The sequence below is a fragment of the Diospyros lotus genome, chromosome 1, assembly GCF_014633365.1.
Source record: "Diospyros lotus cultivar Yz01 chromosome 1, ASM1463336v1, whole genome shotgun sequence".
Lineage (NCBI taxonomy): Eukaryota > Viridiplantae > Streptophyta > Magnoliopsida > Ericales > Ebenaceae > Diospyros > Diospyros lotus.
In genome coordinates this window covers 11,643,298-11,787,476 of record NC_068338.1, presented here as the reverse complement: position 1 = coordinate 11,787,476, position 144,179 = coordinate 11,643,298, and the positions used below count along the sequence as shown (strand labels likewise).

The following is a 144,179-nucleotide window of genomic DNA, read 5'->3' as shown; positions in this document are numbered from 1 at the left end:
TTAATCATGTTTCTATACATGTTTTGAAACTAGCTTGGTAAGATTTCAAATATTTTTTGAAATATGTATGTCATGTTTTGAAACTTGAATATTATGTTTCGAAACATCTGTGCAATGCATATGTTTCGAAATGAGGCTTTGGTCATAATCAAATGTTTCTAAGTTCTCATATTTTGAAACTTGCATGCTAGATTTCAAAACCTTTATCGTATCTGACAGCAAGAGCAAGAAAATTTGAAATATTTGTTTTAATGAAATTTCTTTTTGTATCTAAAAGCAATTCAAACTCTTAATTCCATTATTGTGAAAGCTAATTCAAATTTAAAACTGTAATCATTGCAAATCTTGGTAGGTAAGTATTGTTGCTTTACATTAAATGTTATCCCAGTTTGCAGGGTCAGCTATAATGGTTAGATGTTTCAAAACCCGATCAGTTGTGTTTCGAAACTTTTTTTAAAATTTCGTGAAATATTGTCTATAACGGTTAGAAACAGCCAAAAGTTTGTATCTTCATATAAATGGCAGGTGTTTGTAGATGAAGAGTTTTTAGAAGTGAACAAAAAACATTTATTGAGCTCTCAAGAAAAATTTATATACATTTATTGTGCATTGAATGTGAAAAGGAGAAATAAGTGGAATCAAGAAATCTTATTGCTTTTAGCTCTCCTTATCTCAAGCTGATATAAAAGGTTTGTACAGCCATTGGTAAGGTATTTATTGATATCATCTTTTTTCATTCTGTAAAAATTCATTTCCTTTATTTATCAATTGTTGTGAGGTTTGAGTTTAGCCTTAAAAACTCATTGTATGTAAAGGTATTAGGGTGAACCTTGGTAAAACCCTTGTTATCATCTAGTGATTGAGATTGAAAATCCTTTAAGTGAAAAAACTTGAAGGTAATGGACTAGACTAGGTGTTGAACCACAATAAAATACTTGTGTTCTTATTTTTACTTCTCGTTTTGTTATTTCTTTTACTCAAACCCTCAAAATGACTTTTGACATAAGTTAAAAGGCACTATTTTTTATCAAAACAAATGAGCATCGTTGTTTATAAGAATTTTTGTTTGCTCATCATTAAGAAGATTATCCTTTTTTACAAAAGTGAGATTTAGAAACATAAGCTAAAAATTAAAATCAAAAATTTATATTTCAAAATCTATATATCATATTTCGAAACCTCATTAAATAGAGATTTTGATTTTGGAACATAACCGGCACATTTCGAAAGCTTTGATTCTTTCATTACTAAGTGTTTAAAGAAGCAAATTTTTTATTTCATTCCAATTCACCCCCCCTTCTTGGGATATAATTTGCCAGAAATCAAACTAACAATTAGTATCAGAGAAATGTTCCCACTATTCTCTTAAAGGCTTAACATCCTAAGGTATAAGATCCAAAATAGCACACATAGCTAGCACTTCTCAACCTAAGGGTCAAAACACCACTCGTCCCCCATACTTTGATGGTACTAACTATAATTACTGGAGAACTAGGATGCAGATTTATTCATGCAAGATTCAAGTTTAATGCAAACAATTCAAAAGGAAACCACATTATTCGACATGGAGAAAATAGAAACTTGGACAATAGAGGAAAGGAGAAAAATAGAGGTCAATGCCAAGGCTATGAACACACTCATCTGTAGAATTCAATCGAATCTCCACATGCAAAACAACAAAAGATATATGGGATAAGTTAAAGGTAACACATGAAGGTACAAATCAGGTAAAAGAGACTAAGATTAATTTACTTGTGCATGCACTATAAGAATTTGAGAGTTTTACCCACACACGTAAATGTGGGTACAAATTACCTTATGTGTCAACTATAATTTTTCCTTACACATAATGCAAATGTTAAGATGTGTAGGTAAAGGGGGGTTAGGAAATAACTTTTACCCACACATATATTTATGTGTGGGTAAAGCTTAATATATTACCCACACATATATGTGTAGGTAAATATTTCTATATGTGTAGGTATTTTTATGTTAGGAAGTTGTAATTGTGACGTGGCTGATGACGAGGCTTTAATTGGATGATGATGTGGCATGACACGTGTATTTGTTTATGTATAGGTAAAGTTAAGATTATGTGAGGGTAATAATATAAAAAATAATTTTCATATGTGTGGGTAAAAAACGTTATGTGTAGGTAAACAAAATATTATGTGTGTATAATAATTTAAAAAATTTTGAATATGTGTGAGTAAAAAAAATATAATGTGGGTAACAAACATATTATGTGTGGGCAATAATATAAAAAATAATTTTCGTATTAAAGAATAATTTCCATACGTGTGGCTAAAAACATATTATATGTAGGCAAAGCTAAAATTTTATATTTAAAATTTCAATTGTTCCAACATCTATTATAATGTAATTCAAACATATTCACACCTAAGAAGTCATAAAGTCACAAAATGAGCATAAAGTCATTAAGTCACCTAAAAACTTCAAACATATATGAAAAAATATATATATAAAACAAATTATTAAATCTTATCGTCAAACTCCTATTCAGTTGAATGGAGGGAAGGACTGGAGCTGGTTGGATCGAGGGGGGATGAGCCGAGCTAGGATCGTCCTGAACTATAGTTCAATAGTACATATCAAGTAGATGGAGGAGGCATAATAAAATTTTGTATTTGATTACTGCATGGTCTTCAGAACAACCATCGTGCAATAAGCACAAAATAATGATCAAGATACTTGCCAAGGCCTTGTCTGCCATCATTTTCCTCATGGAGTAAGCTAGGCTGTCACATAGTTTAAGTCAAGAATAAAATTAAAGACTATTCATTATCACAGAAAATGAAAGGAGAACAAAAATAGTAAAACTCCTACTACAAAAGATAACCAAAACACACTTACGTTAAGGTAACAACCAAAGGAAGCCCTTCAGGGACAGCAACAACCACAATGGTAACCTACATAATTCTGTAATTAGTAAAAATTGGAGTAACACCAATATAGTTAGCAAACAGAAAATGGCACTTACTAAAATAGCGAATATTTTTACAACTCCATCAAGTGCTTCACCCGCACTTATCTTTCCACTCACAAACTAAACTGATCCATCTGCTTCTTGTGAGTGCCCAGTAAAATATCTGTTAAAATTTTAACAGATTAAAAGGATTTTGAACACATAACAAGACATTATTGATAAAAAAAAAAAAAATGTGAAATTACCTAGCCAGAAGGACGACAAGAACAAAAATAGCCAAAGAAAGTCCAACTATGCCAACAAAAGCTGCCACCCCATTGAGACGTGCCTATCATAGGTCATCCAGAAAGAGCCTTATGTTGAACCCAAAATTTAGCAATAATTATAATGGAAAGTAGAATTAATTGAGGCATTACAAAAAACCTGCAAGGGGGCATCTTCTGAGATACTTGCCATTAACAATCCCCACTCTGTGTTGATTCCAACACCAGTTACCTTATGATGGAAAAAGCGTTTATTATATTCATATACAGCAGAACCCAACTGATTATATATCATTACATCAAACTATTTTAACCAAACTAGAAAAAGTTAAGACTCTGCTATAAGTTCATTTGATATGCATATGGAATTCAACATTTAGACAAAGATCACTTAGCAATGTGTAAAACTACATCAATAATGAAAGATTAACCACCACTAAACCATAGGTGGGAAGGATTCAAAAACAAGAGCAACTGTCAAAACTGCCCATGATTTTTTCCCAAGTCAGAAATATGTATTAAAATTATAATGCTAATTATTTTCAAAATTTCAGATGAAAAAATTTAATAGTAAGCTCAAAGATCCCAGGCATGGTTACTAATTGTAATACCCGGTATTACATGGTATTAAAAATAAATAAAATTGAATTATTTTGTCAGGATCTCGGGCGATCCGGAAAGCCCGAAAGTGAATCTCGAGAAATTAATTAATAAAAATTGCTGAATTGACGGCATAGAGTGCCTCGGGACTTGAATGTCTAAGGAAGAGAGCAAGGGATTGATGAGCGTCTCGATTAGTTAATGATGCTGGAAACAGTCCGATCAGGAATAATTTTCGAAATAATTTCAGTATAAGCCCGAATGGGTGCCAGTCCCAAATGATTGCAAGGGACTTTCGGGAAGTTGAGGGGACCCTAGGGGTGGTCTGGTTTTGCGAGTAAGGCAACCCTGAAACGTTTTCGGGTCTAGTAGAGGTCCCACGTAGGCGCAGGGACAAAATCGATATTCCACTGTAAGTGTCGGTAAATAATTTTGAGAAAATCAATAATCTAATTGGCTTGAGGGTAATTAATTTAGGTATTGGAGGGCCCAAATGATATTATTGAAAGTCTTAAAATTAGTAGATCCAAGTGAGATAATTAAGAAATTGGGGATTAAGAGTATAATTAAATTATATATGTATTTATATATATATGGGCGTATGTATACATAGGCAGAGCCGTGAGCTTGCTGCCAACAATTTCAAATTTTGAAATTTAAAACAGAGAGGGAGAAGTGAAATCGCGAGGGAGAGAGGGTAGCCCGAGATCGCGTCGGAGAGAGAGAGATTGTGGGAGATGGTTGCTGGCCAACCAAAAATGGTGGTGTTGCTGACTGGTTGCAGGGGCTGCTTGGAGAAGACGCAGCCATGGCAGCGATGATGGAGCTCGAGGAGAGACCGATGGCAGCGGTGGCTCGAGTAGAGGCAGCTCGTGGTGGCCGCGGTGACCAGCGACGTTGGAAGAAGCCGACGATGGCTGGAGCAGTAGGGGCGTCGACCGAAGATGCTGCAGCTTACAGCGGTTGCGCGAAGGCTGCTGTTGCAGTGGCCGAGAGCAACGATGGTAATAGAGGCAGCGTCGGGCAGACCTGGTTTGCGGTGGCATGTGAAGCGGCCAGGAGCTTTGCATCCATGGCAGTTGCAGCGGCGCCGGTTGCAGTGGCATGGCTGGAGCAGAGGCAGCCCTCGGTGGTGTTGCGTGTGAGCTGTGGTGGCGCGATGGAGGCAGCCGATGGTGGAGCCAGCAGCGGCAGAGGCCAAGCGAGTGGCCAGAGGCGTTCGGCGATGGCTGGTGCGCGCATGGAGGAGAGAAGAAAAAGGAATGCGGGGAAGAAGAAGTGAAGGAAAAATAAAAAGAAAAAGAAAAAGAAAAATGAAAAAAAAATAATAAAGAAAATCTGGAAAAATGGGAAAAATAGGAGAAAAATCCCAGAAAATTCCAAAAAAGTTCTAAAAATTATTTCGAGACTCGTGGAGCATATTGGAAGCTTGAGAATGGGATTTTGGGCTTGAGATGGCAGTCAATGAGGCAATGCCGGTATGGGCGGATGGTTGATTTTCGTTTCCAAATTAACTGAGGTAAATTTATTAAATTTCTTTTCGAATTAATTTCCATTATTTGAGATAATGTGAAATGGGTTATGGTTGGATTATGACCATGGTTGGGTGGTTTCTGTTGAGTTGTTGTCGAGTGGTTTTGCGGTATACAGTGTAGTTGAGGGCATTGGTTGAATGTCGGATGTTAATGGAGTTGGGTTTGTGTGTGTTTGCATCTAGGTTCGACCGGGAAGACGGTGATTCTAGAAGAGCTCAGAATTCGTGCTGGAATTCTCACCCGTGGAAGATAAGGCTTCGAGCCAGGTAAGGGACGACCCCATGTGGAGGTGGCCTTGCAAGTTGGTAAATGTGTTTGATAATGTTTTTATGTTGCATTTGCATGTAGTGGTTAACACTTGCGTGATGCGAGATCTAGTGAACCTGTGGCCACGAGGAGGACTAGTGTTGTGAGGGCTAATAAGTTAATGCCTCAAACCTTGGAGGGTTGTGAGGATGAGTGGGCCTAGCCTCATTTGCATGCATTGGCATACATAAACATGGTTATATTCATATTTACATGCATTGCACCCTTACTGAGTCTTTATTACTCATGAGGTTTTACATCATGTGTAGATGATGCATGTCCAGATGCAGGCAGGGATGGTGCCGGGAGGCTGTTGTGGCAACTAGCATCGTTGCCCTAGATGTGTGGATGTGTACTCTCCTGTATTTTCATTCATGTATTTATATGATTGAATGTAAGCGTTATTGAGAGTTAGATGTATCTAATTATTGTAATCATCAGTGTGTTAGATGATTGCGAGTCTGCGTGATTTATATGTGGCTTGAGTTGTTGAAGCCAAGTTCGAACCGAGTAAAGATCAGCAAGGTATGTTCTCATAAATCCCCAATACTCAGCGAAGTGTTTGTATGCTAGCTTTGTGCCTGGGTCACCTCTGACTTGCTATGGGGCGAGTTGAAGACAGGTGAAGCTCACTCAGGTTTCGAGTCTCAGTCTGCTGGATTTTTCTGTTTGAGTTGGGACTGATTCTTGAGTGGAGCGAAGGGAAGGACGAAGCCTAGTCCCCACCTAGGGCGTTTCTTGTTGAAACATAGTCCAACCTTTCAGTTGTGGTTCGTCGGGTGAGTAATCCGATTGATTATTTACCAGTGACGCCCGTAAATGAGAGCGGATCGTTACACTAATCCACCGTTATCACAATCCCCTCTGCAATGACCTTGACATCTAATATCACAATCAAATTCCTAGAAAGATATACATACAATAATAATATATATATATATATACTAGGGAATGCCCGTGCCTAAAGGCACGGTGTAAATAATATTAAGATTAAATTCTGAATAAAAATAAAAGTTAAAGTTATTGTATACTTATTAACGTTGTATAATAAAAAATAAAAAAGTTAAATTAAAAAAATTGCTCTATAATCTGAACAAATTAAATTAAAAGTTAAATATCAAAAAATACGTACGAGTTAGTGCTATTGCTGTCAATCAAATATAAAAAAAATATATATCAAATACTACTGCTACTGCTGCAAATAGAAATTAAAATTAAAATGCACACCAATTAGTGTTACTGTTGTCAATCAAATTATAATTACATAAGAAAAATAAATATTATATTGTCTTTACCAAAAAAGTGGGTTAAAATTTTACAAAAAGTAGGTTAAAACTTTACAAAATATGTATGCTTTACAAAAAATATGTCAATAACATGTCTTCAAACATGTGTTTACCCAAACTTTCTCCTTATTACTTTCCAAAAAGTCTTTGCATCAACTTGTATGTATCCCCAATGAAGAACATGCACAATAATCTGGTAATTTGTGAAACAAAAAAAATATAGATTAATACATTTGTTATAAATATACATATCAAAATATACTTTGAGATTGAAATTACCTTATTATATCCCCATCGAAGCAAGGTAGTTGTATTTTTCCTTTTAAACTCCATATATTTTTCGATCCAATCCTACGAAAGTCCATATTTCAAATTATTATTAAATTTAAATCTTAAAAAAATTATATAATCAATAGAAATAATAAATCTACTTGGTCACCTTCTGAACAGTATAACAATACTTCAGGATAAACAATATTTGTAGTAGAATCCAAATAATCTTTAGAGAGCAGAATACTTATACGATCAAATGATGTACATCTGGACAATGCCACATATAATTGCTCATGGTTAAACACTGGTATGCGCAAATCAACCCCAACAAATTTCACAGATTGTTCTTGAGATTTATTAATGGTCAAGACATATGCTAATTGGACTGAAAATTGACGTCTTGTCATTTGGAAAGGCATTTCTGAAGAAGATGGTGCCAAAGATATCCTTGGTATAAATGCCAAATTGTCAAACTTTTCTCTAGTTAAAATTTGAGCTTCAATTATGCGAGTATCGCACCTAGTAACCATCAATCTTGTATCATTACATAGTCTATCTTTCGGTGCAATGTTTCTCAACAATATTATAGGACAACCCACCTTCAACTCTGACTTAAAAGTTGGCAACCCGGGAGGATCCAATGAATTTAAATATTCATTAGGATATCTATTTGTAATGGTAGGATCAATTTCATTATCTTCAGACATTTTATCTGCTGTAAGATAAGTATATAATCTCCCTGGAAAGATATTCAATGCAGTAGTATTGATGTCACTGATCATCGTTACGCGCAGACAGAATTGTGCGTTCAGTTAAAAATGTTGGGGTTGACGTCTCTATTATATTCAACCGTGGATAAACTGTAGAGAGTAATTCATTCAAATCTTGACATTTGTGTATTGTTGATGGAAGGTTAATGATTTCTTGAGGATTGGTCTCAGTCTAAAAAAAAGTGAAATCAATAAAAAAAAAATAAGAATGAAAACACAATTTATTAATTTAAAATAATCTATATAATATGGCACAAAGGTTATAGTAGTGTTACCTCCATTAAGAAATTTGCAAAATTAGCATTTTCACGACCTTCATGATTCAAGCGCATATTCAAATCCAAAGTTAAGATATGTATATGCTTCCATAGAACAGAGTGTCTTAATGATGCATTCACAATTCACTCACGAACTCCTTTGGGTATAACTGGTAAGATTTGTCGAAAGTCTCCACCAAGAACAACAGTAATACCCCCAAATGGCTTTTCACTATCACAAATAACCCTCAATACAATTTGAATTTTCTAACACATCTAATGGGATGGAAAATGTTGAATGTGCAGTACGACCTCTGACCAGTAACAATAATGCAATTCCAGATTAAGCCACGGTAATAACAATATGCCCAAGGTTGCGACATTTTAATGCTATCGTATTGTACAAAAATGTTTTCCCTGTTCTAGCATCCCCATTCAGAAAGAAAACAACTCCTTTATTTTGAAAAACTGAAGAAGTGATTGTGTTATAAGCATTTCGTTGTCCATTGTTGAGACAATTAATAGAAATTTGTGGATCTGCCTATTGTGCCTCACTCTGCAGTTGTCGATGTTCAAATATCAATCGATTACCAACTACTGCACTCCAATTTGCAGTAGGTTGTGGCATGGGTGGGAAGTCAATTAAACTTTTTCCTAATTCATGAAGCATTTGATTCAAAAGATGGAAACCATAATCTTTAATTTGAACCTCAGTTGGGTTAGAAATGGAAAATAATGTACGAATCTTACGTGCAAGATTATCACATATATGCGTTGAGAACTAATTTCATAATGCACATGGATTTAGTGGAGAGCACTGGGTGTGAATAATACTAAACAATCTCCTCAATTGATATCCAATTTTCATAACTGCAACCTCTTTCAAGCATTGTATCCATTATTCATCATCTTCTAAAAGCCCCCTTGCAACACATGCTAATTTAAATGTATCATACACAACATTATCGTGTTAGATATGAGCCTTATAGACCAATTCTACTGACACAAAGGGACTCGATCTTATAATTCTTTAAATATTATTTAAATGGCAAGTTTATGTTTTATTTAAATTACAATATGGTTTAAATTATAAAACATACATCCATTAGTATAATAAGGAGTGGATACCATTCTTAAGAGTTAAGAATACAAGTTACGGATAATCCACAGTTCGTTATACTATAAACATGTTCCTGGCCAGAGAATTCTAATCTAGATAATAGCAACTCATAAAGGCTAACACATCGTCTTCTTCCTTATTCAGTATGAGATACTGAAAGATAAGGTTGGTGAGTCTCGTGCCATTCTGTATGAGATATAGAAGGAAGATGAGTGGGTGCTCGTTACAAGAACGAGTTCACTGAACGGGACTGTTAACATTAAATCACATGGGTTATTTCTCACGGGTCAATGATTTAATGTTACTTGCGATTTTTGCAACTAGTCCTTAGACCTGAGATGACATGGATATCTGTGTATTGGTAGATTAGGATATCAACGATATTATGTGGTTGTTCTAATCAAGGATAATCATACGCATTTATGTGCCTGATTCAGTGATACATAAGGCATGTGTGCATCAGACATGGAATCTATCACCTCGAGATTTATGAGGAAGATATCTTATGCGATCTAGTAATCACTTGACGATAAATCCTTGGTCGAGGTAATATGATGATGGAATTTGTTCTATACAGGTTGTGTCATAATTAGTCAAGATTAATTTTGGATTTGGTCATATGACGAGATTAAGAGATTCGACCTACTGACCATGATCTCATATCTTGTTGGGATATAGGATGATAGAGGGACCGTATTGTATGGTAACGTAGTAAAAGGTTCACAATATCCGCTTCACAATAAATTGGGTAATCATGACATATTTCTAGATGTCACTCGTGATTTACAAGAATTAATTGTTAATTATTCTTGTTGCCAATTTATTTGTGAACCCAGAAAGTCTCACTCAAAAAGAAATCACTTTCAAAAAGTAAATAGATAAATTAGTAATTTTATAATTACTAATAATAGTGCATTTATTTATAAGATAAATAAGAATAATTAAATAATTATATTATGAATATAATTGTTTAATCATTAATTGGGTTGGGCCTTCTGGTAGCACATTAGGCTTGGCCCAATAGCACTATTGGATTCAAGTTAACTTAAATGATTTGGGCTTGGCCCAATTACATTAAATGGAATGGGCTTGAAAAGCCCAACCCATTTAATGTATATATAAGCTCTCCATCTCTTCATTTACTTCACTTATGTCTTCTTGAATCACTTGAAGGTTGAGAGAGTTTTGAAGAAGTGTTCTTAAATCCAAAGAGGTAAGTTAGAAATTTTTGTAAAAAATTTCTTTACTTATCATTCTCTTTGAAATTCTTGAATAGAAGTGATTTCGGGTGGACCGACTCAGCATCCTACACTTGGAAGATTAAACGGCGGGAAATCTAACGGTGAAATCGGATTTCATCAAAAGAGGTAACCTTTCATTTTTATTTCCAATTAGTTAAACCATAATTTCTGAAAAAAGGGATTCCTGCAAACTAAATTTTAATTTCCGCTACGCATATGATAAGATCTATGTAATCCAACATATCGACCGTGCGTAAAGACCGAAACAACTTTGATCATTTGACAACGGTTAGTAACAAACACAGATAAAATCTTTCACCACAATTAGGGTAACAAAATACATTCTACAAATTGCAAATCCCCTTTCTCTTAATTATCATCTCTTTTTCGACTTGAGCCAAACATAATGCTATGGAAATTCTTGATAAGTGAATGGACATTCATCTTCACTGCCAGCACAATATGCAAAAAAGCCAGTAAGAGTTGACATTTGTTGACCAACTCTAGATTGAATCGTTTCTAATGACTCTTCTAGGTTAAAAATAATGCGATGCATTCCAGGTAAATAAAGTGTCAATCGTACAAGTGTTGGCATCTCTGCATGCAAAGGATGACCAAATATTCGTCAAGCAGCTTCTGGAGGTCCAATATACCTTACATCGAGATATTGTTGAATCTCATTTATCATTCCTAACACCATCGTTGTACGATCATAACCCTTATAAATGTACTTATGTATATACTTGACACATCTCATCCCGGCACAAACTTCCACATTTATATGATAGTTGAAAAGTTTAGAAAGATATGCATTGTATGGTACGGCATTCCTGTTATCAACTTCTTGCTCCCTCATAGTATGTACTTGACCATTATTACGACGACGATAGATAGGGTATCCATCTTGATCCATAGTTGTTGTTTCTGTAAAAATTCGAGGGTATCTCTTAGTGCATCTACCATTTTCCATACATGGTGCTTGCGGATTTCAAGCAGCACACGGTCTATGTACCATACAACATTTGATAGTTTCAAAAGGCACATGATCATCTTTTGCTTCTGAAAATTCTGCACAAATTAATTTGTCTACTTGAGCACATGTCCGAATTTTTTCTGGGCCCTTAAGAAATAAAAGTGCATGCATATAAAGGAGGCCTCGTCTTTGAAATTCAATTGTAAAAACATGTGCAACTTTATTTCCAAACACCTTATTTGTTTCTATCACCTTCATCAAACATTTTCTCTTCAACTCAAAAACACAGGCAATTAAATCAGAACGATTAATAGGTTTTTGATGTGGTAATAATGCTGAAGTAATTTTTGGCCAATTGGGATTTGCAGTTATGGTCAGAAAAATATCTAAGTGTTGGTTGTATCGCGTGATAGCCATTGGATCTTGAAAATTTTCAAACATATGTCTAGAACTACCAGTAAATGAAGATGGAAAAATAAACCTTTGACCAACTTGACCAGGTCGCACATAATCTGGATCCATATCCGACAACTCTTGGTAAAGGTCAGCCCGAAGTTTCCCTTGATTAAGCTTGTAGTATGTCAATCGATTTTGCTCAGTTGCAGCCCAAGCATCTACCAAAAACTCTTGACATAGTTTTCCACCTCTCAAAATTGTTGAATACTCTGTGGGTCGTTCAAACAAACGATAACTATAAAAATCCATTTGAGTAAGTCGATCAGTTGAAGGTTGATCATACTGAACATTCCACAATTTCAATTCAGGTTCCTATCCAAGCTCACCATATGGAAATAATAGAACATAATGTAATGGCAAATATGCTAGGTGACATTCATTAATTTGCATCAACTTATTATTTCCTCGAAAATGTAAGATAATATCTCTCATTCCACTTGCCTCTGTTCCATCACCCGGTATTACAATCGCAATCTCATCTGTAGTTGGTAGGTTATACCGAGGTTGATCAGTTCTTGAATTGTAATGAAGATGAGTAGGTAGATTGTGTCCTACTGAGTCTAATTGATGTAAAATGACATGAGCCTGGGGAAAATTATCTACAAATGCATTGACTTGCAACAAACTATCCTGAATAGTTTTGAGAACATACCTTCTCAAGATATGATTTCTATGATTACGAATTTCTAAAGCTGAATTAGAGTCATAGATATACAGTTGAGCATAACTCACATCCTACCCTGGTTGTGATTATAGTGATCATGTTCGATGTCGCAATTCCCCATGAATTGTGAATGATGTAGGGCCCCTTCCACTGAGTACTCTAGGATCTAATGTAGCACCAAGACTCGTAAAAGCATTGACTGCGTTGTACACTCGAGTATAACTTTGAAATGATTTTGATTGATTATTATTCTCATCATATAATGCCTGAAGTGGTGGAGGGGGTGTAATAAGTAAATGTAGCCTAACATTTCCTTCCAAACAGCAAGTTCAGAATAAGGGACACTTCATAGATGATTTTGTCAATTTTTCATTCATCCAATGTAAGGCTGAACAATAAGAACATAATACATCCATCTTGCCAAGATAATGGCGACAATAATCTTTGTGTACCTGAGAGTCAATTGATGTACTCATAGGCATATCTTCTAATTCATCATCAGTACATAAATCTTCTTCAAGAAATTGATTTATAGGAGTAGACCTATGAATATTTGTGTATAAATAAAAATTTGTAAAACAAAATGGTATGAGTAAAAGTATGTATTTCAAGATTATACACAGTAGTTTACCGATTCTTTTGCGGAGCCAAAGATGTGATTGGCATAGAAAACGAACATGTAGAATGATGGGTAACCATTATTCATTTTTGTGCCGAATAAAAATCTTCAGTTATTGTTTCCCACTCCAGGCAAGTGCGATCGCGACGAATTGCTATTAAAGAATATTGTCTTGGGTTAATACATTCCTTTGATCTTTCTCGTTCTCGTCAAAAGCGTTGTCCCAATTGGTATGCAGAACATAACTTTTAATTTTTTTTTCACGTTTTCGTCGTGCACGTTGGGCCAATGCAACTTTTGATAACACATTATCATTGTGTGCCTATAATGAGAATATTTAAGGAGTATGCACTTGTTGGTTTAAAGACACTATCCATCTCTTTAGCGTATGATGTTTTCTACTTTCTTTTTCATTCTTCTTGTTCTTTCCTTAAAAACTTCTTATAAGAAAAATGAAAAAATAAAAAAAACTATATTATGTAGTTTCCTATTTTTTTATATTTTTCTCTTATATATTTTCTTCTGTTATTTGTTTTCTTCTCTTTTTAATAGACAAACATATTAAAAATTCAGATTAATACTTACTTTAACATGCTTTAGAAAAACATTTCACATTCAATAAAAATAATTTTGAATAAATATTTGAAAAAGAAACTTTTTAAAAATGTACATAAAAAAGAGTACATGACACTATGTAATTCCTAAAAAAATCTATATGACAATATTCGAAAAGAAACTTTTAAAACTTGTTGAGAAATCATACCACATGATGTGCATTTTTCTTTCCTTTGTCAGAATGGATAGCCTTTTCTTTTTTCTTTGCCTTTGCTTATAATAAAAAATAAGTAGAATATATTTATAAATTATTTTTAAAATAATAAGAAAATGTATATTCTTACCTCTCGAATGCGAATAGTATTAAGGTCACGATCATCGCGAATAACAACATTAACATTTCTTTCTTGAAGAAATCGAACCTATACATACAAACACGTTAGAGTGATAAATAAAACTTTATACACATAAATAAAAAAATTAGTAAACGGAATTGATATTACGATTCGGTGTAAGTCTCCATCCATCTATAAAGTATGAGGAAAAAAACATTCTATTAGAAGAAAATTAGATATGATAAGTTTTTTTTTTTAAAAAAAAAATAAGCCTTACATTATAAGAGAGGTACTTAAAATTATATAAAGAAAAAAAAACTTACTTGACCAAAAATAGTGATATTATCCATAACGTTTTTACTTCAACCTAAAAATGTTTGGTTATACAATTTTAGACATCAAAAAAAAAAAATTAGCAATACTAAATAGTTAACATGGATTTAATTGGCAATGTCATGTTATTTCCAAATCAGTTGCTACCAAATCAAATAATACAATTTAATATTTTATTTAAATAAATAACTGCCATGGATAAAAAATATTTAACGGGTTATAATCAAGATATATTTTAACAATCACATTAAAAAGATAAAATTAAAATTGGAGCATAACAATTCTCCAAATTTAAACTCTTATATTTTCTAACTGACTTCAGTTTTATATAAGTGAAATTAAAACCAAAATTAAAGCCTGGTATGAATAATTATCATTTGAAAAGTCCAAACATAAATTTAGGCAAAAAAATAAATTTCAACAGATAACAAAGTTATTTTATAAATAATAATCAATAATTATTTCACACACACATTCATATATATATATATATATATATACGAACACACATGGTTACGGCCATTACAACCGCCGCCCGCTGTCGGCCGCCATAGCCTCGGCCATCAATGGAGGGAACCCTGATTTGGGATTGAAGAACCTTGGGTTTCCAACCATGAGTGGTCGGGAACCCTTGTGTTCCCCAACCCCCATGGGTCAGGAACTCTTGGTCGAGGAACCCGTTTTTTTTATGTTATTTTAATTAAAAAGATTTTATTATAATAAAATAAAAAATAGAATTAATAAAATAATATAAATAAATGAATTCTTTTTGAGTAACCAATTTCAATTTAAACTTTGACAATAAAATCGCCTTTCATCATCATTAAAGAAAGAAGTTTTTATTCCTTTTGAAATTAAATCATTTATGATTTACACTGTTGGTTTTGTTTTTATTTAAAAAAATTCAAATGTTGTAGTCCATAATTTTTTTAAAAATTGATATTTAAAATACTTAATTGATATTTAAAATTAAATATTAATTTTTAAAAAATTAAAAATTTTAAAAAATGACCACCAATGGAGCATCTTTTGTCGCCCATACATATATATACACATACACATACACATACATGTGCTACATAAATATACATACATTTAATTAACAATAGAGCATCTTTTACTGCTCATTTAAATACATACATAGAAATGCACAGAACTCAGACATGTATTTGTTTGCTGTTCATTTCTAGGGAACTCAAATTCATTGTCTATTATCATTGTTTGCTGCTCATTATCTATATACATTCAAGTGAGAAATGATTAATATATACATAAATGGAGCAGCAAACAAACACCATTTGATAGAAATGCATAGAAACAAACTCCAAAACCAAATACACAGAACACACACCTCACGGTCGTCGCACACATATACATGTATACACAGAACACACACCCATTTACATATATATATAGAACACACACGCATGTACACACAGAACACACACACACCCATTTACATATGCACATAACACACACATATATATATTACATATATATACACACACACACACCCATTTGACAGAACACACACATACATAATGTATTTGCTCATTAAGATCTTGCATATATATAACAAAAATGCTCATTTGACAGAACATTAGAGAAAGAGAGAGAGAAGAAAACATTAGATTCCAAACATTAAACATTAGATTCCAAACATAACTCGAATGAGCAGCAAACATTAAACAAAGAACAATAAACATTATATAGCCAAACGTAACTCGAATGAGCAAACATTAGATTCCAAACTGAAAATATTAAACATTTGCAAACATTAGATTCCAAATGGCGTACATACATACATACATACACAGAAAAAACAAAGAATAGCAAAATTAGATTGCTTCTGTGCAAACATATAAAATTTAATTCCAAAGAACAACGTACATACATATAAAATTTGACTACTTCCTTCACAATCTAATCGTGAGCAGCAAACACAAAATATTTTTATATGTATGTAAACAATGAACACCATCGTTTCTGGCATACATTACATACATACACAGAAATACAAACATACAGAAATCATTTTTGGCATTGGCAAGGGCAACAGGGATGGCGAGGCGAGCTACACTGTGGCCGAGTGGCGGCGGCGACGGGTGTAAGCGGCTGTAGGGGCGACGGCGGTGGCCGAGTGGGGGCAATGGCAGTCCGAGCGGTCACAGGGGCGGGGGAGATAGAGAAAGAAAGAAAATGAGAGAGGGAGGGATAAAGGCATAGGGGCCAACGATGGGTTTGGCACTTTGAGAGAGAGAGAGAGAGAGAGAGAATGGGAAGGGCGGGACAGAAGAGGCAAAGTGTGTGCAAGGATGGGATAGTTTTTTTTTTGGGGGGGGGGAAACATATCTAATCTCAGCTATAGATGAAAAATCAAAACCTATCTCAACCATCCAAAAATGTCCCCCTTATATTTGTCTCTCAATTTCAAAAACCATCCTCCCTTATTATATAGATATATTGCACATATCAGGTAAAATAGAATAACAGGTGGGTTACCAGCATGATTCCAACACCATCTGAAACCTTGCATCCAAATATCAGAAATGGGGTTATTTGATCTTTGTGAACCTACCAAATGGCACAGCTCTTCAAAAAAATTATGATCAATAATCTAAATATGCTTCACACTAAGATCTAACGAGCTTACAATCTTGCTTTCCCCCGTCATGATGGACTCATCAATGGTAAGAGAATAACCAAAAATTAAGATTCCATCAGTAGGGACCTGGAAAATTACAGAAGGAACAAAATAATTTTTTTTTTTTTTTTGTTTCTTGTTCAAATCTTGTTATATCTTCAGTTATAATAATGGATTCAAGATGAAAGAAACTACTATGTCAAACAAATCAAATCCTATTTGGCTAGACTCACCTGGTCACCAATCTTCAGGGGTACAACATCGCCAACAACAATGTCATATATTGAAACTTTTTCTCTCTTACCACCTATAACAACATGCATAAATGATTCAATAGTAAACCCAACAATTACGCTATCCACAACATAAGTACATCCAACCCAGGCTGAAAGGCTCATTACGGTATGCATTAAACCGACCTAACTAGATGCAAGTTAATGATGGGAATTGGCTTAAGACACTAACCAAGCTTGAATAACAACAATGTCACTTTAGAAATCTATTTTATCTCTTAGTTAACATTTGACCTTCATCGATACCCTCGTCTTCCTTGTATCACTGGTCCACTTCACTTAGTTCCTGTCTTTAATTTACGCATTTTGAACTTTGATTGAAATTTCAATCTCTAGAAGCAAACCATACATAGAACCTCTTGCTCCTACCGCCAACAATGCTGGAGGAAGAAGAATAGAGGCAATGAGTTGGGAAGAGAGAGAGAAAACCAGACCTTGTGTAGCGGCGACGACGACCGGAGGCCGATTTGGAGGAGGCGATGATGACCAGCGGCAGATCTTGAGGCAGTGGCAACGACTGCAATCCAAAGTCTAATCAGAAGCCCCAGTCAGAGCAACCTCCAATAGAAGCCTAAATCGAAAAATCCAACCCTCAACAAAGCCCCCAATCAGGAAATCCAACAGTGACAAACCTTGCGCTGACCAGCAGATCCCCAATCAAAAACCCAGGAAGTGAGCAAAACCACCATTTGAATCGAAGCAAGAGACGAACAAATTCAGATCCACCTTTAGATCTTTCGATCAAACCAGGCGACAGAGGCAATGAGAAGGCAAGGAGTTAACAATGAGAGGGGCTTTAGAGCAATATGTGATTTAGGGATTTGTTAAAAGAGAGGCGGGGTTCTCCCGCCAATATTTTAGTTTTTTTACTTTTTTTAAATATTTAGTTATTAAATAAAAAATAAAATAATTCATAAAAATAATATTAATAATTATTTAATTAATAAAAATAAAATAATTAAATATTATAATAACTGATAAAATAATTTAAATTATGATAATAATTTAAATTAGTTAGATTCCCAAGACTATAGCGTTGGTGGTCACTTCTGAACTGGGTCCATAAAGCAAGAAGTTCTCTTTGCACTATTCCACATGGATGCGTCTCAAGAGTCAATCGGATATCATCCAAAGACTCCTTACTCAGTCCATCCTTTATGAAACTAATTTTATCTTCTCGATTTATGGACGTAAACCCCACAGATTTGCATCGTGTGTTACAGGTCCATCGAGCACATTTGTAACAACCATTCACTCTTTTCGCTCTTCTTTTCTTCGCAAAACTACTCTTCCCTAAGCCTGGAAAATGCTTAAAACTAGGTGAAGTTTCACCAGCTAATCGAACTTTTGCTTCGATCAGCCAACGAATATCTTCAGGGATGTTATTACGCATCAACAGCCAAAGTCTTTCACACCTAGCAGCATAAATTTTTTTCAAATCATTCTGCGGGAGAGATGGATAATACTTGTGAATTTTTGAGAGATAAAGATCCATCTCTCTCTTTTTTTTTTTTTTAAATTATACTAAGAAGAAAGTAAAGAACTATAAACTTTACAAAAGGGATGAGAGTACCTGATCGGAGAATAACACAAAGGAGAGAAGATTGAGCTCAAGAGGGGTGACTTGCCTCATACAGATATGGAGTCTCTTATAGAGCAATGGGCATCACTATTCTACATTCGACTCTAGACATGCCATAATTGCACCGTCAGACTTGACGTCGTTTAGCGTCTCATTTTTCAACATTTGGCAGTGTGCCTTTTTTTTTTTTCAACGGTCGGCGCCTCTGTTTTCAACATTTGGCAGTGTGCCTTCTTTCTTTATAGGGCAGTGTGATTGCACTACCCGAGAAAAAAAAAATGGCTACCACCAGCGTCAATTCTGTCTCTCTCAATTCAATTTTTTTTTTAATTAATTTTGTTTTAATTTTTATTTTTTTTTGGGTAAAATTTTTTAGACACCTTACCCCCCAACTTAAATTGCGCATTGTCCTCAATTGGCAATAAAATGATAGAAGATAGGCATACCTGGCGATCTTCAATACATAAACTCGTATGGAGAAATTTTATTTAGACTGCATACAGAGAAACACTATTTAAGTAATGCAGAAAAGGAACAACTTATATGTATATATATACTTCTTTATATATATATATTTTAAAAAAAATATTTTATTATATATTTTTATTTATTTTTTTTTAGAATTTTTTTTTTCTTTTCTTCCAATTAAGGATCAAATGAGTGGTTGCCCACCTAATCGTATAATATCTCCCATTCACTACACCACTTTTAAAGTTATTTTCAAAATTATATAAATTGATTTTTCTCATGAATGCACATACATATTTTGAAAATATATCGTTCGGAGGTGTTGGTTTTATTATATCCGCGTATGGCACATTAATTTGCATAAACATCTCACACGTGTTTGGTTTAATTTGATCCTCAATAATATCGACTAACCTAAAAAATAGAAATTGAGGGGTAAATGTGGATAAACTTATGATTTTTTCACATTTTAGCTCTCGAATTTTATCCTCTTCTTCCTCCCAGGTTTCTTCTTTTCTCACATCATTTTGGTCTTTTTCTTCCTCCAAGGCTTCATTGACATCTATCTCACTATGATCAACCACTCTCTCTTCTTGCACCAAAGGGTGTACTGTCCTAAGGGCATAAAGTTTCTCAATTATTTCTCCATTCCTTAAGACAGTCACTCCTACATATAATATGTGTGGATAATTTATGTGGGTAAAATCCTCAAATTCTTGTAGTGATAATTATGAATTGTTTTCAATGAAAGAAGATGAGTCTATTAAAGACATGTATACTAGGTTTAATGACATAGTGTCTACTTTAGAGTCTCTAGGAAAAACTTATACAAATGGAAAGAGTTAGAAATTTTTTGAAAAGTCTTCCTAAGTCATGGGAATCAAAAGTCACAGCCATAACTGAGGCTAAGAACTTAGATAACTTAGCTTTTGATAATCTATTAGGCTCTCTAATGATACATGAAATGATGATTAAAAGAAATGAGGTTGAAGAGTCTAAGAAGAACAAAATAATCGCTTTTAAGGTTGAAAATGATGATAAGGAATCACAAGATAATGATGAAGATGATTTTGCAATGCTAACTAGAAAATTTAGGAAATTCATGAAAGAGGGAAGACTTGGCCAAAAGAAAAATTTTAGAAAAGATAAAGAACAAAAAGAAGCTAATACTTCTAACGAGACTAGATGCTATGAATACAAGAAGCTAGGTCATATGAGGACAGAATGTCCTTCTTTAAAGAAAAAGAAGCACAAAGAAAAGAAGATAAAAAAAAGGCACTTGTAATACGGAGTGAAGGGGAACTCTCCTCAAGTGATGAGTCACAAGGAGATGAAGTTGCCAATGTGTGCTTTATGGCTAAACTTGAAGATGAGGTAACTTCTCGACCTTCAAAATTCAGTTTTAGATTTTACTCTTGATGAGCTTCATGATGCTTTTAATGATTTTTTAAGTGAATGTGAACAAATAAATTTGAAAAACAATGAATTAAGAAAGAAAGCTTCATTAGAAAATGAGATTAAGATGTTGAAATCTGAAAAAAAAAAATTGATGAATGAAAAGAATTCTTTAAATGTAGGAAAAGAAAACTTGCTTAAAGAAAAAGAAGACATGATGGACTCCCTAGAAAAATTAGTCGAAGGGAATAAGAAATTAGAATTGATTTTAAGAGCACAAAGAAATTTTGGTGACAAACAATCAAATTTTTCAAGAAGAAATGTCTCATGTCATTATTGTGGAATGATTGGGCATTCAATTAATAAATGCTTCATAAGAAACAATCCTCACAAATTCAAACAAATTTGGGTTCCTAAAAATGAAGTATATGCTAACTTGAATGGGTCCAAAAAGGTTTGGGTACCATAGGGAACAACTTGAGTTGGTTTTGTTGTAGGTAGCATTGGCTTATCTTGGATCAAGAACCAAATGGTTTTTTGATAGCGGGTGCTCAAAGCATATGACTGGAGATCGAGAGCTTCTCAACAATGTGGTTTTCAAGGAAGGAGGTGATGTGCACTATGGAGATAATTCCCAAGGTAAGATCATAGGTATGGGTTCAATTCAATTTGAAAATATTACATTAGAAAATGTATTCCTAGTTGATGGTCTTAAGCATAATTTAATTAGTATTAGTCAACTTTGTGACATGGACTATAAAGTATGTTTTGATGCTAGTTCTTGTGAAGTTGTTTGCTTAAAAACAAAAGATGTTAAACTAAGAGGTAAAATAATAGATAATGTATATCTTACATTTCAAGAATCACCTTTATATAAAAAAAATTGTTTAGTTACAAATATTTCCCAAAAACTCTTGGATATGGCATAATAGGTTGGCACATGCTAGTATGACTTTAATTCACAAACTTGTTAAGCATGGTCTAGTAAATGGGTTACCTAAGCTAAAATATGAAAGAGACCAAATATGTAGTGCTTGTATGAAAGGAAAACAAATTAGTGTATCGTTTAAACCTACAAATAAATTTCCACATCTAGACCATTAATGCTCCTTCATTTAGACTTATTTGGACTTATGAGAACACTAAATCTAGGAGGTAAACAATATGTGTTAGTCATAGTGGATGATTATTGTAGGTTTACTTGGGTGATTTTTTTAACAACCAAAGATGAAACATTTAGATCATTTGAAGCGTTTAGTAAAAAGGTTCAAAAAGAAAAAAGATTTTGTATTATAAGGATTAGAAGTGATCATGGTGGAGAATTTGAAAATGAGTTAGTCAAAAGATGTTGTGAAGATAATGGAATAGATCATACATTCTCATGCGCTAAGACTCCTCAACAAAATGGGGTAGTGGAAAGAAAATATAGGTCATTACAAGAAATTGCTAGAACAATGTTATGTGATAAAAATCTATCTAAATATTTTTGGATTGAAACAGTTCACACCGCATGCTATGTTTTAAATAGGGTTTCCATAAGACACATTCTAAAGAAAACTCCTTATGAACTCTATAAATGTAGGAAACCAAACATAGGATATTTTTGTGTTTTTGGAAGTCCTTGTTATATCTTAAACAATGTCAAAGATTCATTAGGAAAATTTGATGTCAAAACAATGGCCCTTGACCCATGAATCTTGGGGACATAGCTGAATGATGTTCCCTAATGGTAGTCTCCCATAACGTCAAATAGGTAGGTGCCCTTAGTTCATAAAACACTCATGTAGTCTATCAGGCTTCATCTCAGTGTGAGAACACACCTGCAAGGTCGTTTGATCCGAGCAAGATGTCATCCCTCCTAGTGGATAATTGCTTTCTATAAACTCCTGGAGTAGTAGTAACTTTACCTAGTTGACTTCAGGGTAATATTCTTCCTCGGTAAACTAGGTTGCTGGGAAGGACGGTCCTTTCAAGTTAGGGAAGTGTCCTTATTTGTTGCCCAAACTTGGATCTTTAGAACATAATGTGAGGCGTCGTCTTTCCAACTAATACTTTCCCAACTTGCTTTGCCTCGTCTTGTATTTGGTCCCGAAGAAGACTAGGTCAAGGAGTGCTTATCGACCAAGCTGGGATGGTACTCTCCCCCAAGGATTGGTTGCATTTCTTAGGGGGATGGCATAATAGTAGGGAAAAGCCTTGCAAGACAAATAATAATAGGGGAAATGTTGGTCCCTTAGGGTATGACTACTCAAAAGGGGGGGTGAATTGAGTAATTGAAATTTTTCTCCCTTTAATAAATATTCTTGATTAATGATTTTATTTAAGAATATATATTCAATAAATATAATAAATTATGTTTGAGATTAATAATTAATGCAAGTCACAAAATATAACAAAAATAAATAATATGAGGCACAATCTGGACAAATTAAATAAAAAATTAAATATCAAATAATATATACCAGCTGTAGTGCCACCATGGCCGCGACCATAAACCAAGGGAGGGGGAACCCCGATTTGGGGTCAGAGTACCTTGGGTTCCTGATCGTGAGTAGTCAGGAACTCTTGCGTTCCCGAACCTTGGGTTTCCCGACCATGCGTGGTCGGGAATTCTTTTATTTTTATATTATTTTAATTTAAAAAAGATTTTATTGTGTCTAAAATAAAAAATAGAATTAAGAAAATAAAAATAGAATTAAAAAAATAAATGAATTCTTTTTAAATATTTGCATCTTTAAGTAATTCAATAGGATAGATTAACCAATTTCACATTTCTTTATGTATCAAAGATTCAATACCTAACGATAAAAATATTAAATTTCGAATTAAGCTTCCTACTTTGATATTATTATTTGAATAAAGTTTTACACTAAAAACAGAATTTGATCATCAATGATTTAAAAAAAGAGACTTTTATTTCTTTTGGAATTGAATTATCCATGTCAAATTCTAAATGCCAATTTCTTATACAATAAAACTTATATTATTGGTGTTTTTTTATTTAAAACTTACATGATATTTCAAAACTTACATTGTTGATATTTAAAATACTTAAAAATTAAGTATTAAATGCTTTTAAAATTAGAATATTTAGAATAATACTCTTTAAGAAAAATTTAAAAAAAGAATAGTAGTCTATGATACTCTTTATTTTACAGTGGTCAAATAGACACAAATTATAATTATAATTTTATATTATTAACAGACATACGTAAATATACATAAATTATCAGTGTAATGTTTCTAATTTTAAATATCGATTATAGTAATTTTATCTAAAAATATTTTTACTTTCTATTAATATTTTTAACTTTAAATATTTTATCTAAAAATATTATAAGTGCAATTTTTTTAATTTTACTTTAAACTTTAAATGTCGATTAATGTTTCTAACTTTAAATATTTTATCTAAAAATATTTTCACAAAAAATAAAAGAAAAAACAACTGGAAGGGGCCTGACCCGCAAAACTCACCCATCAACAATTTCCAAACAACACTAACCAAGGGTTTAATTCAATCAAACCAATACTTATTCTACATTATCACACATAATGTAAATAATTCAAAAATTATTATTTTACATCAACCAATCCAAAGGAGAAACCTAGCAAATGCTCACACCCGCGTCGCCTCTTTAGCTGTCTCCCTTGTGTCAAAACCCACCCATCAACAATGTCATTTCCCCTATTTTCTCATTTTTTTTTCATATTTTATATTTTATATTTTCTTTTCTTTTTCTTTTCTTTCTTTATTTTCTTTTTTTCCTTCCCATCTTCTTCTTCCTCCTTCTTCTCCTTCATGCACAACCGAACCACCCGCGCCAACTGCCTCTGGCCACCGATCAGGGGTTCCTCGAACCGCCCATTGCCGCTGATCGGTAACAGCCAACTGATGCAAACACCCTCGTCTCCTCTTCCACTGCCGCAAGCAATGTTTGTCACCTGTCGCCCTCTGCCCCTGCCGCGAGCACATCACACGAGTGTATATGTGTTTGTGTGTGTATATGCATATGTGTGTGTGTATATATATGTGTATATGCCTGTGTATGTATATATATGTATGCGTATGTGTGTGTATGTAACATTTCGTATCGAGTGATAGGAATGACTAGAACAACTTATCCTGATGGGCCTACGCGAACTTCCTAGGGGTCACCCATCCTTAAGTTTCCCCAGCTCAAGCACACTTAACCTTGGAGTTCTTTGCCTACATTCAGCCCAAAAGGTATTCAGCTGGTGTTTACTTCCTTACTTATCCTCAATATATACTACCATTCTTTGGGCTCTTGGGGTATTACATTCCCCCCCTTTGAGTACGTGACGTCCTCGTCATGAGATCTTACAACTGATTCCAGATCTTCCCCCTTTTAGGGGCTACCAACCTAGAAGTCTGCCATGAGCCAGTCCTCTTTCAGGCCCTCGCGCCCCGACGCCACTCACCGCCCTCATCGGATCGCCTTCTCTAAGGATCAGCTCTGATACCATTTGTAACATCCCGCATCGAGCGATAGGAATGACCAAAACAACTTACCATGATGGGCCTACACAAACTTCCCAGGGGTCACCCATCCTTAAGCTTCCCCAGCTCTAACACGCTTAACTCGGGAATTCTTTACGTACATTCAACCCAAAAGGTATCCAGCTGATGTTGTTTCTTTCCTTATTTATCATCGATATATACTACCATTTTATGGGCTCTTGGGGTATTACATTGTATATATGCCAGTGTGTGTATATATGCCAGTGTGTGTATATATATGTATACGTATGTGACGTTGGGGCTTGGCCGAAATAGCGAAAGGGGGAGAAGACGACAAGAAGGCTAGGCTGAGAAAGGGTGCAGCGAATAGCGGAGGGAGGGGCAACGACGGCCGATGGGGCGATAGGAGGGCTAACGATGGCGTGGGTGGGTGGGTCTGTGAGAGAGAGAGAAAGAGAAAGGAAATTGGTGTATGGGTCTGTGAGAAAGCGAAAGAGAGAAGGAAAGAGAGAGCTAGTGAGTGAGAGAGTGGAAGAGAGAGAAAAGTTGGGCGAAAAGTTTAATTCATCTTGGCTATTGACCAACATTCAAAACTCATCTTAGCTATAGGATCAAAATGTATCTCTAATACATTTTAGACATTTTCAAAAACCGTTATGCTTTATTATATAAATTTAATATACATATGCACGCAGTATCAAAGGGGGGGGAACAATTCTCCCAAGCCATGCCTCTTTCAATCACTTCTCCTGACGCATGATTGCGCCTTGCCAAATTTGGCTTCTCAAGAGTACATTTATAAATATAATACAAGAATTAATTACAACTAAGAACTTTTCTCATATTTAATATCTTGTTAAAAATCTCATTAACTTTTAATGATGTTTTTATTAACCATTAACTCTTAATGGTAATTTAATCCCCATTAACTCTTAATGATGGAAGAATAGTTTACCAGTTTAGATTCACTAATTCAATGCTATACTTAATTAAAGTGTAACCTTCTAGGTTCGCAGCTATATAACAATCAAGACACATCAATTTTTTGATGTTGATCGAACACTTTGATCTACTAAAAGGATCCCTCCATCTCTCCAAAGCATTTTGAAAGATCTTGGGTATCCTCTAGTTAAGATTCAGGACGATTCTCATGGTAATGAAGTAAGAACTTCTTATAAACCTATTTAGGGTTCTCAATTACCATGTATTATATGATATTTTACTCTTGAAAAATAAAATAATGGTTTTGATAATGACTATATGAAAATCAATCTCTAAATCTTTATGAGTAAGTATATATATATGGTCAAAGTTTTTTTTAATCAATCTATATGAATGAGAAAAGCAATCTTTAAATCTCCTTGAGCAAAGTTATGAAAATTTATATAGGAGATATATTGAAGTGTGGTTGAGTGTATTTAGACTAAAAATAAATATATTTTTAATAATCTCAACTTGCTTCAAAAGAATCGAAATGAGAATTTGTTTAGTTTTCATTTTTTCAAATTGGATAGTCGACTATGTGATTTAATTCTGTTGACTATGCCTGAGAATAGTCGACTATGCTGTTAAGGATAGTCGACTATATTTAAGGATAGTCGACTATGCTGTTTTCATATGTCGACTATTTTTCAGTCTGTCGACTATCATGTAAGGATAGTCGACTATGGCTTTTCATCTGTCGACTATTTTTGTTCTTAGAATTCAAAAATTTCTTCACATTTTTACAATAGTCGACTATGTAAAAGGATCTGTCGACTATGGAATTTTTGTGTTATAAGATAGTCGACTATGCGTTTTTGTCTGTCGACTATGTTCTGTTTTATTTGTAAAAATAGTCAACTATGCATTTTCTTCTGTCGACTATATCTTTTACAGAAAGCTTCCAACGGCTAGTTTTTCAACTCCAACGGTCACAAACGGCTACATTTCTCTTCAATCTCTTGGGAAGCTTATAAATACAAGTTGTGGATGATCAAGAGAAGGCTAATGGATGGGAACGAGTTGATCTAAAGAGTTCAAATCATTTTTACTCGAGCTTATATATATTTGCGCTTTCACTGTTGTATTTTCTCTCCAAGGCTTCATTGTTCTATCATTGTAAATTTATTATTAAGCCTTGTTTTCATTGTGAGAGAACTTGTAACTAAGAGTGTTAACTCTTAGCTTCTCTCTTTACATTTGTATCATTCTTATTTTTCCTAGCTTTGTGCTAGAGGACTTGCTCGTTGAAGCAAGGGGCTGTTTTCCTAGCTTGTGTAGCTAGAGGGCCTACTTGGTTTAAGTAGGAGGTTGTATTTCCTAGCTTGTGTAGCTAGAGGGCCTACTTGTGTAAGTAGGAGATTTTAGTGAATTGGTTCAAAATCCTTAGTGGGAGTTAAGGTAGTGGATTAGGCTTGGTTTAAGCCGAACCACTATAAATTTTTTGTGTCATTTATCCTTCCTGCTTTTACATTCATTGAGCTTTATATTTTTCATTTCATATGTTTAATGTTTTAAATCACTAAAACCTCAATTGGGTAAAAAAAGATTTCAAGTCCTATCAAGATTTTTAAAATAGCCAATTCACCCCCCTCTTGGTGTGTGCCATAGCACCTACTGTTCTAACATTATAGTCCCTTTATTGATTAACATCTCAACCGAATAAAAGCCATTGATCGACTAAACTCACATAAATCAGTAACTATGCAAATATTTAGTTTAGGGTGATTGAGATGAAGCATCAGAACTCATTTTCTTTGTAACTGAGAGTGTCAATTATCAAGATTATTCTCTTTATACATTGTGTTGTATATTTTACCAATTGTGCTAAAGAGTCTATTTAGGTATAAATAACAGGTGTAAATTCTTAAAGATTTTACTAGAAGACCTACTTGGTCAAGTAAAAGGTTATAGTAGATTTTGAAATATTTAGTAAAGAGCTAGAGTAGTGGAGTATGTTGGATTGAGTTGAACCACTCTAAATTCTTGCGTGTTTAGTATATTTTAATTGATTTTTTCTTGTTTATATTACATTATTTTTATATTTATTTTTAAAACCTCTACAAATTTTTTAAATTAATAAACACTCAACTTACCCTCTCTTTTAGGCGTGAGGTGCCATTAATTATACAAAACTAACAAATTTCAATAATTAGTAATAAAATAGTTAAAACATTATAAAAGAGCTTGAAAAATTATTGCCATTAATTATACAAAACTAACAAATTTCAATAATTAGTAATAAAATAGTTAAAACATTATAAAAGAGCTTGAAAAATTATTGTTCTACCAGAAGAAACTAAAATCACTTTACCAAAAGGTAATTTTCATATAAATTCTAACTCTCTATTTATTTTGTGTGGTAAAAAGTTAAATTTTATTGCGTATAAAAAGTTCATTTTTTTATGTTGTCCAAACACATAATTTATTTTTACCCGATTATTAGTGCCTAATGAATCTGATTAGATATTGGGACAAATACTAATTTAAAAATTTATTTGATGAAACTCATATAGTCAAGAAAAATAATAATTTATTTATAATAATTTATTTGATTCATGAGTTAAAATATAGTAGTTGGTGTGTCATGAGAAAAAATACTAAAAAATAAATAAATGGATCAACCTAGCTTAACAGGGACGACTCGACCACAAAAGGCCGTAGGAGATTTGCGATAAGTGACTACCATAGCTCACATGCCTTTAAATAAGACCGCGAAAGGCACATCTGTAACCTCAACAACCTGACCAAGCAGACGTGATGTGGCTCGGAAGGAGTCACGAGATCGTGACGGGAGACGGAGATGGTCGTGGACTCTCAACGCAAGTCACACAACGATGGTTGCAGGCCGTGCAATGGCCGCGAGTCATGCAATGACGGCTGTGAGGCGTGTGATGATGATAACAAGGCGTATGATGATCCTTGCGGGGGTCGCACACAGGGCATAAACCAGATAACTTCGACAATTGAAAATCCTTCCAGGAAAAGGATAGATAATAATCCATAAGAAATTATATTCTCAAAAAAGCAAGATAAGATAAACATCATCTATAAGAGATAAACGTCATCCATAATAATCATAATCCTAATTAGACTAGGAATAATCAAGATAGGCATCATCTACAAAATTCCTATCCCTGACCATTTTGGATTACTCCATGCTCTTTTATAAATAGACAGACACTTATTTTAAAAAATGTATATCTCTGATACTAGTGTAAATACTATCTTTGGGTTTTTATCATTTTTAGTATCTAATTTAAATATCAGAGTATTTGTGCGGAGACTTTTCACTGCCCCTTGATTGTTTTCTTCCTTACAGAGTCAGACAGTTTGGTGACGACATTTCGTAGCAACTAAATTTATTGTTGTATATTGACAACAACAGTGAGTAACTTAGTATTGTTATTAAATATCAATTTTTGAAATAGCTAAATGTGACATGATTTTAAAAAATGCAATAGCTTATTTTATTATTTTTTAAAATGTAATGTGTGATTTAATGATTTACCCTAATTATATTTATAAATTAAGTTATAAGCAAAATAATAGTACCCAAAAAAAAGAAAAGAAAATTATATATCCTCCAATTTATTATTGTTAAATTCGTGAGTTAACTTAAAAAAAAAAAAAAAACCTCGCGAGTTAACTTGCACGAGCTTACAAGGTTTCCAAATTATGTATCTTTAAACGAGTCAATTCGTTTATAAATTTAAATTTTCATAAAATCGGAGTTGACTTGTAATTCAATATTGCAAATTCGATAAACTTGGTAAACTCAGTCTTTAAACTCGCATACTTTTGTTAGATATTTAACAACGTGTGCTATTTTTATTTATATTAGATTATGAGTGACTTATGAGAATTTATATTATATATAAATTAATATTTACAATTTTGATTATGGATGAATGATAACAAGAGATGGACTTGATATTTAGAAAATTTTAATTATTTAGTATTTTTGAAATTAATAGATGAATTTATTTTGAATAAGTACGTACACGTATTTTATTTATAAGAAATACGATTGTAAATTATAATATCGTATTATTAAATAATATTAATTTATTTTTTATAAAATTATGTATCATATATTAAAAAATATTTTTAATTATTTTTAAAATCTTATAATTTTACGATTCGAATGTATAATTAATTTTATAACCTCTTTCAATCTTATTTAATATCTCATTTTAAACACCATTACCTTTTTTTTATAAGAGAAAAGAAAAATTTATCATGCTCCTAAAGTATAAATTGAGTGGTCGAATAAGCAATATATCAGTGTTAATTTAGTAGGATTGTGAATTCAATTTTCACCCTACATAAGGGCTAAAAACTCATCTGTAATTTATTTTCTCTAATATAATTAAAAACATATAAAAATCACGCAAAAACAATTATCCAAAAAAAAAACTACTAAATCCAAACATTCCATAACTTAGGCATCCAGGATTTTTTTTTTACAATGCTCCGACCGTTTTACTAATAATTGAGATTTAAGAAAGAAAAAGGAAAGCGAATGCTGAAAGCGTAGATTTAATAAATGAGAGTCGCAGGACGGTAACATGAGAGAATGCATTGGACTGTGTGTTGTGGACCCACTCACGCACCAGCCAGCAGCAGCAGCAAAATCCAAGATTCAAAACAACTTCCCCCTTCTCCTCCCACGCTCTGCTTCCCTGCCCTCTTTCCCTTTTGCTTTCTTTCCTACCCCCGCCCCCATAAAAAATAAAAAACGTGGAGCAGCCAGGCCAAGAGTCACTTCTCATTCTCTCTCTAGGGTTTGCTAAACCACGACTAACCGTAAGCAACTTCATATCCGCCAATGTGTTCAATCTTTTTCTCATTTTCGTACTCCATTTTGCTTCCATTCTTGCTCTGCTCTGCTCTGTTCACTATTTGAACTCGATCTCTTCGTCTGCTGCTTTTTTCTTCATCTTTGATTCTTAATCTCAACAGTTTTTTTTTTTTGGTGTCTTTTCCATTGCTGCTACTGTTGTACATTTTTACCTTTTCTCTTTCTTCTCAGTTTCTCCTTTTGATGTGTTTTCGATGATTTGGTGCGTGTGCTAGTTAGGGTTTTGAAATGGGATTTGATTTTTTCTTTGTTAAACAGAGAGAGGAGGAGAGCATAGCGGTTTTGAGGTCTTCTTGAGCAGAGAGTGAAGTGAAAATGTCGTCCTCGTCGAGAGGAGGGTCCGATCAGCCGCCGTCGCAGACGCAGCGGCGGATCATGCGGACACAGACTGCTGGCAATCTTGGGGAATCGATATTCGATAGTGAGGTGGTGCCCTCCTCTCTTGTAGAGATTGCTCCCATTCTCCGTGTTGCCAATGAAGTTGAAAAAGCCAACCCCAGGGTCGCTTATCTCTGTAAGTTCTTCTTTCTCATTATTATTTACGATCTTTTCTGCTTTTGCTGAATGTTTACGGCCTTTTAATTGCAACATTTTTCTAGTTTTGGACAAGCATTCATTAGCGATTTGCAAGTGATTTTCTTGCTTGTCTAACCAAAAGTTTAGTTAATTTTCACCTTTGGGAGGATTAAAGTACTCTGAGAAAGTGATTGAAAATGTAACTGAACTTTGGTTGTGCGGCTGAGTGTATGCGTGATTTAGATGGTGGATTGAATTGGAGGGTGAGTTTTCAGGACTAATTGCTATTTCTGAGAATGAATTCTGATGTCTTTTGCTTTTGAACCATTTAAGTCTGTTCTTGTTGATTGATAGTTTCTTTCCAATTTAAACTCCTTACAGTCTTGCTAAATGTCATATATGAAACAACCTCTTGCTGCAATCTTTATTATTCTTCCTATAGTCCTCTTTTGAGCAGTTAAGAAGGTGATTCAGTTAAAAATAGATGCAGAACTTTATTAATCTTCTGAATCAGGGATCTTCAGAGCCACTGAATTTGAAAATGATGTTTGGCATAACAATGGATTGATTGTTCAACCAATTGGATTTATTCTTCCTTTTTTTCTGTTGTTTCCACAAGAATATATTAAGATAATAATAGTTGAATCAGTGTGACCGATGTTCAAAATTCATCTTTAGCACATATTCCCTTGTGCCAAAAGATTTCACTGCATACGTGCATGTCTAGGTTTATGTAACATAATGGTTTCTTAGTGCCACTTGATTAAACAGAAAAGAAGCATTGGAATCACTTGGATGAAAGGGCATTATAGATAGAAAGTCAATCCAAATTGATAGATGCAAAGAAGCTAGTGGTTTTTTAGTGTATGAATTTTGAGGAATCTTAGGTTACTTATGCTAAGATAGAATAGTCCTCCCACTTATACAATCCAAGCAAGTTCTTGATTTTAATTTACTTCTGACCTAAATGTTTGATGGAAGCTATGGATCATTGTTTGCTCTAATACCAAAGTTGATGCGAGACAACAAAGAGAAATGGCAAAAGTTGGGGAATAGGAGAAGGGAATTATGGAGGAAGGGGAAGGAGAAATAGAGAGGGAAAGAGTTCAATAGAGAAGAAATCTCAATTGTCATTCCAAAATCAATAACCTTGATTACATCCATATTACCTTTTATAGGTTGAAGATCAATAAGCTCTTTGATGAATTAATACTAAAACAAAGCTAAAATCTAATTGAACCTTACTATAACTTTTAGAAGTCAAAATTTTACTTTAAAAGCCCTTCCTGATGCAACCCTTTAGCGAGGGAATGATGGGATAAAATTTCAACATCTTCATACAGAAAAGTTTTTTAAGATGGAGGTTAATGGAAATAAGTGATATGATTGTGTTCCATTGCACGGTTGATATTTTCGTACAACATTGAAACCTTACTTGAAATCTAAAATTTAAATAAAACATAAATATCAAAAATTAAATTTAACAATTCCGATTTCTCATCCTTTTTCAGACTGCTTTGCTCTTGAAGATTCCTAGTTTTTGTGTTTAAGCGTATGGTGGATATTAAAGGTGGTCAATGTTTCGCCTTTGATTTCTTTTTTAATAATGGCGATGCCTCCTTAAGGAAGGTTTATTATTGTGATGACAAAAAAGCCTATTATAGGTTGAAATTAGTTGGGTAAATATCCTTCATAGATGGTGACATTGATTATGCCTTATTATCTAGTGTTGTTCGACTCTTCTTGTTCTGTGTTTTAGCCACTAGAAAACTTCTTGTGCCTTTGTACGTTGCTATGCTTTTTGTATGTTCTCCAAGCATTGGTCTTTGTAGTAAATGTGGCAACTTTTATTGTGTGGACTGCACCCCTTGACACGATGCCTCAACTACTAATATTTCTAAAATTGAAATTGAATCAAGTTAACGAACCATATTATGAATCTTTGGGAGAAGTGGTTGTATTAAGGTTAAGAAGAGAAATAAGGTGTTTGATCCACCATTCGATCAACAAAGCAAGGTAACAACACGGTAACTGAGTATTACAATACCTTGATTGAACTATAGCAAGAGATTGATCTCTTTTGTGATATCACATGGGAATGCTCAGTTGATGGAAGGAAGTATAACAAGATGGTGGAGAAAGAAAGGATATTTGACTCATTGCATGGTCTAAATTTAGATTTGGATGAGGTAGGAGGAGAATTGCTTGGGATAAGCCCTTTCCCTCTATGAAAGAAGTGTTTGCTGAAGTAAGAAGGGAGGAGAGTAGGAAGAAAGTGATGCTACCTAGTGGTTCAGCAAATGAAGGAATGTTATGAAGTTCTGCCTTAAACATATCTCGTGACCGGTCATCTATTATGGCTAAGGGAGAGATGCAGTGAGATAGGCAATGGTGTGACCATTGTAACAAGCCCTATCACACTAGGGACACCTGTTGGAAGTTGCCCAGAAAACCAGCCAATTGGAAATCGAGGTACTAGCAAAAAGGAGTGCAGTTTGCCTATATGGTGGAATCTGAAAAGGGGAATTCAACACCAATCTCTTTAACCTCAGATCAACTAGAAGCCCTCCAGCAGTTGCTGAATCAAACCAAGATGGAGAAGACAACCGAAAGTATGGACAACAACAGCAATCATGTGGTATCCTTAGTTAAACAAGGTAAGATCAGTCACTCTTTGTTCTTCAAAAGGCTGACCACTGGTGTTTGGATTATAGATACTGGAGCATCAGATCACATGACAAGTGATCTTGAAATTCTATCCAATTTTAAATCTTGTGATCAGAATGTTACTGTATTTATGGCTAATGGAACTAATACTTTAGTCCAAGGAAGGGGCACAGCTTATGTAGCAAGGCTAAGATTAGAGTTAGTTCCTTATGTGTCAAATTTGAGATGTAACTTGCTGTCAGTAAGCAAGATTACTTAGGATAAGGATTGTTCAGTGATATTCTCTTCTTCCCATTGTGTTTTTTAGGACAAATCTTCGGGGAGGATGATTGGCAAAGCTAAAGAGAAGGGAGGTCTATATCAAATCGCCAATCTTGATTACCAAAAGGAGTGTAGGTCATTTGTTCAATCCTCTTTAGCTGCAATTTCAGAATCTGATTTAATGTTATGGCATCAAAGATTAGGACACCCTAGCTTCGAGTATCTTAGAGTCTTGTACCCTTCAATTTCTATCAAGAAAATTCAGGATTTCTATTGTGAACATTGCATTCTTGCAAAACAAACTAAGAGCATCCATCCGAAACACTCCGACAAACCGTCTCAGCTATTTCATTTAGTTTACAGTGACATTTGGGGACTAGCCAGACTTTCAAATCTAACAAACACTCGGTGGTTCATCACCTTCATTGATGATCACACACGAGTTTGCTGGGTCTTCCTCATGAAAGATAAATTTGAAACCTATATGGTTTTCAAACGGTTTCATCTCATAGTTAAGAATATTTTCCAAACTTCCATTCATATTTTAAGAAGTGACAATGGTCGAGAATATTTCTCAAATGACTTTAACCATTATCTAAATGAGCATGGTATTGTTCATCAAAGCTCTTGCCCATACAACCCTCAACAAAATAGGGTAGCCGAGAGGAAGAACCGGCACTTGAGACAACTAGGGCTCTTATGTTCACTCAATCAGTTCCCAATTCTTATTGGGGAGAGGCTGTTCTTACAGCATCCTATCTTATAAATCGTCTTCCTTCAAAGATCTTAGACTATAAAACTCCCTTAAATGTCTTCCTTGAAGCTTTCCCTCACCATTCCAGGGCCTTAAACACTCTTGCTCCTAAGGTCTTCGGGTGTACCTCCTTCGTACATCAAAACCAATTAAATCCATCCAAGCTTGACCCAAAAGCACTCAAATGTGTGTTTGTTGGATACTCTCCTACCCAACAAGGCTATAAGTGCTATAACCCAACAACCCGCAAGTTCATTATCTCTTGTGATATCTCCTTTCTCGAGAATCAACCGTTCTTCCACAATACCACTCAAAATGAAAATTCAGTCCACAATTGGAGTACAGTCATCTCCGTGCCTCTCAATCCCCTTACTAGTCTTCCCTCTACTGAAGCTCATCAGCCTAGACCTACCCATCCTCCAACATCCATCTCCCCATTTCTATATCATCAAGGGGAGGAGAAAGAGGAGACTGAAATCCAGCAGGGTGATCAAGACCTGACTAAACCTCTAAAGGTCCATTCTAGAAGACCTAAAGCTGTTGCTCTTCAGCCAACCAATCTGTCCAACCTGGAGGTAAGTCTAAACAAGACAGTTGATACTGATGTCAATATACAACAACAGCTTGCTGATGACCTAAGTGTCCCAATTGCATTGAGCAAAGGTAGAAGGATGTGCACCAAGCATCCTATTAATGATTTCATCGGGTACTCAAAACTCTCCCTCCTTTAAGGCATTTACTTTCAGTTTAGATAGTGTAGCTGTCCCTATAAATGTTTATCAAGCATTACAGGATGAAAATTGGAAAATGGCAATTATGGAAGAAATGGTAGCCTTGGAGAAAAATGGTACATGGGAAATTATGGATCTTTAGGACGGAAAGAAGGTAGTTGGTAGCAAGTGGGTATCCACTCTAAAGTATAAATTAGATGGAAGTCTGGAAAGGTATAAGGCAAGGCTTGTAGCTCAAGGATTTACTCAAACTCAAGGCTTGGATTATGAAGAAACGTTTGCTCCCGTAGCCAAACTCAATTCAATTCGGATTCTATTATCCTTAGCAGTAAACCTGGACTGGAAACTGCACCAATTGGACATAAAAAACGCCTTTCTAACCAGAGATTTAAAGGAGGAGATTTACATGAGGATATCACTAGGGTTTGAGAAAGACAATACAAGAGATAAGGTATGCAAATTAAAAAAATCCCTATACGGCTTAAAGCAATCACTTAGAGCTTGGTTTAAAAAATTTAGTGATACTCTATACAAGCTGGGATATAAACAGGGACAAGCGGATTATACACTCTTTACAAAAATTAAGGAGGATGGAAGGAGAACAATTCTAATAGTTTATGTGAATGATATTATTATCACGGGAGATGATAACCAAGAAATTGAGAAGGTAAAAGAACAGTTAAGGCAAGCCTTTGAAGTAAAAGAGGTGGGGGCATTGCGATACTTTCTTGGTTTGGAAGTTGCAAAAGTAAGAATGGCATTTTTGTATCCCAAAGGAAGTACACTCTTGACTTGCTAAAAGAAACGGGCAAACTAGGGTGTAAACCGGCAAGCACACCTCTAGAACCTAACTGGAAGAACAACGAAGGAAAAGAAGAGCATCTAGTGGACAAAGGCATGTACCAACGGTTGGTAGGCAAACTCATTTATTTGTCTCACACAAGGCCGGATATTACCTGTGCTGTGGATATTGTTGGCCAATTCATGCACTCATCAACTGGGAGGCACTTGGAAGCAGCCTATCACATCCTTAAATATCTTAAGGGAACATCGGGTAAGGGTCTACTATTTACAAAAAGTCGAGATAGAGGGATAATAGGCTATGCTGATTCTGATTGGGCAGGTGTTGTGGAAGATAGCAAATCCACATCTGGCTATTGTACAAAATTCTGGGGTAACTTGGTGACTTGGCAGAGCAAGAAACTACAAGTGGTAGCTTGCAGCAGTGCCAAAGCAAAGTATCGCTCAATTGCTCAAGCAATTTGTGAAATGGTATGGGTGGAAAGGTTGTTGAAAGATTTGTCTATGCCGGTGTTATCTCCTAAGTTTTTTTATATTGATAGCAAATCAACTATCAACATTGTCAACAATCCGGTGCAACATGACCGGATGAAGCATGTTTGAATTGATCGGCATTTTGTCAAACAGGAGTTGGAGGATGGCAACATTAAGCTGACTTATGTTCCAATAGAAGATCAACATGCAGATATTTTGACCAAAGCAATGGGAAAACAAGGTTTTGAATATATAAGAAGCAAGCTGGGAATATTTGATATATATTCCTCAGCTTGAGGGGGGGTGTTGAAAGATAAAAATGCAACAATCAATCCTAAAGGATTGAGGAGATGATTCGTGGATGAGATGAGAGGAATGAGAGGAGGATAACTCTCCCCTCAAGATGATCTTATATATCTTGTGTATTATTTGTAGATTAGTTAGAATTATTTTATCTTGTAATCTTGTGCTAGAATTTAGGAGTTTATCTAGTAGTTAAAATTTAGGAGATAAGTTTGTATCAAACTAGGAGTCTTGTATATTTAATTCTAGCTGCCAATGGAGAAAAGGTGCGATAGTTTCATTAATCTATCGGATTTCTTCAATATGGAATGTAAGTTTAATAAAAATATAAGTGTATATGATATTATGGTAACGATTGAAGATCAGGTAGTATTAAGATAAAGATAATATTAGTTTAGTATCTTGGATTAATCAACCAAAAAGATTGAGAGATTAATGAGCATGTTATTCATATAATTAAGGTTGAATGGTTAAAATGAAAGAATGCAGTTGACGTTTTATGTGATAGTAAGATCTATTAAAACTAAATGGAAAACTTCATAAGGAAGTTGTGAAGCTTAGGAAGTAAACCTAGCTTTTAATATGTATAAAATCACTTAATTAAATTCATAGCCTATACACCTATTTATATATATATATATAAATATAAAAATACAATGGGCCATGGGCTCTAACATAGGATTAACCCTAGACTATAACCATATAATTCAACACTCCCCCTCAAGTTGGAGCATATATATCATATGCACCAAGCTTGCTACAAATATATTCAATTCGAGGACCCTTGAGAGACTTAGTGAAGACATTTGCTAATTGGTCATTGGAATTGACAAAATCTGTGGTAATACAGCCAGATAAAATCTTCTCTCGGATGAAGTGACAATCTATCTCGATATGTTTGGTCATCTCATGAAAGACTGCATTGGAAGCAATATGTAATGCAGCTTGATTGTAGCAAATTAATCTCATTTGTGATTTCTCCCCAAACTTGAGCTCTTGAAGCAATTGTTTTAACCAGATAAATTCACATGTTGCCAAGGCTATAGCACGATATTCTGCTTTAGCACTCGACCTAGCAACAACCTCCTATTTCTTACTTTTCCAAGATACTAGATTTCCTCCAACCAGAACACAATATCCTGAAGTAGATCGTTTATCAGAAGGAGAACCTGCCCAATCAGCATCAAAATATCTGACTACTTGAGTATGACCTTTGTCCTCATACAATAGTCCTCTACCTAGAGCTCCCTTAATATACCTAAGAATCTGGACTACCGCATCCCAGTGGCTATCACAAGGAGACTGTAAAAACTGTCTGACAACACTGACTGAGAAAGAAATATCTGGGCGAGTGATAGTGAGATAATTAAGTTTTCCAACTAGCTTGCAGTATCTTCCAAGATCAGCAAGAGGCTCCCCTTGTCCTGGTAAGAGCTTTACATTTGGGTCCATAGGAGAATCAATAGGTTTACAATCAAGCATCCCAGTTTCTTCCAGAATGTCTAACACATACTTTCGTTGAGAAATAACAATACTAGAACTGGACTGAGCAACTTTTATGTCAAGAAAGTATTTAAGTAACCCCAAGTCCTTAGTCTGAAAATGATGGAAAAGATGTTTCTTCAACTGAATAATACCATCCTGATCATCACCGGTAATAACAATATCATCCACATAGACAACCAAGTATATACACCTCTCCTGTGATGTGTGTTTATAAAAAATCGAATTATCAGACTCACTACGAGTCATACCAAAGTCTTGAATGACTGCACTGAAACGACCAAACTAGGCTCGAGGAGTCTGCTTCAACCCATATAGTGAGCGATGGAGTTTACAAACCTGCCCAGACTCCCCCTGAGCAACAAACCCTGGAGGTTGCTCCATATAAATCTCTTCCTGAAGCTCATCGTGTAAGAAGGCATTCTTAATGTCTAGTTGATACAACGGCCAGTGGCGCATAACTGCTATAGAGAGAAACAAATGCACAGAGGACATCTTAGCAACAGGGGAAAAAATGTCACCATAGTCAAGGCCATCAACCTGAGTATACCCTTTGGCAACCAAACGAGCCTTGAGGCGATCAACCTGCCCATCAGGACCCACCTTGACAGTATAAATCCACCGACAGCCGACAAGAGATTTCCCTGGGGGTAAAGGAACTAAATCCCAAGTACCATTGGAATGCAAAGCAGTCATCTCATCCACCATTGCTTGTCGCCACCCTGGATCAAAAAGTGTCTCACTAACAGTCTTAGGTACTGAAATAGAGGATAAGGAAGACACAAAAGCACAAAAAGGAGATGAGAGACGGTGATAGCTAAGAAAATTATAAATGGGGTGAGGATTGCGAGAAGAACGGGTACCTTTCCGAAGGGCAATAGGAAGCAGATCCTCAGAAGGCAAGATCGCAGCAGGTGGAGAGACTGGAGCAACATGTGAGGCAGCAGGAGTCGCTGAAGTAGTAGGAGATGCGGGAGAAGGCACGGGAATAACATCTCCACCGGGAGGAGACCGAGGCTGATGACCCCGATGATAAACTTGCAATGCGGTAGAAGAAGGAACAGGGAGAATAGGAGCAGGAGGACTCGTGGGAAGAGGGATGGCCTCAGAAATGGGTTGACACTTGGAATGAGGCGAAGAGTAGAAAGGAGACGACTCAAAGAAGGTAACATCCGCCGAAAGAAAATAGCAGCAGGTGTCAGGAGAATAACACTGATAACCCTTTTGAAGGCGAGAGTAACTAAGAAAAATGCACTTGATGGATCGAGCAGACAATTTATCTTGACTGGAAGACAGGTTATGGACAAAATAGGTGCAACCAAAGACATGGGGAGGAAGAATATATAATGGTTGATTAGGAAACAAGAGAGAGTGAGGAATCTGGTGCTGAAGAACCGATGAGGGCATCCTATTAATGAGATAGCAAGCAACAAGGACAGCTTCAGCCCAAAAGCGAAAGGGGACATGATGATGTAGAATAAGAGTGCGAGCAATTTCAATCAAATGTCTGTATTTACGCTCAGCAACCCTATTCTGCTGTGGTGTATATGCACAAGACGATTGATGCAAGATCCCCTGAGAAGACATAAAGGTAGTAAAGGGAATAGAAAAATACTCAGGGGCATTGTCACTGCGCAATACTTGGACAGAAGTATGAAATTGCGTTTTGATTCCAGCACAAAAGGATTCACAATTTGAGAATAACTCCGAACGATTTTTCATTAAATATAACCATGTGCAATGAGAATAATTGTCGATAAACGTTACAAAATATTGAAAACCCGAAACAGACACGACACGACTAGGACCCCAGGCATCGGAATGAACTAAAGCAAACGGGGACACAGCCTGATTATTGACACGCTTTGGAAAAGAAGTGCGAGATTGTTTTCCAAGTTGACAAGACTCACAATGAAAAGACGACAAACTAGATAAACTGGGGATCATCTTCTGAAACATAGCCAAACTAGGATGTTCCAAACGATTGTGGAGAAGAGCAGGAGACTCAGTCACCGAGCAAGTAATAAGCGATGCAGGAAGGTTGAGATGATAGAGACCCTGCGACTCACATTCGACGCCAATCATTTGTCTCGTACCGCGATCCTGGATAGTAACAGAATGATCATCAAAGGTGATAGAACAATTTAAGGCATGCGTAAGTTTACTAACAGAGACAAGATTAAAGGGACAATGAGGAAGATAAATGACAGAATCTAAAGGCAGGGAAGGTAAGGGTTTGGTAGTGCCAATAGCTTTAGCAATCGCTTTGGACCCATTGGCTAATGTTACAGAAGATAAAGAAATAAACTTAGTAAAATGAGAGAACAAATGAGGATTATCAGAGATATGGTTAGAAGCACTTGAGTCCAGGACCCATAGTCCCAAAAAGGATGACTGAGCAAGACAGGCAGTGGAATCACCAGAGTGGGTGACAGAAGCAATTGTGGATGAGGTTTGCTGGGACGTCTTGTACTTGAGATACTCATTATAGTCAGCCCCAGTGAGAAGGACAAATTGCGGTGGATGACTTTCAACGAACTCAAATTGAGAACCATCAAGCATGAGCAACATTAACATGAGGAGGGCGGCCATGCAACTTATAACACTGTTGCCCCCATTTGTGACAATAGTTACACTTGGGGCGTTTGCCTTGATTACCACCATCTCCTCCCTGTTCGCCACTACTCTGAACCTGTGAAGCCATGACTGAATGATCACTTGCAGAAGAGGGAGGCACCGTAGGAATAGATGAAACCTAAAGAAAACGAGAATACACTTCATCCATTGTAGGTACAATAGGACTAGCAAGAATCTAATCATGAACAGGAGCTAGCTCAAGACCAGTGGCAGCAAGAGTACACACCATGAAGAACTTATCTCGTTGAGTTAGATCCTCTGCAGTAGTCTTATCAGCAGGTAACAAGGAGTTAAATTCAGCTTTAATAGAGGCCACCCGACCAAGAAAATCAGGAAGAGTCAAACCCTGTTGTCGTAAACTGAGTAGATTAGACACCACTGAATACAGGCGTTGAATGTCATTAGTGTATAATGCCTTGGCCTGAGCCCACAATTCACAGCACGTGGTATAGTTAGTATAGATCGGATAAAGAGAGGGATCAATTGACTGCCACATGAGACTGCACAACAGAGCATCAACTCTTTGCCACTTAGGTTTATTGGTGGTCATATTCTCGGCCTTGGTAGTGACATGATCCTGTAAGCCTTGACCCATACACCATAGTTCAACCGCCTTGGACCAAGAGATATAATTAGAACTACCCATCAACTTCTCAGTAGCAATGGTTGGAGAGGAAGACAAAATACCAGAAAAGGAGCTAGATTTACTAGTACCAGCCATGTTGGATAAAAGGGGCCCTACAAGATGAACAGATCTGAAACAAAAGGGTTAAATAAGCCAAAAAATAAAGGCTGGATGATCCAGCACAAAGAACAGGCGCGCTGGAGCGACGACAGATGGCGGATGCCTGTGACCGGTGGCCGCAGATGGCGACGAAACCACCGGGGTTGGGATGGAATGAAGGAGGCAAGTCCAATGGTGATGACGACGTTGCGATCGGAGCACTGGTGAGAGAGATCAGGGCAAAAACGTCTCCGTGAACAGTGCGAGAGAAGGCGGCGTGTGGTGACGGCAACGGCGACGATCCTCCGGGGGTCAACAGATCGGAGGCCGGCGAACGCAATGGCGGTGGTGGTGTGCGTGATCGGTAGCCGGACGGTGAAGACCCGCAGCTGACCAGTAGCGCGCGCGGTGGAAACGCATTGGGCGGCGACGACGGTGGCACGACAGGCTGCGGCGGTCGGTGGCGATGCGACCGACGGTGGTCGTCGGTGATGTGGGCGGCCACGGCTAGGGTTTATATGGTGGCTGCTAGGGTTTGTGTTTTGGCTCTGATACCATGTGAAGCTTAGGAAGTAAACCTAGCTTTTAATATGTATAAAATAACTTAATTAAATTCATAGACTATACACATATATATATATACAAATACAATGGGCCATGGACTCTAACATAGGATTAACCCTAGACTATAATCATATAACTCAACAAAAGTTATGATACCATTTTTGTTGTATGGCATAAAATGTTGGTCATTAAAACACTAACATATGCAAAATATGAATGCAATTAAGTTATCTTGATAAGGTCAGAGTGGCTCCTATAAATATAAGATGTGTGAGATGTGATTAAAATGGTGGTTATACGAGGAGATGTAAAGGCTCTTATGAGTGTGGTTGAAGTGGAATAAAGCTAAAGCAAATGAGGTAGAGGAAGATTAAAACAAATTCGTGAGAGGCTCATCAGTATGATTTTTGGAAAAATTGAAATCTTGATAGCCGAAAACCAGGTGATAAGGTTGGTGGGATATTTTCAAGTTAAAGTGATAAGAGATAAAAGATAAGAGAAGGCCACAAGATAAGAGGATAAGGCTCCAAGAAAGAAGGGGATTAAACAATCCTTTGCAGATAATTCTAGTAGAAAATTAAGTTTAAGTTTTGATTATCTTATCATATCAGAATTCAAATGTATCCCTGCATTTTGGGAATATATTTCAGTTGTATTTGTGTATAAATACTATATTAGAGATAAATGAAAAGCAGGAAAAGTAGTCTTCTTTCAATCGAGTATTCTTCCTATTTGTTTTAATCCTTCTCGGGTACTTCATCTAAGGTACTCAAATACATCTTCTTAGTATTTAGCTTGACTGATATTGTTCTTGGTATCAGAGCCAGCGATGGTCGAGACTGATCCTCCTACCAATTCCTTATCGTCTGCTTCTTTAGAGAGTACAACTTCTTTCATTCCAAATCCTGTCTAGTCTAGCCCTCATCTCTTGACAACCATTCCCTTCAGATTGCTCAACACAAGTTAAATGGAACTAATTTCAGAGAATGGTTCTAGTTCGTTTTTCTTGTTCTTAAAGGTAAAGGAAAAGCTGGATATGTCACTAGTGCAATTCCGATGACAACCTCAATAACCCCAACTTATGGTGCTTGGGATGCAAAAAATTCCATTGTGATGGCTTGGTTGATCAATTCCATGGAGCCTAAGATTGGGAGAACTTACTTATTTTACAAGACAACCAAAGAAATATGGGAGGTTGTATAGGAGATATACTTAGATTTGGAAAACACATCACAGTGTTTTGAAGTCTGATGAAAAATCTGAGATACTCGACAAGGCCACAAATCAGTCACTGAATACTACAATTTATTGATTGAATTATGGCAGGAGATAAACCTATTTTACAATTAGGATTGGCATTGTTCAGAAGATAGTGTCAAATTCACTCAAATGCTTGAAAATGAGCAGATATTTGATTTAAAGAAAGAATTGGACGAGGTACGTGGCTGGTTACTAAGTACCAAGCCCTTTCGTTACTAAGTACCAAGCCCTTTCCTAATATTCATGAAGTCTTTGTTGAAGTTAGAAGAGAAGAGGTAGGAGAATTACCAGTTCATCCATCACCGAGTTGGACACCTCCTTATCTGCCTTGACTACACATCAAAACAGAACATAAGCTCCACACCAATGCAAGCAGAAGGTTGGAAAGGAACAACTATGGTGTAGTCATTGTAACAAGCCTAACCATACAAAGGAGACATGCTGGAAACTACATGGAAAACCAACTGACTGGAAACCACACAACTAGTGGCAGACAAATCGTGAGCCCAACCGGGCCCTTACCACTAAAACATCCAATGACAAAGAGAAATTTGGTAACTTAAATTTATCTGCTAAACAGATCAAATTTTTACATACTTTATTGAGCAATCAATATCTACTTTAGGAAACAAAAGCTACATCATCCATGGCCACTGTTGCTCATAAAGGTAATACGAGAATTCCATGTTTTACAAATAACTATATCAATGACAGATGGATTGTTGATACTGGTGCATCAGATCATATGATTGGAAATCAAACTAATTTTTCAACTTATGAAAATTGTGATGATGATATTAAAATCACAGTGGTAGATGGCTCAATCTCAAAAGTAGTAGGTCATGGTTCTATTGATGTATCGAGCCTAAGATGAAACTCAACACTTTATGTTCCAAAGTTAAATTGCAACCTTGTTTCCATTAGCAAGCTCTCAAGGGACCAAAAATGTGCAGTAACCTTTTTCCCTTCTCTTTTTTTGTTTTAGGACTTGTCTTTGGGATAGACAATTGGCAGTGCTAAGGAGAAAACAGTCTCTATATTCTCAACAGTGTTGATTCTACCTCTAATCAATCACCTGAAAAAACTTCCTTGTTAGTTTCTTCTCATTCAAAAATGTAAAAGATAAACCCTAGGGCATAGAGAATTAGAGATCGAGGCTAGAGAGAGAGAGAGAGAGAGAGAGAGAGAGAGGTCAGTGCTCAAGTTTTATTCTTAATGAAAAATCAGACTCTGAATTTATTATATAAGCTGTATATATGTACAACTTTATAACTGAAAGAAAGTGCTACCGCCTCAAATACAAACTAACGCAATAGCAACATAAACTAGAATGAAAATAGAAGCAAAACATAACAAAATGCTATCTGAACGCCACATTCTCTTCAACACTCCCCTTTAAACCATGCTCCTTCAGCGGCTCTTTAAGATAAAAATTTATGTGAAATACTGTCATTGCTTTACACCTTTGTTCACCAGTACTAATAGGGGACCAAGCAAGCCTGAGTTTGCTGCATAACATCTAAAATCTGTCTGTAGGTAAACTCTTGGTTAGAATATCAGCTACCTGTTTAGATGTAGGGACATAGTGAATTTCTACTTCACCATTTTCAACCTTTTCCCTAACAAAATGCACATCAACACCAACATGCTTCATTCTTGAGTGGAAAACAGGATTTTCAGCCATGCTTTTGGTTGCTAAATTATCGCACCAAAGAATTGGAGTGGTAACAATTGGATAACCCAACTCCACAAACAAAGATTTAAGCCATAGAAGTTCCATCACACCCAAAGCAACAGATCTATACTTAGCTTCCCCTACAGATTGTGCAATGACTGATTGCTTTTTAGAGCCCCAAACAATAAGGTTTTGACCAAGATACACACACAAAATCCACTAGTACTCCTTCTAGTGACTTTACACCTAGCATGATCAGCATCGGTAAAAACGATTAGACCCAAATTTCCAGGTGTGAATGAGAAAAACAAACCAAGACCAGCTGTCCCCTTTATATACCGAAGCAATCTTTTGCAAGCCAACTAGTGTTGACTCTTAGGTTTGGAGGGAAACTGACTCAACTTATTAACAACAAATGTAATATTAGGTCTTGTATATGTCAAGTATTGTAGTGAGCCTATAATGGTTCGATAGAGAGCTGGATTAAGAAGATCTTTGCCTTCATCACTTAAGGAAAGTCCATCATTCATAGGTGTGTCACACGGCTTACAATCTTCCATACCAGCCTTCAATAAATCCCCAACATATTTAGTTTGAGTAAGATAAAGACCACCTGTATTCCTGTAGCCTGTAGGAAATAGTTGACAGCTCCTCGAGTTTTCAAGGCAAATTGACAATCAAGATCATGAATGCAAGCCTGAAGAGCAACAAAACTAGAGCCAGTAAGAAGTATATCATCAACATATACAAGCACAAATAACACATAATCTGCTGTTCGTTTTATGAACAAAGAAGCATCTGCAGCTGACTGAACAAAACCGCAGCTAATTAAGGCTTCTTTCAACTTATTATACCAAGCTCGAGGAGCTTGTTTCAATCCATACAAGGATTTTATCAAATGACAAACATGAGTGGGTTTTGAAACATTCACAAATCCTTCCGGTTGTGCTATATACACTATTTCAACTAAATCACCATTCAAAAATGCATTGTTCACATCCATTTGCTGAATTTCCTAGCCAAAAGACACAGCTAGAGAAAACAAAACCCGAATTGTGGGTGCCTTAACCACTGGACTAAACGTTTTAACACAGTCGATACTTGGATTTTGTAGGAAACTTTTGGCTACTAACATAGCTTTATACTTTAAAACAAACCCATCAGGTTTAAACTTTACCTGAAAAATCCATTTGCTTCCAACCAGATTTATATCAGCAGTATAGGGAACCAACTCCCAAGTGTGATTCTTTTGTAATGCATTGTATTCTTCTTCCATGGCTTTAATCCACCGTGAGTCTAAAAGAGCCTCACTAACAGATGTTGGCTCAAGTGAGCTCACTAAAGCATGAGGAGAGTTGTGAACAAGTTGTCTGGACTTAAACCGAGTAAGCATAGGGTGAACTGATGGGGCTGGAGGAGCTTTATTTTTAGAAATCTTTGAGATAGGTGGAGCAGGAGGTGCAAAAGGCAAAGAAGATGGTGTGGTGGCAGAAGGCAAATTATCTGATGCATTCAGAACTGGACGCGGAGAAGGAGCAACTACGGGGCACTGATCAGAAGAAGAAGAAGAAACAATAGGAGGAGAAACAATAGGATGAAGAAACTCTGTAGTAGGACTGTGAAACTTGAAATTTGTAGACAATTCAGCAGTATTAGGAGATGAAGAAAAGATAGACAAATAAGGAAAGTCTTGTTCATTAAATTGAACATGCCGAGTAGTGTAGATGCGATTAGATGGATGTAGACATTTGTAACTAGCTTGAATGGAACTATATCCAATAAAGATACACTTGGTTGAGTGAAACTCAAATTTATGTTTGTTATAAGGTCGGAGCAATGGAAAACATGTATAGCCAAAAGGCTTGAGCAGATGATAGTTAGGAGGTTTTTGATATAACAATTCAAAAAGAACTTGAGATTGAATAGAGGTGGAAGGTAGAAGATTGATCACATGAACAGTAGTAAGAAAAGCTTCTACCCAAAACTTTAGAGGCATTTTAGCATGAGCTAACAGAGTCAATCCCATTTTAGCTATATGCCTATGCTTTCTTTTAGCAATCCCATTTTGTTGATGAGTGTGAAGGCATATAAATCTAGGCTGAATGCCATTGTTATGAAGATAGGGTAAGCATCTACAAAAATGATGTAATATCGAAAACCTTCCATAGACAACATAGGTGTTGGTCCCTAGAGATTAGAATAAACAAGTTGTAAGAGATGAACAACAGTAATCTCATTAGAAGCAAAAGGAAGTTGATGTAACTTAGCTATTTTGCAAGAATCACAAAAAGACAAACTGGAAGATGAATAGGAAATTCCAATTTTATTCAATACTTTTTGTAGTACATTCAAAGAAGGATGACCCAATCTATTGTGCCAATCTTGGCAACTATTAGTGTTTTGAGCTACACAAACATCTTTTGACAGTCCATGAACAAATGAATACTGTCCTTTACATGTTCTGATAGTATTGCACGAATTAGACGAGGTAACAGCTGAAGGAACTGAAAATGGCTCTAGGGAGTGGGCTGGAGTGTTGGTTGTAGCGAAGCAAGATGCTGGAACTAGTTGATATAGCCCATCCTTAAGATGTCCTCGTAGAAGAATTGCCTCGGATCCTTTGTCCTTAATAAAACTGACATTATAATAAAATTCAGCCACCACATTATGATCTGTAGTGAGTTGAGAAACACTGAGAAGATTTTTATGTATACTGGGTACATGAAGAAACATTATGGATACAAAGAAAAGAATTTGAAGTAGTATTTAACACGCCTGAACCAACATGAGTAATTGGCAACTGCTTACCATTGCCTATAGTGACTTTTTCTCCACCATGATAAGGTGAGTGAAGTGAAAAATTATTCAGGCTCGAAGTAATATGATTTGTGGCTCCTGAGTCCACAAACCAGGTTGGATCAGAAAGAGATGATTGAGGAGAAATAAACTGAGAGGATTGTGAAGGAATAAACTGATTTGGAGAGCCATGAAACTATGAGCCTGTCATTAAACCATTATTATTAGTGTAGGCTCCATTAGAATCACTAAAGGTGGTTGCCATGTAAGCACCTGAATCAAATTGATTTCTAGTATTAAAGTTTCTAGTAGGTCTACCACCAGTAAAATTTCCAGTAGTCTGATTGTTCACTCGAGTAATGCCTTGGTTTACCACATAACTGACAATAGAATTTTCTATTTGAAGACCTGCCTCGACCTCTACCTCCTGTAAATCCTGAACCTCCTCCTCGCTATGTATATCCGCCTCGACTATAACCGAAATTTCCACTACTTTGATGTGAAGCCACATTAACATTTATATTAGATGACATCGACTCAAATTGCAGTGATGGTTGAGGCACATTCTTAGCGGCCAATCTTTGTTCATACATAAGCAACAAATATTGAACATTTTCCAGATTTATATCGTCCATCTGATATGTTATCAAGCTCACCACAATATCCTAATCTTGATCTAGATCGTTTAGAATAGCAAGAAGCAATTCATTATCACTTAAAGGCTCTCCTACAACGGCTAGTGAATGACTTACAGTCTTAGTTTTCAAGACTAGTCATTAATTGACAAACTCTCCTTTTTAACATACCTCAGTTGCTGTTTTAACTGAAAGGACTTGGCAATAGTTTGTCTAGCATATAATTTTTCAAGATAAAGCCATATCTCGGCAGATGATTGGCATTGAATCACTTGTGCCAACACTTCTTCAGTAATTGTAGAGAAGAGCCATCCTAGAAGCAACTGAGTAGATTGAAGCTAGCTCACATATTTTGGATTCACCTCAGAGTTCATCTTTGAATTAGCACTCGTGGAGTCAGTTATGTATTTTGAAGGAGGAGAAGCTTTATTCAAGAATGACACGAGGTCGAAGGCTCGGACTGTGGCTAAGATTTGAGCCTTCCAAAAAATATAGTTCTTTGAATCAAGTTTCAGAGAAATGAAACTGAAGGCTTTAGTTACCGCTGTGAAATTGAATTGAGACATAGACGAAACATTTGATGTAGATCGAACAGGAGGAGAGGTAGAGAAGGAATGATTCTCGTGAATAGACGCCATTAGCAGGCTATTGGCTCTGATACCATGTAAAAGGTAAACCCTAGGGCATAGAGAATTAGAGATCGAGGCTAGAGAGAGAGGGGTCAGTGCTTAAGTTTTATTCTCAACGAAAAATCAGACTCTGAATACATTACATAAGCTGTATATATATACAACTTTATAACCGAAAGAAAGAGCTACCGTCTCAAATACAAACTAACGCAACAACAACATAAACTAGAATGAAAACATAAGCAAAACATAACAAAATGCTATCTGAATGCCACATTCTCTTCAACAAAAAATAATGCTTTGGCATAAATGCCCTGGCCATCCTTGTTTTTCTTATCTTAAATCATTGTATCCAAAATTGTGTAGCAATAAAGATCCTTCTCTGTTTCAGTGTGAACACTGTTGTCACATACCTAGGTAACACTGTTGTCACATACCTAGGGTTACCTGGGGTTGTGATTGGAATTTGGGAGAGAAACTGGATGATAGAATTAAAGGAGGGAGAGAGAATTCAAAGAGAGAGTTAGAGGGAGAGATTAGAGAGGAAACAAGAGAGAGAGCCAATTAGGGAGACAAGAATCACTTCATTCATCAACATGCATTTCTCTACATTTTAGGGCCTATTTATAAACTGTTCAATAGTAACTGAAATCTTGAAAATAGCACCTATGTGCTCCTAACAACTCACAAAATACCTCCTACTAACTACTACAACCTTATTACAATAATGCCCTTCTCACTACCCATGAGTTGTGACAACTGTATCTATGCTAAACAAACCAAGAGCACTTATCCTTCTCATCCATATCACATGTCAAAACCTTTTCATCTTATACAAGTTGTTTTCACAATCACAACAGCCTATCTCATCAATCGCTTACCCTCAAAAACCCTTAACCTTCTTTCCCTTATGACTTAGATTACCCAACAACCCTTCCTTGTTGGAATTTGAACTTTGATCCCTCTCCTTTATTAGTTAACATGGTAGATCCTTCAGAACTGGTCTCCCCCAGCATGGCTATTCTCCTCACTCTAGATAACGAAAAAAACTTCATTGAGTGATGGAAACTTTTCTCTTCCAAGAACTTGAGCCCTCACTCGGTCATGCTTAGTGTTGAGTCCAACCAAGAGCTTTACAATCTTATCCCTTTCAAATATATAATTGAGAGTGGCTGCATCTTTACCACATACCATTTTAATGTTTTGGTAGTGGTCAAGTTCTAGCTAATACCCATTCATCTTGTTGTAATACTTGGTGATAGTTAAGGCCCCTTGTTTAGTACTACTCAATTTCATCTTGATCTCAAAAATAACTGAAGCATCCTGGACTTTAGATTAAGTACGCCTAATTGTCTCCCATATGTCTTTAGCAATGGATAAAAATATATAATTTTTACTAACCTCCGGCTGTATAGCATTCCATAACCATGACATGATCATGGAGTTATCTATATCCCAAGCTTGAAATATGAGATCTAATGCATTGGGGCTTGGAGTAGTTAGGTGATCTATCTTTCCTTTTCTCTTTAGAAAGGTTTTTACCAACTGAGCCCACTGTAGGTAGTTTCGTCCATCCAACCGGTAAGATTGGTGCATTTCAAGTAGATCACCAATAGGTAGACCTCCCGTCGGAGTATCAAGGGTGTTAGTCTCTCCCAAGGGCATTGATGGAGCAATCTCAGAAATTTCTAACATGTTTGAAGAGATAAATGGAGTAGAATAGTGCAATGAAGGCAAAACAATGGGTATTAGTTGAGGGGAATGGTAATGAAGGCCAAAAAGAGGCACACAGTGCTGGAGGGCAATGAAAGTCGGAATTCTCTCATAACCTAGGCTTTGATACCATGTGAAATTGGATGGAAAATCATAAAGTCTTATTCACATACAATCCTAGTTATAGGGTTGAATATTTACAGCTTAGGAAAGATTACAAGAATGAAGATTACAATAAAACACATTGGGAAAGTATCCTAATTTGAAATTAGGAAACTGTCCAAAAGAACAAGATTTAGAAAATTTAGAAACTTCCTTAAAGGCATAGCATTCTAAAAGTAGACGCATAAGGTTGCTTTCCTTTTCTTCTTGAATGCTGCTTTCCTTTTCTCCTTGATCTTCACACGTTAACAGTGACTTATCTTTCCTTTCCCTATCAAAATGGTTCGGATTAGTTGGGACCATTTGAGGTAATTTCTCCTGTCTAATCTGTAGGTTGCATGAATCTGTTGCAATTCTCTTGAAGGTAGGATCCTTGAAAGTGCTGTTGTTTCTCTTGTATCACATGAGCTAATCTCACCAGCATGAGTAGACATCTTGATTGAACAGAGAAACAATGCTAAAAAAAGAATAAGAAAGAGCTACAGATCAATAGGTGCGGTTGCAACAATGAAGGCTGTCGGAAATTGCTCAGCAATGAAGACTAGAAAAAAGGTTGCTTTATGGAAGGTTTCCTAAAGCTCTGATACCATGTGGAAAAAAACTGCTCACTTCGTTCCTTTACTTGATGACCATATATATAGATTAGTGAATCTCTCCTAATTGAGAGATATTTCCTAATTGAGTATTCTCCTATTTACAAAAATATAGACCTAATTTGCAACCTTAACTTTATAGAATGTTACCGTCGATCTTCTTGATGTATCTTGCCTTGATTTATGGAAAATCTTCTTGATTTTTCTGCCTTGATTCGCGATAGTTATACGATCTTTGTAGAAGATATGACCATAGATAAAATGGTTGACAGTTATACGATCTTTGTAGAAGACTTATCTAGTAGTATTAAGTCTTGATATATTGTTGTAGTCTTAACTGCCCTAGTGGAATTAAGTCTTGATTTATTGTTCTATCCTAGTAGTGGTAGACTAATAGTATTGGTTCTTGAAAATGTTACCCAATTGGGATTTTGTCATTGCTTCTTGCCCCTTTGTCCTGTGGCTACTCTACTTTCACCCAAGTTTGTTTTAGAGGGCACTTGTACCATTTCTCATTTGCCCCTTTGCCCTAAGACTACTCTAGTCTCACCCTAGTTTGCTTTAAAGGGGACTTGTACCATTTCTTAGGTTCTAGTTCCCTTTACATGAAAGCTAAACGCTGTGAATCTTCCCCAAATATGATGAGAATGAACTTAATGAATTGTTAAATTGTCAATGCACCTTCAGAGGCGGACATGTAACTTGAGAAAATGGGGAAAAATACTTATCTCTTTGTTTTTCTCAATATTACATGAAAGTTAAAATCTAGGCTAAACTCTTGTGATATTAAAAAGACTAACTATTGAATAGGGAAGAATTGACATTTTGAAGCCTTCTCTCTCTCTCTCTCTCATGAGAACTTGTCTTATTATTTCTTTGTTCAAATTGTGATTTTGTTATTTGTTTATTACTAACTTTTTCTTTGTTGTTTCTAGTTTGTTACCATGTGTTCTTTATCTTGCAACATAACATTCATATTTTGCTTGTAGGTCGGTTCTATGCCTTTGAGAAAGCTCATCGTTTGGATCCCACTTCTAGTGGACGTGGTGTTCGGCAATTTAAAACTGCGCTTCTTCAACGCTTGGAAAGAGTAAGCTTTAATAAATTTTGCCCTTTGTTTTGAGCATCTTTTTGACTACATTGATTCACTTAATTTGTAGAAACTATGTTCTTGTATAAGTGTGACTATGCACTTAATAGATCTACAGTTTATGCATTTATCTAGGGATGAAGTAGGGGGCCTTTTATCTCCTTATTGTTGCTCAAATGGTCTAGGCATGAAACATGGTGCTTTTTTTCCTTTTTAGAAATGGTTTGCATGATCTTGTGCCTTTTAGGTAGTGTTTTTCCATGGAAATCTACACAAGATTTTTCCTTTGGAACTTTGAAGAAATGGTTTATATGGAGGCCCACAAATACATGATGATATGGGGGTTTATTTTCCTTGGGACTTGATTTTGTAAATATTTTATTTTTGGCAATTTACACTAGCCACCCTTCAGTTTAGGTTTAGTTCACAATATACTCTCAACATTTTAGTCTTTGCGCTCTCTCTCTCTCTCTCTCTCTATTTGTTTCTATCATCTTCTTTAGTATTTCACATCTCTTAGATTTTTTGTTCTTCTACTTTGCATTTTGCTGGTGGTTTACTTTAGTTAGATCTCAATTCAATGTAGTTTTCTATTTAAATGAAAATTCATGATGGATGCTAGGATCTGTAGGATGATTTTTTCCAAAAAGAGGGTCCAATGTACTTGTGCTAAAGACAAAGGTTTGAGAGAAAGGGCCAAAAGATTATTTTTTTTTTTGGGAGGGGGGGAGCAAAATCTTGTTTTGATATTATACAAGTCTCTTTTAGCATATCAACTATGTGATGGGATATGACTGTATCAATTATCTTTATTTACCGCCACCTTGTGAAATTTTTTCATATAAAGATGGTGTTGAAACTTTATCTCACCATTCCCTTCCTAGAGGGTTGTGTTAGGTGAGGGCATTTGGTGTAAAATTTTGCCGTGTTCTTTTGTATGAGTTTGTATAAGGTGCAATTGTACAGGGGCTAGAAGTCAATTGACATTATGAATGACGTTCCACCAACCCTAAGGTGGTTAGGATATTGTGCAATTGATGTTGATGTGATTTGTGGGGTGGGGGATTAGTACCCCTATGAACAAGTTGATGTGGGGCATCAATATCTAATTGGGAAAAATGATTATCAACCCTTATTTTTCCATGTTGTCTATAAATTGGACAACATTTGAAGTGACATAAGATAATCCATTAATAAGATGACAATGTCTTTTGAAGACCTCTGAAATTATGTGTCACCGTGGTATTAAGAATTTCATTGTTGAACTTAAAGGACATTGCTTTACAGTGGTTCTTGTTATTGCCGAACTACAACAATGAATTTGTGTATGGGAGACCATCTAAGGATGGCACAAGGGTGGCTTATCCAAATGATGGGTGACTATCTAGAGCGATGAATGACTCTCTTAGGGTGGAGCAACAATGATGGATGACTCTCTTGGGGGGAGCGATTGCGATGGATGACTCTCCGGGGGAGCAACTACGATGGATGACTCTCTCGGGGTGGAATGATAGCGATGGATAACCCCTTTGAGCGATGGATTACCTGTCTGGAAAGAATATCGGTTAGGATGCGAGTGAGGATCTCCACACAGACCCTCTGATGCCTAATGAGCGAGTGTTTCTTGGCCTTTTGTTGGTTTTCCACAGACGATGCCAATTGTTGTTGCTGAATTACAACAATGAATTTATGTATGGGAGACTGTCTAAGGATGGCACAAGGGTGGCTTATTCGAATGATGGGTGACTATTTGGAGCGATGGATGACTCTCGTGGGGTGGAGCGACAGCGATGGATGACTCTCCTGGGGGGAGTGACAGCGACGGGGGGGGGACCCCTCTGTTTATAGTGATGGAAGAGGCTACCAAGTGTCAGGCGATTTGGTGTTCTCGGCGAGTAACTCGGAGGTAGCTTTGATCGGGTTTCGCGGGGGTGAGGGTGCGCGCAAAGCAGGCATAGGCACCTGGGATCGCCCATGGCACCCCCAAGTGAGGGTCACTCGAGGGTGCGCGCGCGGGACTACGCAGGGGAGTGCGGGCATAGGCCACTCTCGGGTGAGGGTCACTCGGGGGTGCGGGCATGCGCTAGGGTGTTGCCACGCTTGCGTGGCGGGTTGCGGCCATGAGCTCAGGGGCTCCTTGCCTGGCCACGTGGTGCAGTCTCCTTCCTCTGATTCTTTCACTTATTTTTGCTAATCCACTCTATTCACTTATTTTGCAGGGTATATCAGTTCCTATTTGTTGAAGATGCTTCCAACTTAAAAGAATATTATTTTTTTGAATTTCTTAATAATTATTATTTTCCCATTTGTTAATGGTCTTTCTTTAAATTTTCTCAGGAGAATGATCCGACGCTGATGGGAAGAGTTAAAAAAAGTGATGCACGTGAGATGCAAAGCTTTTATCAGCATTACTACAAAAAATATATTCAAGCATTGCAAAATGCTGCTGATAAAGCTGATCGGTGAGTTTTCTGATGGGCATAAATGAACTCTAGGCAACAGGCTTAGCACTTGCTATTCTATTATTGTTGTGACTGGTAAAAATTTTCTTGTTGGTAGTGCACAGCTGACAAAAGCATACCAGACTGCTAATGTCCTCTTTGAGGTCCTGAAGGCTGTCAATCAAACCCAGGCCGTGGAAGTTGATCGAGAGGTGATTACTCAACCCATTCTTCCTTGTTCTCTGAAGCATTTCTTGTTGTTGGTTAACTGAAAATTTCTTATATTAGGTGCTATTTCCTATGCTGGTTTCTTGAAAAGGCAATGCTTAGAATGACCATATAGATAGCAGTTGCCTGAGAATAGCGATTTCAAGTAGGGGATTTGCACTTGCTGTTTGCATAATAATTTACCTTGTGCAGATATTGGAAACTCATGATAAAGTTGCAGAGAAGACTCAGATCTATGTTCCTTATAATATTCTTCCTCTTGATCCTGATAGTGCAAATCAGGCAATTATGAGATATCCAGAGGTTTGTTTGCAGTTGTTAATGGTTTGGAATGCAGATGCTTTCTTTTTCTTTTGCTTGAATCTTTTTCTGATAATGGTTAGAAGTATGTATTTTGGTTGCTTAATTTGTAGATTCAAGCTGCTCTTTTAGCTCTGCGTAACACCAGAGGTCTTCCATGGCCAAGGGACTATAAGAAGAAGAAAGATGAAGATATCTTAGATTGGCTTCAAGCAATGTTTGGTTTCCAGGTTACATAACTTTTTTTTATGTTGCATGTTGTTTTACGACATCTATTGTGGTATTTTAAATAAATCTATTTGAACATATTGAAGTGAAAACTATGTTGATTGTTCACCGTGCACATGCATATTGAGATCATTAATGAACATGCAGAAAGATAATGTGGCAAATCAAAGGGAGCACCTCATTCTGTTACTTGCAAATGTGCACATTCGGCAGTTTCCAAAGCCGGATCAACAACCTAAGGTTTGTCTCATTAAACAAATGCTTCATTGGAGGACATGCTATACGCCCATCACATTTAACATGCCACCAACATCTCTATTGTCCCCAAAGTCAAAAAGCATGGCTGCCTTTCTGTGGATGCTACAATTTTCCTTGTCATTGGTTTCTTCTCTGTAGATATGTACTGCTATTATTTTTTGAGAAATCAATTTGAACTCAAATTAATTCCATTGCATTAATTTTAACATCTGATTTTTCCAAAAAGTCAAATTTCAACATCTGATTTTTCCAAAAAGTTTTTCCAGATTCACTGCTTTGGTTTTATATCTCCTCTCTGCTGGGTTCATTTTTTAGAGTATACAAGGTTTATGTTTCTGTTAAGAAGTGTGGGTGGCATGTAGGAAAACTTTTGGTCTTAGTGTGATATGCTGGTTGTTTCCATTTTTTGCTTATTCTTCTGCATTGCCAAAAGGGCTGATTTCTGTGAAATGACAATTTGGAAGGGTTGCTATCTTTCCATGGGAAAACCCTGTTCTCCCTGCCCTCTCCCCCATTTTGTTTAATTGTTAGCTTTGAATGTGTAAAAATGGGGGAAAGGTTTAATGTTTTCGGTATCCAAATTGCTATTAGGGAAGTTTGGATTCCTGCGTTACCTTTTTACATATATTTATAGCATGGTTAATCGCCCTTTATATACAAGAGAAGAATTACAAAATAAGAAAGAATAAAATAGGAAGCAAAACAACTGGAATTAAATATGTACAAGAGTCGAGCCATAATTTTAGGAATAATCCCAAAATCATGGGAAGCAAGATGATTGATTGATATGATTTCCAACACTCCCCATGGTTATTAAAGGCGGAAAGCGCACAAAGGCGCAAAGGGGTCTTGGAGCTTGAGGCGTGAGGCGAAGTGCACTAAGAAAAAATATAATTTAATAAATTATAGGAAAATTAAAAGAAAAAAAACAAAATATAATGAATTAACAAGTATTCATCATCAAATTCAAACATAAACAATTCATAATCAAACAAAAAAATTCAAGAAAATAAACACAAAAATAATAACATCCAACATCAATCATCATCAATCATAAGATGATCTTCTTGATCATCATCATCATCTAAATTATATTGGTCACTTCCATAGTCTTCCTCTTCTTCATATTCTTCTTCAAAATCAATATCTTCCTCTCTTAAGTATTAGAGGAGTACTAATCTTTGACTGAGAAGAAGATACTTTTTCCTTTCCCTTTGCCATAACACTTGTTCCTTTGGCTGATCTAGTGTGATGGACACTCTTCTTAACTCCAGCAGCTTTAGCAACAGTACTCCATGTTAAAGAATTATCTTCAAACACAAAGTCTTCTTCCTCATCTGATGATCCATTCATTCTACCCATCAACCATTCATTACTATCATCTATGTCCTTCAAAGAGATGGGGTTAATGCGATCACGTGCATCATATCAACACTTCAATGCTTGATTGTATTTTACAAACACCAAATCATTCAAGCGTTGTTGAGCTAGCCTATTTCTTATTTTGTTATGGATTTGCAAATTGATACAAAACATTTTTATTAAGTATATGTCATCTGAAACAAAAAACTAAGTAAAGAGTCTATGTCAGTTGTTACTTACATGCTTAAAAATGCTCCAATTACGCTCATATCCAGATGCACTACAAGTAAGGCTGAGCACTTTAACTGCAAATTTTTGCAAGTTTGGCATGGAAGATCCATAAGATTTCCACCATTTAGCTATTGAGATGGAATAATTAGGTTGATGCTATTTATCAAACATCTTATAAGTTATAAACTAATCTTAAAAAATTAACTATGCACTAATTTAATTTGAAAATTGAAATAAATCCCAACAAACTCAATTACCGGGGAATTTTGTCTTTCGGTGTTGAATAGCCAACTTCTTGGCAAAAACTCCTTCAAAATTTTGATACAAAGTGAATTAGTTACTAATTTTGTCTTGCTCCTCATGGCTTGGAACCAACCTTTGCAAAGCTTCTTACAATCCTGTCATAATCTCTTCATTTTCAGAAATATTTGAATCTGAGTAAAAGAACTCTGGATTTAAATAGTGTCTAGCTGCATGCAAGGGTTGATGGAGTTGGCATTCCCACTTTTTATCAATGATTTTAAACACTTCATTGTATTTTTCTTTTATTGGTTTCCTTGGTTCTATCCATCACCTCATAAATGTATTCCATTGCAGGTCTCTTTTCATCATCAACCAGCCTAAGAACTTGGACTAAAGGACCAAATTCCTTAAGAATGTAAACAATGCTAGTCCAAAATATGGTGGTAGTTGCTCTTTTACCCGCAGCTTCCTTAGACCATTTTCTTGTTGTCTAGTCCTCTGACATGAACATTTTTCTCAAATTTGTCTTTGATTATGTATTCTCAAAAGTGTGAGATAAGCAGTTGCAAATCTCGTGACACTGGCTCAAACAAGCTCTCTTTCTCTTGTAAACTTCATTAACATTTTCACCACTCCTGCTCTAACATATATATAAGCATTCAATTGCATTGCCCTCTTCAATGTCCTACCAATAATAGGCATTTTGCCTATATCTTCTAACATTAAATCAATGCAATGCGCTGCCCAAGGAGTCCAACATAAATGTTTTCACTTTGCTTGCAACAATTCCCCTAAAAATTAAGATAAGAAAATAAATTTTAAATTTAAACACTGATTAAATTAAGATTATGAAAATGAATTGAAGATTTTGCAAGTAAATTCAAAATTGAATTGTCTTACCTGCAAGTACATTATTAGATGCATTACTGGTGACAACTTGGACAATGTTTCTCTCTCCAATATCATCCACCAGGCTATCAAGTAATTCAAACATTTTCTCCCTAGTTTTTGAATAATCAAAGCATCAATAGATTCCAAGAAAAATGAACCCTTTGGAGAATTTATCAAAAAATTTATCAAAGTTCTCTGTTTCTTATCTGTCCATCTAACAGCCATAATAGAGCAACCATGCTTTGCCCATTCTACCTCATAACACTTCATCATCTGATATCAGCAACTTCTTTATGTAACAAAGGAACCCTAAGCTCATGGTAACTTGGTGGTTTCATTCCAATTTCAAATTGACCAATAGATTCAACCATCACAGCAAAACTAGGATAGTTGACAGCATTGAATGGAATTGATGCATCATACATCCATTTAGCTATATCTCTACAAGTTTTCTCACGTAATTCCTTTTTACAAACTTCATTCATTGTAATTTGTCTCATCCTCTTCCTATCTTGCAGTACTTTCTCTGCACTAGGAGTACAAAATACATCCATAGGCCCTTCTACTTTTGGCTTTTTCGCATTGACAGACTTACTATTTCCATCTTTTGAACTCTTAATTTTAAGTCCAACAATATTATCTTCGTTTACATCATTGCCAAAAGCATCCACATCTTCAAAATCTGGAATAGAACTTTCTCCACACTCATTGCAGCCTTTTCTCCATAAATTCCTTGATTTCTTCTTTAATATGCGGTGGACATTTTGCACACATTTTGCAGAAGATTTAGTATTATGGAATCCTCCAACAATATGTTGCTTAGCTCTATAAATTCCTCCCTCTGTATTTTTTTCGCAAAAATTACAAATTAGATCATTTGTGCTATTTGGGTTGGCAAGACAAACATATTTCCATGTTAGGTGTTTTCGATTACCAGCAGTGCTACCACTAGAAGACTCCATAGAAGACTGAAATTTAAAAAAAAAAAAAAAATTACAACTGAGTGAATTTTCTGAAGTTTGGCTATTACCCAGAGAAGACTTTTTGATTTGTATGACTCCTCGCACTAACCTAAAGGCCTGGCCTTATGATAGGAAAAAGAAGCTTTCTTCGCTTTCAGTTCTGCACCAACAAAGCGCAGATGCAGCTCTTGATTGCTGCTTGAAAGCTGCCTGTTAGCTCAGTAGCTGCAAGACCTGTCAAGCTATGATCTTCTCACTTGATCCTGCATGTCCATACTTCTTGCTTTGATGGTTGTCAAGTTTCGTTATCTAGTTACCCAGAAAGCTACAGCCAAGTTCTGTTATCCAGTTACCTAGAAAGCTGCTCGTTAGCTTAGTAGCTTTGATGGATGCGAGCCTATCGAGTTCCGAAAGCTGCGACCTTATACTCCTGGTTCTTGGTCGCGATTGTCATTTGGAAGGATTGCAATCCAAAAACTGTGAGCCTTTACTCCTGGAATTGGTTGGTTCTTGATCGTGACTCTTGTTTGGATGGACTGCAAACCAAATGCTGTGAGCCCATACTCCTAGAATTGGTTGGTTCTTTGTTGCAGCCCTCGGTTGGAAGGATTGCAATTTGCTGCTTTTCTCTCTTAGCAACGGTTGCTTGAATCTGAAACCCTAAGCATTCATTCTTATTAGGAACTAAGGAAGAGGCTTTTATGGTTTGGGTTTGTCTCTATTAGGTTGGGATTTTTCTTTTTTTTTCCAAATATATTAAAGATATGAGAGGTGCGCCTCTTGCACGCCTCTTGCGTCTGCTGAGGCGCGTGCCTCAACAGATAGGCACGTGCCTCTTTAAGTCTGCCTTGCCTTGGTGGGTCTAAGGCGCAAATGCTTACACCCCTTGTGCCTTAGGCGCACATTTTGCATGAAGCAATAAGAATCAAGGAAACGTGAGGCAATAGGAATCAACGCAATATAGAATTTCTCATTATATCATCATCTCATTATATCACATGCACCCCATGCTATGCTTCACCACATCATCTAAAGATATATCCATGCATATATGCCCACATACGACCCATAAGCCCACATAAGTATCTGTCAATATAACCATCAATCTGTGAACCGAAGTCATTCGTCGCGTCAGACTTGCGTCTACTGAGCTTCCTGCATAAAAATCGTAACATCTGAGCCAAAACTCCGTTGCATCAGGCAAATGCCTACCGAGCTTTTGCGCAAAATAATTATCGTGCACACATAAGCATCTCAAAGCATATTCATGATTGTATGCATACACAACCATACCATACTCTTAAAAATATTCCCAAACACATTCTCACACATGGCTATGTAATACACTCATCATCATGCTTATGAATGTACTTTTACCCCCAATAATGATTGGCCATAACATATAAATAATGAATGAATACTTTAACACCAACATGAACCTACAACAGGACGATACGCACACGGTACAACATACATACAAGATAACCAAAGTCTTGTATGAAACTAATTAAGAAAGCACCATTCCTTATGAAATATAAGGTCAACCAAAATCCTATTGAAGCCTTTAACAAGTTTCATCAAGAATCTAGGAAGAACAACAAGATTAAACACGATAGCGTAGGCAAGAACCATAATATCAAACATAGGAAGTGCAACCAACACAAAAAGGAATCGAATAAGCTAAATTCCAGAAATTCCAGATTACAAGCGGTGAATTCAAGGATCTATTTTGGGCTCATAACCTGGCCAAATATTGCAAATAATATGGCTAAATTGAAGCTCAGGATCTCTAGATTCAGCAATAACAAGCGGGTTGCAAATCGGATATAACCACACAAAATTATACCTTAAAAACCGAAGCAAGGTCAATTTACCCGGAAACAGTAAAATTCCAGATTTAGGCAATTCAGAGGGCTATTATGGGCTCAAAATGTAACCAAATAATTTAAGTAATATGTCCAAAATAAAGCTTATGATGTCTAGTTTCTGGAACAAAAAACGGATTTCAAATCGGATATAACCACAAGAAGTTATACCACATAGAGTACATGATCAATCTGTCCGAAAATAAGAGTTCCCAAATACAAACATTCTAGAATGAAAGGAATGAATTTTTGACATGGAAAAGGGGTTTAGGAACTTACATCAAAAGGAAAAAGATATAAGAACTTGCATATGAAAGGTAAAAGAGAAGTAAAAACTTGCCTTCGATGGATATAAATACCACGAACTGAACCAAGAATGGAGCCGATGAAGGAAGAAGATGGCGGAACCGAGCTGCTAGAAAAAGAAGCAGAAACGCTGGAACTTGCACCACCTCCAAGGGCTTCGAAAACTAGAGAGAAAGAGAGAACGAGAGAAAACGTCAATGCCCTATGGCTTATGCCCTCACCCTTCTCATAGCCTTCGGAAACCAGGGCGAGAAAGGAGAAGGAGAATAGAAGAAGAAGGCTCATTTTGACATCAAGACTCCTAGCCTACTTCTCCTTTTTTATTTATACCTTTGCATATATATATATATCATGAAATAACCCATTTTTATTAATGTAATATATCATATATCATATATATATGCATATACATACACGACAGCCCCTTTTCCTTCAAATCCAAATTCAATTTTGACTTTTCAACATAAATTATAATCCCATCTTGCTTTGACGTTTTAACATAAATCATAATCCCATCTTACTTTGACGTTTCAACATTGGCCTGGTTTAAGCAGTGAATTTGCGAAAGGGCTTGTCCTCTGGTTGCCTAAGTTGCTATCTTCTATTGTATGACCGTTCAGTCTGTCTTGTATTTGTTTTTCTGGGAATGGTGTAATTGCATATTAGGTGGTTTTTGTCCCTGCTTTCATTTCAAATTTAAGGGCATGATGCTGCTCCTGGTAGAGACTAACATTGGCTCGGGGTTCCAAACCTCTCCCTGCACTCTCAAAGCTGTCAAAATAGAATTTGCTACAAAATCAGGCTAATGGGGGTCAGAATCTGGAAAAGTTTTTTGGTTGAAATTTTGTATTAAAATGGCTAAAAGTTTGACTCTTAGAATTTGAAGGGCTAACATATATCAGATAATGTCTTCTGTTTTAGGATGTCAGCTTACTTTTGTTTGCTAATAGACTCTAATGCAATTTGTCTTCTTTTCTTAGTTGGATGAACGTGCATTGAATGAAGTGATGAAGAAACTTTTCAAAAACTACAGAAAATGGTGCAAGTACTTGGATCGGAAAAGTAGTCTTTGGTGAGGCTTTTTCTCATGATGGATGGTTATTATAATGATACTTCCTCCACCTGCCATTTAAGCTGATTGTGAGCTGATGTAATCACCATTCTATCCATATAAAACCCCTAAAAGATAGTGAAAATATATAGCATTTCATATAGAAAGCTCTTCGGACACCTGATGTGAAATTGCAACAGCCTAAGTTACTTTTATCTTTTTGTTGACAACTGCAGGTTACCAACCATACAGCAGGAAGTACAACAACGGAAATTACTATACATGGGTCTATTTCTTCTTATATGGGGTGAAGCTGCAAACCTCAGATTCATGCCAGAATGCCTTTGCTATATTTATCATCATGTATGCTCTGAAATGTTTCTCTCACTGAATAACTGCAATTGCTTACATATGCGTTGCTTTGTTGGAGGGATCATAATTTCCACTTAAAATAGTGTGCTTTTGACCTGGATTAGTTTGCTTCTCTCTAATGCTTACAACTGATATATGGCACATCTGGAGGGAAGGATAGTAGAGCTCTCGTGAATGTAATGAGGCAGGTTTTTGTTTTTTGATCTCAAGGGATTCATGGTAATTGTTTCTTGGTTAATGAGAGAGGGGCTTCCATTCTCCACAGGGCCTTTACTTTGTTTTATTTAGACATCTTTTTAGGAGCAGCCTTCTAGGTGTTCTTTTTGTAGAGTTTGTTGTATTATGGCAGTTCTCTTTTATGTACTTACACTTTTACCAATCACATCATCACAAGCCTTAATCCCATTAGGTGGGGATACTTTATCAGAGAAAAAAAAAAAATTGAAGATAATCTTGATTCAGAAACGTGACATTGATTTTGTTAGGAGAGGTCATCAATTGGGAGATCTTGGTTACCTGTAAGCAGTGGCAATCATTTGCATTGAATGAAAAATTAAAAGGAAAGTGACAAGTTATTGCGATGATGTATAATAATGCAAAATGGCTTCACTATATTTCTCATGTATGGTTGAAATGTTTTAGTCTGAATAGTCACATATTCTTACGTATGCAGTGCTTTGTTGGGGCATAGTTTTCACTTGGGTGGTGTGCTTGTGAATGATTTGTTTGGCTTCCTTTGACCCCGGAAAATTGATATATCTTCTTTTAATGTCAGATTGACATTTGGTAATTATGCAGTTCATTTCTTGAATATGATTTAAATTGCAATACACAAGCTACTTTCTTTGGCTCGGCATATTTGATCTCAGAATTCCAGAATATGCTATATGTATTATTTCTGTTGAACATAAATGAAGATAACATTGTTTAAATACCAGAAGGCATAGATTTTGTTGAGAGATGTGGACATTCAGCAAATTTGGGATACATGTAAGCAGTGGCCGTTGTCATTTTAGTGCACTGAATGAAAAGGAAAAGGAAAGGAGGCAAGTGGTTGTGATGTTTGTATGTTCATTAAGAAACATTGCTAATTGATGGTTACTGTGCTTTAAGCTGGCCAAAGTGATTGGACTGATTGCTGAACCCATTGTAAATATGGCTGCAGATTTATCAGTTTGTAGAAAAAGTGAATTTTGCCCTCACAACACCATATGTGAGAAAGTTTGTTGCATCTTCTAATTTGTCAACACATGAATGTTGATGATATAAAGCTATACGTTTTTTTGGTGATTTGTATCTCATTATTATTATTTTGCAAGTCAGATGCCCATTCCCAAGTCATTTGGTTTGCCTTTCTAAAAGAAAAATTAAATAACTTAAAATTTCTGGCTTACCAATAATAATGTCACCACATATGAGATTAATATGTGAACATATAGATGTTACCTCTCTTTCTTCAAGGACCAGATAATGCACGATGTTAATCATTGAGTGCCTGCCATGGCTTGGTTGTATTTTTTAATATGGTATATTAGCTTGACATCTTTTTATGAATAGTACTTACTGCACATTATTACAACCTTTTTTTTTTCTTTTGAAATAGTTGGTGCTTATAAGAGGAAAAAGAAAGAAGTACTCATCTGCATTTCCTTTGTGGTGTTAACTTCAAAACTTATTCAGGAGTTCTCTTCTTCTTTATAGAGTATGGGATGCTTGTTTTGGTGAATGTTTGTGTTGGTCTTTCATTGCGCTTTTAACCTTCCAAGGAATGTCTAACAAAACTCCAAGAGCCTAAACACTTTGAAGAAGTTCTCATCTCCTTGGTGGACAATTGCTACAGCTAGAATTTGTTTGACATGTAGGCGACACCATGTAAGCATTTTCTATTGGTTTCTTCAATGTTATAGGAACTGAACCTGGTTTGTCCATTGTTCAATGTACATTTGAACCATAAAACTTCTGATTTATTTCTAGGTATAGCTTTTAAGATGGATATTAAAGCTTCTTTTACCCTTTTTTCAATGAATATAGCATGGTATTATCCTACCATTTTCACAAATCAACATAGCTGTACTTGTAATATACAAAATGAAGTTATTATTTTACTCTTTTTCCAATAATTAGAAGATGGTGTTCTTCTACTAGTTTCATAAATCAACAATATGGATGTACTTGTAATATACAAAAATGAAGTTGTTATTTTTGTGGTTGCAAGCTGGTATCCTTTTTTGCATTCATATCCTCATTCTTCTTTGACTGTCCATCCTTTGGGTGCCAACAAAAAATGATTCTCCTGCTAAATAAATATATCCAGTTCAAATTTGCTATCGATTTAGATATAATGACATATTGTGTGCAGATCATGAAGCTCTGTTTTTACAATGTTAGATTATTGGATGGAAAATTTGGTACATGGGCTGATATAAATTGAAGAACGAGGGAATTAGTGTAGGAGACCCTTGATTTATGATGATTCTGACTAGTTAATTCTCTCTGTCAATTATACGAGCAGTGGATTAAATTTATTCATACATTCAAGAGTAAAGAAGTTTCATCAGGAGGGAAGGAGTTCCAAAAGTGTGAAGGAACATGGATCACTCACTGCTCATACTGGCCTTGAACATCGGTGAATAAAAAGCATTAAATGGAGAAGAATAAGCATTTGTTCTGGTCGGATTGAGCTTTGGTGTTTTAAAGTTGTATATGGCAATTTTGAAACATCTTGCCGACTGGGTAGTTATTTTAACCTTGTTAATAATCCTGATGTATGAAGCTTATACTAGATGATTGACTGTTTTGTGTCAGACCTCTTATATCTTTCCTTGGATCCTCTTTTGATCAAACATATTCTGTATGTGTGTGGGCAAGTGCTTTAAGATAACTTTGTTTGTGATTCAACAATTTTAATGGTCTTGATAAGTAATGATGAATATGATATGTGTTGATTGTCATATTGGTACTTAATTGTAGATGGCGTTTGAATTGTATGGTATGCTGGCTGGCAATGTTAGCTCCATGACAGGGGAGAATGTGAAGCCAGCCTATGGCGGTGAAGAAGAGGCTTTCTTGAGGAAAGTTGTTACTCCTATATATGAAGTGATTGCAAAGGTATTGCACTGATCTGATTTTGAATCTCTTCCTAGTTTCTCTTATATTGATTACACCTGTATAACATCTTTTTTGATGCTATGTGAAGGAAGCTGCAAGGAGCAGAAAAGGCATATCAAAGCACTCCCAGTGGAGGAACTATGATGATTTAAATGAATACTTTTGGTATTACAATTTTCTTTTCTTTTTGTGTGTTTGTGGGGTGGGGGTGTTCCTTATCTTCATATACGTTAAGTTCTAAGTTTGCTTTGCCAAATTTCCAGGTCTGAACGTTGTTTCCGATTAGGTTGGCCAATGCGTGCTGATGCAGATTTCTTTTGTCTGCCTACTGAGCAGCTTGGCATGGAGAAAAATGGGGTACATATTAGCAGCATTACAATGTGTAAAAAAGACCCACAAATTTTAATTTTTGTGGTGCAGTATGGGGAATTCTAAATGTTTACATCTTATGCTGAATTTCCTTTGACTTAATTGGGGTTGACAAAAATAGAGATGACAAAATGATTTTCCTTGGAGCTTTTCATGTTGTTCATAGGATAGATGGTGCCTAGGGATCTCTTTCTCCGTTTACACGTTTTCCTTTTAACATGCCCACTGTTTGCCTTGTCACTATTCCCACACACATTGAGGTGTAAACGGAAGGGAAAAACCTTGAAAAACTGTAGTTATGTGATAGGAACCCGATTGAATTCCAAAAACAATCCACTATCAATAGTTCCAATTCCTTACAGCAGCAAAACAAGAATGAAACAGGGCATTCGAGAGGCCCTAACTCTCCCAATTCACTATCAAAATTCAGCTACCTCACTCTCCCTTCTCCCTTCCTACTTATACCACTCCCGGACCCCACTCTAACTGAATTCCCCATTCACATGCTGATTATTCTCTCAACAGTGTGGATTACAACTCTACCCCCATGCGCACATGCTGGTTGTTACACCTGCATGTGCGGACTGCCCCCTACTCCCATCTTCATGCCTTCTGCTGCTTGTTGCGTCTTTGATAGGTTCGGTGCACCAGCGGCCTATCAGTACTCCCCTCCCGGACTTTCACCTTGTCCTCAAGGTGAAAAGTTGGAAACTGTTGCTGAATCATGTTGTAGGGCTCTCAAGTTGCCTCTAACGGTGGCAAGCCTTTCCACTGGATCAAGATATCCAGCCCGCGCAAGTTAGAATCCTTCCTAGGCCGAACTCCCAGCACTGCCTCTGGCTTAACCTTCAGTTCTAAGTCAACCTGCAGCTGGAGGGGAATTTGCACCCTTGCGCCCACCTCACCCTTGGCCTCTCTCAACTGGGACACATGGAAAACTGGGTGGACATGGTAGCGGGCTGGTAGTTTAAGTTTATAAGCCATCGGTCCCACCTTCTGTTCAATTTCAAATGGCCCATAGTACCTAGGAGCCAGCTTTTCATTAGGGTGGGCAGCTAGGGACTTCCTTCTATACGGCCTTAGTTTCAAGTAGACAAAGTCACCAACCATAAACTGCACATCTTGTCTTCTCCGGTCAGCCCCCCTCTTCATGATCGCTTGAGCTCGTACCAGTTGGTCTTTGAGCTCTTCCAATGCTAAATCTCGCTCCAACAGTTGCTGTTCTACTGTAGACACCTGCGTTGATCCCTTGTCAAACTTGATCAAGGTTGGTGGTTCCCTCCCATAAACAGCTTGGAAGGGAGTAACCTTTGAAGCAGTGTGGTATGATGTGTTATACCACAATTCAGCCCATGGCAGCCACACATACCACCCCATAGGTCTTGCTGATGCAAAACAACGCAAGTATGTCTCTAGGGTCCGGTTGAGGACCTCCGTTTGCGGGTGGTAGGTCGTACTACAATTGAGCTTAGTACCTTGAAGTCGAAACAACTCCTCCCAAAAATGGCTCATAAACACCTTGTCTCGATCCGAAACAATAATTCGAGGCATACCGTGTAGCCGCACTACCTCTTTTACGAAAATACCAGCTACTACTCTTGTTGTAAATGGGTGTTTGAGACCAATAAAGTGGCCATATTTGCTGAGTCTATCTACAACCACAAGTATAGAATTCATATGGCCCGATCTCGGTAACCCCTCAATAAAATTCATAGCTATATCATCCCAAATCTAGCCAGGAACTAGAAGAGGCTGTAAAAGACCCTCTGGCGTTAAAGCCTCATACTTATGTTGCTGGCTAATGTGACACTTTCCCACATGTTGGCGTATGTCCCGCTTCATACCAGCCTAGTAAACACTTGCTGCAATTCGATTATATGTCTTTAGGAACCCGGAATGACCTCCTACACTGCCATCATGACCCTCATGGAGCACCAAAGGAATTAGGGAAGAACCCTTAGGCAGGAACAACTGCCCTTTGTAAAGGAGCTGGTCACCCACCAGCTGAAAATCTGAGCTGTAAGCCAGGTCCGCCCGTAACTTCTGTATAATGTCCTGTAAATAAGCATCTTTCGCCACCTCTTGGACTAGCTGATCGAGTTGCACCATCTTTGGAACCGTTAGTGCGAATAGAGCTGCTGGTTGATTAATTCTTGAAAGGCTATCTGCAGCCTTGTTTTCCAACCTCGGCCGGTAGTGTATCTCAAAATGAAAGCCCATCAATTTCAGCATCCACTTTTGATAATCCGAGCTCACCATTCGCTGCTCAAACAAAAACTTCAAGCTTTTTTGGTCTGTCCTTATTATGAACTTCCTTCCCTAGAGATAATGTCTCCATTTCTGGACTGCAAACACCATGGCCATCAGCTCCCTTTCTTAAATCGATTTTTTCCTCTCCAATGGTTTAATAGCATGGCTGTAGTACGCAATTGGTCTAAGATTTTGCATCAACACCGCCCCTAATCCATGCCCTGAAGCATCGGACTCAATTATGAAGGGCTGATCAAAGTCTGGTAGTGCGAGAACTGGCAGCAACACCATTGTTGTTTTGAGCTGCTGGAATGCTCGTTCAGCCTCTCCATCCCAACGAAAATTGTTCTTCTTTAGTTTCTTGGTGAGGGGCCACGCCAACTTGCCATAATCCTTTACAAACCTTCTATAGTACCCATAAGACCAAGGAATCCCCGCAATTCCTTCAAGGTAGTAGGCGCAGGCCAGTCCAACATGGCTTGCACCTTGCAACGATCAGCTGACACGCCTTGCTGGGAGATGATATGGCCCAGATATTCGACCTCCAATTGCCCAAAGGAACATTTCTTCTTGTTGGCATACAACTGATTTGCAGCCAGCACCTTTAGCACACAACGCAAGTGCTGCAAATGTTGGTCAAAATTTTGGCTATAAATTAAAATATCATCAAAAAATACCAGCACAAATCGACGCAAATACTCCCTGAATACACCATTCATTAAAGATTGGAAGGTGGTCGGGGCATTCGTCAATCCGAAAGGCATGATGAGGAATTCATAGTGGCCCTCATGTGTTCGAAATGCGGTCCTTTGGTTCGTCTCCAGCCTTGACTCGAATCTGGTGGTAACCAGATTTGAGATCCAATTTTGAAAAAACCTTCGCGCCATGTAGTTCATCCAGCAATTCACCGATGACTGAAATAGGAAACTTGTCCGGAACTGTTACCTTGTTGAGAGCCCGGTAATCTACACAAAACCTCCATCCCCCATCCTTCTTTTTAACGAGCAGCACCGGGTTAGAAAAAGGGCTAACACTTGGTTTAATAATACCAGCTGCCAACATCTCACGTACCATCTTTTCAATCTCATTCTTTTGAAGATACGGGTAGCGGTAAGGTCGAACACTAATCGGGGAAGTGTCAAGTAGGAGATTGATAGCATGATCTTTATTTCTGGTAGGTGGCTGTCCCTCCAGGTTGGAAAAAACTCCTTCAAACTCAGCCAATAATTCCTCCAACCTTCGGGGCAGTCCCACTTGCAGTTCATTGCATTCGGCGGCCACCTCTCCAATTTCCAGCAGCACTCCCTCCCCATTCTCTTTAAACGCCTTCATCATAGCTTTTAGGGAGACTAATGTCTTACTTATGCTAGGATCACCCTGCAATGTCATTGTCATTCCCCCCACTGGAAACTTCATGGTCAGATTCCTCCAATCCACACTCATCTTCCCCACTGAAGCCAGCCACTTCATGCCAAGAATGACATCAGAACTTCCTAACTCAAGGGGAAGAAAATCTTCCACTATCTGCAGGTTATCTAGTGTCAGTTTCACCCCCTTGCAAACTCCTGCTCTTTGTACAGCCATCCCAGTTCCCATTATCACCCCATACCTAGCCGTCTCTGTCCTCGGCAAACTCAAGCGTTGCACCAATTCGGATGCGATGAAGTTGTGAGTTGCACCGCCATCCACCAGAACGACCACCGGCTGCCCTTCTATGAGTCCCCTTAGCTTCATCGTTTGAGGTGTAGTTAATCCCACCACCAAATTCATGGATAATTCAATCACCTCTTCCCCATATCCCAACCCTTCATCGCCCCCCTGCATTGCTTCTTCTTCTGCTGCAGCCTCGCCTATTTCTTCGTCATAGATCATCAACACTTGGAGCTCTTTGTTCTTGCACCTATGGCCAATCGAGTATTTCTCATCGTAGCGGAAGCAAAGGCCCTTCTCCCGCCTTGCCTTCCACTCAGCCTCACTAAGCTTCTTGAAAGGAAAGTTGCCCCCATTACCAGCGGGGTGAATCCTAGGGCCTGGCTGATTTACAGACTTTTGGGAGGAACCCAAACTTTTCGCTGGCACCGGTGACATCCGACTTGCGATCGCGGTTGCTGTGGAATACCCGCTCCTGGTTGGTCCGGTTGCCCGATGGCAATTCTGAAGAGCTACGTTCTTGTCCTCAATGTTTTGGGCCACGACCATAATTCGATCGAGCCCCCGCGGTTGTAACACCCTGATCTCAGCTCTTATCTCTGGGTTTGAGGCTGTTGAGGAATTGGCCTTCCAAAAATGCCTCAGGAACATCAGGCACTGCTGCGGCCATGGTCTCAAACTTCAAGTGATACTCCTTCACTGACCCCTCCTGCCGAAGAGCCAAGAAACGCTCCTCTAGCGACCCCTCTTGAGTGGGGCGAAACCGGCCCAGAATTCTTTGCTTCAGGCCTTCCCAGCTCCGAATTCCTCTTCGCCTTGTCTCCCGTTGGAACCAAGACAGTGCTGCTGCTTCGAAACACAGGGCTGCGGATTCTATCTTCTTCTCGTCCGTTAGTTGGTTGACAGCAAAATACCTTTCAGCTCGAAAGATCCACTCATCTGGATTTTCTCCTTCGAAAATGGGCATCTCCAGTCATCTCCCACGTAAGTCCGACCAGTACCCGCCCCCGATACCCCCCTCTGAGTCGCAACGCCCCACCACCCCAGGGGTTACGTCGGAATCCATGGTGAATTCCGAAGGTCCTTCTCGCTCCTTGGACTTGTTCTTTCTCTCCCGCTCCAGTTCATCCCACTTCGTTCGCCTGAAAGCGAACTGTTCAAGCATCACCGCTACATTGCGCTCCACCGTCTGGACATTCCCTCTAATGTCTTCGACTCCCCTTTGTACGCCTTCCATCTTTGACTCCAATTCACCAACTCTCTCCGTCAAGTTCACCATCAGGTTCGGAATTGCTCTGATACCAAATTGATAGGAACCCGATTGAATTCCAAAAACAATCCACTATCAATATTTCCAATTCCTTACAGCAGCAAAACAAGAATGAAACAGGGCATTCAAGAGGCCCTAACTCTTCCAATTCACTATCAAAATTCAGCTACCTCACTCTCCCTCCTCCCTTCCTACTTATACCACTCCCGGACCCCACTCTAACTGAATTCCCAATTCACATGCTGATTATTCCCTCAACAGTGTGGATTACAACTCTACCCCCATGTGCACATGCTAGTTGTTACACCTGCATGTGCGGACCGCCCCCTACTCCCATCTTTCATGCCTTCGGCTGCTTGTTGCGTCTTTGATAGGTTCGGTGCACCGGCGGCCTATCATTATGTTGCTAGTCAAGTCTAAGAAATAAGCACAAATCTCAAACCCCAACATACAATCTAAGAACAAGTATCAAAACCCCAATAATACTAGAAAACATATTTTCTTGAACAAGTATCAAAGCCCCAATTGTTTAGTTATGGAAAGTAGGGTATATTTTCTTGAAAATTTTTCCATATAAAAAAACTGGAAAATGTGTTCAAATGAGGAAAATTTTTGAAATACAGAAATGAAAACTCTGTTCTCCTGTTTCCCTAATGTATATTGACTGCTAGAAAACATCTCAGTTGCTTTTTCTTCACAAAATATGGGAAGTTTTTCTGTGTTTCCTGAAAAAGGAAAGACACACTTCCCACTCAACCAAAATAATACTAATTGTATTTATATTAATATCAATGTAGATAGTAAAAAATGGATTGTGCAATTTGTTAATAGTAAGTAGTACTATAATATAATAAATCGCAAATTAATTAATAATAAATAATATATTATTCTATAATATTATAAAATTGACTAGTAATCAATATTTTTGTATTATTAATATTATCAGAATATTTAGTATTATAAATGGTATAATAGACTAATAATAAATAGTGAAAATATTACTAACAACAATATTAGCATTATAAAATTTCTAAATTGTATAAAAGAATTAAAATTTTTGTAATCTATATAATTAATGAGTATCATAGATATTGTAATTTTATAGTCAATATCATTGATATTGTAATTTTATAGTCAATATTATTGATATTGATATTTTAACGATTGTCCATGCATGTTAGGAGGGATTGGATTGTATATTTTTGTGTAATGTTTTAACACATTTCATGCATTACAGTTAACAACAACAATCACAAGCCTTTAATCCCATTAGGTGGGGTCTGCTGGGTTGCATTACATTTACTGGAAATAAATCATTTTTATTTGTCCCTGCAGATTGTTTACTGGAAATAAATCATTTGTATTTCTGCTAGCTTTTCTATTATTTCATTTGATTATTCTTATCACAGATAGAGAGTATTTTTAATATCATTATTTGTACTATAAAGATTTATGAAGCTAGGTTTACCTAGAAGGAATAGTCTGATAAGACCTTAACTAATGTGGGACCATTTTGATATTCAGGACAACAAGCCAACTGGCGGAGATTGGTGGGTTGGAAAAGTTAATTTTGTGGAGATACGATCATATTGGCATATTTTTAGAAGTTTTGATAGAATGTGGAGTTTTTTTGTATTATGCTTGCAGGTAATGTTCTTTTGTTTATAGTGAAGCATGTATATGCCTGCATATATTGTGCTTCTAGACAATTAAAAGAATCACCTTTGTTTTTACTAAAATCTATTATTGACACATTGGATTGATTTGTTTCTGCAAAGGCTATGATAATTGTTGCTTGGAACAGTTCTGGCCAACCCAGCTCAATCTTCAGTTCTGATGTTTTCAAGAAAGTGCTCTCTGTCTTTATCACTGCTGCCATACTGAAACTTGGGCAAGGTAGGATTGTCCAACTTTTACCTCTACGTATTCTATCTTTTGTGATTGCGTAATCTTCACCCCTTTTGCCATTATAATGTATTATTCAATGGAATTAAGTGTGCTGATTGTTACCTCAACTGTGATGGTTGGTTATCAAGATAGTATGAATTTGAGAAATTGAGTACATATATTCCTGACATTTCAGTTTAAGGCAATGAACAATATTCGCTTCCTGACCATTGATGATCTATTATATTTAACTAGATTTAGCTTAGGTATGTTCTTGTTTCATGTTTGATACTTGCTTCTGAAATGATTTAAACTATTGCAGGGAGGGGGATTCTTGGGTAAAAAATGATGTCAATTGTATCACTTTTAAAGTTTATTGTCAGCAGATGCATATGGTTATGATTAGATAGTATAACTAAAATCCGAAGTTGGTCTTGTCAGTGTCTCATGTGTAATGCCGCAATCCAATAACATAATGATACTTCAATCTGACATGATAATGTGAATGGCAATCTTCTTAACAGGTTACAGTGGTCTGGACACAGTTTCTGCTCAAGAGTATGGGTTATGCATATGATAACCTTCTTTCATCCCCTTTAAGAATTGATATATTAGTTCACTTTCCCGAATTTTCTTAATCTTTTTTTTGGGTTTTTTTATCCTTTCTTTTGGTATTATTTCTCAGCAATTAGAAATTAAAATCTTTTCCTACTGATAAATATGAGATTATATAATTGTTCTACACTTCCCAGCTGTAAATGGTAGCATGCGCACACTTCAGAGAACAAGAAGAAATGCATAATCATTATGTAATCTGCTTGGAACTGTAATTGCTTCTGATAATTTTTCAGATGTCCACTCATTGACTTTTTACATTATTGTTGTACCACTAATTTGTGCAGCTGTCCTTGATGTTATCCTTAGTTGGAAAGCGAGGAGGAGTATGTCAAAGTATGTAAAGCTACGATATATATTGAAAGTTGTTTCTGCTGTTGCATGGGTGATAATTCTACCAGTCACTTATGCTTATACTTGGGAAAATCCGCCTGGATTTGCTCAAACCATTAAAAGTTGGTTTGGCAATAATTCGAAATCTCCTTCACTATTTATTTTGGCTATTGTTATTTACTTGTCACCAAATATGCTTGCTGCACTGCTATTTCTTTTTCCCTTCATCCGCCGATTCCTTGAGAGGTCAAACTATAAAGTTGTGATGCTGATGATGTGGTGGTCACAGGTACTTGCATTGTTCTCTTCATTCATCTATTTTGTTGTTTTATGTCATCGACATAGGTTTACTGTTGATAATGGTGCATCATGAATTAAATACTTAACCAAGGATTTGTTTGACATTGGGCAGCCTCGGCAATATGTTGGAAGAGGGATGCATGAGAGCACATTTTCTCTTTTCAAGTAGGAATCAAACTGACAGACTTTCAGTTTAATCTATTAGATATTTGGAGCCCCGTTGACATTTAGTTAATTCTTTATTTTATTTTCCAGGTACACAATGTTGTGGGTTCTTCTTATACTGACGAAGTTGGCATTTAGTTACTACATAGAGGTATTTTTAATCTATTCCTTTTTCTTTTTAAGCTTTAATATACTAACATGCTATGTAAGAAGACAAGACTTTTTGGTGGTGGCTGTGACTAGGGGCGCACAAATGGTCGGTTCAGTAACACAAACTGAACAAATCAAACCAGGGGACTAAACCGAATTGAATCAACCGATTAAACCCAATAAACCGAACTAATTGATAATCGAAAAAACTGAACTTAAATTGTATAAATCGAACCGATCGAATAAACAGAACAAAAACAAAAAAACCGATCAAAACTGAACTAACCAATAGACCGAACAAGCTAGAAAAGTGAACAAAAAATCGAACAAGGTAGAAAACCATTCGATGGGCCAAAAACGACGTCGTTTTATGACCATAAAAATGATGTCGTTTTAAAGTTTGGTCGGTTTGGTTAGTTCCAACCCAAACACCGAATCGAAACCGAAAAACTGAATTCTACTAAAAAATTAATCGAACTGAACTGGCAATTTTAGTTTGTTCGGTTAGATTAAACTTTTGCACGCCCTTAGTTGTGACAATAGTTATTGTAACTAAAAAATGGAAACTACTATCAATGTCTCCTTGGGATATAGAAATAATCATTTTTTAATCTTGGTGCAAAATTTGAGAATAAGTTTGAGAATGAATATCAAGCTCAGATATCAATTGATGTAGGACAAATTTGAGGGACAAACTCAAACCCTAGAGCACTATTGAGGATGAACTACAAAACTAGGCTAAGAATGAATACTGTATTGATTCAATTTTCAATTCGAGGGTACTTTTTAATATAATAAGAATCTTCTATAGAGTAAGTCAACTCTTGATTTTGATGAATCAAATGGAATCAGAAGATTGATAATTTAATTATATTTTCTAATTAGTTTTATATACTTAATAGGGTCTGTTAATAGCCTATACAAGCATTCTTTTTATTGTATTCTTTAGTAGCATTGGCTTGAATATTGAATTGATATGAGGATTCATTCTATGTTATTTTTTGAAATTAATTCTCAGTGTTTTGAGATTTCTTCTTTGCTGTGTCCCCCATCATTTGGTTCTAGAACAACCCTTGATCCATTCTTAAGAAGAACTAGGCACTATGTTGCAACCATCCAAGCCATAAACCCATTCAACACCAAACTATCATTAACCTTAACCTCTTCTTGTGTTCTCTTCCCTATTCACGCCCTTGTCTACTAAACAACACCAACCCCTATTTGTTCCTAGCCACACCCTAAGTAACAAAATTTCAAAGCCTTGTACGTGTTGACCAAACAATACCTTGTGTGCCTCATTACTGGCCACCTAAAACACAAAAAGAAAAAGAAAAAAAAAAGATAAATAAAGAAAAAAAGAAAGTGAAAGAAGATGAAGAAGAGACATAGTATGTTAGATGAAACATGGGGGCCAAAGGTGTCACACCCGCTCTAGCGGGTGATACCACTAACCTTGAACCCCAAGCTTAAAATCCATATATCACCACAATCATCAAGGCAAATAATGGTACCATTAAAAGTTAAAAACCATACATCAGAGTGGGTCTCATATTCTCAAACTTGATCTTAGGTAGAGCCTTGGTTTGAATGTCTGTAATTTTAAAGTGCAGTAGGTATATAGAAAATATTGATAGTCCCATCTTCTACTTTTTCTTTTATAAAGTGTCAATCTATCTCCACATGTTTAGTTCGATCATGATTAATTAGATTTTAGCTATGCTTATAGTAGCTTGATTATCACACAATATATTAATTTGATCACCTAAAACAACTTTAAGTTCAAAGAGCAATCGCTTTAACCACATTCCTTTGCATATTCCATGAGCCATTGCTCTAAATTTTGCTTCTTGCTGTGCCAAGTTACCAAGTTTTCCCATATATGAGTATAATATCTAGAAGTTGACTTGCAATTAGTAATAGAACCAACCCAATATACATTAGTGAATAGTTCAATAGTCCTCTTCTTAGTCTTTTTAAAGTATAGACCTTCCCCAAGAGTTTTCTTTGAGTATCTCAAAATGTGATACAATCGGTTTGTATGCTATTCAATGGGATTGTTCATAAATTGATTGGCTAAACTTACTGCAAAACTAATATTAGGCCTTATATGTGATAGATAAATAAGTCAATCAACCAGTTTCTGATATCTTCCTTTGTCAGCAGGAGCATTTTTTCTTTCCTCTCTATCTTTAGTTACAATCTCCATTGGAGTATCTGAAGGTTTGCACCAAGCATTTTAGTTTCCTTTAGGTAGATCAAGAACATACTTGCGTTGAGAAAGTACAATACCTGTCTTGGATCTTCCAATTTCCATCCCAAGAAAATATTTTAGATTTCCCAAGTCTCTGACTTCAAATTCATTTGCAAGAAATCTCGAGTTTGCTAATCTCCTCTTTATGATCTCCTGTTAGAATTATATCATTCACATACGCAATAATAATGGATATTCTTGCACGAGGAGAACTGTTTATAAACAAAGTATTGAACAAATTGACATTGTGAATAACCAAACTTCTTTAATGCTTTAGTAAATCTGATAAACCAAGTTCTAGGAGACTGTTTGAGACCATAAAGAGATTTCTTTAAGTTATAGACTTTGTTTGATCCTTAAGACCTGTAGATATCTCCATGTATATCTCCTCTTTTAAATCTCCATCGAGAAAAGCACTCTTGATATGTAATTGATGTAATTTTCGGTTATTATTCATTGCAAGAGATAAAAGTACTCGAATTGTATTTAATTTGGCAACAGGAGCAAAAGTCTCTTGATAGTCAATACCATAAGCCTGTGTGAAACCATTAGTAACTAATCGGGTTTTGAACCTTGTGACACTTCCATCTGCTTTGTGCTTAATGGTAAAAATCCATTTGCTTTCAATTGGATTCTTTCCAGGAGGCAGATTGACTACATCCCAAGTTCCTTTCTTTTCAAGTGCTCTAATTTCTTTATTTACAGTTTGCTTCCATTCAGGCATCTGGAGAGTTTGTATATTATTAGGAACTTGAATATCTGTGAGTTTAGTAGTAAAAACACGATATTCTAGGGACAACCTTTTGTAAGATAGGAAATTGTAGATGGGATACCTTGTGCATGACCTTACTCGTTTTCTTTGGGCAATTGGTAGATCATGATCATCTAAATTCACCTTTTCAGAATTAGAAACAATGTTAGCTTTTTGTGTCTCTTTTGGAATTGAATTTGGTTCAACTTCATGGTTAGTAGGAAGTTCCACTTGTTCTTCTACATGTTCTTGATCTTTCTTCCTTCTAGAATAGACAATTAACTCTTTGTTTTTAATGTTGGAGGAATACTCAAAGGCTATAACTACTGTAATGGAATAGTTAAAGGCTATAAATTTGATTGATTTTTAGTGATATGAGATTTTGGACTAGGAGTAGTAGAAGGAAAGACTGTAGTAGAAGATGATTCAAAATCCCAAAACCAAAATTCTTCAGAATTCTCACTCTCCCCTGGAATGTTGGTTTTGGAATAATAAGGCTGTTTTTCTAGGAAAGTAACATCCATAGAATGATAGAATTTCTTTGTGAGAGGAGAATAACACTTATATCCCTTTTGATTTGGAGTATAACTTAGGAAGATACATTTGATGGCTCTACTCTAGGATCAAATATATCTCGATTTTGATGAGGAATATGGACAAAAGAAATACAACCAAACACTTTAAGAGGTATAGATGAGATGACATGACTGGTAGGATATGTCTTGAGAAAGACTTGACATGGAATCTGAAATTTGAGAACCCGAGAAGGCATTAAGATAAGATATGTAGTAGTAAGAACATCCCCCCCAAAAAATTTAGGAACATGAGAGGATATCATAAGAGGTCGAGTAACATCTAACAAATGCCTTTTTTTCCTTTCAACAATCTCTTTTTGTTGAGGGGTATTAGGACAAGATCTTTGATGGTGATAAAATATCCAGTGTTATTTGATTGATGGGCTGCTAGGCCGGCCATGTGTGCTGATTGTGATGGGGCTGCTCGTTGCTGTTAATTTATCTTTTTCATTTATCTTGCTGTTGTATTTTATCTTCTTAGGTAGTTTTTGGTTTGATTTGTTTGTATTCAGTTTGTTGTAACCTAGTCTTACAAAGTAGGAATATAATCTCTATAATCTAGGAGAATTTTTAGGATATCTCTTGTATAAATATTTTTGCTCATATCAATAAAATTACATGGGAATATCGCTTCCCTTTCTTTTTTGTCTACATGGTATCAGAGCCTTGTTAATAGGTTGGTATAGTAAACCCTAGTGCCTTCATTGCACTATTGCTTCAATCTGTTCAAGTGCCTTCGTTGCACCATCAGTCTCGAAGTCGAAACACCACTATCTGGCCATTGCCTACCAGCACTGCCACCACTATTGGGTTCATCGTCATCAGATTGGCCGACCACTGGAGACCCATCGCTGCCACACGCTGTTGCCAGTTTGCCTTCGACCCCACGCGCCTGTGCGTTAAGGCGCATTCACTGACCTTTCATTCACCTCCAGCTGCTCTAGATCAGCCCTCCGACGTTTGTTTAGCTCACCCTTGGTGTCGAAATCCTTCGTGTTTGTGTTCGTGCACTACTTGTGCGGACGTTTTTGAAGGGACGTGGGAAGATGGCTCACCTAACTGAGCCATCTCTAGATGCAAAGGATCCAGTTTTTTCAGCATGGGAAATTGAGGATTCGATTATTATCTCATGGCTTTGGAGTACAATGCAACCTGAGGTAAGTGCATGTTCCTATCTACTGCCAAGGAGATTTGGGACACTACCAAACATACTTACTCTAAGATGCAAGATGCATCTGTAATCTTTGACTTTAGGGTAAAAATTAGTAGTACAAAACAGGGATCTTTGACTATTACTGAGTACTATAATAAAATGAATGGTTTTTGGTTAGAGTTGGATCATTACCAAGATATAAAAATGAAGTGTAGTGAAGATGCAACCACTGTAAATGCTATTGTTGAAAGGGATGGAGTAGTGGAATTCTTGGCAGGTTTAAATACAAATTTTAATCAAGTAAGGGTGCAAGTTTTAGGTAGAGAAAAACTTCCTTGTCTCAATGAAGTGTTCCCTATTTTGTGGAGTGAGGAGTATAGACAGACAATGTTGGAGAGATTAGTTGAGCTTGTTTCTGTTAGAATACTTGAGATTGTTTTTGTTATGTGTTTACTTAGTGTATGCTGTTAATATGCGGTAATGTGGTTTTTGTTATAGTGGTTAGGAACGGTTGTATATAAGCTCGATGAGCGTTCATTGTATGTGTTGAGAAAACATTTTATTCATCTCCTAAGAAGTAAAGTTCTGAGATCGTTCCCTTCTTCTCTCTTGTGCCCTAGATTTTTGTTGCCCTAACCTTCTTTACATGATATTAGAGGCTGCAACTTGCGTCAATGGCCTCAAACCTTGATCGAAATTCTTCTTCTTCACTTCGGATACCTTTTTCCACCTCGCTATCCTTAGTCTCACAGTCTGATTTCTCAGCTATGGCGAAGGCGTTTAGCTTTATATCGATTAAGCTAGACTCAAGTAACTACATCTTTTGGAAAGCACAGGTTCTCGCTACAATTCGCGCCTTCGACTTGTTGCCTTTTTTGAACAAGTCACCTCTTCCTCCTAAATATGTGTCGGATTCGACTGGTAATGGTGAAGCTCTAGTGATTAACGTGGAGTATATGAATTGGATGTGATCAGACCAATTGTTGCTTAACTGGTTGTTTTCTACCATTGACAAGGAGGTGCTTGCGCAGGTGATTCAATGTGAATCATTTGTCGAGGTATGGTCTGCCTTGAGAGCTTATATTCTTGTTAAACTATAGAAAAATCTTTTCAATTAAAGCAACAACTAAGGTCTGTTAAAAAGGATTCAATGTCTATTAATGATTACATTATGAAAATTAAGACAATTGGTCATTCTCTGGCTACTATTGGTGAATCCTTGAGTGATAAAGATCTATTACTTGCAATTCTAAATGGATTAAATCACAAATATGAAATTGTCATAAGCTTGATCACCTATTAAATGGACGAGATCAATTTAGAAAAGGTGCAGTACTTATTGTTGATTCATAAGCAGCGATTGAACGCTAAAAATATTGCACAGTCTATGGTGAATTTTGAATCTGTTATGCTTGCTCTTGTTAATGTGAATATGACGTCTGTTGCATCACATAATGGTAGCAATACTAGTGGAGGTTTTGTACAAAGAGGAGGGGGATACAGAGGTGGAAGAGGTCATGGTAGGGCATCAAATAGGTGAGTCTATTGTCAATTATGTGGAAGACTAGGGCCCATTGTTGATAAATGCTACCATAGGTCTGCAAGAAATTTCCAAAGAAATACTGGTGGTCAGAATTTTTAGAGATTTTCCTCTGCTGATTCTAAGGCATATGTACCTTCACTAATTCTAATGAGTCCTACATGACTGATATAGGTTTTTCACAAGGAGTCACCTCGTATGGCCATTTTTCTCAGCCTTCAGAAAATTTGTCTCCCCCAACTTTGCTTGACCACTCGTGGTTTGTTGGGGGTAACAAACCATACCATTTCAAACCTCAACGACTTGTCATTGCATGCACCTTACAACAAAGGTGAGAAGGTCTTTGCTGGTAATTGTAAGCAATTGTCTATATCTAATGTTGGTCTTGGACAGCTATATACTCACACTAAACCTCTTTCTGTTATTACTTTGCCTAGAGTTCTTCATGTTCCTCATATGAAGAAAAATTTAATCAGTGTATCACAATTTACTAATGACCATAATGTGATTGCTGAATTTCATTCAAATGTGTGTTTGATTAAGGACAAGAATACAGGGCTGATGCTGCTTCGAGGACATTTTAGGGATGGTCTTTATCAGCTGGTTCCTGCTTTTGATCAAGCTACCAGCATCCTTGAGCACTCTGTCAAGTCTACTCATCTAGTGTCTTTTGCTGCCTCTTCATCCTCTTTGAATAAATGTACTGATTTTTCTTCTGAATGTTATAAAAGACAGGTTCCATTTAGTCTTGGAATGTCTCCTAGTGTTTGTTTAGCCTAGTACAATAAGACATGCTAGCAATGGCATGCTCAGTTGGGTCATCCTACATACAATGTATTGAAATTGATCCTTAATAAAATTAGAATTCCATGTTCTCCTTCAGCTCTTGTAAACTTGGCAAACATCATCAACTTCCATTTGTCTCTAATGATATTATAGCAAAGAGACCTTTAGAGTTGATATACTCTGATGTATGGGGTCCTTCTCCTACTATTTCTATTAAAGGATTCAGATATTATATTATCTTTGTTGATGCCTATTCAAGGTTCACATGGCTATATCCATTGAAATTAAAATCAAATGCCTTACCTACCTTTATTAATTTTTATAAACTTGCTGAAAATCAATACCAAACCATGCTTAAAGCTACCCAAACTGATAATGGGGGGGAATTTCAAGCCTTCTTACCTTATACAAAGTCATGGAATACAGCTTAGGTTTTCATGTCTTTACACTCACCAACAAAATGGTGTAGCCAAAAGAAAACATAGACATGTAGCTGAGATGGGTTTTACATTGCTCGCTCATGCTCACATGCCGTTAAGATTCTGGGAAGAGGCATTTCAAACTGCAGTTTTTGTTATTAACATGCTGCCATCCTCTTCATTAAAGTTTCGTACCCCCTTTGAGCTTTTCTATGATAAAACACCTAATTATCTATTGTTACAGCTTTTTGGATGTGTTTGTTTTCCTTACTTGAGACCTTATAACGAGCACAAGTTTGACTTTCATACCCACAAGTGCATATTTCTTGGATATAGCCATATTCAAGGAGGTTACATCTGTTTGCATCCTTCTAGAAAATTTATGTCTCCAGACATGTGAGTTTCAATCTGAATGAGTTTCCATTTCCAGTTCTATTCTCTTCTTCATCCTCTACTTCATCTATGTCCAGTCCAGACAGTTCTTCTACTTTGATTTTTCAGTCTCTTCCTCCTTTTTCTTCCACCTCCTTTAGTCTTCGAGTAGTTCAGTCGTCTATTCGTCTTGAGTTTGCACACACTTTTGCAAGTTCTTATCATTCCTCATCTCAAGCAGTCTCTTCTCCTTCATCTCTTCAGCCTGTACAATCTTTTACTCCCAAAATGTCAGTTTCTGTCCTTAAATACAAAACTGCTCCAGCTCCCTCAATTCATCCTATAATCACTAGGTCCAAGACTAGACATCTTTTAACCACCTCTGCTCAAGCCTAGGTGAGTTCCTTAGAACCTAACACAGTTCATGAGGCCTTATTAGACCCACAATGGGTTAAAGCTATGGAAGAGGAGTTTTCAGCTTTGCAGAAAAATGATACATGGGAGTTTGTTCCATTTTCTGATGATATGAATTTGATTGAGTGTAAATGGGTATTCAAAATTAAGTATAACTCAGATGGGATTGCTCTAAAATATAAGGCTCACCTAGTTGCAAAAGGTTTTCTCCAAAATCCGGGCATTGATTATGCTGAAACATTCAGCCCTGTCGTTAAAGCACCTACTATTAGAGTGCTATTTTCTTTAACGGTGACCTTTGGATGGGATATACATGATGTAAATAATGCATTCCTAAATGGTGATCTTGAAGAGGAAGTTGTTAGGATTTGCATTAGTTAGCATCAATTCTTTGGTAAAGGATTTTAAACGTAGTTAGAAATAATTTTGTATTTTATGTTTTATGAGTTTAAAATATAACGAAAATAACTCCTTTAAGTTATTTCTGGAAGTCCTTGTTATTTTCTTATTTGCATCTAAGTCATTGGTTGTAACCACTTCTATCTGTTATAAATAGAGGTAGATAGGTTCAAAGGTAGTCATTCCAGCATTCATTCCTTTGAATTATCTTGCATGGGTTTTAGAGAGTATTGATAGAGAGATTTGCTCGGTCCTTGTATTCTCGGTGTGAGGCTATTGTTCATAGTTAAGAGTGTGCGAGAGGGAGTGTTGTATCCTATTGGCTTTCTAGTGGATTTTGTCTTGATCTTCGGCAGTCTGGATGTAGGGCATTTCATGCCTGAACCAGGATAAGTTCTTGCCTCTTTATCTTTCTATTATTGTTTTGATTTCTTCAATATTTGTTTGACTATTACTGTTTCTTATCGGGTGAGGTTTATCTCAAAGAGAAGAGTGATTTCTTGATGTAAATCGATCATAGTTCCAACAATTTGGTATCAGAGCTTAGGATTACACATAAAATCACTTTCAAGATTCATCCAAGAACCCTTAGAACAGTCGTAGAAACCCAAGAAAATGGCTTTGTCCGGATCTGCATCTAGATACGATATAGAAAAATTTAATGGCTTCAATGATTTTTCTCTATGGGAAATAAAGATGTAGGCCCTCCTCGGTAATCTCGGATTAAAGGAGGCACTGAAAGAGGAATCAAGAGATAAGGATAAAGTAGGGGATGGGACTAAAACTCTCTCGGCAGATTAGAGAGCAAATATAGAGGAGAAAGCTTTTCATACCTTGATTCTTAGTTTAGGAAAGTGTCTAAGATGACTACAGCGTTAGAAATTTGGAAAAAATTCGACAGTCTTTATCTAACAAAAAACCCTATCAAGTCGGTTATACCTAAAGACAAAATTCTTTACATTTAGAATAAAAGAAAATCAAAAGCTGCAATATCATATAGATGAGTTTAATAAACTTTGCCGACTTAAAAAACATCAATGTCAAGTATGATGATAAAGATAGGGCATTAGTTTAATTGCACTCTTTGCCTTGGTCATATGAGCACTTTGTTGATATTCTGCAACATGGTAGAGATAAATTGTCTTTAGAAGATATAATCAGAGCCCTAAATTCAAAAGATTTAAGGTATAACCAGGAAGAAAAATCCACCAGTGGTGATGTTTTGACTGCGAGATCTAGGAGTTTTAAAAAGGATTTAAAAAGAAAAAACAAATCTAGATCTAAGTCAAGAAATGGAAGGAATCCTGTTAAGTGTTATCATTGCCAAGAAGAAGGGAATTTTAAAAGAAATTGTCCAAAGAGAAAGAAAGATTTCAAGGAGAAAAATGTCTCGGATTGTGGAGCATCAGTTTGTGAGTTTGGGTATGATAGTTCTGATGCACTAATAATGTGTGAGAACTAGGTAAAGGAAATGTGGATTATGGATTCCGGTTGTTCCTTCCACATGACACTGGTTTGTGAATTACCAGGAAACTGATGGGGGCAAGGTTCTTCTAGGAAATGATCATGAGTGTAAGGTCCTAGGAGTAGGAGATGTAAGGCTTAAAATGCATGACAATACCTATAGGACCCTTTAGGCTGTAAGACACATCCCAGAATTAAAAAGAAACTTAATGTCTCTTGGTGAATTAACTAAGAATGGCTATAGTTTCAAGGGAGAGGGAGATACACTTAAGGTATCCAAAGGATCCTTAGTGTGTATGAAGGTCAGCCAGCAGAATGGGATATATGTTCTGCAAGCTGCTAGGTTAAATGGGGAAACAACAGTGGCAAGTGATAAGGCATCCACAACTACAAGATTGTGGCACCTTAGGATGGCTCACATTAGTGAGCTTGGCCTTAAAGAATTAGCCAAGCAAGGGATGTTAAAGGGGGACAAAGGGACAGGTCTAGAGAAGTGTGAATCCTGCATATATGGAAAGGCCACTAAGATAAAATTTAGTAAAACAACTATACACTCATCCAAGGGACCCCTAGACGATATTCATAGCGATTATGGGGACCTGCCAGACTGTCACTTATGGTGGAGCTAGGTATTTTTTGTCCATAATTGATGACTTCTCAAGGATGGTATGGATTTATGTTTTGAAAACAAAAGAACATACTTTTGAGGCATTCAAAACATGGAAAACCATGATAGAGAACCAAAGGGGAAGGAAGATAAAGACCATTAGGACTGACAATGGTCTTGAATTCTGCAACAAAGAGTTCACATACCTATGTAAAGATACTAGAATAGTTAGGCATTTGACTACCCCAGGAAACCCTAGATAAAATGGCCTTGCCGAGAGGATGAATAGGACTCTCCTAGAGAGAGTTTGGTGTATGCTATTCCATGCAAACCTATCAAAAGCATTTTGGGGAGAAGCTGTGAACATTGCAGCCTATGTATTAAACAGGTCTCCATCAGTTGTCATAGAGTTTAAGACCCCCTATGAAAAATGGACAGGACATAAACCTAGCCTAAAAAAACTAAGGGTATTCGATTGTATTGCATATGCCCATATAAAAAAACGAAAGTTGGAAGCTAGGGCACAAAAATGTATTTTTATAGGATATCCAGTCGGGGTAAAAGGGTATAAGCTATGGAGTCCAGAACTTGAAAATCGAAGGATTATGGTTACAAGGGATGTCATCTTTGATGAGAAATCTGTAGGTAAGGGACTGCATGATAATAGTATTAAGGAGCTATCATCCACAATAGAAAATGTAGATATAGAATGGCAGGAAAACATACCAAGTGCAGAAGCATCTGGCTCATAAAGCTAGGGTTTAGATCAGGAAGTAGATCTAGATGAGCCTATAGCTAACCAAGACTTTGACCCTCATCAAGAAAGAAATGAGGGATCAGATGCAGAAGATTTTCCAAGGCCAGGCTAGCATAGGTATAATGTTGCCTGGGACAAGCAGAAAAGGCACTCCAAACCACCTAAGAGACATGGTTTTTCAGACTTGGTTTCCTATACACTTACAAGTGCGTCGGAGGTTGTGGGGGAGGAACCCCAAACGTATGAGGAAGCTATAGCCTCAAGGGATTCAAGGAAGTGGATTGAGGCTATGAAATCAGAAATCAACTCATTAAATAAGAATGAGACATGAACCCTAGTTGAAAGGCCTAAGGGTCAAAGAGTAATGGGCTGTAAATGACTCTATAAAATAAAGGAAGGAGCTGGGAAGGATGCTAAGCCTAGATATAAAGCTAGGTTGGTTGTTAGAGGATTCACACAGGTTGTAGGAGTAGATTATAATGAGGTTTTTTCCCCGGTGGTTAGGCACCTTAATTAGAATACTCCTTGCAATGATAACCTATATGAACCTAGTGCTGGAACAAATGGATGTCATGATTGCCTTCTTACATGAAGAATTAAATGAAAAGATTCTCATGGAGCAGCCAAAGGGGTTCAAGTCTAAAGGAAAAATAGAGCAAGTATGCCTTCTTAGCAAGTCCCTATATGGAATAAAACAATCACCCCGTCAATGGTTTAAAAGATTTGACACTTTTATGATTGAACATGGGTTTGTTAAGAGTTCATATGATTGCTATGTATACTTTAAACAAGTATCAAACAACATATACCTGTACCTCCTATTATATGTTGACAACATGTTGATTGCAAGTCAATCAAGGGAGAAAATCCAACAGTTAAAGCTGGATTTAAAGTCAGCATTTGAAATGAAAGACTTAGGAGAAGCAAGGAAGATATTGAGAATTGAAATTAAGAGGGATAATAAGATAAGAACCTTAGGACTGTCACAAGAAAATTATCTAAGGAAATTAATCCAAAGATTTGGGATGGCTGAAGCAAAGGCTGTCAGCACTTTGTTTGCCCAGCATTTCAAGCTATTAGCAAGTCAATCTCCCATAAATGAGGAAGATAAGGCAGGAATGAGAGATGTTCCATACTCTAGTGCAGTAGGAAGCTTGATGTACAACATGGTTTATACTCGGCTAGATCTTGCAAATGCAATGAGTGTGGTTAGCTGGTTTATGGCAATCCGGGGAAGGCTCATTGGGTAGCAGTTAAGTGGATGTTCAAATACCTAAGAGGATCATTAGGTATTGGTTTGGTTTATGGTGTAGTGGGAAATGAAATAGAAGCCAAAATCCTAGGATACTCCTATGCAGAGTATGCAGCGGATCAAGATAGGAGATGATTAACTACAGGCTATGTCTTCAAGATCTGGGATGCAACAGTGAGTTGGAAAGCAAGTTTACAACATGTTGTAGCCTTATCAACTACTGAGGCAGAATACATTGCCATAATAGAGGCAATAAAGGAGTCTATGTGGTTAAAAGGGCTTCTAGGAGAATTGCTAGGAAGGGAGGTAGATACAACCCTAAAATCTGATAGCCAAAGTGCCATTCACTTAGCTAGAAACCAGGCACACCATGAACGCACAAAACATATTGATGTGCGACTGCATTTTATCAGGGAAATTCTTGATAGGAAAGAACTAAAGCTGGAAAAGGTGACATGAGAAGACAATGCAGCGGACATGTTCACCAAGGCTATTCTAGCAACCAAGATGAAGCATTGCATGAAGCTACTCAACATAGCTTGAGGAAGTCTAAGCAATTAAGCTTAGAAGGAAGCTGAAACATGGAAGATCGAAAGCAGAAGCAGAACCTGGAAGACTGAAGATTGAAGGCTCAACTATGCAAATGATGGAGAAAATTGTTAGGATTTGCGTTAGTTAGCATCAATTCTCTGGTAAAGGATGGTAAAGGATTTTAAACGTAGTTAGAAATAAGTTTGTATTTTATGTTTCATGAGTTTAAATTATAACAGAAATAACTTATTTTAAGTTATTTCCAGAAGTCTTTGTTATTTTCTTATTTGCATCTAAGTCGTTGGTTGTAATTGCCTCTATCTGTTATAAATAGAGGCGGATAGGTTCAAAGGTAGTCATTCCAGCATTCATTCCTTTGAATTATCTTGCACGAGTTATAGAGAGTATTGAGAGAGAGCTTTGCTCGGTCCTGGTATTCTCGATGTGAGGCTATTGTTCATAGTTAAGAGTGTGCGAGAGGGAGTGTTGTATCCTATTGGCTTTTTAGTGGATTTTGTCTTGATCTTCGGCAGTCTGGATGTAGGGCATTTCATGCCTGAACCAGGATAAGTTCTTGCCTCTTTATCTTTCTATTATTGTTTTGATTTCTTCAATATTTGTCTGACTCTTACTGTTTCTTATCAAGTGAGGTTTATCTCAAAGAGAATAGTGATTTCTTGATGTAAATCGATCCTAATTCCAACATAAGTGATTTCTTATCTGGTAATGTGGTTTCTGTTATAGTGGTTAGGCATGGTTGTATATAAGCTCGATGAGCATTCATTGTATGTGTTGAGAAAATATTTTATTCATCTCCTAAGAAATAAAGTTTTGAGATCGTTCTCTTCTTCTCTCTTGTGCCCTAGATTTCTATTGCCCTAACCTTCTTTATAGATAGCTATGCTAAAAGAAGTGGTGGTTGAAGGATTTGCAATGGTGACTAATAAAAGGCATGGTGCTCGGTCTAGGCAGCAGCAGGGCAGGATGGAGTTCAACCCTAGGGGACAAAATCGAGAGAATCTATGATGCACTTTCTGCAAAAAAGGCAAGGCATACTAGGGAGACCTGTTTTAAGCTACATGGAAAAGAAGTAGTTTTAAATAGGGTTGGAGGCATGCGAAACATACAGCCAGAAAGCCTGCTGAAACTCGAGCTTTTCACAGAACTAAAGAGGAGGAACCGACCCTAGCAAAGGCAGATTCGGAAATTACAGCAGATCAGCTAAATGCTGAGGAGATCAGCAAGCTCAAAACCTTCTTGAAGACCATCCAAGACAGCTCTTGTTCCATTATTAAATTAGGTATCTGCTTTAACTCTTTGAATTCTAAATCTAAGACTGCCTCACAAACTACTAGGGATAAGTTATGGATCCTAGACTCTGGAGCCACCAATCATACGACCTTTGACATGAATGGCCTTAGCTATTATACACCAGTGAACAAATCCGAGAAGATAACAGTAGCCAATGGAGAGGCTATCCCTATAGCTGGTCATGGTAGTATGAACCTCAACCCTTCATTACCTATTTCCCATGTTCTTCATGTGCCCAATCTTTCTAACAATTTGATATCTGTCCACCAATTAACCAAGGATCTGAATTGCTGTGTTGTGTTTTCACCTAACAAGTGTGAGTTTCAGGAACTGGATTCGGGGAAGAGGATTGGTGCGGCTGAGCTTTGGAATGGGCTGTACTACCTAAAGACTACACATTCTGCTATTGAGGGGGAGCAACCTACCTATACTGCCTATTTTTTCCAGCCTACCCAGCCTGCATCTACCACTTCTACCACTTCCAACAATAATTTCCAGCCTGTTCAGTCTACTTCTACAACTTCCATTAATATTTTTTGGCTTCAGCACTACCGTTTAGGACATCCTTCTATTAGTGTAATGCAATCCATGTTTCCAGCTTTGTTTCACAACCTAGATATATCTAGTCTTCATTGTGATGTGTGTGAATTTTCTAAACACCATAGAGTCTCTTATCCCGTGAGTAATAAATTATCCTCCATTCCATTCAACTTGATTCATTTGAATGTATGGGGACCATCTAGAATTCCCAATTTTTTTGGGGCTAGGTGGTTTATTACTTTTATTGCTGCCTACTTGATTAATTGTGTTCCTTCTACTCTCCTTAATCATCAAAGTTCGGTTCAATGTTTGTCCTCCTATTTTCCTAAAGTGGTGTTTCATACTCCCCTTCTTCTAAGAGTGTTTGGTTGTATTGCCTTCGTTCATGTGTCCAAACATCTTAGGGATAAGTTGGATCCTCGAGCTCTCAAATGTGTGTTTCTAAGTTACTCACCTACTCAAAAAGGCTATAAATGTTACCATCTAGCTACTAAGAAATTCTCTGTGTCCAAAGATATTACATTTATTGAGAATTAATTATTTTTCCCTAAGTTTGGCAGTCAAGATAAACACACCCCTCATGATGATACTAGTCTCGATCTATCAATTTTGGACATGCCTCATGAGCCTCAAACTCACGATCAATCTATTTTGTCCATAGATGATCAAAAGCAACAGGTTCCTCAAGACCAACAGCCTTCAATAATGCTGCCCTCCTCTCTAGTTCGATTCATGGGATCTCCTTATGTTTTCAAGAGACGGACACAACAGCTCATTTCAGAGTCTCTAGTGGCACCAACACCTTCTCCAAATCAAGGTACTGAGGTCACTTGTCCCTCACCTACTTCGTTTCCTCTTACTAATGACTTGCGACTTGCCTACTGCCCTTAGAAAAGGAATCTGAAGTTGCACTCAACATCCCTTGACAAACTACCTATCTTACCTTCATTTGTCCTCTAAACATAAGGGATTCCTAACCTCCTTAGATACTATTCCTATCCCTAAGACAGTTAGTGAGGCTTTCAAAGATAAAAATTGGATTCAAGCAATGCAAGAGGAGATGTAGGCCCTGGAAAAGAATCACACGTGGGACAGTGTTACTAGACCAAAAGGAGTCAATGCTGGCTGCCAATGGGTCTTTAACCTAAAATATAATGTAGATAGAACCTTAGAGAGATATAAAGTAAAGTTAGTTGCTAAAGGTTATACTTAGACTTATGGCATTGATTATCTTGAAACGTTTGCACCTGTGACAAAGATGACATTTATGTGAATCCTATTGGCTCTAGCAGCACACTATAGCTGAAAGTTATAGTAATTTGATGTCAATGCTTTTTTGCATGGAGATTTAGAAGAGGAGGTATTTATGGAGCCACCACATGGATTTGATAATGGGTTTTTAGGAAATGTATGCAAACTAAAGAAAGCCCTTTATGGGCTTAAACAATCATCGAAGGCATGGTTTGATCGTTTTTCTAAAGCTATGAGGCACATGGGCTATCGCCAGAGTAGGGGTGATCATACACTTTTCTTGAAACACTCGAGTACTGGAAAGGTGACAACTCTTTTAGTATATGTTGATGACATCATAGTCATCGGGGATGATCTCGATGAAAAGGCACAACTTAAAGAAAATTTGTCACGGGAATTTGAGATCAAGGATCTTGGGTTCTTAAAAGTATTTTTTGGGGATTGAAGTGGCCTACTCAAAGGTTGGGATTTGTCTGTCACAAAGAAAGTATATTCAGGACCTATTACAAGAAACAGGGTTATTGGGTAGCAAAGGAGCAGGTACACCAGTGGATTTCAATAGCAAACTGATGGCTAGTTCTGATTGTCCACTAGTGGATAAAGGTAGATATTAGAGATTGGTTGGAAGGTTGATTTATTTATCTCATAGTAGACTAGATATTGCATTTGTAGTTAGTTTGGTTAGTTAATTTATGCATAATCCCACGGAAGAACATATGCAAGCTGTGAGACGAATTTTATGTTATTTGAAGGCTACTCCTGATAAGGGAATTTTGTTTTAATCAGTTGCTGAATTAGAGGGAATTTTGTTTTAATCAGTTGCTGAATTAGATGTTACTGGATATATTGATGCAGATTATGGAGGATTTATGGTTGATAGACGTTCCACAATGGGTTATTGTGTGTTTCTTGGGGGAAACATAGTGTCATAGAGGAGTAAGAAACAGGGAGTCGTGGCAAGATCTAGTGTTGAGGTTGAGTTCAGGGCACTAGCACTAGGTCTCTGTGAATTGTTGTGGTTGAAGATTATTTTGGAAGACCTACGAATTTCTCATCATGGCCCGATCAAATTATGTTGTGAAAAGCTAGATGATCTTTTGACAAAGAAAAGCTAGAAAATGGGTTAATTTGCATTCCCTATGTACCATCTGAACAACAGCTAGGTGATCTTTTGACAAAGGGGTTGCCTATTAAGAGGTTTGAAGACTTGCTATGCAAGCTGGGAATGGCTAATATCCATTCACTAGTTTGAGGAGGAGTAATAAAATATCTGGTGTTATTTGATTGATGGGTTGCTGGGCCGGACCGTGTGTGCTGATTGTGATGGGGAGAAACAACTAATCTTCAAAAAAAAAATTAAGGGGTAGAAGAGAATGGAATGGAGAAGGACAGATAAACCAAATGTGGAAAGAAATTGCTAAAGTCCTGAGAAGCACAACAAAGGTAGTCCTTGGAGAGACAAATGGTAGAGCCCCTAACCTTAAGGAGTCTTGGTGGTGGAATGAAGAGGTACAATTGAAAATTAAAAATAAGAAAACTTGCTATAAGGCTGCATGTCAATGCAACAATGAAGAAAATTAAAAAAATTATAAAGAAGCAAAAAAGGCAGCAAAAAGAGCTGTTAGTGAAGCAAAGTCAAAAGCATATGAGAATCTATATAAACGACTTGATACAAAAGATAGAGAAAGGGATATATATAAATTAGCTAAAGCAAGAGAAAGAAAAACATGGGATTTAAATAAAGTGAAATGCATAAAAGATGAAAATCAAAATGTATTAGTGAATGAGGGAGCGATTAAGGAGAGATGGAAGGAGTATTTCACAAAATTATTCAAGGATGGTGGCGACACAAAAGTTAGGTTGGGACATCTTAGTAACTCCGAAAGGAACGTGAGCTATACATTTTATCGACGCATAAGTTCAAATGAAATAAGACAAGCATTAAAAAAGATGAAAAATCATAAGACGGTGGGACCAAATAATATACCAATAGAAGCATGGAAATGCATGGGAGAAGAGGGCATCTCCTGGCTAACGCAATTATTTAACGCGATCCTTAAATCAAAAAAGATGCCAGATGAGTGGAGGAAGAGTACTTTGGTTCCTATATACAAGAACAAATGAGATGTTCAAAATTGTGAAAATTTTAGAGGAATTAAGTTAATGAGCCATATCATGAAACTTTGGGAGAGAGTAATAGAGCAGAGGCTCAGAAAAGAAACAAAGGTCTCGGAAAATCAGTTTGGTTTCATGCCTGGTAGGTCAACAATGAAAGCTATATACCTACTGAGGCGCCTAATGGAAAGGTATCGGGATCATTAGAAGGACCTACATATGGTGTTTATAGATTTAGAAAAGGCCTATGATAGGATCCCTAGAGAAGTATTATGGAGGGTTTTAGAGAAGAAATGAGTCAGAATAGCCTATATACAAGCCCTTAAGGACATGTATCACAATGCAGAGACAAGGGTCAGAACATGCGGAAGGGATACTGAACCGTTTACAACTACAATAGGATTGCATCAAGGTTCTGCACTAAGTCCATACTTATTTACTCTAGTAATGGATGAACTCACTAAAGATACTCAGATAGAGGTGCCATGGTGTTTGCTATTTGCAGATGACATAGTGTTGGTGGATGAAACAAAAGAAGGAGTGAACACTAAGCTTGAGTTATGGAGAAACAATTTAGAATCTAAGGGATTTAAATTAAGTAGAAAGAATAGAATATATGGAATGTAAATTTAGTAAGAATGTAAGAGTGGATGGTGTTATAATAAAATTGGAAGACCAAATCTTATAAAGAAATTACCATTTTCGATATTTGGGATCAGTGATTCAAAAAGATGGAGAAATTCACGAGGATGTCGCACATAGAATTAAGGCAGGTTGGTTAAAATGGAGAAATACATTGAGGGTGTTATGTGATGGTAAAATCCCATTAAAACTGAAAGGAAAATTCTATAGGACAGCTATAGGACTAGTCTTGCTGTATGGCTCAGAATGTTGGGCAGTCAAATACCAACATGAACAAAAGACGAGTGTAGCGGAGATGGGGATGTTAAGATGGATGTGCGGCCATACAAGAAAAGATAAAATTAGAAAAGAAGTTATTCGTAATAAGGTAGGAGTAGTGCCAATCGAGGGGAAGATGAGAGAGACTAGACTAAGATGGTTTGGTCATATGAGAAGGAGACCAAGAGACACTCCTGTGAGGAGAGTTGATGAAATGGAACAATTAGTCAAAAAAAGAGGTAGAGGCAGACCCAAGAAGATTTTGGGAGAGACATTAAAATTTGATATGAAGTGTATGGATCTAAATGAAGATATGACAAAAGACAGAAATACATGGAAGTCTAGAATTCATGTAGCCGACCCCACATAGTAGGATAAAGACTAGATATGTTGTTGTTGTTAATTTATCTTGCTGTTGTATTTTATCTTCTTAGGTAGTTTTTGATTAAATTTGTTTGTATTTAAGTTTGTTGTAGCCTACTCTTATAAAGTAGGAATATAATCTCTAAAATTTAGGAGAATTCTTAAGGCGTCTCTTGTATAAATATTTTTGCTCATATCAATAAAATTATATGGGAATACCGCTTCCGGTTCTCTTTTATAGCTTCTTAAACTAGATATGCCCCAAGAATAGAATTAAAATAATCTTTGGCATTATCAGTACGGAGAATTTGAATTTTGGCATTGAATTGTTGCATCTGATCTCACAGTTGTTGGCTCTGTTCTTGCATCTGGTCTTACAGCCGCTGGTGCTGATCATGGTTCTCCTCACACCATCTTTCCATTGCCCCTTCTATCCATTCCATCACCGCATTCATCAATGTTTCCAGTGTTCCCATCCAAACCCACATCTCCCTCATCACCATTGTGACTTGTTGCAATTGTGATTCCGTTTGTTTCATTCTTGTTACATTCGCCATGGCGATTGCAATCTGCTGCTCTGAATAATGCTCTAATACCAATTTGTCAGACTGGTTCTGACAAAGGGAATTTTCCTTTGGATTGAGGAGAATTATAGAGATGTAGGGAAGGAATTGAGAGAGTGAGGGAGATAATGAGAGAAGAATAGAGAGAAGATAGGCAGGAAATTGAATTCATCTTGTATTCGTCGATGATTTTCCTGTGAGCGGGATCAGAATTATATACTGATCCTCTGCTGGTAATTAGCACTCAAATTCAAAACTACCTACTTCTAGTTTATTACAGTAAGGTCCCTACGACTTATGCAATGTACAATTATTCCCCCTTGCCCTTATACTTGCATGCACATAACAGTGCCATATAATCCAAATAAACATTCAGAACATAATGTCCATGTAAAACATTTCAAAACATGTCAGGACTCGATAGGGGTCCCATGATCAATGCTTAGCCCATGATAAACCATAGGTCCATTAGGATCAACCATGCCTCTGTCAGTATCATATCATGACAATAATAACAATAACCAATAACTAAATCAAAACATAAAACAAATTGAATAATTGTTTGTACAATCCTTGTCTATACTAACCAGAGCAAACTACTAAGAATACCATTGCTAAGAAAAATAACTAGCACCCACAAGAACAAATGTGGGACATACCGGCCAGCATGACTAAGCTAAACTGCATTAAACTGGTCCTGACTTCCTTAAACAGTCTGTAGCATTGGTTCCACAGCTAAACATGATTTGAAAAAAATTATAAGTATCTGTGTGAGTTAAAAATTAGTGAATAGAATAATATATATTATCAGGGAATTAAGACAAGCAATATGCATGAGTTTTTATACAAGAAATATTTTCTCATGAAATATATGCAAGAAAATGCATTTTTCATAAATAAACATAAATTCTTTTTTAGCAAAAAAATTTGTTTTCAAGAAAATAATAAATAGTTCCGCGGTTTATGAAAATAATAAAAAATTTGTTTCCAATTTCATGGGAGTACGCAAAGCAGAATAAATCCATATCATACTTCAGTCATTGTCACACCCACGCCAAAGTAAATAATAAATCCCAATGTGTTGGCCAATAAATGGAGTTTGTGTCACCCTTGTTAACTAGGGCCTATCTAATCAAGGTGCGCCTAAGCAAATGTCTATTCTTGTTAGCTTACAGTATTCTATCAAAGGTCCTTCCAAAACATTTATCATATGAAAAAATCCATGTATTAGTTAACAATACTGAAAATTCTATTCATATCAAATCAATCAACAGTTTGATTATTCCATTTGCCGCAATAATCCAATGCATTTGTGGTCATATCTATGAAAAGAAATAATAAAGGGCTTGTCCCGACATTCTAGGCTTTACTTTTTTTGACATAAGATTCTATATAAGGAATAAAAAGAATTAAAAAAAAACTTTTCTTTTCTTTTTTCAGAGCATTTGCAAATTTCAATTGATGCAAAAATGAAATTATTCATGCATGATAGTTGCCAAGGCAATGAAAACCATTTGTCACAATATAATTCATCTACTCACAGTATTTTGTTTGACTTCACAAGATCAAACTTAGAGATGAACTTTTGAAAACATAGCTGGATTTGACCATTTAAACCATGTCTGCCATTCAAGCCTCACAAAATCACAGAACTTCATGGAAGGAATAAGTCAGCAGGGGTGTTGGATATTTTGGCAATGAATTTCTGGAAGATGAATGATAATGTTGGAGAACTTATGCAAGAGTGTTTGGGGTTCTGTTATGCGTTCCAATGTCTTTTAAGCATGAATCATGGGAAATTTTATGTTGCTATTTTATTTGATAAAGTCGTGTCTGGCCCATCATTTACTATGCATTTCCTCTATTTTATTACTTAAGACAACAAAACAAAGACTTAATCCCACTAGGAGTTAATTTATTGGGTGATAGGAATTGCTTGCCTAGCATAAAAAAAGAAGAAGAAGAAATTGCCTACTTAAATGTAATTGGTTAAATGGACTGGTTTGCCTTGGACTTCGCACTCCATTTAGTTAAGGCAGAAGATTGCAATTTTCTAAGATTTTGAGGTCTATTTCATGTATTTCACACAGTCAACTGCTAAGATACCTAGATCTAATATTACAATGTGTTACCTTAAATGCAACTTCTATTTCATCACACTTGTTTCTTAACCTTGTTAGATTTTCTAATGTATTTAGTTACCATTTTTAAATTGTTAATCACCATCTGATCTAAAAGCTTAAGCTATTAGGTTTAGGGTTAACTTTATCTTTTATGCTATTATTTTACTCTCAACACGCCCCCTCATGTATGGTTAAGCTCTACTAATAACTGGTCCAACCACGTGCAACAATTTAAATATTGGGTTGATGGCGAGGTTTGAACTGAGAATTTTTGCCTGTTCTGATATCATATTGAATTGTTAACCACAATTTGATCTAAAAGTTTAAGCTGTTAGATAGAAGGTTTAATTTTACTCTCAACAACAATAATCCAGTTTCACCTTTTTTATCCGAGGATTTTTCTATCATTGATGTTATTCTTTTGTATGCCTGTTCTGGGAATATGTTGAGAATTATGTATGAATTCCTGCTATTCCATGATGCGGAAAAGAGTGTATTTATTTTGATCCTTCATTCTTCGTTAAATATTGTTTCTGATTGTGAAATGGAATTTTACTGATCCCAATTCAGAGTGTAGTAAATTCTTTATAACTTGTTTATATCTTTCTACATTGCAGATAAAGCCTTTGGTGAATCCAACAAAAGATATCATGAGTGTTCACATAATGAATTATCAGTGGCATGAATTCTTTCCTCGCGGTAACAAACTGTAACAACTGTTTTTGTGTATTTTTATGTCATGATTGGTCTCTGATTCTGTCATCTCCTTTGCAGCAAGGAATAATATTGGTGTTGTGATTGCACTATGGGCTCCAATTATTCTTGTAAGGGAGGGATTCATCTGATTTCATTCTTTTTGTGCTTCTATTTGGCTTGCTAAACACTTATATTTTTATATGTCTAGGTCTATTTTATGGATGTCCAGATCTGGTATGCTATATTCTCTACTCTATTCGGAGGTATTTATGGTGCATTTCGTCGTCTTGGAGAGGCAAGTGAACTTCGTGTTGTTAGTTAGTATGAGAAAACTACAGTTACATTAAGTCTAGCAACAATTGATAATGTGTAATAGTTTTGTAACTTGGTGCATGGTGTGATTAGTTAAGCTTGTCTTATCCAATTTCTCAATTAAACTCTCACTAGATTACTTGTAGCGATTAAGTTTGGAAGGGAACTTGCTAAAAATTTCCTTAGCTTTGTTGGTACCAAATAAGTGGATAAAATTGTAATCAATGTTTATTTTTTTTTTTTTTTGGTGGTGGTGGGGTCGTTGTTTTTAGGGCAAAGTGCCAAATTAGCCCCTGTACTTTGGTCCTCCTACTTTCAAAAGGGCCAAATAAGGTCTCATACTTTTAAACTTGGCCCATGTTAGCCCTACAATAGGTGTTGTCTAAACATCATCCAATGATGTAAATATTTTGTTAATAGAGCTCCAATCGCACCATATGTCCTCTGTTCTCGCATTCAATTTGGATGTGGTAGGATTCTTTGATTGCAAATGACTATAAATGCAATTGTGACTAATGGTTCAATTTGGGTTGCCAAGATCATTTTTTCTACTTTACCTTTGGCCTGGAGTGTAAACGTACGAGGGCTTATTGGCCTTTTTGGAAGTAGAAGGGTTAATTTGGGCCTGAGTTTGAAATTAAATGAGCTTATTTGGTCCTTTTGAAAGTATGAGGGCCACCTAATAGAATAAGAGAAAGTACAAGGGCCAATTTGGCCAACAAGGCCAAAGTACTAGGGCTAATTTGGCACCTTACCCTTGTTTTTATGAAATATAAGTTGACATATTGATAGCAAAGAGGAATTAATTACACTACAGTTGGTATCTTATGTTTTGGAATTGCTTATATGAAATTCAAGGATGATCATGTGCCTCTATAGCTCTGTTTGGCATGAAGAAAGCATGTGATTTTGTATGGTTAGACTTGAGCAAGGGCATTGAAGTGCTAGTTGTGTTATTGGTTGTAGAATAATCAAAATACTTTTCCAATCTGTTGTGGAGTGCCCTAGAAAAAATCAAAGCCAAAAATCTAAAAAGTATTCGAGAAGGCCCAAGACTCGGATGACCTTGAAGAGTCTTTCGGGCAAGAGTCTTTCGTAGACTTTGGAGAGCCTTCGAACCAGCCAAGCCCCTAAGTTCATCTAAGCCCAAGACTCATCCAAAGAGTCTTTCGAGCCCAAGTCTCCTAATGACTTAGAAGTCTTTGAAAAGACCTCATCTGAAGGATTCTCTTCCGGAGCATCTTAGCTCTGAAGGAATCTCCAGGTCCTCCAGCCTCATCTGCTTCATTTTTGCTCGAAGAGTCTGGTCACGCATGAATGTCACGTGGCCCCCATCATCAGCCCCCACTCCCAGTACACACCAAAAGGGGAGAGAAGACCCAGATCTGGGACCCAAAGACTCAGACCCAAGTCCAATACCAAACCTATCCGGAGACGCACCCGAAGCTTTATACATCATACATACATACATACATATTTCATTCTACACCATGACATTATTATCTGACTTAGGCATCAGAGGGCCCGCGTAGGAGAGCTCCTCGTGTGCCTTCTGACTATGCTTTTGTTGCAAACTCATTTGAAGATTAGCCACCCGAAGACCTATCTCTTCGGGGATAAAGTCTCTTGAAGATCGACCAAGACATCTGAATACTTCTGGCATCCTCTTTACTCTCCCGAACAATGGATCGTTGCTCGCCCTGAGGAACCTACTCTCCCGAATAGCAGATTGAGCCATGTTCTAGCCAGACGTGCATTAATCCCCTTGTAGGCACAGGCCTTACTCCCCATCTCCTTGCCGGGCTTTGCTAATCTTTTTCCTAGGACATATAAATTTAATTGTTATATTCAAGCAAGAATAGTTTGGTTCCATTTGTGGGAAACGAGCAATAAGTCTCTTAAATAGTGAGGGGCACAAGGTCTACTCGAAGAAGGGCATCTCAACCTGAGGCTACACATTCCAGTCTCCTCGGATAATGAGAGGGTGCTATTGGGGAGCGTCCATCGTTGGAGTATTGCTCGTTGAGTCGATTATATATTTCGAAGGAGGAGAGGATTTATTCAAGAATGAAACGATATCAAAGGCTCGGACTGTAGCTAATATCTGAACCTTCCAAAAGATATAATTCTTCGAATCAAGCTTCAGAGGAATGAAACTAAAGGCTTTAGATACTGTTGCAAAATCGAATTGAGACATGGACGAAACATTGGATGTAGATCGAGCAGAAGGAGACGTAAAGGAGGAATGATTTTCGTGAACAGAGGCCATTAGCAAGTTTGGTTCTAATACCATGTAAGACGGAAACCTTAGGGCATAAAGTCTCGAGAAACAAAAATAGAGAGATGTGTTGTAACTTTATTAACTATCAACCAACAACATGAATCTACAACATAAGCTGTATATATATACAACTTTATAATCGACAAGAGGAATTACTGCCTCACATACAATAACACATAAACAACAATACAGAACAAAAAGCAACAAAAGCCAATACTATCTTAATGTCACATTCTCTTCAATAAGTGGCTGATTGGTTGTCTTGCGGCCTTTAGTTGTTTCCTCTTTAAGTTTACTGAGAAAAGCCTACCTTTCTTCCAAGTGTTCAAAGGAGGAAAAGATTTTCAGTGGGATGACAACTGCGAACAAGTGTTCCAGGTACTGAAAGACTACCTTTGGGAGATGCCCTTGCTCACTAGGCCAGAGACTGGGGAGCCATTATACCTTTATCTAGGGGTTAGCCAAGCAGCAGCCAGTGTTGTGCTTTTAAAGAAAACTGACTAAGTGTATCGGCCTATGTATTATTTTAGTCGGGTATTTCATAGGGTCGAGACCCGCTATCCCTATGTTGTGAAGGTAGCCTTTGCGCTTGTTGTGGTAGCAAGGAAACTCAGGCCATATTTTCAAGCCCACATCATCGTAGTACTCACTGATTAGCCTTTGCACCATATTCTACAATGGCCCGAACACTCAGGAAGACTCACCAAGTGGGCCATTAAACTTAGAATATGATCTCCTGTTTGAGCCTCGCAGAGCCATCAAGGGGCAGGCACTGGAAGATTTCATAGTTGAATGTACCCCCGTGTCGAAATCTGAGGCAGGGTCTCCATCTGAATGGATGTTTGTGGATGGAGCTTCAAACGTGCAAGGCAGTGGGGCCGGTATTGATCTTATTTCTCTTGAGGACGAAGTGCTAGAATAGTTCTTGCGGCTCAGTTTCCCTAGTTCCAAAAATGTTGTGGAGTATGAAGCCATCACTACTAGCCTAGCTATCCCCAAGAAGTTGGAAGTGGAGAAGGTGATAGCCCATTGTGACTCTCAGCTAGTGGTACAACAGTTTCAGTGTACTTATAAGGCCGGAGATCCAACACTTATCCGGTACCTACAAAAGCTACGAGACTTGGCTCGTTCTTTTCCCAATTTCTAGCTAATTCAGATCAATGATGCCCTATCTAAATTGGCAATAGCAAAAGACACTCCTGGGCGCTTGATCCATATGGAGATCTTACAAAGACCCAACATAGAAGAAGATGGAGTTGCGACGTTAGTAGAGTTCATTGACACAACTGATGATTCGAGATCGCCCATCATGTGATATATGCTCACTGGGGAGTTTCCTGCCAATTCCGTAGAGGCTAGGCTGCTAAAAATTCTGGCAGCTCGCTTTGTGATCTCCGATGGTACTCTCTACAAGCAAGCTTTCTCTAGGCCACTCTTAAAATGCCTCAGTCCACAAGAAGCACAACATGCATTAACCAAGGTACATGAAGGAGATTGCGGCGAACACCTTGGGGGAAGATCGTTAGTTGCTAAAGATCATGAGGGTAGGGTTCTTTTGGCCAACATTGTATCAGGATGCCTCTGCTAAAGTCCGAACTTGTGATAAATGTCAGAGGCATGCGCCATTGTCTTCTGCGCCTACAGTGGACATCCAATAGATTTTCCAGCCCATTCCCTTTGCACAGTGGGGGTTGGACATACTTGGTCCCTTTCTCGTTACTCTTGGATGGCGTATGTTTTTGCTTGTGGCCATCAATTACTTAACCAAGTGGGTTGAGGTAGAGCCCTTAGCTACCATCACAGAGAAGAAGGTGGAGAACGTCGTGTGGAAATGCATTATCTGTCGCTTTGGAATCCCCAAGATTCTCAACATAGATCATGGCACATAGTTTGACTTTGATACTTTTCGTGCCTTCTGCAATAGATGGGGATCTGCCTTTGCACAGCGTTGGTTGCTTATCCACAGGCAAATGGCCAAGACAAAGTAGCCAATAAGATCATTCTCCACGACATCAAAACTTGGCTAGAGAAAGCAAAAGGTGCTTGGGATGAAGAGCTTCCAACTCTCCTATGGGCCCATTGCACCACTAGCTGAGTGTCCATTGGTGAGACTCCTCTCAATCTAGTGTATGGGACTGAGACCCTTATTCCCATGGACGTTGACATTCAGTCCCCACGCGTACTAGCTTTCAACAAGCAAAGGAACTTGGAACGGCTATCTAGTAGCCTAGATTTAATTGATGATCTTAGGGGTGAAGTGGGCTTTTGATTAGCAGTATCACTAGAGAGTAGCCAATTATTACAATGCCCGTCTTCTAGATAGAACACTACAACCGAGCGACTTGGTTCATAGAAAATCTATCATCACCGGGGCTCTTCGTGAAGAAGGCAAGCTTTGGGCAAATTGAGAAGGCTTATAGAAATTAGGAAATGTTGGGCTAGAACACCTGCATTCTCTAGACACTTCAAGGAGAAACACTTGGCAAAACCTAGAACGCGATGCGTTTGAGGAGATATTTTTCTTTTTTTTTCCCATGTAAATTGTATCGCATTGTACTCACATTGTAGTTCCCCCCCCCCCCCCCCCCCCCCCCCCAAGTAAAATGCATAGATGCCCCCTCGTATTCCCGTGGATGTAGGCCAAATGAGCCGAACTACGTAAAAACTCCTATTGTATCTTGTCATGTAGTTACTAGGGGTGCATGCATCTACTAACAATCTACTCTATCTACCTATTATACTTTGTAGGAAAGCATTATGTTGTGCCACTAATGCTCGCGACCTTCCACCCACTCACATATCACTCGCACATATGGGCCGTCGCGCATGTTCTCGCGAGGACCAATTTAATTTGTTTTTAGACACGAAGATCAAGGGTGGCACCACCTCCTAATTTATGTTCTCTTGCCCTGTGAAATATATATTGGTGGAAGGAATGAGGTTATAGGTAGTGGGATGGTACTCAGCTCCTACACTGCACTTCGGCCCTCGATGGGCACTCCTGCACCTACCCGAGGTTCAACATTTCTCAAAGAGACCACGGGTTTTGGTGTACTCCCTCCCACATCCTATGAGGGCACGCTCTAGACGACCAAATTCCCAGGCTCTTTAGTGACAAAAAAGTCGGGGCATGTAAAATCTACGAGTCAAAGGCAACTTGAGAGGTCAGGACATGACCCATCCCCCTAGTCGCAATGCAGACAATGATATCGCCCGTTGGCCTCAAGCTTTGGACACTTAACAAGACGCTTCATCTTGTAGTGCGACCAATGGGTACATTTATTAAAGTCGTTGCTCACACATTTATTCCTTATTCACATAATTTTTCATATATACAATTGCTTTACCCCCCAAAAGCTAGGTGCAAACTGGCATCCCCAAGACAACTACACTGGGGAATCGGGTTTTCTTTGTGTATATGTGTGTGTGTAGGTACTCGCAAAATGTACAACTCCCGTTCGAGGCAATCAAGTCATGTGTGCAATTATTAGTTTATTGGCAGCAAGGTGGTATGCGGCGACATGCCCTGGCAATTATTAGTTTTTGAGGTCAAGCCTTCCTCAAGGAGACCCTATAGGTTTTTGTGTCCTCCCTCCTCAGCAATGAAAAAAGTCGGGGTATGCGGCGACAACCGTCAAACCCCAATGAGATCCGCAAGTCTAAGGCAACTTGGGAAGTCGGGACGTGACCCATCCCCCTAGGGCGCGGTGAAGGCAGTGATTAGGTACTACTTATAACACTTCGTTTCTTATTGCATCATGCGTGTGCCAAGCCAACCCGTATCCCAATCTTCAGGGCATCGGGCACCTGGAGCCATTATACTTTTCCCTTTGCCTTCTAGCTAAAGGCAAAAGTGAGGAGCTATTGCTGTGGGTGTGGGGTGCCCTAGAAAAATCAAACCCAAAAATCCAAGAAGTATCCGAGAAGGCCCAAGACCCGGATGACCCCAAAGAGTCTTTCGGGCAAGTCTTTCGAAGCCTCCGGACCAGCTAAGCCTAGGACTCATCCGAAGAGTCTTTTGGGCCCAAGTCTCCCGATGGTTTAGAAGTCTTCACAGAGACCTCATCCAAAGGATTCTCTTCCTCGATGGAACCTTTAGGCCCTCGAGCCTGATCCGCTGCATTTTTCCCCGAAGAGTTTGGTCACGCATGCATGCCACATGTCATGCGGCCCCCACCATCAACGCCTATAAATTCCCCTTGGGTAAGCGTCAAAAGGGGATGGAGGACCCAGATTTAGGACCCAAAGACTTAGACCCCAGTCCAATCGCATACATCATACATACATACATCATACATCACCCGAAGCCTCATACATCATACATACATACATACTTCATTCTACACCATGGCGTCTTTGGAGGGCCCGTGTGGGGGAGCTGCCTGTGTGCCTTCTGACAATGCTTGTGTTGTAGACTCATCCGAAGATTAGCCACCCAAAAGACCCAAACCTTCGAGGATAAAGTCTCCTGAAGACCAACCAAGCCATCCGAAGACTCGGGGTATCCTCTTTGTTCTCCCGAACAACAGATCGAGCCTTGGCTTGAGGAACCTGCACTCCCAGACAGTGGATCGAGCCACATTCCAGCCAGATGCCCATTAATGCCCTTTGCTGGCATAGACCTTACTCCCCATCTCCCTACCGGGCTTTGTCAAGCTATTTCTTATGACATTAATTTAATTGTTGTATTCAAACAACAACACAATCCCTTGGGAAACTCATTGATCTCCAGTTCTTTGGGCATTTTGCACTTAAAACAAGATGTATAGGCTTTGTATTTTCTAATTCTAGATGTTTCTTGCACTTTAAGACAATTGGCGTGAAATACAACAACAATAACAACAACATATCCAGCCTTTATCCCACTATGTGGCGTGAAATACAAGAATTTATATTTATGCTGAGAGTGTAAAGAACTTTTGTAAAGGGTCGCATTGTATTTGTTGTCTTGAAGTTGTAATGGGATTTTAATGTGGCAACCTTTTAGGATAATTGAATGGACAAGGGTGTATATCTGATTCATAATATCTGATTCATTAACAAGTTGCTTTAGAGAGAGCACGTCTGGATATGTATGATTTTCTTTGTGCAAGTGTAGATTATTTTCAAAATCATTATTTTTCCCCAAAACAACGAACAGTTTTAAAAGTGTACTTATCAAACATACTAGGAACAAACAAAACTACATCTATATAGATGTTTTTGTAAATGTTGTATACAATAAACCTGCACATTTGTGGCCCCCAGTGTTATGTCATCCTAGCACACATATTATTGGTTGCCAAGTAATCATTGTTGACAAATGTGAGAATGCTCTAAAATAGTTTGTGTTCTCGAGTCATTTTATTTTTTCTGAATGTTGGGTTCGTTCATTTTTATTTTTGTTGAGTTAAATGCTTTGCCACTTCTGTCATTTTCTTGTCATTTTTTTTTTCTTCCAGATTCGAACTTTGGGAATGTTGAGGTCCAGATTTCAGTCTCTGCCTGGGGCTTTTAATGCTTGTCTGATTCCAGAGGAAAAGAGTGAACCAGCCAAAAAGAAAGGACTAAAGACCACTTTATCTCGGAACTTTGCTGCGGTTATGTGTAACCTAGAAATTTAATTTTTTTTTTTTCTTGATGCTCTTGTTGGATCTTCTGTCTGATAACTTCAGGAAGAGTGGAAAACATTTACTCAAGTTTATTTATCTAATTATTTATTATAGATCCCATCTAACAAAGAGAAAGAAGCAGCCAGATTTGCTCAATTGTGGAACACTATTATCAGCAGTTTTAGAGAGGAGGATCTTATAAGCAATAGGTAATAAAAAGCATGCAGCTTAGGATTTGAAACCCCCTTTTGATGTTTCGCTTACTCCTGATTATTTTTGGTTTTCTTCTCTGTCTTCTTAAAGTCTGTGCAGAGAATTTTCATCTCAATCTTGTTATATGCTCCTCTAGCCTGTTAACTTGGTTTGTCTTTCAGAGAAATGGATCTGCTGCTTGTTCCATATTGGGCTGATCGTGACTTGGACCTCATACAATGGCCTCCATTCTTACTTGCTAGCAAGGTTTGTTTTTTTCGATCAATATTCTATTAAAAATTGAAGTGTTTTCAGATAAGCCAATTATATAAACATGCAATTTAGTTTCAATCAACTATAGTGGGTTAGCAGATCCTAAAGTTAACCCTCTAACAATGAAATGGTGGTTAACAATTCAATAATAGGGATAAAAAAAGGAAATAAATAATGTGTCGGATAGTTAAAAACATTTATTATTAAACGAGGGTGTCCACCTAGTACATGAGGTTCCTTGCTTTGTGAGAGCTTGAGCTTTTGGGATGGTGGTCTTTGTATGCAGCGATACACTTGTTTTGCAAAGAGGCGGCTGTTTTGTGACCTTCCACTCACAAAAGAGCATATTTATCTTTGCTATCAAGGCTCACCCTCATATTACTAAACAGTAATATTATGAAAAACGTATTCATACCAACCATGCATGATGTCATGTGCAATTACTGAATAAGTAGAAAATACTATATGTTCATTAAATTTGAAGAACAAGGAGAGCCTACCTAATTTAGCATGTCTATGTGTGGACAATTAGATCATGCAATTCATGTTCATCAGCTGCCAGGAATCAATCTCCGAGCATGTATTCAGAAATAGTCTTCTCAAACTCCTTGTTTTCCCACTATAATTCCCACAAATCACATGTGACTAAAACCTTCTTGGCCAATAGGAGATTTAGGCATTGCATCATGCAGGTGCATGTATCAGTTCTCACCTCATATCCCTCCCCAAATCTCCATGTGAGAACACTTTGGATCTCCTAATGAAATGGGAAAAAGATTTCCTCTCGTAGCAGTACCAAAGGCCCAAGCCCCTACACAATTTTTCATGATTGCAACTAATTGTTGGGGCTAGATCAGGGGATGCCTTTAGTCCCATCCTCCCAGGGAATGCCTCGACCAAAGGGTGCCTCCATTTATGCAACACATTATATTCTCTCACCATCCACTTTGGCTAATCATTTTGGAATATCTCCTTATCTGCTCTCTTTGGCGTCTCAATTAGGTAATAGCCACTCGGAATCTTCTTATGTTCTTTATAGCCAATCATAACAGCATAATCAGCTAGGCATCTGCTCAAAGCAGATTTCCTTGGCATCTCTAGTAACTGCCCATAATTAACTCTTTTTTTAGTACCACAGGTTTAACACAGCTTGGCATCTCCACTGGATGCTATGGCTTTTATTGTGGTGTTTGGTCCCCGTTTGTCATGATGGGAAAAAATCTACATCTCACCCAATCATTGAGATGAAGGCTCTGAAAGGCATGATTAATTATTCCTATAAAGCTAGTCACTTTTTTGTTTTGAAAGATTTGATTATGTGCATGGTACTGTGGAATCAGAAAGATTTGATTATGTGCATGGTAATGTGAAAGATATGAAAGCTCCACATTACCATGCACACACCACAGAAGATATCGCTGCATAAAAGACGTGGAGCTTAGGAAACTACCATGGTAATTATTCCTATAAAGCTAGATTAAGAACTTAGGAAACTTCCTTAATAGTGTAAATATATATTTCTCTCATATGGTAGTTCTAGTAAATAGTAAGTTTGTATAGATTGTAGTTTCTATTTTGTGTTTCTCCTCTTCTCTATAAGAGGATAGCAACCGTGTACATTGAAATAAATTTGAGGAAGAACATTATTCTTTTTCTCTACAGATTATACTTTTGTTAATGCATAAAATCAAAGTGGCCACTACGAGCAGTGATACAAACATCCGTAAACAAGCCAGACAAGCCCCAAGAGGACCTGAACTAAACAAAGAATGAGAAGCTAAAATCACACCCCCATTGACAACAGAAATCACTACCAAACTACAACGAGAATTCAGCACTCCCAAATATGAAACGAAGTTCACCACGCTGTTCCCAGAAATATGAGACTGAGATCACCACAACACTGCAGCCATATGAACAGGTTCAGAACCTGGAACATGATCTCGAAGACCCATTGCTCCCAGATCAACCACATTTTCCCATGAAAAAGTGGAAGGATGATCCCCTCACCTACGAAAACCAACCAGGACCAGGAGATAATTCCTTAAAACAGAAAGTTACTGTTATAATGAGGATTGTAATAGTAACTAGTAACTTCCTCTAAGCATGGGTAGGGACCTAAATTAAGTCAAGGCTAGCCTTATCTAAAAAGTTATGCTAAGCCAAATATCAAGAATGTTCAAATTATGTTAGTTTAGTGGACCAACCCTATTGAGAACCCATTTTCTCACTGTAATAGCTCTAGCAATAGCCACACTCTTTTTCTATAAAAGCGGAGTTGTAATCATCTGTGAACAAGGACTTAGTATATTTTTTATTTACTGAAAAATCCAAGACATTATCTACTTTTTGTTCCCATGGTTCCGTTTGTCCTCAATTTCCCCTCTCCAAAGCTAGAGATGTAGGCCCTCACTGGGTTGTATCCATTTGGGTTTTGTGAAGACTTAAACAATGATCAAGTCATGAGTTACAATGCATTTCACTGGGTCTGGGACTTGCGAAGCCAAAGAGTATGTTGCAACGATGGAGCCCACAATGAGGAAATTGCAGTCACCAGTCAATATTTGTGGCCACCAATTGTTGCGAAATCCCATTGCAATGACAGTCACTTCAACCACTGGCCACCAGTTGTCTCATTGCTCAGAGTCCAATTATCTAGATTCCTGAAAAATAAACTGCTGGAAGTTTTAATGCGAGGAATAAACTTCCATAATCTCATTGATCCGAGGGATGCAAAATATATATACACAAATTCCTTAGAAATCTCCTAAAATATAGGATTAGATTACAACAACATATTTCAGATTAGGACTTATTCGATTTTAGGACTTCCCTATCTGATTTTCTGGAGCATCCTTATCCTTCCTTTTCCTTATCTTCTCAGCTTGAATTCTCCTTTTTCTTTTCACATATTAATCTTTATCTTCTTCTTTTCTTATCCTCTTGTTTATAAATAGAATATTCTCTTTTATCTTCTCCAACACTTCCTCATTGCCGGTCACTCACAGTCCAAGTCCAGTCATCTTCAACTAACTGAAAATCCTTCTACCAATGAGCTACTGGGAATGCATCATTCCCATCGCCTAGATGACATAAACTACCTTTAGTGGTCACAGCTTGTAAGGACTTTCTTAGAAGGTTGAGAGAAGTTAGCCCATTTAACTGAACCAGCCCCAAAGACATTAGATCCCACGTTCATAGCATGGGATATTGAGGATTCAGTAATCATGTCCTAGGTATGGAGTTCTATGCAGCCTAAGGTAAGCAGAAATCACATGTTCTTATCTTTTGACAAGGATATTTGGGAAATTGTTAAACGTACTTATTCTAAAGTACTAGATACCTTGATAATCTTTGAGATTAAGGCAAAAATAAGTGGTACTAAGCAAGGGTCATTGACTGTAATTGATTATTATACCAATATGAATGGATATTGGCTTGAGCTAGATCATTACCAGGATATTAAGATGGTGTGCAGCGAGGATGCAACCACCCTTACTACCATACTTGAACGAAACATAATTGTAGAGTTCTTGGCTGGCCTTAATGTTGAGTATGATCAAGTAAGAGTACAAATTCTTGGAAGAGAGAAACTTTCATCTCTCAATGAAGTTTTTCTATGATCTGGAGTGAGGAGTATCGAATGATAGCTATGTTCAATGAGTCCAATTCTGAGGGGTTAGCCATGGTGACCAATAAGGTGGAAGGATCCAAATTCAAGTCTCTACAGGGGAAGACTGATTTACACCCTATATCACAAAATTGAGAAGGATTGTGATGCACCTATCGTAAGAAGCCAAAGCACACTCAGGAAACATGCTTGAAGTTGCATGAGATGGAGACAATTATGAGTAAGATGGGAGGTTTCAGGAGTTTATCATCTAGAAACCATACACAATCCTATCTCACAAATAAGGAGTAGGAGGAAGCCACCCCAAATAAGGCAGATTCCACTACAACTTCTGACGTAAGTTAATTGAATGTGGATGAAATCTGTAAGCTCAAGAGCTTCCTGAAAACTATTTAGGATTAGCACAAGCAGGTACTTGTTTCCACTCTGAATCTTTTACTGCCTTACAAACTAGTAGGAATGATTTCTCGATTCTAGACTCAGGGGCTACTAACCATATGTCCTATGATCTAAATGTATTTGAAACCTATAAACTAATGGGAACATCCAAAAGAATTACCATAGCTAATGGAAATTCAATTCCTATTGTAGGTCAGGGAAGAGTACCACTTAGTCTTGCACTTCCTATCCAATAGGTTTTGCATTTTCTTAACCTATCTACCAATCTGATGGTTGTCCATCAGCTCACTGAAGATCTTAATTCCCTTGCTATTTTTTCTCCTCATGCATGTGAATTTCAAGCACCGGACATAGGAAAGACGATTGATGCTGTTGAGGAGAAGAATGAGTTGTATTACTTGAAGAGGGATAATGCTTTTACTATAGGGGATCAACTTGCTTTCCTGTTCATCTCAATCTACTTTTGCCATCACTGACATATGGCTTCAGCATTATTGCCTATGCCATCCTCCTTCTACTTTGTTAAAAACTATGTTTCCTTCTTTATTCAAGGATTTAAGTGTAAGCAATCTTCATTGTGATTTGTGTGAAGTTTCTAAACATCATCGGGTGTCTTATCCCATTAGTAATAAATTGCCCTCTATTCTTTTTTCATTGATACACTCTAATGTTTGGGAACCATCTAGAATTCCTAATTGTTATGGGGTTAAATGGTTCATATCCTTCATTGATAATTGTACACGGATGACTTAGGTATACCTTTTGAAGGATAAGATTGCTATTGGTACTATTTTACCACTCTTTCATAAGATGATCTCTACTCAATTTGGCTCCCAAATTGGAAAATTTGGTATTGACAATGCAAGAGATTATTTTAATAAACACTTGCATTAGTTTTTTCAGCAAACAGGAATTGTTCACGAGTCCTTCTGCATTGATACCCCTCAACAAAATGGGGTGGCCAAAAGGAAAATGAGGCATCTCCTCAATGTTACTAGAGCCCTTCTCCATCATCATCATGTTTCTAAACATTTTTGGGGAGAAGCAGTCTTAACAGCAGCCTACTTAATCAATCGGGTTCCCTCCAAACTCCTACACCATCAAAGTCCATTTCAATGTTTATCTGCCTATTTTCCTGATGTTGGTCTTCATACTCCTCTTCCTCTTAAAGTCTTTGGATGCATGCCATTTGTCCATATTCCTAAGCATCAAAGGGATAAACTTGATCCATCTTTCTTGGCTATTCTCCTACACAGAAGGGCTACAAATGTTATCATCCTTCATCTCGAAAGTTCTGTGTGTCTAAGGATGTTACCTTTGTTGAATCTCCATCCTTTTTTGGTCCTCTAGTCTTGGTCACCAGGGGGAGAATGTATAGCGTGGTGACCAAGGTGTTTTTCCCATCTTGGATTTGGCTCTTGTGAGATCTCTTGAGACAAAAGTAGCTGCCTAATCTGAATCACTTGCTCACCCACTCAGCTCAAGTGAGCAGGACTCTTCTCAACAAGAAAAGAAGCAACAACCTATTATGCCATCCCCAGTTAGGTTTAAAGGCTCTCCCTATGTGTTCAAGAAAAGATCACAACCTATTTTGCATCCTCAACCTAGACCAACATTTGTTTCTAGCCCAAGTATTGAAGTCACTCATCCCTCTATTCCTTCTAACCCTATTTCTAATGATTTGGATCTTCCTTTTGCGGTTTGAAAAGGGGTTAGGAGTTGTACTCAGCATCCTTTGGCTAACTATATTTCTTTTATCATCTTTCCCTAAAACACAAAAGCTTTCTGATCTCTCTAGATACCTTTGTCTTTCCTAAGACAGTTGATGAGTCTTTAAAAGATCAGAATTGGAAGCAAGCTATGCAGGAGGAGATGAGGGATTTGGAGAAGAATCAGACTTGGGAAATGGTACCTAGACCAAAGGGAGTTAGATCAGTGGATTGTAGGTGGACTTTTAACTTGAAATATAATGCATATGGTACATTGGAGAGATATAAGGCTCGGATAGTGGCTAAACGGTACACTCAAACCTATGGAATTGATTACCTAAGACCTTTGCACCTGTAGCAAAGATGACAGTAGTTCAGATACTCTTATCTCTAGCTGCATGTTATGGGTGGCAATTACAACAACTTGATGTGAAGAATGCTTTTCTTCATGGGGATTTAGAGGAAGAAGTGTTTATGAAACCACCACTAGGATTAAATAAACAATATTCAGACAAAGTATAAATGCTCAAAAAGGCACTCTATGGTCTTAAATAGTCCCCAGGGACATGGTTTAACAAATTCTCTAAGGCAATGAGACACGTGGGATATCACCAAAAATAGGGGAGATCATACATTATTCATTAAGCACTCATTGAAAGAGAATGTGACAATTTTATTAGTTTATGTAGATGATATAATTGTTACAAGTAATGATGTTGAGGAACAAAAAGCCTTGAAGGAAAGTATGTCTTGGATTTGTTAAAGGAAACGAGCCTGATAGGAGGCAAAGGACTTGGCACCCCTGTAGAGCCTAACATCAAGTTGGGAGAAAATCCTAACTGTCAATTGGTGGACAAGGGGAGGTATTAGAGGTTGGTCGGTTGTTTGTGCTAGTGTTGTATGCCCTAATGCTAGATTTGGTTAACATATAGCGGGCATGTAACTGGTCACATTTATTGTATCTTTGTATATATTTATAAAAGACAAGTTTCTTCATTCATGAGCTCTCTAGTTTAACACATTAATGAGTCCCTAGATATTTTGTTTTGGAATCTTATTCTCAAAGAGTTGAGATTGTGTGATGGGATTTTCTGGTAACAAGATGTTTTAAACTATTCCTAGTCCTTAGATTCTTTGGATGGGGACTCTAATTAGTCGAGTATGGACTAGCACAAGAGTTATTACCTCGCTCAGTATGAGATACTAATGGGAGGATGGTGTGTCACATGCCATGTGACATGAGATGTCGCTAGTAGACCTGTTGGTGATTTTTAGGGAACAATCAGTCGAATGTGACGTTGATGACAGACCACATGGCATCGAGTGATAGGAAAGACCGAGACAACTTATCCTGATGGACCTACACGAACTTCTCAGGGGTCACTCATCCTTAAGCTTCCCCAGTTCAAGTACGCTTAACCTGGGAGTTCTTTGTCTACATTTAGACCAAAAGGTATGCAACTGGTGTTTTCTTTCCTTACTTATTGTCGATATATACTACCTCTCTCTGGACTTTTGGGGTATTACATTCTCCCCCCCCCCCTCCCGAGCACATGACATCCTCATCGTACGACCTTACAACTAGTCCCAGATCTTCTCCCCTTTGAGGGCTGCTATCCTAGAAATCTGTCAGAAGCCACTCCTTGTACAGGCCCTCGTGCCCCGACACCACTCCCCACCCTCATTGGATCACCTTCTCCAAGGGTCGGCTCTAATACCAATTGTAACACCCCGCCTCGCCGGGCGTATTGTTTTGTGTATAGAATGAATGAAATTATTCCATTATCACATAATCCAATTTTACCATCAAATTTCTAAGAGGTTATTAAAAGAAAAAATAAGCACTAAGTTCTTTAGAAACCTCTAATATTGAAAGGGAATTTGACTCACTAAGCTTTCTTGATTCCCACATGAGCTAATTATCTTTTGATATCATAGTCTAACATGTGATTTATATTACCTAGAGATCTAAAAGATGATCAGTTCTTTTAGTTAGTTATGCATAAATCATCAAATTATTAAAAGATGATCAGTTCTTTTAAAGCATTAAGCATAATAATAAAAATTCCTTATGCAAATAATAATAGGGTTTTGAATTGGATTAAACAAATAATGACATAATCCCAAGATTAAAATCCATCTAAACCCTAATTAAAGGAATTTAGCTGGACATAATAAAAATAAAAAATTAAATAATAAGGAAGTTAATTTCTCCCTGCCCAGATCTGGAACCAGATCTGGGTGCGCCTGCTTGCTTCCACTCTTTGCTTGCCCTTGCTTCGGCTTCTGCATGCGTGCCTGCCTTCGTTTTCTTCTCCTTTTTTATAATTCTTTTCTTCTCAATCTTTTCTAATCTTTATCTTCAATTTCCGAGATTCTCTCTTGCTTCTCTCCTTATCTCCATCTTCTCTTTTTCTGCCGAAATTTCCTCCTGCTTATCTTCATTATTTATTTATTTATAATATTAAGTTTATGATATTAGGTTTATAAATTAATTTATAATATTTAGTTATAATATTTTTCTTTAAGGCCCATTTCTTGGAATTTATTTCCTTTGCTCGTTTCCTACAAAAAAACAAATTCAAATTATGTAAAATCCATATAAACTCACACTTTAGGTAGGAAAAGTAGCCCAAACTTAATACCAAAATTAGATTAAAATATGTATAAAATTAAGCTTTATCACCATACTTCATAGCCTGGAAGTGATTTCCTGGTTCATACATTCTGTTATTTTTATTGGGTACTTGAGCCTATCAAAACTGTTCTGTAGGTTGATTTTATGCCCTAGTTTTTTCACATTTATTTGCGGACCATACATAATGCTTCAAATTTGAGAAATTTAGACGTGTTTTTGCTGATGGATGATGAATTTGCAATTACGATTATGTCTTTCTGATTACCGTGTTGGTGTGTAAACATATTAGTAGTTTTGAGGTAACCTCTCAGAAATTTAGCTTCTTTTTTTTAAAAAAAAAATCTTTATGGTGCATTATTATATTTACATATTACTTTCTTGATGCATTATTTACATATCCTCTGGTGTTGACTCTCCAGATCCCAATAGCACTTGACATGGCTAAGGACAGCAATGGGAAGGATCGAGAGCTGAGAAAGAGAATCGAGTCTGATATATACATGTCTTGTGCTGTTCGTGAATGCTATGCTTCATGTCAAAACATAATTAAGTTCTTGGTTCGTGGTGACCGTGAAAAAGAGTATGTTTTGCTACAATCTAATAATTTTATTGGAGTTATTAGTATACTCATGTCTTTATGGTCTTTACCATAAGGCCTTTTTTCAAAGCTTCATATTATTTGTTACTGTCAATTTGATATATTTGTCCAACTGCCCTTTCCAGGGTGATAGAATATATATTTTCTGAGGTTGACAAGCATATAGAAGAAGGCAATCTACTAAGTGAATACAAAATGAGTGCCCTTCCAAGCCTGTATGACCACTTCGTCAAGCTTATCACATATTTGGTACATACTTAAACTATGTTGTAGTATCTCATGGCACTTGTTTTCAGGTTGTTGATGACTCATATTGTAAAGCATTCATACTGATCTATTTCATTGTTGCAGTCAGAGAATAAGCAGGAAGACAGAGACAAAGTTGTGCTTTGTTTCCAGGACATGTTAGAGGTTGTGACAAGGGACATAATGATGGAGGATCAAATATCAAGGTCTGAAACATTTTGACATGTCTATCTCTGATTTCTATCATTCACATAGATGCTGTGCTGATTTTGTTTTGTTTTGTTTTCCATAGCTTGGTGGATTCTATTCATGGTGGATCAGGCTATGAGGGGATGATCCCACTTGATCAACAGTATCAGTTATTTGCATCTGCTGGAGCAATAAAGTTTCCAGTTCAGGAAACTGAAGCTTGGAAAGAGAAGGTTTATCACAAAGAAAAAATTTATCTGTAACATAACCCATTTACTGCCATCTTGGTTACCTGTTGTTGATTCAGTTACACTTGTGCAGATAAAGCGGCTTGATCTATTGCTTACTGTGAAGGAGTCAGCGATGGATGTACCATCGAACCTAGAAGCTAGAAGGCGTATTTCCTTCTTCTCAAATTCATTGTTTATGGATATGCCTGCTGCCCCTAAAGTCCGCAATATGCTTTCCTTCTCGTAAGTTTTTAAATTAATTTTGCTTCTGAACATGAGTTATGCTTGCATGCATGTATTGTGTAATAAGTTGTGACCCCTTTATCTCTTGGTTGCAAATACGCTACACTAGCTTACACTTTTTGGTTTCAAACATATATTGTATCTATCTGGCCTAGCAGGTTGGCATTGAAAAATATAAAAGCACATGAAAATGAGCATTTCTTCTAAATAGCTTTTGGCAGAATGTACCATGTGAATTGTCTTATTGTATATCACTGATACCAATTTCCACTGTTTGTCCTTGCAATGTTTTCTTATAGTGTTTTGACTCCATACTACACTGAGGAGGTTCTATTCTCATTGCATGAATTGGAAGTGCCAAATGAAGATGGAGTTTCCATCCTTTTTTACTTGCAGAAAATTTTCCCAGGTTTCTTCTTTTATTGTGAAATGTTATACTGTTCCTTTCATGTCCATTTCAAGCTCCTTTATCTTTTTTTTTTTTCCTTCTCATTTAGTGGTATGAAATTTTCTATGCAGATGAATGGACCAACTTTCTTGAACGAGTAAAGTACAATGAAGAAGAACTGAAAGGATCAGATGAACTTGAAGAAAAATTACGTCTTTGGGCATCGTACAGAGGCCAAACATTAACTAGAACTGGTATGTCTTATTTTTGTGCGATTCTACAAATTAAGTCTTTTTTTGGGGGGGGTGGGGGGAACTGAGTGGACAGGTTGGGGTTTTCGATTGTATGCTCCATTAACACCATTAACTCATTTTTCATTCTACTGATACATATTGGAATTACCAGTAAGAGGCATGATGTATTACCGGAAAGCCTTGGAGCTTCAGGCCTTCCTAGATATGGCCAAGGATGAAGGTACTCATTCTTTAACCATTGATGTTGTGCAGCTCTTCACTCTCTGGTCATATAATTCTTGCACACTATTTTTTCTTTGTGAACAAAAACATTACTGTAATTAAGAACTGCTTTATGCCTCCGTTATTCAATGCCTGCACACCATCAGACTTGATGGAGGGCTATAAGGCTGTTGAATTAAATATGGAGGATCAGATGAAGGGAGAAAGATCATTATGGGCACAATGTCAGGCAGTGGCAGACATGAAGTTCACATATGTGGTCTCTTGTCAACAGTATGGGATTGACAAGCGATCTGGAAACCCTCGTGCTCAAGATATTCTGAGGCTTATGATAACGTATGTGTTTGTCTATATACTCTATTCTGGATCAAGTGATGTCAATAAATAGCATTGCTAATATTTTAGCTTTTCAATGCTTTCTCACAGGTATCCATCCCTTCGTGTAGCTTACATTGATGAGGTTGAGGAACCCAGCAAAGACAGATCTAGAAAGATAAACAAGGTTTATTATTCTGCTTTAGTTAAAGCTGGTTTGCAGAAATCCAGTAATTCTTCTGAGCCAGTACAAAATTTGGACGAGGTAAATGCTTAGCCTCCCTAATTTCTGAAGGCAGGAGATGATCCCCACATATAAATTTAAAGAAATGAAGTTGAACTACATTATTATAGTTTTTCTTTTAATTCGGAGATGTTTTTAAGGAAAGCAACTATGGAAAAGTGGATTTGGGTAACAGCTGTCCACCACAAGCATAATATTAGTTGTGCAACAGTTGTGTTGGTCATTAGCAGTTGAAGGACACACAAGTTAGAGGGTAGATTTGTCAAAGCATAGCATTTTTATTCATTCCATTGTTACTTGGAAGGAAAAATGTATATTATGCAAGGAAAATGAAATAGATAATCACATGTTCTAAAATGTGGTATGATTTGAGTAAACATGTAGATTATAATCTGAATTAGCAGAGTTTTTCTTCATCTGGGAATAGTTGTTTCTAATAATTAGACGTCAAAGAAGAATTAAGAGCTGCACTTCATTTGATATGTAATGTTTTATGCCAGCAAAAAAAAAAAAAAAAGACAATAGATATGAAAATAGAATGTAGCTATTATTCTATAGCTGAAGTAATTGAATGACAGTTTGAGGAGTGTTATTACCAATTTTTCATATGTTTTTGTGATTAAACTCCTGTTTCTCAAAATTTATTCGGTTTTGGACGTTTTCTCCTGAAGGAACAGATTATGTAATTACAAAGAATGTTTTTCCTTTTCTTTATAATTGCAGGACATTCATTTTCTGGAACATAAAATAGCTAGGGTATTGGCTTTTTCTAGTAAAACTGTAGTCCTTTGTGATGATTCTGATCCATTGAAAAATCACAAGCCATAGTAGGAACTTTAAATGAAATTTGAAGCACTTCTTTGTGGCTATCAAGGAGGTGTTTGGCTTAGCTTAAATTTTAGCAGCTTTATGCTCTAGAGCTTTTATGTTGCAAGAACTTATTTGGTAGGACATTTTGGTCTTTTACTGGTCAACAAGAGCTTTTATAAAATAGCTTATAAACTCTCAGAAAAAAAAAAAAAAAAAAGTTGGCCGGGTGGGGGGGGAACAATTTTTGAAAAAGGGTGTTGAAAGAGCTTATATGCTAGGTAGCTTACAAGTCCTTTCTTGTTATCCAAACAGGTAAAAAAAATTTAAACCTGATAGGGAGCTTATAAACTTCCTTTGACCAAAACATAAGGTAAGGCAAACATCCCCTAAGTTTTCCAGCTATAGAGACTAATTTAGCAATGGAGATATATAAATCCCACATTTTCAAAGGGTCTACGTACATAATTTAATTGGAAAGATGGATTCATAAATTATATGTTTTGTTCTCGTTTGGAAATTTCATAAAGTATTTTTTTTTATATGAGGAGCAGACCAACATTTGAAGAGAACTAGCTAATTTGGGTCCTAGACTGAAAGAAAACAGCCACAATAGTTTTCATTGTTGCTATTCTTGGACACACTTTGTTATCATGCATTCTTGCTGCATATAGATACTGCTGACTTATTGCCGGATGTCTGATGTTTGTTGGTTAAAGAAAACTGTCGATTGAGGTATGATTTTGGATAGCAACATAGGTTTCTAAAGTTGAACGGTGAACTGAGAGCTCAGAGTCAAGGCATACTTGCCATTTCTTGTATTTTCGACCATTTTTCCCCCTGTGATCACCTTTTCCCACATTAGTATTTCCTTTATTTACAAGTTTCTGGATTCATGGTATATAGTTTCAGTTTTCCCATGACTTTTGGGTTGTTACACTTTTACTTTATTGTTTCTCTCTCCATACACAGGTCATATATAAAATAAAACTTCCAGGACCTGCTATATTGGGTGAGGGAAAGCCAGAAAATCAGAATCATGCCATAATATTCACACGTGGGGAAGGCTTGCAAACAATAGATATGAATCAGGTATTATGCTGTTATATTTTCCTGGTGTAGTTATGAAATTCCAGTATCATAATTACTTTAATGACATCAATTTCAGGACAACTACATGGAAGAGGCTTTAAAGATGAGAAACTTGCTTCAAGAATTTCTTAAAAAGCATGATGGCGTGCGCTTCCCTACAATACTTGGACTGAGAGAGCACATATTTACAGGAAGGTGTGCGCCTTCCTGTTTGATTTCCTTTGAGTTCTTACCTTGCTATCATCCATTTGTTTTGTTATTACAGTTTATACAACTTATTGATATCCTGCTGTTTGATGCAGTGTTTCTTCTCTTGCATGGTTCATGTCAAATCAGGAGACTAGCTTTGTAACTATTGGTCAGAGATTATTGGCGGACCCGTTGAAGTAACTGTTCTTTCTTCCCACTCTAGGAGCTGATGATATCTTTCTTTTCTTTTCTTTTTTAGATACTCATCTCTGCTTTTTTAGCATGTGGGCAGTAAAATAATCAATATGTTCAGAGAAACAGAACATTTTAATTCAAAATGAAAAATATTTTCAGCCTTACTGTCTAATAGCTGTTTCAAGGCTCCTTTGAACAACCCAAGCTTGTGAAACAATATATCTGATTGAAGAGTAGCAAAATAGAATTTGCCCTATTTCAAGTAGTTGGCTTTGGTCATTATTTTATTTGTCGTGACGGTGCTTGTGCTTTTGTCAGTCTTATGCTGTAATGAAGCGGAATGTAGAATTTTGCCTCATCATTGATAGCAAAGTTTATATGAAGACTAACATATAATGGTTAACTGCTTTTTTATTTGCATAGCTATGTTATTTACCTCCTAGGAAACCTCTTTTTCTGTTTGTTCTCTTGTGCTTGTGAAAAGTGTCCTATGGGGTAGGCTTCCATGAATTAACCTTTCTCTATCCATTCAGGGTACGGTTTCATTATGGTCATCCAGATGTCTTTGATAGGCTATTTCACCTAACAAGAGGGGGTGTTAGCAAAGCCTCCAAGACAATAAACTTGAGTGAGGATATATTTGCGGGTATGGTCATCCTCTTTTATTCTATACTCCACTAATTTCCAGTTTTTCACTTTGTTTTCCATGGTTTGTATTTTTTTTTTTTTTTTTCATTTCTTGAGTGGAAAGGAAGGCAGTGAACTGTTGATAACTATTTTTGTTATGTAGCTCATGTGATGAAACCCGAATGCAGGCTTCAATTCTACACTTCGTGAAGGCAATGTTACTCATCATGAATATATACAAGTTGGAAAAGGAAGAGATGTGGGCCTCAACCAGATATCTCAATTTGAGGCAAAAATTGCTAATGGCAATGGAGAGCAAACATTGAGTCGAGATATTTACAGGCTTGGACACCGTTTTGATTTTTTCCGAATGCTGTCGTGTTATTTTACCACAGTTGGCTCCTACTTCAGTACCTTGGTAAGCTGGATATATACAGCTTCCCTTCTCCTTGAAGTGTTAATGATGGGAGGCACAAAAGGAAATGTTTTAGAAGATATTATTCTAGCAAAAATATAGAAATTAACATATCTTGTTATTTGTTTTAGCATATTTTATCTATTTCCTAAGTAATTTTGGAAAGATTACGTTCCCATTATTCAGAATCCTAATTAGTTAAATTGTGCTCAATGCCCTGACCTTCACATTTCTTCTGGCAGATCACTGTTCTCACTGTATATGTATTCCTTTATGGGCGCCTTTATCTTGTTCTTAGTGGACTTGAGGAGGGGCTGAGCAAACAACCAGCAATTAGAGATAATAAACCTCTTCAAGTGGCTCTTGCTTCTCAATCATTTGTACAAATTGGATTTTTGATGGCTTTGCCTATGTTGATGGAGATTGGCTTGGAGAGGGGCTTCCGAACTGCACTGAGTGATTTCATATTAATGCAGCTACAATTGGCACCTGTATTTTTCACATTTTCTCTTGGAACAAAGACCCACTACTATGGAAGGACTTTACTCCATGGAGGTGCAAAATACAGGCCTACAGGTCGTGGTTTTGTGGTGTTTCATGCCAAGTTTGGTGAAAACTATCGCCTCTACTCTCGCAGCCACTTTGTCAAGGGACTTGAGCTAATGATTCTTCTTCTAGTCTACCAAATTTTTGGTCAATCATACAGTAGTGCTATCGCTTATGTCTTGATAGCTGTATCAATGTGGTTCATGGTTGGTACCTGGCTTTTTGCACCCTTCCTTTTCAATCCCTCTGGTTTTGAATGGCAAAAGATTGTGGATGATTGGACTGATTGGAATAAGTGGATAAGCAACAAAGGTGGTATTGGTGTACCCCCAGAAAAAAGTTGGGAATCTTGGTGGGAGCAGGAGCAAGAGCATCTTCGCCATTCTGGAAAGCGTGGCATTACTGCTGAGATATTATTAGCTTTAAGATTTTTCATCTATCAGTATGGGCTTGTTTATCACTTGACCATTACCAAGAATACCAAAAGTTTTCTGGTATGTAACTAACTGCAGGTTTCTGATATTTAGATGTTCATTCAAAGTGGACATTTCTGACAGATTTTGTAATTTTTGTTTTTGTATGAATCACAGGTATATGGCATATCATGGCTGGTCATCTTTCTAATATTATTTGTGATGAAGGTAAAAAGCACATTGCTTGAAAAATTCTGCTATAAGTTCATTTAGGAGAAGAAGTAATTACAATTACAACATATTGAGCTTTAATTCAACTTATCAGCTATATGAATTATATAGGTCGTCAATTATTTCTACTTGTGAGAGTGAGTGGGAGAGAAAACTTGAGAGATTAGTCTCTCAATTCTATTATTTATAGGCTAATTACAATGAATGGGTCCTAAATTATGGAGACTAATTGATACTAATTACCCTAATTATTTGTTGATTACCAGTTAACTATATACATATTCTATACATGTCTAAATACATGGAAGGAAATAAATGTAACACCCTCTCAAACTGAAGCATATATATCATATGCGTCAAGCTTGTTACAAATGTAATTTATCCGAGAACTCGTGTAACACCCCGCCCTCTCAGGGTGTGTTACTATGCTAGGATTTCTTTTTTTTTTTTTTATTTCCCATAATACCACCCTTGAGCTTCATACTAAAATCCTTAACATACATACATAAGTTTAACACTCCCAATGAAAAGCTAAGGAATGGTAAACTATCCATTAGCGGAATCAGAATCGGAACCTAATGGGATTTTGTAATTGCAATAAAGGCAAATTGTACAACCACAATATTACAATATTCGTCATCAAATTTAGCGTAAAAATAGCTAAACAACTTGTCCTAGCACTAGCGTAGGACTTACTACACGTCTACCAACACGTTCAGATCTTAGCCACCTCTTTACCTTTTTGTTTGCTCGTCTCACCTGGAACGTTGAATATTTCAGGGACAAAATCCAATAATGAGAAGATCTTCTAAATGAGGGTTTAAAATAGTTTCATGAATGCATGATGCACGGCATAAAATTAACCACACCCCAGAGTAGCCTTGATAGCATTTCAGCCCCAGCATGAAAACCAAAGCGGTCATCCCGGCAAATACTTACGGTACGAGATACCCCTGTGGTCGTTTCGGCAATCACCCTTGGGGAGATGCAAATCAACCTACTCGGGTGACACCCCACCCCATCGTGTCCAACACGAATAACACAAATACGACATGCCAACAATATCATGTTTAGTGAAAAATCACATTTATCGAGGCAATATGAAATGATTATGCACATGAATGACAAAGATGCATATAAACCACAATATTTGGCAAATCCTTGCAACCTCATGCTTACCACTCACCTTGATCAAGCTTATCGGGCTGGCTCAGTATATGTGCCTTGCCTCAAAATGCATTCCCGGGTATGTTTCTTTGCCAAATTTTAGGAAAATTAATAAAACTTAATTTCCTAATTTCCTAGATTTTTTCCTTTTTTTTCTTTTCTTTTTTTCTTTCTTTCTTTTTTTCCTTTCTTTCTTACCTCACTCACGACTCAGCACGTGTGCTGCACGCGTCTTCTCTGGTTGCCCCTTTCGCCGCCGGCGACCTTGTCTGCCTCATTTCTTCTCAATTTCTCCTCCTACCTTGGCCTATTCAGCTTCCCGAATACAATGGCAACCTTGGTTTCTCAAGATTTCGGCCAAAACCCCCTTGTTTTGGCCGATAAACCCTCAGCTCTGGCGAAGCACGCTTTTCCGACCACACCTCAAAACCCCCTGAAATTGACACCAAAATGTCCCAAAATTTTCAGAAATGATCCTCACACCTTATAGAACCAAAGCCCTCTATCAAATTCTCAAGATTTCTCGAAAAAATACCGAATTGAATGACTGAAAATATAATGAAAACCCTCATCTTCTTCTGGCTATTTATAGCCGTTTTCGGCTGCGTTGCTGGCCAATCCCTGCCTACCTTGCATCGCAAGACCTCGGCCTAGGCCATGATGGCCCTAGGCAACCTCAACTAGCCGTGATACGGCCTCGCCTCCCCGACGGTGGTTGTTGTGGCTAACGACCATGGCAGGTGTGACACTTGCCTTTGCTATTTGGTCCCTCAACTTTGCTCCCTTTGCACTTTGGCCCTGATTCCACAAGCCCTCAAGTTTCCCAAGTTTGCACTTCAACCCCATAACTTTGAAAATTTACACTTTAGCCCCCAAAATTTAGGAAAATTTCTCCTATGCCTCAAAATGATTACACTCAAATACTTAGGGAAATCTCGAGTATTACAACTCCTGAGTGACTTTTTACTAGTTGATAATTGGAGTTAACAAACTCCGTGACAATAACACCTTCAGTTAATTTTTCTCTAATAAAATGACAATCAATCTTAATATGCTTGGACCTTTCTTGAAATACTAGATTGGTGGAGATATGGAATGCAACTTGATTGTCACACACAAGCTTCATTGGAGACGCTTCACACAACTTTAGTTCTTGTAGGAGTTATCTAAGCCATATAAGCTCACATGTTGCATTAGCCACATGTCAGTGTTCTGTTTCAACACTTGACCTTGCGACCACATTCTGTTTTTTGTTCTTCCAAAAAATTGAATTACCTCCAATCAAAAAACAGTACCCTAAAGTAGATCTCTGATAAAAAATGAGATCCTGCCCAGTTAGCATCTGAATAGCAACAAATCTATGAGTATCCCCTATCCTCATTGAGCAATCCTTTCCCTGATGCACTCTATCCATACTTTAGAATATGGAGAACAACATCCCAGTAAGAGTCGCATAGGGAGTTGAGAAACTGACTGACCACACTCATAACAAAAAAGATGTTTGGTCTCGTTACTGTGAGATAATTCAACTTTCCCACTAATTTCCAATATCTCCCAGGGTCTGACAATGGCTCTCCCTGACCTGGTAAGAGTTTGATGTTAGGATCCATTGGAGTGTCGATTGGTTTGGAATCTAATAGACCAATTTCTTCCAAGATATCTCGTACTTTCTCAATGATATAGAAACACCATCTCTCAACTATGCCACCTCAATACCCAAGAAGTATTTAAGTTGTCCCATATCTTGTTTGAAAATGTTTGAACAGGTGTTCCTTCGGTTGTTGTATGCCTACCTAATCACTTCCAATGATGACAATGTGTTATGGTCCACCGTAGAGTATGAGACTTGTCCCACATTTGAAGTTTAGGCTTCTAGTGTGGCGTTTATAACCTCTTGGGTACCCTCCCCTTAACAGCTAGCTTTTAAGGGTGAGTTCTACCGGAAGATTATAACAATGGTATCAAAGTCGATCCCATGGTTCCCAGTGCAAGTGAGCGGCGATAGAGGTGACATTGGCATTGCAATGTTTACCCAAGATTAGCAGTGGCTAGTGCACAGCTTGCCATCATGGGCGCCATGTTGCGGAACGTGGTGGTATGTTATGGTACACAGTAGGGTATGGGACTTGTCCCGCATTGGAAGTTTAGACTTCTTGTGTGGGGTTTATAACCTTTTGGGCACCCTCCCCTTAACAACTAGCTTTTGAGGGTGAGTTCTATTCGAGGGTTGTAACATAATGCCATTTACATAAACCATGAGGTAGATGCATTGTTGTGATGGTGAGTGTCGATAAAAGACAGAGTGATTGGCTTCACTCTGGGTCATTCCAAATGCCTAAACCACAGTTCTAAACATGCCAAACCATGCTCAAGGAGACAATTTCAATCCATAGAGAGATTTATGAAGTTTGCAAACTAACCCAAACTCTCCTTGAGTAGCAAACCCAGGTGGTTGCCACACGTAGTGTTCTAAAAATCGGCCTAGGCGCCGGTGAGGCGCTAGGGGACCACTGGTCGCCGCGAATTTGGCCTAGTCGGCCCCTTAGGCACCGACTCGATTAATCGGCCGGTGGCGGCCCAGGTAGCGCCTGCTGCCTAGGACGCCTAATTTTTTACTTACCTCGGTCGTCTCCCCCTTCTCTAGCCCAAGGCCGTCGGTGCCTGAATGTTGCCGCCTCGACGCTACCGGTACCTCATCGCTACTGGGATGGCTAGGGCAGAGAAAGAATAGCTTGGGAAGTACGAGTCCGTCTCTTTCCTGATGTGGAATGGCTAGTGGGGGTCGTAGACCCACATGCCTCCTATTCGATTGTAGTGCTCGAAGACAACCACCTGGTGGCCCTCCCACTTGAGGTCACGAGCTGCCAACAAGTGAGGATGGCTAGATATATATATATATATACAATATATTTATAAATATGTTTATATATATATAAACACATAAATATATAAACATATATATATATAAATTTCTGATTTATATATATAAGTTTTATCTATCTTTTCAACTTTGATTTATTTGAAAATAACATAAAATAACATAAAATTACATTTAAAATTTAAAAAAAAAAAAAAAGCAGTCCGCTTAGGTGCCAGGCCCCAATCTAGTGCCTAACGCGTTTTTGAACACTGGCCACATGTACATTTTTACCAGCAAGTCAACATGAAGGAATGCATTTTTAATATCAAGTTGATGGAGAGGCCAATGATGCATAGCAGCTAAAGAGAGGAATAGACAAACAGAGACCATCTTGGCCACTGGTGTTGTACATTACCCTCCTCGAGGTTCCCTTCGAAGGGCATCTGGGGGATTTCCCTAGAAAAGTCAGTTAGAGCTTGGAAGAAGCCTTCTCTACCAGAAGAGTCTTATGAGGCCTTGTCCACCGAAGACTCAAGTACCCCTTCCGAAGACCCTTCGGGGACTAGCCTCCCCAAAGGCCCCACTGGTCTTTCGAAGACCCTTCGGCAACCAACTCCCCTGAAGGCTTGCCCAAGGTCCTCCCGAAGCCTAACCTAGTGACATCTGGATGCCCTCGCTCGAAGGGTCGTGCCACATACCCCCATGCATATGTGCCACATGTCCCAGTCTTCCGAGGGGTATAAATACCTCACCTTTCGGATCCTTTCGGCTAACCCAAAGACCACCCCCCAACTCTTCTGCACGAACCTCTTACGAAGAGCCCCTGCTCTTTCAAAGGCTCCACACCGCACTGCATCTATATGACCTCTTTCGCACCATGACCATATCTAACTTAGGCATCGGAGGGCCTGCATGGGAGAGATCCTCACCTGCCTTCTAGTTGTCTTATGCCTTGCACATCAGAAAATCAGAAGCCTTGAAGCTTTCCCAAAGACCCCCTTTAGAAAGGCCCTTCCGTAGTTCCCTCGAAAGACCCTTTCGCAGCTACAGACGCACGAAGACCCTTCCGAAGCTACCTTTCCGTTGAACCCCTTCGAATGGCCTCTTCTGAGCTAGCCTTGCTCTTTCTTCCGACCCTACCAACTTTTTGCTAAGCTTTCCCAAGACAAACAAGCTTCGGTTGTACCACAACTAGAGAGAATCTATCATTGTAATCCAGCTCGAAGATCTAAGTTTACCCTTTAGCTAGAAAACACGCTTTGTGATGATCAATGGTTCCATCAAGGCCAATATTGGGAGTAAAAATCCATTGACATCCAACTATGTTGTTTCCTTACAAGAGAGGAACCAGTTCCCACGTCGCATTGGAGTGCAAGGCTTCCATCTCATTAATCATAACCTGGCGCCAACTAGGATGGGATAAAGCTTCAACCATATCTTTGGGAATTGGGACAAAAGAAAGAATCGAAACAAGGGCACAATAGGTTGGTGATAGGCAGTCATATTTCAAAGAATTGGGACAAAAGAAAGAATTAAGGGTAGAGCATTTACCTTTCCGTGGGGCAATAGGGAGACTGTCTAGGTTCAGATCCATGGTAGGAGGGACAATTGACGGAGAGAGTGAGTCAGCATAAGTCAACTCAGTAAGTGGGCTGGGCTCCGATAGCATGTCAAGGACGACAATGGTAAGTGAGAAGAGGAGGATCTGCAGGAAAAGAGATAGGCGAATCCTTTAGAGGCAAGGAAGGAGAATAAAAGTGAATAGGCAAAACCTAATCAATGCTTTGCGAGTCGGGCTGAACAAACAGAAAGAAAAATTGTTGTTCAAAGAAAGTGACATCAACAGACATGATGTATCGGTTTAATTTAGGAGAATAACATTTGTAGCCCTTTTATAACCGAGAATAGCCCAGGGAAATACATTTAAGAGCCTTAGCAGCAAGCTTGTCCTATCCAAGAGTTAGACAATGCACAAACACACAGTTTGAGATTGCTGTGCAACTTAGAATTTTAGGAAAGCATCATACTCTGCTAGAGACATAGGTATCAATTGTGAACCCGATGGAGACGGGCAGGACTAGGATCACTCTAAAACACATTAGCTGCATTAGTAGATGATGCAAACATAGCAACTAGGTGACTATGTTTCTTCCAACATTTTTCCTCAAGATGACCCATTTTCTTGCAAAGGTGTACTATGGATGTGGATGACCATTATTACGTCCCCTGTTTCCTCCTGAGTTGGATGCTTGAGATACAAGAGCCGAAGATTTAGATGGAGGGGCAACAATAGATGAAGGGGACATACTATTCGCATTTATCATGTTCAACAACCTTTTGAAAGAATCTTTCATGGTAGGATTAGTGGGGCTAGTTAGGATTTGATGTTTGACGGCATCAAATTCAGGTTTCAGTTCAGAAAGAGCAATAACCATGAAAAACTTTTCTCTCTATGCAATCGAGTTAGTGTGGGTCGTAGTAAAAGGGAGAAGAGCATCAAATTCCTGCATGAGTGCTCAAACCTGTCCCAAATAAGATTCCATGGAGGTCTATTGTTTGAGGTTCTTGATATTGGAAACCATGGTATACAAGCGTTTGATATCGTTGGTGTAACACTCTTCAGCTTCTTTCCATACTTCAACACAAGTTTCAAAGGGGCAAAAGAGCTACGAGACTATTGGATCAATGGATTGCCATAGGATACTACACAACTGGGCATTGATTTGTTCCCATTTAGCCCGATGGGCTACTGGCACACTTTCAGCCTTTGTGGTAAGATGATTGACTTGACCTTGTCCTTTGAACCACATTTTTATAGAGGTTGCCCATGAGAGATAGTTGGTTGACTTTATCAATTTCATAATGGTGATGATGGGTGTCCCAAGGTTGGAGACAACAAAGTTTTAAGAGGCATACGAGGCTTCAAGTGCTGAAACAGGAGCACCAGGCGCTAAGATGGTGTCAAACATGGTGAAATTTCAAGATGGTGTCAGACATGGTGAAATTTCAAAGTGGGGACATAGGCTAGATACGAGGGTAGAGGTTGACTTGTGAGAAGCAGCACTGATGGGATCGCCAGTCAGCAACGCTTGCGTAACAAGGGAGAGAAGGGATGTCAAATAAGAGAAAGGCCGGAGATGATGGTCTTCCTTGTAGTCTTCGTTGAGAGAGAGATCAGTAGCAGACATCGACGGCATGTAGGGGAGAGTAAAAGTTCGGTCTAACCACTAACCGAACCGAACTGGCCAAAATTGTCAGTTCGGTGCTTCTTCTTCTTCTTTTTTTTTTGAAGTTTAGTTCGGTTAATTATTTCCAGAAGTTCGGTTTTCAATTTTGGTTCGATTTTTTAGTTGGAAGTAACTAAACTAACCGAACGTACCAAACTTAAAACGACGTTGTTTTGGCTCGTCACTGGCAATGAAGATGAAGAAGAAAAGAAGAAGAAAGGAAGAAGGCTCAATATAACTGAGAAGTGACGTTTGAAACCCTAACTGTTCACCGTCGACCTTCCACCTTTCGTGCCTTCCCTTTTGCTGTCGACCAACAACCGTTGTTCCCTTTTGTTTGTTGCCTTCAGCCACTCCTACTCGACTTTCCTTGTAGTTGTTCCTTCGACGACTGATTGTCATCTGCCTTCCCTTTTGCCATCATTCATTCTCCCCTTTTGCTTGTCTCCTTCGACCACTCATATTCGACCTTTCTTGTTCTTTCCTTGTTTCTCCCTCTTTTCTTCAACGATTGACCATCGTCTCCGTCTCACCCTTCTTTCCCTTCATCGTCGACCTTCATCTCATTAATTGTCGTCCCTGTTCGCCTTTGACTACAAGCTTCCTTCCATTCTGTCTTCACCTTCTCCAACCTGTGACTTGCGAGCTACCCACCAGGGACCCATTGAGTTGAGTTTCAGTTTGGTTTCTTCGATTTTCTCAATCTTTTTGGTTTTATAGATTTTGTTGGCTAGTTCGGTCAATCGGTTTGTTCAGTTTTTTGGTGTCTATTCGGTTTAATGGGTCGGTTCGATTTTCCTAATTCATTTATGATTTTTTAGGTTTTCTGTTAGTTTGGTTTGTGCGGCAAATCAATTGGTCTGGTTCAATTTTCCAGGCCACTTTGGTTTTTTCAATTAGTGCACACGCCTAGTGGCGCAGCACTGGGGGTAGGTTAATCGAAGGTGTCTGAGGGTGATGAACTAGTTGGTCTTTTTTGGAGAAGGTACTGAAAAAAAATGCCAACAAGCTAGATCAGCTACGATTAGAGGGTAACAATAGGGTTTGAGTGTCGGTGGAGATAGAGACACATCAGAAGACTTTAGGGTTTTCTCAATACAACTCTGATACCATGTGAGAGTGAGTGGGAGAGAAAACTTGAGAGATTAGTCTCTCAATTTTATTATTTATAGGCTAATTACAATGAATGTGTCGTAAATTATAGAGACTAATTGATACTGTTAACCGAGATCTCACCCTTATAGGATCACTTAAAACACTCAAACGAAATCACTCCTTAATTCGCAAGTGACCAGCAACCAGAAACCAAATCAAGAATTAATCAAGAACATACAAACACAGAAGAATTTACCCTGGTTCGGTCTTAAGAAAGACCTACATCCAGCTTGGCTTTCACCTCCACTATCTCCTCTATCTTGAAAGATAATAAGAGATTACAAAGCACTCAAACTCAACTATATTGAAAGCTATATTTATATAAAAGCATACCCTCTTCCTCTTTGCTTTAATCTTATCCCAAGACAGATTACTAACCCGTGAAAGAAAAGCATACCCTAAAGTCTTCCCCACGACCTATATTTATAAGCATATAAGGCGGGAGACTTTAGCCTGACCGACTGCCCAAAAACAGTTACAAGAACTCTCGGTCAGCCCTAGAAAAATAATAAAACCTTCTAGAAACATAACAGCAAACATATTACATAAAATGCCCCTCATATTACAAGCTCTAATCTAGAACAAATGCTTTAACAGATACTAATTACCCTAATTATTTGTTGATTACCAATTGACTATATACACTTTCTATACATGTCTAAATACATGTAAGAAAATAAATCTAACACTACTTATGGTTTTATCTTAAGACTCTTATAACTCATGTCATACTTAAGAGCATCATCAAGTTTTGCTTGGTCTTCTAGTGCCTTTGTTGCTAAAATGTTGACCCATTCCATACACTCTCACATGAGCATCTATTGGTTCTCTTCTTACATAACCAAATCATCTTAATTATGTCTCACACATCTTATATAAATAGGAGCCTCTATTGGTTCTTTTAAATTTTATTTTTCTTTTATTGTCGCACATCCATATTACATCCTCATTTTTGTTACAATTACATTTTGCACATTTTCAGTGCTTTATTGTCCAACATTATGTGCCATAACAACAAAATTGGTCTTAGTTGTCAAGTGTCAAGCGCGAAACTTGAATTGCAGAGAATTAGAAAGATTGAGAAAGAGAGAGAGAGAATTGGGAGGGAAAATGAGAGAGAAATTGAGAGGGAAAAGAGAGAAAGATCTTCTTATTCAACATAGAAGTTCCATCCTCCTACATCTAGCCTTATATAGACCCTTCTCGCGGTTGCATGGTGTAACCGTGAGGGTGTTAGTTCCCACTACAAGTGGCCCATGTGGGCTACAGTTATTACAAGAATTCATTCGAAAAAATTACAAAACTACCATGGGGACATAACATTTCCCACACCTAGAAAGCATTCTTGTCCTCAAGAATCTATAAGAGTCCTGTAGCTCGTGAAAATTGGGTCAACAAATCAAGTAGATACTCTAAGGTGGTGTGATAAGGGTCCCTTTGTGTCCACTTGACTAGCACCTCCACTTGACCAGCACCTGTGTTGGGGCAAAGAGCCTTGGTAAATCACCCGCTTGTCCAGAATAGTATGTGGCTCCACTATCACTTCCTCTTCTTCATCCATAGTAGGGATCTCTGAGCTAACTATCGCCTGTGGTTCAATGGATTTCTTTAACATAGATATATGGAATACAGGATGCATGTTAACCTATGCTGGTATTCTGAGTTTGTAGGCAACCCTCCCTACTTTAGCCTCAATAGCATATGACCCAAAGTACTTTGGGCTTAACTTGGATGCAAGAGTAGATGTGAATAGTTGTTTCAAAAATCTCTCCACTCTCAAATAAACTCTATCCCCTACTTCAAAGGTTCGATCACTCCTCTTCTGTCGACATTTTGTTTCATCCTGTTCTGTGTTGTGGCCAACTTCTTCTTCAATTCCTTCAAAACTTCCTACCTTTGTTGTAGGTACTGCTCCACTGAGGCCATAGTAGTTGTAGAACTCGATAGGGCTGGAATGAGGGGTGGCTTATAGCCAAACAATACTTCAAAAGGGCTCCTGTTGATGGCAATGTGGTGGTTGGAATTGTACCACCACTGAGCTAACAACAACCACCTACTCCAACTCCTAGGCCTGTTGAAACACATACACCTCAAATAAGCCTCCAAGCATTGGTTAACTCTCTTGGTTTGGCCATCGGTTTGGGGGTGGTAGGCTGTGGACATGTGCAGCCCTACCCCCATGCTTCTGAACAATTCTTGTCAAAACACACGTGTGAAGATCTTGTCTCTATCCGAGACTATGGACTTAGGAACCCCATGTAGTTTAACCACTAAATCCATGAACTTCCTTGCTACCTCTTATGCTAAGAAAGGATGGGTTAGACTAATGAAATGGGAGAACTTAGTCAGTCTATCTACTACCACCAAAACCACATCCTTACCCTCTGATTTGGGAAGCCCTTCCATGAAGGCAATAGAGACCTTTTCCCATGCTTGTTCTGGCACTGCCAACAGTTGCAGCAAGCCTGGGTAAGCCACATTCTCATGCTTGCATCTCTGACATACCTCACACGACAGCACAAAACTTACCACTGCCTTCTTTTGTCCTAGCCAATAGAATAGTTGCCTCACCTTCTGGTAGGTGGCTTGTACCCCCGAGTGGCCACAAACTGGAGAAGCATGTAAAGAGGCTATGATCCACCTCTTGAGTGCCTCATCCTCTCCCACTACCAACCTGCCCTTAAATCTTACCAGCTCATTAGAGAGGGTATACCCTGAATTCTCTGTGGATTGAACTGCAAGCTGGGTTATTAGGTCTTAAACCCATGGAGTTTGGTCATAACTTCCTACCACCTCCTTAACCCACTCGGGCACCACATCCGTTATGGACTAGCATTCCTCTTTTTCTTCCCTTCTTGAGAGAGCATATGGTGACATTTTCCTTCCCTTTACAGTACACAATAGTATAATCCAACCCCATTAATTTGGACACTCCCTTTGCAACTGGGTGTGTAGCCTTTGTTGGGATAAAAATTGCAGACTCTCGTGATGAGTCTTGATAATGAAGGGTCTAGCTTCCAGGTAGTGCCTTCACTTCTCAATAGCTCCTAACACGGCCAATAGCTCCTTGTTATAAACAAGCTCCTTGTTATAAACACTTAGGCCTAAGTGTCTTGGAGCTAAGGCTTGACTGATATAGGACAGGGGTCTTCCCTCCTACATCAACACTGCACCTATCCCATTGTCACATGCATCTATTTCCACTACAAATGTTTTGGAAAAATTTGGGAGAGCTAGCACCGGTGCTTTTGTCATGGCCTTCTTGAGTGTCAAGAAGGCTGCCTTAGCCCTTGGGTTCCACTAGAAGTTGTCCTTCTTGAGGAGCTTAGTTAGGGGCTTAATGATGGGGTCGTAATTCTATATGAACTTCTGGTAATAACCTGTTAACCCTAAGAAGCCCCTTAGTTCTTTTACTGTCTGTAGCCTATGCCACTCCACCATGGCTGTGACCTTATTGGGATCAGTCTTCACCCCTTCTCCCGATATGATATGGCCTAGATACTCCACTTTTTTTTCCACTAAAGTACACTTTGATAGCTTAACATACAACTTGTCAAAAGTCAAGACCTTAATTGTGGTATGAAGGTGGTCTAGATGTTGTTCATAGTTTGGGTTGTATATGAGGATGTTATCAAAGAAAATCAGGATAAACTTCTTCAAGTAAGGCTGAAAAACTTGGTTCATTAAGGCCTCGAAAATGGCTAGGGCATTGGTGAGCCTAAAGGGCATCACCACAAACTCATACAGCCCTTGATGTGTATTGAATTGAGTTTTGGGTATATCATTAGGGGTCATTCGTATCTAGGGATAACCTGATCTCAGGTCCAGTTTGGAAAAAAATTGTGCCCCATTCTATTCATCTAAAAGGTCATCAATGAGGTTTTGACGATACTCAACACAAAACCTCTAGGACCCATATTTTTTTTAACAAGTAAAATGGGGGAGGCAAATGGGCTTTGAGAGGGTTTGATAATGGAAGTAGAGAGCATATTAGTGACGTGCTTCTCTATCTCGTTTTTTTGGATGGGTGAGTATCTATATACATGTAGGTTCACTGGAAGGGAGTTTGGCTTAAGGTATATGGAGTGGTCAAGGGCTCTTTGGGGTGGCAGTGAGTGGGGCTCAGCAAATAGGTCTTGAAATTCTCGAAAGAGTAAATTTAAGCTATCAGGAAGTTGTATCTTAATTGAGGACTGGAGTACGGCTATGCTGCCCTCCTTCTGTTGTTCATACTCAACTTCCCTTCCCTCCTGTCCATTCCATTCCTGTGTGGATTGAGTATAATTCAGCAATTTGCCCCTCCTTGCTCTGCATCAGCCTCTGTAATTTGCTCCCTTTTATCAATTTACACTCTCCCTGCTCCATGATGCCCCTCAAAGTCAATTTGGTGTTTCCCATATACACTATGACTTCCAATTTGTTGAAGTCAAAGGTGAGAGGACTTACTATCCTCATCCAATCAACGCCCAATACTATGTTGCAACCTCCCAGTTCAAGGATACTATGTAACAAGTTTTCTATGCAATTTTGGTACATGTTTATTTCTGGACTGGATAATTGACACCTTCCTGCATGATGTGATCTATGATTTTGGATAAACTTTATGAATATTACTCTAATTATAATTAATGTATATGTATTGCCAAAAGACCTGATTGTCGTTATTATTGGTGAAATGTGCATCCCGTTGTTGTGGCTTTTTTGGTCTTCTTCGGATCTATTATCAAGATTTTTCTTTTTTGTGTTCCCTCAGACTGTATCAGTTGGACGCAGAAAGTTCAGTGCAAGTTTCCAGCTCACGTTTCGATTAATCAAGGGGCTGATCTTCCTTACTTTTGTCTCCATTCTTGTTACTCTGATTGCACTCCCACACATGACAATGCAGGATATATTTGTGTGTATTCTTGCCTTCATGCCAACTGGATGGGGTTTGCTTCTGGTCAGTAAATTCTTTTGGTTTCATTTTATTATTATTATTATTATGATTATCATCATTGTCATATACTTAGGGTGTGATTAGCACTCCATGCTGCTGTTGCATACTTTGACATGATTTTGCTAGTACAAGAGTTAGTATGCACTTCATCGGAGAGGAGCAAAATGGATGAGTAGTCTGGCATTGGCATATTCCTAGATTGCCTTGCTTGGAAGTTAGTGGTCGATTAAAGTGGGAATTCATATGAGATGCCATTTATGAGAAACCAATATGAAGTCATCTTCCTGGGTTTGCTTTCTGTATCTTCTTTCACACTGGTAAGAAGTGACAGTTTATTGTAGCTTGGTGCAAGCTGCTCCTTGGAGGAGGATTCAGTCTTATGAGGCACTAACTTAAAAAGGCTGCCACTTACAGATAATAATAGCAATAATAATAATAATAAGAAGAAGAAGAAGAAGAAGAAGAAGCCTTTCATAAAAGATTGTTGTAACTGTAATAAAGTATAATCATTTATAAAAGTATTAAGCCTTTCAATTGAAAAATTATATTTACGGCCATTTATTTCTAAACCTTTTGATGAACATGCTTTTGTACGTGGTATTGGAATCATTTTGAGTATGAACCTTAACTATAGCATTGTAATCTCTGCTGTGGAGGGCGAGCTTCAATGGTAAGGTTTCTATTTTTTGTGATTGATAGGTCATTGGTTCTAGTTGTAAAAATACCCTATTTGCAAAGCAATAGTAGGGCTGCATAGAAAATGACCCTCACGAAGTTTTGTTTTTGTTTTTTTTTTTTTTTTTCTTTTTTTCCATCCATCCCGTTTGTTGTCCTCTAGTGCTGAATGTATATAATTACATATCTACAATAACACGTGCTTTCTCTCTATCATCATCACTTTGCATCCAGATTGCTCAAGCTTGCAAGCCTCTGGTTCAACACGCTGGGTTATGGGGATCGGTTCAAACACTTGCTCGTGGCTATGAACTTGTGATGGGTTTGCTTCTGTTCACCCCAGTGGCATTTCTTGCCTGGTTTCCTTTTGTGTCGGAATTCCAGACTCGTATGCTGTTCAATCAAGCGTTCAGCAGAGGTCTGCAAATTTCTCGAATTCTGGGTGGTCATAGGAAGGATCGGTCGTCTCGGAACAAGGATTAATCTCAATAGTCAAAAACTGCAGCCAGCCAGACATCTTTTAAAGGAAGGTTCCTTTAGCTTATTAGTAGATGAAGAATCAACAGAGAGACGTTTCTTGGTGGGAAATCCTGTTTTCTCACTGTTGTAAAAGCTCTGTTCCTCCTCAAACTGTATTTTTTTTTTGGTGGGGGGGGGAGGGGAAGGGGAAGGAGGGGACAAAGCTAAGTAATTTGGAATGTATGCTGCTGGCAGACCGCACAAATCAATTTAAACTAAACCGTGAATGGTCTTTTTAAGTGCCCAAAAAATTCATTATCAATGTTTCCGGCTGAGAGTAATCATTTTGGAATTTATGTGATATGAGGAAATGTTTTTGAAGAGATTTAGTAACTAAATGGAAACCAAAATGTGGAATTAAATGTAAATATACATATATATATATGTTCTATTTGATTGGGAACGAAATTTTTTGTGATTATTTTGGCTATTTGAGAAATGGTCATGAATAGAGTAACTTGCAGCAACAAGTTGAAGAGCTTAAGTATCTTCTTAATTAGAACACATCCATGCATGCAGGTAAAGGGAAGAATTTATCTTATTTGAGTCCCTCTTATCAACTTTTTATTTTATTATTTCTTCTTTTATCTGTAATCATCCATCCTCTTTTAGTTATGGTATCTTTCCATGTCATATGCTACTGGGGTCGACACCATGTTTTTAGTTTTTAGTTAGTTTTCAACTTTTATTTTCTTTACAGTTTTACAATAAAATTAAATAATGTCTTCAGTTTTTATTTTTCTTAACAGAAATGAAAATTAATGGAGTGAAATAAAAATGGCGAAATGGAATTGTTCCAAATTTTTTTTTATAGGATTTTCAATTGGTCTCTCGATTATAATAAGTTGCCACCTAAATTGTCTGTTCTCTTTATTCTTATTTTTCTTTATAATGTTTTCCTTGTATTTTGCATTCTCCATATGAATAATAAGCTGTGTCAAGGAGGGATGAATTACAAATTCTTTTGCTTTTCAAAAATCACCAATTCTGATCTGATGTGTGAATTTTGCACTGTTTTTAAATAAATGAACTTAATTGATTATGTAATATAAGATCAGTAGAGTATCGTTCTCACAAGAATTATTTTACTTACCAAGACAATTTTAATCTTCTAATCTAAGTTGAATGAACCAATTAATTAGGTGAATTAAACTACTTAATTTAAATAAATTTCTAAATAGGTACCAGCATTGGGTTTTAGATTTCATTTAATTTAAGTTATGCAATTGATCAATTAATTTAATTCAAGACCAATAAGATATAAGGTATAAACAGCGAAAATGTCGACATCTACTTGAGATGGCTTGACATTCCAGAACAAGAACTTCACTCATTTGAATGCTCGAAATCTGTATCTTATATTACATAGCCTCTTAAAAGAACAGTGAAAAGTCCCCTCTTGCCTGATAAATTGACCATTCCATTCGACACCCTTTTCCCTTTTGACGACTTCCTGCTTGTGTTGTGAACTTGCCTTTATTGATGGATTACCCTAGCCCTATTACTGTGATATTTTCTCTTATCCCTTCATGAGTTCTGCCCGTTTAGGTTAGGCTATTCTAAAGTAGGTTTTCCTTTCTTGTCCAAAGTTATTTGTCTTGCCAAAAAAATACATAGAGAGTCTTTCAGATCGATCACTGCTAGACCCAACGAAAGTAGGTCTTCGTCCAGTGGTCTATCTCGCTTTACTCAGGCAACCTGGACTCAGTTAATAGTTATTATTATAAGAGGTGGTGGATTTCTCATAACTAATTAACTAGCTCTCGAGTCAAGTTAATTCTATTTTTGTTTATTAAATTAATTATATCTTTATGTAATTTTAAACAAGTAAAAGAGCAAAAACTTTATGGAAACTTCTAATTTAAGAAGGGGGATCTCTTAACTCTCCTCTCTTCTCTTCCTCAATTACCACATGTGATGTTGTTGTAACCTAGCCTCCGAAACAATTCTCGCGAAGAAATTCTTGAGAAGATTTTTGTAGGGCATGCCCCCTTCTTTTAGGTATTCGTACCTAGAATGCGCCCTTGAAAAGGCCTAATAAAAGCCAAGGCTAAAAATAAATTAAAATTAAAAAGAAAATGGGGGGTGGGGGAAGACAAGGTGGCAACAAGCCCTGGAGGAAGTGTATGAGGGAAACTATGATGGACATCTCGGGGGAAGGGCACTGGTTGGGAAGATCTTGCGAGCATTTTTCTGGTCCACATTGAGCCAAGATGCGGTCAGGAAAGTTCGAACCTGTGACAAGTGCCAGAAACACGCTCCTTTGACAACGAGGGCTCCTGCCCCCATCCAACCAATATTCCAACCTCTACCGTTCATGCAATAGGGGCTAAACAAACTGGGCCCATTCCCAGTGGAGTCTGCTCAAAGGAAATTCTTGCTAGTATCTATGGATTATTTCACAAAGTGGGTGGAAGCCAAACCTTTGGCAACCATAACTGAAAAGAAAGTGGAAGGGATGGTATGGAAGGATATCATTTGTTGTTTTGGTGCGCCCCGTATACTCAACACAAATCATGGAACACAGTTCGACTTGGATGCATTTAGAGCTTTTTATCACCGATAGGGGATCAATTTGAGGATGGCGTCCGTCACATACCCACAGGCGAACGGAAAAGCCGAAGCAACAAGACCATACTGCATGGGCTGAAGACCCGATTGGAAAAGGTGAAAGGCAGATGGGTTGACGAACTCCCAAGCATCTTGTGGGCATATCACATTACCAGTCGGGTACCTACTGGGAAACACCTTTCAGCTTGGTGTACGGAACGGATGCTCTTATCCCTGTGGAAGTGGATCTTGGCTCACCTCGAGTCATAGCCTTCATGGAGGAGAGAAATTCAGATCACCTAAGGGAGAATTTGGACCTGCTAGAAGAATTAAGAGAAAAAGCAGTGATACAATTAGCAGCTTATCATACGAGGATCTCCAGTTATTACAACGAAAGGATTTGCCCTTGTAAACTCAAAGAAGGGGATCTGGTACTTAGAAAGACAGCCGTCACCAACGCCCTTAGGGAAGAAGGGAAGCTAAGACCGAATTGGGAAGGGCCTTATAGAATACAAAGGATGCTGGGGCCCAACACTTGCGTACTGCAAACATTGCAAGGAGAGATGATGGGCACGACTAGGAATACCATGCACCTCAAAAGGTAATTCCCCACTCTGTCGGTCGGGGCTGGCTATGAAGGATCCGAGGCACAAGACATGGAGATGTGTTCGTTTCAAGAGACACTACCCGACTCCGCTGTGAGTCGGAATTCTTTTTAATTTTTCCATGTAATAATTCCCCCATGAATAAAAGAATACACCCCCCTTATATTCCTATGGAGTAGGCAAAGCTATAAGCCGAACCATGTAAAATCTCGTGTCTTGAGCATTTGTATGTGCAGTAAAATGTAATGTAGGTACAACAGCTCAGAGATGGTTCCCGAAAAGGTTAAGGTTGCCGAGTGGTAATCAGGCACATATGACCATGGGCCGGGATGGGATTGTCGAACGATCCGACGCCTATGCCCGCAGACTCACCTAGATCCCTCGATTGAGTCTGGTGCTATGCCCCTGCACTAGACCTAATTCCTTGGTTGATCTGGCGCTTAAGTCTTCTAGCAAACTCGAACCCCTGGAAGGAATCCCGAACCGAACCGAACCGTCAGTTGAACCTAGATTCACCGGGGGTAGACTAACTCTCGGAAGGGACGGGAGACGATGAAGTTGCTATATGGAAAGTTGAAAGATGCCTTCACTACGCGAGGCTTAAGTCGCCTAGTTGTGATCTAGCACCTATGACCTAAGACCGGGTTGGGATCATTGGATGCTCCAACGCCTATGCCCGTAAACTCACCTAGATCTCTCGATTGAGACCGGTGCTATGCCCTTAAGCTAGACCTAACTCCTTGGTTGATCTGGCGCTTAGGTCTCCCTGTAAACTCGGATGCCTTGAAGGAATCCCGAACCGGATCACTAGTCAAACCCAGATCCCTTGAGGTAGACTGAACCTCAGAACGATGGGCAAGAAAGTGAAAGAAATGATGCTACTCTCGAAGGTCTGGTCGCCTAGCCCTAATCTAGTACCTATGACCATAGACCAACTCGGGATCATCGGATGTTCCGATGCCTATGCTAGCAGACTCACCCAAATCTCTTGATTGAGTCCAGAGCTAGGCCCCAATGCTAGACGTAACTCATTAGTTGATCTGGTGCCTAGGTCTCTTGACAAACTCGAACGCCCAAGACGAATCCCGTGTTGGATCTTTGGCCCAACCTAGATTTCCTATGGCAAACGAAACTGAAGGAAAATAACAGGCACCAGTGAAAGGTATCCCCTCTTAAAGGCCATAGACACATACTCTAGGAACATTCATGAATATTCGACAATGAGGCCTCTCCTAAATTTGTCCAAAGTCGAGACCTCAATGAATGTTGCATGAGTCTCGTGATCACATCAAGGACGCGAGGCCTATCCCGAATTTCCTAAGGCAAAAGAGGCCTTGAAGAAGGAATGCAACTATAAACAGACAAAAATCAAACTGTTGAGACAGATAAGTAAAAGCTTGAATTCCAAACCAGGGGTATGAATGCAAGTCGCATAACTAACAAGCTAATGATAGAAGTAGAATACGATTACGTAGCTATGCAAAGAAGGCAATAATATAAGATACGTTGGAACAACCACAAAGATTCCATTCATTCAAAAGGTGACCAAATGAAACTCATCAACCAAAGAAGTATGTAAAAAATTCCAAGAAAAACACTTTGATATAAAATTAGTAAAAATCATCATTCCTTACAGCCCAGTTGAAGACAATACAAATCATAAAGTCTACACTAATCTTCAGCTAAGGACGATCCGCATGTCCTGAACTCTCCAAGGGGCTGACTCTGAGAAGCATCAGTGACAAGATCCGTCTCCAAGCCCTTCTTAATCATCTAGACAGTGCTAGTCATGCCAGCACCTACTTCACCCTCTTCAAACTCAAGGGCATAGGGGCTCCACCGACCTTACAGGTTACTGAGGTCATCCTCCAGAGCTTGTTTTATACATTCCTCAGGCCCAAGATCGTTCTGCTTGTGCTTTCTCTAGTCAGGAGGAGTTCCAACAGACATAGTGTTATCGAAAGTCATCTCTAGGAAGGTATCCCCTGGACACCTGGACTCTAAGAAGCTACAACTGAGGTAAAAGCCTAATTTTGAGAAGCAGCTGACATAATCATCCATGCAGCGATAACAATCCTTGGAAATGTGGTATTGTTTCACAACATCTTTTGTTGCCTCTTCAATCTCTTGTAGCCTATTCTCCCACATCTTCTCCATCTCTAGCTGAGCACGGGCAGCCGTTTGGAGCAACGTGGCTACCCATTCATCGACGCTGGACAAGTCACCTTTCAAGCGTGACACCTCCCCTTGGACCTCCGCTAGAGAAGATACTTTTTCTTCATAAGCCCGATTTTGAGCCCCTAGCTCCTCCTTCCATTT

At 37.7% G+C, this 144,179-nt stretch overlaps 1 protein-coding gene and 1 long non-coding RNA gene across 2 annotated transcripts; one reads left to right on the top strand and one right to left on the bottom strand.

Annotated features, from left to right (window-relative positions):
• Window positions 1-2,621: 2,621 nt before the first annotated feature.
• Window positions 2,622-3,065, bottom strand: LOC127799448 (uncharacterized). The gene is made up of 3 exons (XR_008022628.1): window positions 3,002-3,065; window positions 2,875-2,930; window positions 2,622-2,759 (listed from the first exon to the last, which is right to left on the bottom strand). It is a non-coding gene; the product is annotated as an uncharacterized LOC127799448 (long non-coding RNA).
• A 27,953-nt stretch (window positions 3,066-31,018) lies between these two features.
• On the top strand, window positions 31,019-138,980 carry LOC127788621 (callose synthase 3). The gene is made up of 43 exons (XM_052317119.1): window positions 31,019-31,185; window positions 31,499-31,754; window positions 53,628-53,728; window positions 56,066-56,190; window positions 56,288-56,381; window positions 56,590-56,700; window positions 56,811-56,927; window positions 57,073-57,165; window positions 64,024-64,115; window positions 64,331-64,457; window positions 67,437-67,574; window positions 67,663-67,739; window positions 67,838-67,931; window positions 74,638-74,760; window positions 74,892-75,009; window positions 75,903-76,237; window positions 76,361-76,413; window positions 76,504-76,564; window positions 99,618-99,699; window positions 99,775-99,824; window positions 99,905-99,991; window positions 107,731-107,868; window positions 107,995-108,089; window positions 108,255-108,339; window positions 117,142-117,302; window positions 117,446-117,569; window positions 117,672-117,772; window positions 117,859-117,988; window positions 118,077-118,228; window positions 118,528-118,637; window positions 118,748-118,870; window positions 119,022-119,090; window positions 119,239-119,428; window positions 119,519-119,672; window positions 121,431-121,550; window positions 121,627-121,745; window positions 121,853-121,936; window positions 122,468-122,580; window positions 122,750-122,979; window positions 123,219-124,016; window positions 124,113-124,163; window positions 137,329-137,514; window positions 138,421-138,980. Exons 2-43 carry the CDS (start codon window positions 31,556-31,558, stop codon window positions 138,667-138,669), a joined length of 5,859 nt encoding a protein of 1,952 aa, XP_052173079.1. The 5' UTR covers window positions 31,019-31,185; window positions 31,499-31,555; the 3' UTR covers window positions 138,670-138,980.
• Window positions 138,981-144,179: the final 5,199 nt, after the last annotated feature.

Bases quoted from the DNA above. Each gene is read 5' to 3' on its own strand.
- LOC127788621 (XM_052317119.1), top strand. From the start codon at position 31,556: ATGTCGTCCTCGTCGAGAGGAGGGTCCGATCAGCCGCCGTCGCAGACG. The intron at 76,414-76,503 runs GTAGGAATCAAA...TTTATTTTCCAG, and splicing joins AGCACATTTTCTCTTTTCAA to GTACACAATGTTGTGGGTTC. The intron at 118,638-118,747 runs GTTTCTTCTTTT...TTTTCTATGCAG, and splicing joins CTTGCAGAAAATTTTCCCAG to ATGAATGGACCAACTTTCTT.